At 33.7% G+C, this 144,179-nt stretch overlaps 1 protein-coding gene across 4 annotated transcripts; it reads left to right on the forward strand.

Annotated features, from left to right (window-relative positions):
• Positions 1-32,404: 32,404 nt before the first annotated feature.
• Positions 32,405-119,788, forward strand: LOC128860289 (cell death protein hid). Of its 4 annotated transcripts, none has more exons than XM_054097718.1 (5): positions 32,405-32,938; positions 35,841-36,693; positions 103,506-104,016; positions 105,725-105,914; positions 117,835-119,788. In XM_054097718.1, exons 2-5 carry the CDS (start codon positions 36,474-36,476, stop codon positions 117,913-117,915), a joined length of 1,002 nt encoding a protein of 333 aa, XP_053953693.1. In that variant the 5' UTR covers positions 32,405-32,938; positions 35,841-36,473; the 3' UTR covers positions 117,916-119,788. The 4 variants fall into 4 exon arrangements, with proteins under 4 accessions (XP_053953693.1, XP_053953695.1, XP_053953694.1 ...); XM_054097720.1 differs by having other exon boundaries at positions 32,405-32,826; XM_054097719.1 differs by having other exon boundaries at positions 32,405-32,820.
• Positions 119,789-144,179: the final 24,391 nt, after the last annotated feature.

Genomic DNA, 144,179 nt, shown 5'->3' on the forward strand with positions numbered 1-144,179 from the left:
ACGAAATATATTATAGATTTTTTCTATTTTTCCTTCTTCCTTTTTTTCTCAAAACTGTCCAATTATGACTTAGCTAAATTAAGTACATAACATAAAAAATGACTGGCCTTGCTGCCTAATTAATTAAAAATTTTAATAAATAGTATTAAATACTTAACCTATCTTTCTGCTTCTGCTGCTGCTGCCGCTGTTGTTGCTGCAGTTGCAACTGCTGCTGTCGTTTCTCGGCCTTTCCCTCCCAGTCAATGTGGTTACGTCTCATCACGACTGTTGTCGCGAACGTTTTTACGGCGTCCCATTCAGTGATGGTCGAACACATATCGTAGACAAATCTTGTGTGAGGTAGCGGGTGTTCGAATACCTTCTTTACCACTCGTTCTTCACTTGAACGTTTGCAGTGAAAGCCCACATGTTCTGCGCTCTCGACTATATTCGAGCAACTCGAGCAAAAAGGGCTGTCCGCCAGCTGGAAACGGTATAGGTATTCCAGGAAGCAGCCGTGTCCAATGAGACCTTATTCCCTTTATTTCTACTTATGGGGTGTAGTTGAGCATGGAATTAATTAGCATCCTTATGACACTATGTCTTCTCTGAAGGCTGCAGTTAATACTATTATGGTCAATATGAATAAGAAGCATTTGATTCGGGCATGCAATCATTTCCAAATCGAACCTGTAATAACCTCGCGACTAATGAAAATTTTATTGAACGATTTTATATGAAGATCTAGAATATAATACGTTGAAATAATTCTCAACTTCAAAGATCGATCCAAGAAGCACTGAGAGATTTGGTAACTCCTAAAATATTCGGGCTAAACAGTCCATTGTATTTAAAGCTCTGGAAAGTGAAAGGGTAGATGGTCAAGGAGGAAAGGAGAGAAGTAACAGAAGGAAAAAGAAAGAAAAGGATAGAGGAATAAAGGTAGCTAAACATGTAGAAATGTTTCGGGTTCGCTGATAAATCTGAAAATAGCTTCCAGTTTCAGAGAACGAATTTTAATTCTTCTCATGACATCGGAACCCAAAACTCCTAGCCTTGCCCTAGCAATGGCAGGACACTCACATAGAAAATATTCAGTCCTAACCGCCTCCTCTAAGCAAGACAATCAAATCGGGTCCTCAATGATTGCAGGTGTGGTCAAATGCTGACCCCACGGATTTGTGTTCTGTCCTGTAATAATACCGACCATCAACCGAACGTATTTTATTCTAAGTTTTAGAAGAAAATCCTACAGTTTTCTGTTCGGGGTTGTCACAATCGGCCATCAACCGAACGTATTTTCTTCCAAGTCTTAGAATAAAATCCGTCAGTTTCCTGTTCTTGCTTGCCACAAAATACTTTGCAGTTCTGCAGCGTTCCAGACAGGGCCATCGCACTTTGTGTAAATTGCATATATATATTATATAAACGCTGATCCTCTTCTTGATTCCTGCGGAACTGATTCCGATTATTGGCTCTGGTCTGTCGGGGAACCGCTGCGTTGGCCAATTCATCGACAATTTCATTCCCTTGAACCTCGCAGTGTCCTGAAACCCATATAAATAAGTACGAGCTTATTCTCTCTTGCAACAGAATTAAGGTTCTTCTTGCATTCTTGAACAAAATAATAAGTTAATATTGTATAAAAAATTCGCGAAGTTTCATTCAACTTTATTCGAAGTAAAACCTAATTATTTAGTTTTACTCTCATTAGTTGTGCTCAAATACCGCACGGGCCCTTTATATTGGTGATCAGCATAAAACTGCAGTATACTTCACCGAAGCAATTGCAAGTAACTTTATTTCACTCAGATGAATTTCGTTGAAATAAATAAGCGAAATGTTATTTTTGCATAAAATTTAAATATTTTGTACTTAGACTACAAATTCTGAATGTGTGACTTTTCACCTTCGAGCATCTTAAGAGTGATTTTTTTTTCGAACAACCACCTGTTCGCAACAGGAGCAGTTTAACCTTTCTAGTTTGAAATATCAAATGCTATTTAAAGGTCTAACAAAACTCCTAGTCAAGTAGTCAGCTTAACCCAGAGTGACTGCACTGCTGAAGTCCACTAGGAGAGCCCTCAACAGATAAGCAGAAGTTCTAATGGTAAAAATTCTAAATTTATATATCGAAAACAAAGAACAAAAGTATTTACTTCTACTGATTCCTTCCCTTAAAGATAATAATTATTGTTCGGCAACTAATTTTCAAATGTCTCGCCTTCACTACTGAAAACATAATTTTTCATAACAAATGCATTAAAAATTATTGAAGAAAGATAAGCACTGCTAAAACAGAGACAACAATAAATGTAAGCTGAAAACACATTAAGGCACATAAATAATAAGGAAAAAACATGAAATATGTGTGGAAAGAATAACAACAAAAAAACATCAATTATTGAGACACATTTGGATGATGCGTTGCGCATACACCACTACTAATACCTACATATATGCACACATACATACAATCGCGCTTATGAACATAAATAAATTGAAATCACTTAAAATGCATTTTTACTTCCTTGTTGACATTTCTGGGTCAGCGACCCAAAGGCAAAACTGCAAGCAGAATTAAGCTGAACTCACACTGCGGCATTTGCAGAGCCTAGAGGCGGGAGGGTAAAGTAGAGTAGCCGTAGTGGAGTATGGAGTGTGGAGTGCGTGGAGTGCATGGAGGCAGGCCCAATGAGCACGCATGCGAGTAGTAGAACAGTTGGCAGTCGAAGTAATCATAAATGAGGCAATTTGCGGACAGCCTGACTGGCGAGAGTGTAAAACAATTTATTTTAAATATGGGCACGCACTAAAGCCACAACAACAACAAAAGCAACAGCTAGCAAATGAGGAGGAAGACTAACAACACCAACAGTAAGTAAAGAATAATAAAGGCAACGAAAGCTAAAAAAGTACAAAAACAAAAAACTAACGCAACAACAATAAACAAAATAATAACAAGAGCACGAAATTATCAAGGCAGTGGCTGGTGAAGAAAATTTAAAGCAACAAAAAAAAAATAATAAAAAATAAAAATATGATGTACTAAGTTCCATTAGGAGTTGCAGCAACAGCAACAGCAGCAATTGCTGACAACAGACTTGAAGTTGTCGTTGGAGTCCACAATTTGCGAACAATTGTTTATTACACAATTGCCGAACACTAGGCCCTGCAAGTAAGTAATAGCCGCAACAACAACAATAAGGACAACCGCGAAAAAACAGCACAGAATGCTGCAGCAATTTAGCATACTACGCATACCAATATGCTAGCGTGCGTACGAGGGTGAGCTGAAAAGTAATCCAGCTGGGCAATAAAGGGTGCTTTCAGTTAAAATTCAATTCATTCTTCAAAATAACTTTTATTTTATGTAATGCCACTTAGCAGGGAGGCTCATAAGAAACCCGATCAGAAAAGAAATCTGCTGGTCTGATGCAATTCAGACTTTATTCAACACATTATCACTATTTAAGTCAAAATATTTACTAAGAATAGTAAGTTGGCATGCGCACGAGGGTGCGCTGAAAAGTAGTTTTTTTCGTATATAAATTAACCTTCTTTCGCTTAAAATTTAATATACTCTCCAGCATTACCTCTACTTAACTCAATGCATTTACTAGGGTGGCTGAAAAGAAATTCAGCTGAAAAATAAAACACCATTTTTGGGCCGAACACTGTTCATTATGCTACACATAACAGATATAACTGAAAATATTTACTAATTGTATGTTGGCATTCGTACGAGGGTGAGCTAAAAATTAATTAATTTTTAATATAAAGTACCCTTCTTTCGCTTAAAATTTAATATACTCCCCAACATTACCTCTACTTAACTCAATATATTTACTAAGGTGGCTGAAAAGAAATTCAGCTGAAAAGTAAAACACCATTTTGGGGCAAAACAATGTTCATTCCGCTACACATAGCCTCTATTTGACTGAAAATACTTACTAAAAATAACAATTAGTTGGCATGCGTACGAGGGTGCGCTGAAAAGTAATTAATTTTTAAAATAAAGTATACTTCTTCGGTTTAAAGTTTAATACACTCCCCAATATAACTTCCACATAACTCGGTGCATTTACTAGGTTGGCTGATGAGAAATCCGGCTAGAAAAAAAAACACCTTTTTCGGGCCTAACGCAGTTCATAACTCAACAAGTAACCTCTATTTAAGTAAAAATACTTACTACGCATAGAAATCTGTTTGTGTACGTAGTAGAGTGGATAGAAAAGAAATCCATCTGGAAATGGTCACAGTTTTCCCGGAAAAAACTTAGTTCATACTTCAACAAAATCTCTATATAACTCAATAAATTTAATGGGTTGGTCTGTTATTAAATTTATCTAAATGAAGTAAATTACCTTCTTATCCCCACATAGTCTCCTTCGCCTAGCAATATGAAAAATATCGATCTAGATAAGCAGATAGAGTTTTTCGGAGTCAGAATTAAAGCATCCTTCAACGTAATTTATGTCAAAAAAGACTCCTAAGCCAATATAGGATGGGTGTCATCGGGAGGAGTTGTCGAGATGAAGAAGTAATTAAGTCGGTACAACACCTCCTCTGTAAATGTCCTGCACTTCAAAGAAGACGTGACAAATATCTTGGAGATTATTTCTTTGAGAACCTGGGACATTTCCAAAATTTCTCAATAAAAGGACTAGTTACCTTCTTAAAAAGATCGAAGTGGTTTAAACAACTAAGTTAGGGGATGGAAATCAAATGCAGGTATCACAATAGGCCACCGAGTGGCTTGTCCTAACCTAACCTACTATGCTGGTAGAAAAGAAATCAGTCTGCAAAAGTGGTAACAGTTTTTTCGAGATTATAGAATTAAGTTTTACTTTTAGAGATAATTTATCTATTTGACTCAAATCTCTTTCCATCAATTCATTTCTTCAATTCTGGAAAAAGTTACATTGGAGATCCGGCGAATATGGTCTCTAAAATGTTGATTTGCGATTTGTCACGGAATGAATAATGAAGCTCACCTCAGGATCAAAGTCGCTGGAACTAATAAACAACCGTTTTGTATTTAGAGTGCTACAGGTGACTAATCTACTGTCGTTGCTCTCCAAAATTCAATATTTCTGTTCAAATACAACAAAAAATTCACGGTCTCCAGTGTCCGGTATAAACCTTATCGAATTTTTTTTTTATCTGGAAACGTATACGAAATGGCGTGAAAGACCCTCGCCTTCAGCTGCGCAATCATTAATTTATTGAAGCAAATGTGTGGTAATAAGATTATCTACAGAAAATGGTCCAAGTGCATACTTTTTTTTCCACTGAAGAAAATGCACAAATCCGTAAGAAAAAAATGTATAAAAAATTTCCTAAGCTTTTCAATAACTTCAAACTGGATTTTTTGTACTAAGATTTCATGGGCAATAAATCCAATACTCGTACGACAATTTTTTCTGGGAAATCTAATCTAATCTTCTACTATACATATGATTACTGTTTTTTTTTAATCAACACGAAATTAGCTGTTGCTGTTGTTGTAGCAGAATAAACATTACCCATAGATATACGGAGAGTGCTGCTGAAGTGACAGTTCTTGCCCGACTGTCGTGGGAACGAACATGAAATTAGTTGTTTTTGTTGTTGTAGCAGTAATACAAGCCCTGTCACTGTAGTGGATATCACCGGTCGTCTTCGTCTATCTCATCAAAAGGTAGGCCTAGAAACATACTGTTTTGACAGGTTGGGTAAAGAGGGAGAAGGGTGTTAGATGAGTGGGTTTTAAAAGGCATGTGAAAAGGTGACTTCACTTGCAGAACTGCGGGGTTAATTCTGAGCAAGTAGGAGTTTAACCTGCTACAATATTCAGATCGTAATTGTTGGACTCCGATTACGGCATTCGGTGGACGGGAGCTTAAGAAGGTGGTAACGGTCTCCCGGTGAATGTCGTTTAATGTCTGTCTAAACACTGTCTGGTCCAGAAGATGTCTGTTTGTTTTGTCCTGCATCTCGTCGGCGTAGTTTAGTAGGTGTCTCCTGACGTGCCTGAGAGGCGGCTCTAGCTCAATCAGGTGTCTGCAAAGGTGAAACGGGTGGTAGCACTGCTTGCTGAGCTGTTCATTGTGCTCCATTACAGGGAGCATCTCTGCCTCGTTGTGAAGGTGTTGAAGAGGGGGCATCAGGACCGTAGCTGTCCGAATAGCAGTGTTTTGGCAAGTCTTTAATTTTATCCACTGCCTGTCACTAGATCAAGGCGACCAGACAGGCGCAGCATAGCTTAGAAGGTTCTGTCTTAAGGTTCTATTAAATATTTAATAAAATTTATATTTAATTTAAATATTTAGTAAAATATATTTTATAAGTTGAGTAAAATAAGTAGAGCAAAGATGTCAGTTTATAGACCCATTTTAGGTTATTTCTAAGCTCCTCATGAGGACTCCACTGCGTCGATTCTTCGTCTACAGTAATAAAACTGTTCCAAAAATACTAATGTTTACTTCGAAATAATCGATTGCATTGGGTTATTAGCAAGCCATAAGGGGATTCGGTGGTCTAGAAATTTAATAAAATCCATTTTTTGTTTTTTCGATATTTCGAAAGTATAGTATCTTAAGATTATGCTGTGAAATTTTCAAGCGGACGTTACTCATATTACAGCTCTACACCCCATTAACTGAGTAGAGAGCGGTCCGCGCGCTCCTGTACCTCAAACTTTAAACGACATTTTTTGGCACTGCGGGAACGAAAAAAAAAAATTCCATCGCATCACTTGAAATGTGAATATGTTGTTCACAACATGAACGGCTGTCATCGGAACTATCTAGAATCAAAATTTTATCTAAATAATTTCCTATTTTTTACACTAAAAAGCTAGTGGAAATACCCGATATTACGACCGGAAATACCCCGATAAGCGCGCCATTTTGTCAATTTTTTCATATTTTAGATTTGTTCTAGTCTCGACCATAACTGCACTCTTTCTAATAAAGAATCTTTTTGAATTTTGTGTTTCAGGTGAGTAGAAGTCTTGAAATCACTTACACCGGCCGGGTCCAATTTTTCGAGAGGGTCATCTTCAACGGCATTTTTATAATAATAAAAAATTTTTGTAAAATAAAAGAATTTTTTTTTTTGTATGTCAATAGAGGGAGTAATCAACGCGAAAATTCAAATATCTTTTTTTTAATTTTTAATATCATGAAAATAGGTAAAATTTTCGTGCTCTAGGCCACCGGGTCCCCATAAGGTCCCCAAAGCATCAAACAGAAAGTGAGCTTCATCAATCTCATATAAAATTTTCCCAACTCATTAACGCTAGAAGCCCACTACACTTTCTTCCTATAGATTCAACTATTCCCATCTCTAAGCGACTGCTTAGATAGACACCGAGAACTCATCCTTTACCGCCTCTCAAAAATGCACAGATTGCACAGCTCGACGACCCAAATGTATATAGAAACCAATTGCTTGGATACTGGCAAAATCTTTTCTTTTTTTTTTTTTGCCGGGACAACTAGCAAGTGCAGCACTCAGACATTAATTAAGTCCATTGTACTACACTTGGATTCCCTTTTAATTTCCCTTAAATCTACCCGATCTCCGAAGAAATCTGAGTAGATCTTGTGGTGCCAAGGAGCCAAGGTGGTCGCTTCTTAACACATCACTGCCAAAGAGCGCAAGTCTGATTCAAGCGAAGGCGTGGCAGACTCACAAGAAGTGGTCCGCCGTCTCATCCTCTTCTTCACAAGCTGGGCAGAGTACACTGTCTGAGATGACCACCCTTTCCATGTGCTTCGCCCACAGAAAGTGGCCCGTCATCAGTCCAACCAGTTGTCTGCACTCCCCTCTGCTTAATGATAGAAGGGTTTGCGACAGTGGATCGGACATGACTGGTAACACCAGTTTAGTCCATCTGCATCCTCTCTCAGCCTGGCAAGCTCGCATGTGGGTTGTAGTAACCCAGTTGCTAACCGTGGCCGATTGAGGCCTTTTAGAGGGCACAGACACAGAAGGGCTGACAGAGCCACATGAGGATTTCTCCCGCATGAGCCTTGCCCGCCGCTTTTTCCTTTCCCTTCTTGCCACGCTCTTCGATTTGCCGGCTTCTTTGGGAGGTCGTGCCGCCACAGAAGCAGCCTCTTAGCTCAGGAAACTTTTTCCGTCTCTGAAGAAGAGGACATTGCAATAGCTACCCCCGTCTCCTCCAGGATGCGCTCTAACTCATAGAGCTGAGAGACTTGGGTAATGGTTGGGGCTTCCAGAAACCATGCCCCTGCCGCCGAAGCGGGTGGATTGCCACTTGTGTGGGTTCCACCTCGAGTAATTAATCCATCGTTTTCCATTACTTTTCCGGTTTTGTTCGGGACTCCTCCCTAGCCAGTTTGGTTCGCGGATGGCACCCTGATTCTAAGCCAACTTTGAGTCATCACACGAGTGTTGGAACCTAACCCAGCTGGGAAGGCCATTATTATTATGCCAGGGCTTCCCTATCCACCACCTAAAATGCGCCCGATGGGAGATCAGGCAACTCCACACGGGGGCAATATCTTACCCAGTTCATTTACTGCACGGCACACCCTCGTATGTGATCTACGTAACGCAACACGCGACCACTTTGTTAGCGATGAGAGCAAAAATTACGCACGCGCTTAATTTACGCACAATTGTTGTTGCATTTTAATATTCAATTTGTTAAAAAAAGAAAAATGTTAGTTTTTCTTACATTCTTGCTATTGGCAATTTATCATACGAGATGCAGCTACACACACACAGTTCAGCAACAATATTCTTCAGCATTCATGTTGCACGCTCGTTTGTGACACAAAACACAGCTACTATGACCAAAAAGGCAAATGCAATATTTCAACTCCACATCGTTACTTATCAACAACAACTTTAAATTGCTACTCGTAGTAGTAGTAAATAAATTGTGTAGTAGAAATTTTGTGCTGGCACTCGTAGTAGCCTGAAAATTCAATTTAATTCATGTCGCATTTATTAGTTTTATTAATAAAATGCATTAGCACAAATGTGCAACAATAGATAATTGTGTCATCAAAACCCACAACAATACTCGGCAACATACTTTTATATGCCATATACTCGTATGTATATATGTACTATAGATGTGCAGCAATAATAACAAGCAGCGTGTCTGCAATTTGCGCGCAATTGTGCGATTTGCGAGCACTCCAAATCAGGCTGCCCACGAGAGGCTGGAAGCTTAAACTAAATACGACTATGTTGCTTGCCGCGTGGCGTATGTGTACTTGTGTATGTATTTATTTATTTATATGTATTTAAATAGCTTAAATGGGTAAATAATTTTTTTCAAATAACTGTTTTTCATGGAAGTGCTTAGCTGCATACACTCGAGGGCAAAAAATAAGATGTGCAAAATTTGGACCAGCTTTGCCTGCTTTACTTTCTTTAATTTGATGTTTATTAATTTTCTATAAAAGCTTAACTTATTTTACAAAAAAAACATATAAATTGTATTCTCGAGCTATGTGCAAAAATTTCAAAAATGATGAAATTTCTTGAAATTTTTCAAAAAATTTCAAACTTTTTAGTGAGCATTTCTTAAATAATATACCTCAAATTAGCAGTTTCATAGTGTCAAGCATTTTCTTCCACATAAATCACATTCAACACTTTTTTAACCCTATGATCCAAATGATCCAAAAGTACCGGGAAGGTGATGTTGACTGTTTTCTTCGATTGCCAAGGCGTAGTGCACCATGAGTACCTTCCATCGGGCCAGACAGTCAATAAAGAATATTATTTACATATCCCTTTTGAAGCTTTTGAGAGATGCTGTACGTCGCAAACGGTCGGAAATGTGGGCAAACAATTCTTGGATTTTGCATGATGAAAACGCGCTATCGCACCGAGCCCAAATTGTGCTGGATTATTTGACCAAACACCAAGTAAATACCATCGTGCAAGGAGCGTATTCACCTGATATGGCCCCGTGTGACTTCTTTTTGCTTCCCAAGTTGAAGTTACCACTTCGTGGAAGGAGATTTCAGACGATAGAGGAGATCAGAGAAAATGCGACGAAGGAGCTGAAGGCCATCCCTTCGTCGGCCTACCAGGGGTGCATGGAGGACTGGGTTAAACGTTGGCACATGTGGGTTGTTTCAGACGAGTCATATTTTGAAGAATATAAAAAAAAATTTGCCTGAAATTTATCTCTGTTTTGTTTTATTTAAACATTCCCGGTACTTTCTGATCATAGGGTATATGGCAGAAAAAGGCTAGCAACGTCAACCAAAATGTCAAAAATCCCCAATATAAAATACTTAGTTCTTATCCTAGAGCCCAAACAAAGCTGGAGCTTCAATGCAGATTACGGGGTCCAGAAAGCTAATATAGCACCTTTACAGGAGTAAAAGAACTTTGGGTAAGAAATGAAAAGATATCCAATTGGTCCTACATAGCCTGCCATAGACAAGAAATTCATCCAAACCACGCTAACCAAGATACAAAAATCAGCGTGCATTCTAATCACAGGAGCAGCTTGGTTTGGATGGTTTGTACAGAAGGAACTGTAGGAGGCTTGTTGGAGTGATGACCGGCCACTTTCTATGGACAAGGCACATGGAAAAGGTGGGCATCTCCGACAGTGCATTCTGCCCAGCATGTGGAGAGGAGGACGAGACGGCGGACCACTTTCTGTGCGTCTGCGCGGTCTTCGCTCGAATCAGGCTTGAGGTCTTTGGCACTGATATGTTAAGAAGGGACCACCTTGGCTCCTTGGTACCACAAGATTTAGTCAGATTTCATCGGAGGTCGAGTAGATTTAAAGAAAATTAAAAAGGGAATCCGAGTGCAATACAATGGACTTAATTGTGTCTGAGTTCTGTACTTGCTAGTCTGTCGCGACAAAACAAAAAAACCCACAGTAGTGCTTGGCACAAGTCCTATTGAAGCGGTTAATGTAATAACACATCTTTTTTCATTAAACTTACACACAAAAACAATCGCTACATGCATCGCGGTGAGACCCAGAAACATAGTAAGCTGGACAATGAGATCGTGCGGTCAAAGTAAGATCCTTCTACGGGGACTCACACTGCTCAAAAAGAAATCAAACTTCACAAAGAAGTCAGACTTCTAAATACTTCAAGAAAAACGTTACGGTACGTTTTCCACCGAGAGCCGAATGGAGGAGAGGGAAGAGTATTAGTATATTCTTCACTCACATTATCCAAATCAATTCGGCTTCCTGGCTATGCCTGTGTGTTGCAAACAGTACTATTAGCAATCAGGGAAGCTTGCAAATTACTGAAAAACTACAAAGAAATTGATGATAGAGTAGCTATCTTTTCAGACAGTCAAGCAGCTATCAAGGCCTTAGATTCCAATTACTTTCCATAGTTGTATAGTGTAGGGAGGAACTACATAGAATTGCTTGCTCATTGGTTTCATATAAGTCTGATATGAGTTCCCGGCTATAGAAATGTAGAGGATAATGAGATAGCGCAACATTTTCCGCACTAGACTTAACAGAGGCAGGTGCTGCGCCATTCAACACCATAAAAACATCCATTGCGTCACACTACTATGCTTTAGACGAAAAAAAGTAGAAGCAATTAACTGCATGGACCACAACAAGAAACATATGGACGTCGTACAACATCCAGAGGATGAACTACCTGTTAGAATGCTCTCGCCGAAGCATCCCACATATCACTGAAACCCTTACAAGTCACTGGAAGGTAGGGGATAATGCAGCCAGACCTAACCTACCTTTCAGAAGCGGTCAGGCGGAGAAGGTGAAAGGAAAGGCTTTTCATTTATTCTCTTATGCGAATGTCCAGGTCTAGCTAGAGCACAACTTCGCTCTTTCGGTAAGGCTTCCTAACAACAAGTCAATGAAAGCTCAAATAAAAAACAAGGCGTCACTGGGAACAGTGGAAGCAAAACGAGGCTAGTCGCTAATTAGAATTAGTTCAATAAAAATACTCAGCTACTTCAACACAGCAAAAAGGTTAGGTTAGGTTAAAGCGTTTGTCCTGTGCGACGAACACAGGCTCATAGCCCATTGTGGTGTCGGGGAAGCTTGTCCCTTTTTCCCCTAAAACGAGTGTGTGCTTTTCAAAAGTTTTAAAATATCTCTGATTTCTCCAGAACCAATATCTTCCAACTCATTAAAAAATTGTCTACCTAGAATAGTAAATCTACGACTGGATAGAACAGAACAGTGGCGCAGTAGGGGCGAGATTGTCTCTTCCTCCTCCTCATCTAGACAACTTCTACAGAAGTCATGCGTTTGCACACCCATCCTTTGGGCGTGTCTGCCTGTGAGGTAGTGACCCGTTATGACTGAAATCAGTGTGCTAAGAGTGTGCTTATTTTGGCTTAGCAGAGATTCTGTGCTTTTAGTATTGAGAGTCAGCCACAATTGTCCGGCGATTCTACAGGTGGTTTCATTACTCCAACTTTCGTTCGACGTTCTTGCGATTTCTTCAAGAATAAGTAGCTTGCGTGTTTTTAAGGGCATGCCTATGTCATTGTCGTGAATTGGCCTAACCACAGCTGTGTAGAGTCAATTCATAATTCTAGGTTCCAATCCACATATCTTCCCAATTAGCCTTCCGTAAGCGTACAACGCCGTCATAGCTTTGCGTCTGTGGGGCCCCAATTTAGCTTCCTATCCAGTAGAAGTCCTAGATATTTTGCCCTTTCTGTTACTCTAAGTGGTTTCGCTCCTAGAAATATTCGCTTAAGACCAGGTATTTTATATTTCCCGCTAAACAATATCAGATTCGACAACAACAACAACAGCAACATTCGGAGTATTTTGTACTTTATCAGAAGAAAATTTAATGAGCTATAAAACTGCATACTACAAATTATTTTAAAAATTCTAATTAAAAAGTTTAAAATTTTTGTGAAATTTTTTATAATTTCGCACATAGTTTGGAAATACGACTTTATGGTGTTTGTTATAAAATAAGTTAAACTTTTAGAAAAAACTAAGAGACACTAAATAAACAAAAGCAAAATTGCCGAAATTGGCAAAAATATCGCATGCTTATTTTATTTTTCATGAGTGTATATGGTTTTCCCCCTTACAATAGTCGTCTGAAGAAAATTAATACTAGAAATAATATTTGTGGTCAAACGATTTCTAGCACATTTCTTCTAGGCAAAAGCTAAACTTAATGTTCCTTCTCGAGTATCAACGCACTTTGGACCCCTTTTTCTCAAAACCGGATAAAATAAGTTACAAACTTAATGAACCATCAGCACCATCAGGGACATCGTGCTGGCTTCCTGCTTTTAATAAAATACTACTTATACTAAAGGGTTTTCCAATAACAGGTGTTATTTTGAATATCCCGCTATTTCGGTAGATGTCACTTTTCAAGCTGTCATTTTTTGATATTTGACAAGTAAAAAGTACGTCATAAATAAAAATAGAACGATACACGCTTAAACAACGCATTCAAATTAATAAAATTCACTATAAAAATGGTGAAAATTTGGCAGAGACGGTTCGTAAAACTCGAACATTTTTGGGTCATCGTGAAGCACCTTGTCGGACCGCAATACAGAAATTGGTGAAGAAATCGGAGTTGTTGGGAAAAGTTAGTGGTGTAAAGAATAAAACCCGTGCACTCGCTCAAGAACAGCCGAAAATATTGCTGTTGTAGCCGAAAGTGTTAAAGAAAACCTATGTTTGTTCGTCGTTCTTTGGAATTAGGCATTCCACAAACGTCATTACACCGTATTTTGCAGAAAGATTTGGGTCTTAAGGCTTATAAAGTCCAGTTAAACAAGAACTCAAGCCGGCCGATCATCAACAACGTCGTGACTTTGCTGATTGGGTCGTTGAAATGCTTGAAAATGATCCGGAACTCCATCGAAAAATCATCCTGAGTGATGATGCCCATTTCCATATCGGTGGCTTCGTCAACAAACAAAATTGTCGCATCTGGAGCTCAGAAAATCCAAGAGTTATTGTTGAAAAACCTCTCTATGCTCAACGTGTGACTGTTTGGTGTGGTTTATGGCCCGACGGAGTCATTCGACCTTACTTTTTCGAAAATGAAGTTGGAGCAACAGTTACGGTGAATGGATTGCGCTAGCGAGAGATGATTAACGATATTTTATGGCCGGAACTGGAAAGTATTGATCTGTACAACGTTTATTTTCAACAAGGCGGCACTACGTGCCACACAAGCAACGAATTCATTGATTTTTTATCAAAATAACGCCTCTTATTGGAAAACCCTTATCTTCACTCTCAATATGTGATTTACGTTAATAGACTTCCAAATTTGTTTGAGCTGTTGAATTGCTGCTGTAGTATCTTGATACGGCGCCAAAAAAATGTACTTTCTTATGGCTGTTGGTCCGCAAGAGGACAATTTCTATTTTTATTAAATACATATATTTTTCGGTCGTGTAGTTCTGGAGTTTCAAGTATCATGATACGCAGATTATAGGGTCCAATAGTTATGCCTTAGTCATTTGATTTCTCTTTTAGTTTAAGGGGTTAGAAAGAATGTTCACGTAAGGACCAAAACAGACTTAGATACGCATTCAGAGCAAAGATTTACATAAAAAAGGGGAGTCTGATCTTCTGATTCCAAGACTTCGTTGTTTGGGCCATATATTTACTCGTATTGCATGGAAGGATATATAATATGGAACATCTGGCCCCAATAAAACAAATAATAATTTGGTTTGTTTAGCACTAAGAATAAATTTGGCACCCGAAGCAACCTCCGTTTTTCGCTTCGACTTCAACTAGCCGTCTCCTCGTGCTGGCTGGCCTCCTGCGTCTCCGACTTCCTTAAGGGTTACAGTCTTGCAACGTATGCTAGATCCAATTCCACTTACAACATTCGATTTCTACGTGTGCTGGCTTGGGCGTATCCAAAAAGCGAACGACCAGAATATCTATATAATCTTATGAAGACAACAATTCAGGAAAGATTGTAGCGCGCACGCTGTACTATTCCATGCTTCGCGCCCATATAAGACTACTGACTTGACGTTAGCGTCGAATATCCTTAGTTTCGTACATCTGGAAATGTGAGTCATTCTCCAAATCTTGTCTAGCATACAAAACGCAGCGCGTTCGGTGCGTATGCCCGCTGCTGATCTGCCAGTTTTTGAAATAATGCTCCCGTCCACTTCTTCTAACTGAGTTCCAGCAATCTAGAGAGCTTGGGCTTCGGAGGTATCGATGCTCATTACCTTCTTTTTTACGTTGTTGGTTTTTTGTCCGATTCGCGTAGCTTACCGCTGGTGTTTTTTTTTTTTTGACAAATACGAGTATTTGTGTGACAGCAGACGGATATCGCTCGCATAGTCTAGAGCTTTAAGGTGACCGCTCAAACCGTAGGAAATGCCTCTGTTAACCGCACAGGCTTGCCGCAATGCTGGGTCCAGGACTAAGTTGAACAAAAGCGGAGATAATACACAGCCTTGTCTAATACTGGTTTGAACTCTGATGCCTTTAATTATAATATTTTCGTATTTCACGCGGCAGCAAGCGTCAGCGTACAGCTCTTTTATCAGGTTGATATTTTTCTAAGCACTCCTTTGCATGCAAGCTCTTACCAACTTCTACTTCGTATTCAAGAGTCTCGAACGCTTTTTCAAAATCGATAAAGCAGAGACAAAGCGGAGTGGGCCTTTTTCCCCATTATAAAAAATTTGTTGTGAAATAGCATCTAAAATAATTCACGGAACATTGAAGTCATCATTTCAAAAGCGTAATATTCATTTGCTCTCTTTTGTTCACACAATGCGGTAGTAGAGTTCAAATAATTTCCGCTCTTATCACAATCTCTTGAAAACATAAGAGACATTTTATTAATTTTTTTTTTATAATAATCCACTTCATTTAAAATTTGTCCGAGAAGATTGTCAACTCTTTAACACACCACTCACATAGGCAAGTTTGCCGGCAAACATATGTAGTGTGGTGCTCGACGGTTTTTATCACGTCGATATTTGATTAGTGAGTAGAAGAACAGAAGCTCATTGCTTTATTTACTGAAGGCTCTACTTACGCTTTTCAAAGTCGAGCAGAAATACGCGTGGGTAGAAGTGTGTGAGCGTATGCCCTGCAGGGAAATCAACAGGTGCCGAAATAGCACACGTCCAGTGAAGTTGAAATGCTGAGAACGTAAAGCCCTTGCCTCCAGTTTTACAAGCATATAAGCGGTAAATTTGGAGTATTTCTTTTGTTTATGAAATGTTTTCCAAAATTCAAATTAAAAAATAATTACTATTATTAAGAAAATTATCATTAAAATAAAAGTGGAAACGATTTTTGGAACCAGCAACTCTCTCATCGGCAGCCAGAGGCTCAATTGTGGTCACACTCTGAAAATGAGATCGGCAAACACTGTTTTCGCATTTTCAAGCATAGCTCCAGGACCGAACACGGTCGCGGCTCTGCTGTCTACGTGGAATCCAGCGAGTCAAAACTATACTTTGCCCTTGGACTGCACGCATTTGTGTTTCAAGCGGAGGTGTATGCTATTCAAGAAGCTATGAACTTTGTTGTGGAAAACAGATGGAGAGGCAGATCTTTATGTGTCTGCAGCGACTGTCGAGCTGCGCTCATGAGCTTAGACATCCCTCCAACCACTTCATGGGTAATTGAGTACTGTAAATCCAGGCTGAACTATGTCGGTAGGCATAATATCCTGACGCCAAAATGAGTCCCGGGACATGTGGGTATTGCGGGTAACGAGATCCCTGACTCCCTCGCTAGAATGGACTCTGAGGCCAACTTCTTTGTCTTGGAGACCATTCTGCCACACCCTTCTGCAGACATCAAAGGCGCGGTTACCAAACGGGCTACTCTAACGCATAAGCGAGCCTGGCAGGCTGAAAAAGGATACAGATAGAAAAAACTGATGTTACCAGTTATGTTCGACCGGCTGTCGCAGATCCTTCTGTCATTAAGCAGATTGGACTGATAGCGGGTCACTTTATATGAGCAAAGCACATGAAAAAGCTGAACATCTCAGTCAGTGGATTCTCCCCAGTATGTGGAGAGGAGGATGAGACGACGAACCACCTTCTGTGCGTCTGCTCTGCCTTCACTCGAATCAGGCTTGAGGTTATTGGGCACTGATGTCTTAAGAAGCGACCACCTTGGCTCCATGGCTCCTCAGGATCTACTCAGATTTGTTCGGAGGACGGGTAGACTCAAAGAAGATTAAAAAGAGACTTAATGTATCTGAGTGTTGCACTTACTAGTTTGTCCCGAGAAAAAAAAACTACAAAATTTAAGAGCTTGGCAATAGTCGAGGTAGCAATGAGGCTTTATTTATTATACGAGTAGTACCTTTTCCATTACGATGAAAAGGCAATTTCCGTTAGAGTTTATAAAAGTGATCTAATCTCTCTACGATTAAAAATAGACTTCAGAGAGCTCAATATATGCCGCTTAAATGTGTCAGCGGCGCTCTTGGATCCACACCCTCTGATGCCCTGAATACACTTTTATTCTTACCTCCTCTTGACTTGGTTGGTAAGCAGAATGCAGGTAACTCTGCTGCTTGGCTTGCGGCAACTACTCAATGGCGCGATTTAGGTGTTGGACACTCAGCTATAGCACTCGATCTGGGTCCAACTAATCGTGTTGACTATTATTGGTATGAACCATATTTTAGTAGGCTATTTAGTACTAGAATTTCAATTCTAGCGTTCTAGAGTTCTTTATTGATAGCTCAAAACTTGAAGATAAAGTTGGCTTTGGTGTCTACTGTAAGAAGCCAAGAGTATACGCTTCGGCTCATCTTCCTAATCACTGTAGCCTATATCAGGATGAAATTCTAGCCAGTAATAAGGTAACTGACGAGTTAAGCAAAAATGAGACTACCTATAGAGAAGTCTATATTTACTCCGATAACCAAGCGACGCTTAAACCTCTTGATGGGGTTGTTACTAATTCCATCATTGTGCGTAATTTCTGGACGAGATGGCGGAATATTTCCGCATCCATTTGATATGGGTGCCAGAGGATAGTGACATATCAGAGCACTGCCACTCGCCTCGATCTTCGTATGGAGATTGTAGGTATACCCTTCTCAACCTAAAAATTGCGTAGTGCAAGCAGCACTTTCACCTCAGCTAAAACAGGATGGATTTGAGATGAGAGATGAGACATCAGGTGCTCAAAGGCGCTACTTGATCGGTCAAGGAAAAACGTCTCTATATTAGGTGCTATGATCACAGTTCACTACCTCCTAGGTCGGCATCCTCAAAGATTCAACGCGCCACATTTCGACTATTGCAGAAGCTGCGAGAATGCGCAGGAGGAAGAGTCTGTCAGAAATCTTCTTTGTCACTGTCTTGCGTGACATGTCACTATTTTTGGATACTTTAGCTCATCGTTATTAAATGATACGAATGACCTTAGGGATATAAGAGTCAGTCAGATCTATGGGTTTGCACTTAAAACAAGGTGGTTTAACGAGGAGTAGCAGGTAAACCGCTACTGTGATATCAAAATGGGTCGGCAACGGTTTAAGTGAGTTGGTTTGAAGACCGACTGTCACTTCTACCTACCTACCTTTAGACAGTAACAACAACAACCGTTATGTTAATAATGCGCTAGGTTATAGAAACATAGGTTTTCCATTTCTATTACCCAATGACTGTTAAGGGTTAAATATCATACAAATGTTTTTGGTTTGAAGGCACCAAGTACTCATAATACTTTTATTTAATTAAACCAGTTTTGGTTCCTCTTCAACAAGTGAAGTCACAGTGAAAATTTAACCCACGTTTGTTGAGGGTTAAGTGAAATAGAATTTTTTTTCTCTTTGACCGACAGCAAGTACTTAGAATTTCATTTATTGTAATCCATTATTGGACCCTCTTCAACAAGTGATTGTCCAGCTAATATCAGGGTGAAAATTTGCCCCAGGGAAAATTACAAGAGTTAATTGTAATCGAAATATTTTTTGTTCTAATTCCATTTCACTTAACCCATTTTTGGTCCTTCGACAACTAGATAAGATCTAGTTGCTATCGGACTACTTCGCATATGTCGCAGTGGTGGTTACATATTGTAAATGATTTTTATTTCAAAATAATATGCACAGCAATTTTATTTCATGTAACCCATTTCTGGTCCTTCGTCAACAAGTTAAGGTCTACTTATATTACTATCGGCCTACTTCGCAATTGTTGCAGTGGTGGTTATTTATTGTAAACAATTTTTCTTTCAAGATAATGCGAACAGCAAGTAATTTTATTTCATTTAACCCATTTGTGGTTCTTCGTCAACTAGTTAAGGTCTAGTTAGTATCGGACTACTTCGCATTTGTTGCAGTGGTAGTAACTATTCTAAATATTTTTTTGTTTCAAAATAATTTGAACAGAAATTCTATTTCATTTAATCCATTATTGGTCATTCGCCAACTAGTGGGGGTCTAGTTACAATCGGACTACTTTTTCGATTCAAAATAATATGGAATGCAATTGTATTTAATTTACACATTTGTGGTCCTTCATCAACTAGTTAAGGTCTAGTTCCTATCGGTCCACTTAGCATTTGTCGCAATGGTAGTTGCTTATTGTGAAAACAAATTTTAATTTACTGGCATAAAATTTTCCTACATGGTCCATTTATAAAAACGTATACCAAGTTATGCTCATCTTATCCGTTGTCAGCATTTATTGTTCTGCAGTCTGATGCAATACATGCGTCAGATTGTGAAATCAGTTTTTCTTAATAGGAGCATAAAAATACATGAATATGTATATTTGTATAATAAAAGATTAAAAAGAAAAACTTAAGTAAAAAAGTAAAATAAAACACGTTCAAACATGTCTAAACATGCATATAATTTAAAAAAATGCATAAAACCACCTTAAAAAGGGTTAAGGAATAAGGGAAATCAATCTAACTTAAGTGCATAAAAATCTGTGCCTGCATACAATACATACATATGTACGTACATCCAGAATGAAAGAAATCACCAGTTACCCGCAGTAACAAAAGGGCAACAGTCAACCTACATAGACATACATACATACATATGGGTGTGTACGTGTGTAGATATGCACATACACACATTCATAAGGAAAAGTTAGTAGAAGAGTTTAAGGCTGCACGCGCAATCACAACCTTTTTTGCTTTCAACAACAAACTGATGTTGCTGGGGATGCTGCTCACGCTGCTAGTTTGTGGTTGTTAGTGCTTTGCAGTTGCTTCGATTGTCGGACATTTACCATCTCAGATGCAATTGGGGTTGCCCAGTTTGCAAATGCATTGCAAAATTTTTAAGTTCTTTTTATATTTTTCAATGGTTTTTGAGACTTTTGACTGCATGCGATTGTAGCTGTATGAGGCGAACATGCACAGACATGCATTTATTTTTTTGTTGCCAAATAAAAGCAAATCTTCTAATTGTGTAAAATAGTGAAATTTACATACATATTTGTACTGGAGGGATCAGAAATAAATTTATTTAAATTGTTTAAAGTTTTATTTGGAATTTTAGTGCACTTCTTGACTCCCATCGGTTTTTCCCTCAAATTTCAAGCGATATTAAATTTTTAGATATCAAAGTACTGTTCGTTGCCAATACCTTTCGTATCTTTCAAGTGTTGCAAAATGCTTGCAAAGAAAGAACCAATTTCTTTTAAGGCGATCAAATTGATTTTGACTTCTTTACATGAGCGAAAATGGCATCGATTGACACAAATGATAAAGTAAAACCTCCTCGTTTGCAACATTAGACTGAGCGGGATTACTTTGTCGTCTCAGTCAGGAAAACCCCTCCGGGTAACAGAAAATGCTAAATATCTAGGACTTGTACTAGATAGGAAGCTAAATTGGGGGCTCACAGACGCAGGTAGAGTACACAAAGCTACGACGGCGCTATACTCCTGCGGAAGGCTCATTGGGAAAAAATGGCGTTTGAAACCCAGAATGATACACTGGTTGTACACAGCAGTAATTAGACCAATTCTCTACTACGGTATTGCAATATAGTGGAATGCGCTGGAGAAGGGTGTGAACATTAAAAGAGTTGACAGAGTCCAAAGGCTTGCATCCGCTTATAACCGGTGCAATGTCAACCACACCATTGAAAGCACTATGTGTGATATTAAACGTCCTACCGGTAGACTTGCAGGCAAAGTACATTGCGCGCAGTGCAGCAATAAGGCTGAGCACTTTAAGTAAGTGGTCAAACACAGACTATCCTGGATGGCACGTTGGGGCTTCCCAGACAGGTGGACTATGCAGTTCCTCCTATACTTGCCACTACAACGTTCGTGACCCTCCTACCCTCGAGGGAAGGGTGGGAACAGGACGTGGTAAGAAAGGGCGAGTCCATCCATGTATACACAGATGGCTCAAAGCTCGATGGCAGGGTGGGCGGAGGTGTATATTCCGAACATCTGGGGATCTCCTTCAGTTTACGGCCTGATGGCAATAATGAAAGCCATGACACTGGTACAGTGTGATGCGATACCCGCAGATGATATTTCCATTTTCCCTTACATCCCTCACAAAACAGTCGATAACCACCAAGGTAGCCATGAAATGCCGCGCATCTCTTAACGAGATGGCTGAGTCATTTCACCTAATGATAGCGTGGGTTCCTGGCCATTGCGACATTGAGGGGCCAAATGGACTGATGAGTACATAGACAACGATATAGGTATACCCTTGCAAACATGTAGACTACGTATCCGCGAGGAAATTATAAGAGTAGCGAACGAAAGATGGCGTAACGAAGCCACTTGCAAAATAGCCCGACAGATGTGGCCGACTCTCAATGAACTTCTACTACTTCTCGCACAGAACTTCTACTAAGAAGAGATAAGCATAGTCTTAACACACTGATTTCAGTCATTACGGGGCATTACCTATCGGTAGGCACGCCCAGAGAATGGGTGTCCAAACACATGACTTCTGCAGAAGTTGTCTAGACGAGGAGGAGGAAGAGACGATCCCGCACCTTCTGTGTCACTGTCCTGCTCTATCCAGACGTAGATTCGCCATTTTGGGCGGACATTTCTTCAACGAGTTAGAAGACCTCGGCTCTGTCGAAATTAAGGACCTTGCGAAATTTTTAAATAGCATACATTGGTTTCAGGAGGGATAGGGGCTAGTTTCCCACACGCCATCACAATGGGCCATGAGCCTGAGTGTGTCCTACAATGGACAACCGCTTCAAGTTAACCTAACCTAACGTAACCTCAGTCTTGATAATTTTACCGTGCTACCTTGGTTATGTATCAATTACATTGCTTTGGAATGTATTGTCGAGCCATCCCCCATAACTTTGCGAATTCTTTCTATGTTTGACAAGATCCTTCATAAAGTAGTGCCTCCAACTCCACCGCTAAGCCAGACTTCGACATCAAAATCACCAATTTTGAGGCATTCACACCACCCACAGTTATTCTACAAAATACAGCCTCGTGATAAGTATTTAAGAGCATTCGATGTGACTCAGCCGCAGTTTTCTTCAAATGGAAGCAGAAAATCAAAACTTATGTTACCGCTAATGCTGAGATTTTTAGGAGTTTGATTCGCTTAGTTATAACCGAAAAATTAAGGCTCGCGCCTCATTTGAAATGGTGTTTTTTGGGTGTTTCTTTAAAAGCATCTTAAAGTTCTTTATTTTTTGATTTATTGTTAAAAAATAATTTTTTTTTTGGCCATACGAGTTTCGTTCAAAAAGTGGTCAGCCTTCAAAAAATGGTCTTCACATGGACAATGGACTTGGGCATAGCCAGTTCTATTGTACCGATTTTAATGAAATAAAACTTAAATAACGTAGAATTGAATTGAATTCAGAAACAAAATTTTAGTATTTTTTCGAAAAAAGGGAAGAAAGGGCCAAATTTTATTTTTTCTTAAATCGTAGTTCACAGGATAACGACATTCATCCGGAACAAGAACCTTTTTTTCTTTTTGATTTCAGACAGCTGAGAGTCCGGGAATCGTGTCCCCAGCGACATACCTTTTTTGTAAGACCATTTCTTGAAAGCTGTCAACTTTTTGGATGGACCTCGTTTGGCCAAAGAAGCGGCCGCAATACGCGGAGAGGCATGAAAACTTGATTCTACAGCATGACAACGCTCGGCCTCACGTTGACAAACCCGTTAAAACCTACCTGGAAACACTGGAACGCGAAGTCCTACCCCACCCGCCATATTCTTCAGATATTGCGCCGTCCGATTATCATCTGTTCCAATCGGTGGCACATGGACTAGCTGACCAGCAGTTCCATTCATACGAAGACATCAAAAAATGGTTTGATCCGTGGATAGCCTCAAAAGTTGAACAGTTTTCCCGCGACGGTATACGAGATCTACCAGAAAGATGGGAAAAAGTAGCAGCCAGCGATGGGAAATACTTTAAATGATTCACTTGTAACCATATTTTCAGAATAAAGTTGTATTTTCATCAAAAAAAAAACCGCGAGAACTTAGTTGCGCACCTAAAAATTATTCTTACTCTCTACTTAATACAAAAATATACTTATCAAAAAGTTAAATTACAATAAGCAGAGCTTAGATCAAGTAAATAAAACCAAATTCAATAGAATTCGAGATCTCATTGAGTTTATGAAAAGAGCGAACAATAGGAGCATTGCTAGCATAGTTTGTTCGGCACCTATTGAAATGAAGCGGATAGTTATTACGTAACGACCTGGTAAGGACCTAGGTAAAAGTTAATCATTTCGAGCAGAGAGGAACTATCAATCCCTCCGCTTACAAGATCAAACAAAAATGGCAGCGTCAAAATCGATCTTCTACTTTCTTGCTGTTTAAGATTAATTAGAAGTAAGCGAGATTTATATGACGGAACAGGATCAGAGAAATTTAGAGAGGATCTGTCAATTCTGTCGATAGCAACACATCGATAATATAATTTCATGTATGGTCAGTTGACAAATAGACACAAAACTGGATACAATAAGCAAACAGTATTTAATATTTAGAGACGTGGAATTGCCTCAAATCCGTTCTGCAGAAGCTGTCTTGAGGACGAGGTAGAATCATCTCAACAGCTTCTTCTCAGCAGCCCTGCTCTCATCTGGCAAAAACTTAGTCATCTGGTTCTAGCGGGTCTAAATATCACAAATCTAGTGAAGTTCATCAGTAGCTTGAAGCGGCTAACTACGAACGTAAATCAGCCACCGCCGGCGTCGTCGTAAATGCATGGTCATCATTGTCGCTAATCGCAAGGCTCCTTTTTCCTTCCCTTCTCCTTTCTACTCTCCCCTGTACGACATCACAACAGATTTTTGAATATTTGTCCATGTGTGCCCTAAGCTAGGGCTGCCATTTAACCTAACCTAACCTAGTATTTAGGCCAAGTCACCCACACAGAGAGCAAATAGCAAATAACTTAAAATTGAGTCTTGGGAAAACAATAGACAGTTAACAAAACACGGAAAAAACTGATTCTTCTGTGTCTGATGGTGACTGTAGACTATAGAGTTGTAACTGAAAACACTCGGCTATGCAGGGTTTCCGTTGGCAATCGAAGCGTATTTCAAGGTAAATGCTTCTTGTCAGAGTGCTCGTTGTAGATTTCGTTCACGTTACAATATTCGACATTTATGTGGTGATACAAATGAAAATTTAATTCGTTAATGATTGCAAAGCCTACGGGCAACAAATTCGATGATAAACAGCACACGATCGGAACCTAACCAGACTTCGAGAGCAACTGAAAGTATTGAACTTTGCCCCATAATTCGCATCAGTTGATACGCAAGAGACTGGCAGCCCTGGGATTTCCAAAAACTATTGTGCTTAAAGCATTGCGGAAGAGTTTTTCGAATTCAATTCCTTCCAAATAGCAAGCGCTTAAGCCTAACGATTATAAATTGCGTAAGCATTTCTGCGAGTCAATGTTTGAGCGATTTCGTATGGTAGGTAAACACTATGATTGATGATCCCATTTTTATTTAAATGGAAGTGTAAATAAGTAAAATTGCCGTGCACCTGAAGGTCAGAGGATAGAACGTACTTTTAACACATCGATAGCCACTTCACAGTCCCAAAGTGGGGGTTTGAAATAATTGGACTATATTGTTTTTTTTTTTGGAAATCGTCTAGCGCAAGCAATTTCTGTGTCCAGTATCTCTTACGTCGCCTGCTGAACGCTTATATTTCTCCAATAAGTGCACACGAATGGTTTCAATAACATGGCGCCCCTCTGCACATGGCCAGAGAGGCCAAAGCGATGCTGAGTGACTTCTTCTCCAACTAACTAAGATGGCATTTCGGTGACATATCCTGGCCATCCAGATCACCCGATCTTATCCCCTTGGACTTTTTTCTGTAGAGGTATGTCAAAATTAAAGTTTATGAAACCAACCCAACTCAACATTAAAAGTTCGTTCACACGACAGTCGGTTCTATGTAACCGGAACGACCCGGCCAAGGACTGTCACTTCAGCAGCATTCCTTGTATATGTATAGGGAATGTTTCCCCTGCTACAACAACAACAACATCAAGTATTAAAAGATCTCAGCAATAAAACAAAACATCGTTCGCGAGGTTATTGGCAACCCGAAATCACTTCTCCAATGGGTGCCACGAAGTATGGAGGCCGAGCCCAGGTAACGGTCAACTTTTAGTGGGAAATAATTTAAAAAACTTACATTTGCGCTTGTCTTCGTTGTAATAGTTATTGAAATTAACGTTTTATTATTATTTTTTTTTTTTTAATTTAGCTTTTAATTCCCAAATCTACCTCCGGACATCCTGTACATATTTTATTTGTTTTTGTTGCCATAATAATTTATGCATGAAGTGATTCAAAGTAGCTCGCATTAATGCTTCTAATAATTTTTTTTATTTTAGAAATTTTTTTTCTATTTAACAAAATTTCTAAAATAAATAAAAATAAAATAAAATAAAATTTTTTTTCAGAAAATTTCAATAAAAAATGTCTACAATAAAAAAAAATAAAAAAAATCAATAAAATACTCAATAAAAAATATGTTTTTTTTGGGCAAGAGAATACAGAGAAACTCCCAGATGAACCAGATCTTGGTGCAGCAGGAAATGTTGAAATCGTTTGCTTCGAGGAGTGCCAAGAAAACAAAACCACATCATATACTTTGATAATGTTTATACCTCTTTGCCATTGGTAGTTTTTTTAGCTAAATCGGGAATTCACACAGTGGGAACTGTTCAACAAAACAGGATACCAAATAATAAACTTCCAGAGAACAAAAATTTCATGAAAAAATGTGTGCCCAGAGATAGTTTTGAGAAAAGAGTGTCTGTGCATGATGGTATAGATTTGAGTTGTGTGGCTTGGAAAGATAATAAAATAGTAACCCTGTTATCTTCTTATTCTGGAGCATTGCCTGTAACTAAAATCAATAGATTTGACAGGATAACAAAAGGACAAATTGATACTACTTGCCCGTTTATTGTCCAAGAGTACAATAAACATATGGGAGGAGTAGATCTCATGGATAGCTTTTCGGGCAGAAATCATATAAAAATGAGGTCTAAAAAGTGGTATTTGCGTATTTTTTTTCATCTATTTGATCTAGCTATTATAAACTCATGGATTGTTTATAAAGAAATGCTCAAGAAAGAGGTGAACCTAATAAGAGTCTGCTTACAATGGGCCAATTCAGAAATGAATTGGCCTTTGTGCTATGCAACAGAGGAACCGCCAAAGAAGCTGAAAGAGGGCGTCCTAGTACCAGTGTACTAGAACAAGAATTAAAATCAAAAAAAAGAAAAGGTTCTCCAGCTCCACCATCTCCAAAAGACATAAGAAAAGATGGTGCTGAACATTGGCCAAAAGTAGGTGGGTCACTCCGGTGCAATTTTCTCAAATGTAAAGGCTATTCCACAATTTCGTGTAATAAATGTGACAACAATTTGTGCTTAAATAAGAATAATAATTGGTTTTTAAATTATCATAAAGAATAAAGAAGATTGAGTAAACTATATTTTTTTATTTATTTAGTACTGAGCTAAATATGTGACAATGCATGATGATGTAAATTTCCATCATAAAATATTTTTTTACATAATACATATTTTTATTTACACTAGGATTTTGTAAAATATTTTTCCTTTAATCTAAAGCATTAATTACATACAATATTTAAACAAAATCATGCAAAGAAGGGTTAAATACAATTTTTTTTTATCGAAAATTAGAACGAATTGCGCTGAAATTTATACATGGCATGATTCAAAGTTGCTCGTACCAATGCTTTTAAAATTTTTTCTAAAAACCATTTTTATTATTTTTTTTTTTTTTTAATTTTAGAAATTGTTTTTTGATTTGTGAAAATTTTTTTACTGAAGATTTCTAAAAAAATTCCTTTCTCTTAATTCTCATTACCCGGACACCCTGTATATATAATCTTTTGCCTTTGTGTGTAATAATTTATACATGACATAATTCAAGGTTGCTTGCATTAATGCATCTAAACTTTTTTTACAATTATTTTTGATGTTAGAAATTTATTTCAATTGACATTTTTTTATACTAAAAATATCTAAAAACATATTATGTAGTAAAGACATATTAAGTAGTAAAGAAAAACTAAAATTTTTATATATTTTGAAAAAATTTTTCAAACCAATTTTCCTCATTGCGGAACAGCTGATCAAATTTGTATATAAAAAAAAATTATAAAAAACAAGATAACGCTTCTGAACTGAATTTTCCGAATTTTATATAAATTCTGTAAGTATTCTACTCAATTCATAACTTAATTACAGTGAAAAAAAAAAACGAAACATTTCACAACTAATTACAGCAACGATAAACAGGGCCTACATACACATCCACTGCATGCTGAATGTATAATTACAAGTAGTACTTGTCCATCGAAAAACAAAATCCACAACTCATCTGGAAGACAATTTTACCTTCGGAATTTGTCGTCGCCAAAAATGCAACAGCTGCGTGTGAATTAGCCAAAAGCGCAACAATTCAAAAACAGTAAACTTTCCGGCAGGGACTTAAGAGATAAATTTATTTCTGCATACATAAACCTTCGCACACTCACAATACATTCACGTAGTGTGAATGTGAATGATTCCAATTGTTCAACCAACAGATGTAACTGCAGAGCTCCACAGCGACAGCGACAGCGGCAGCAACAGCAACAGAAAAATCATACGTATAAGTAAATATTATTTAGTTGTATACAACCAGATCTTTTTAAATGCGTATGCATGTATGTATGTATCTGCATTAATTTCGAATCGCTTCCCGCCATTTTTGTTCCCATATCACAGCAGTTGCACTGCCTAGAAACTGGTTGTCTTACAAGCAGTCTCTTTTTCCATTTGTTCTCTTAAATTAAATTGTGCAGGCAAAAACAAACAAAAAAAGTCAACTGAAAGCAGCAAACAAGAGAAGAAAATACAAAAATTAAAAATAAATAAAAATCAGCAGCGGCGCTCATTTTTCCGTTTTGTTTTGCTTCGGCGTTCGCTACAAGCTGACTTGCCTGCGTTTTTCTTCTTTTTTGTTTTTGTTGCCATATACAACTTTCGACTCTCCTTAGACTCCCTCTATCACCTAGCTAGCCTGCTGCCTAGAATTCATTTCTCTTTCTTCTTGTGTGCTTGGAAATAATTCCCTCTTCAATTGCCTGAATTCATTTTTTCATCGCCAGTTCTTTCATTTTGTGATATCTTGAACTTCATGGAGCGCAATAGTACTTTTGCATACTTTGTTGTTGGTTTGCTTTTTTAAAATCTATAATGTTTTGATTTAACTGCCTGTTTTTTATTTTTGTTTTCATTTATTTGTAGGTGTATTTATTTTCTATTTCTCCTTTTTTATGTTTTTTCTTAATTTTTTTGTTTTTGTTTTTTGATTTCTGATTTTTATTTTATTTCTTATATCTGCTCCACACTCGTTCGTCGGTGTAGTTGCGTTCTCACTTTTAAAGGCTTTACACATTCAAGCTTTCGGTGCAAATTTGTGCGTACCCCAATGCTCTTCCCTCAGTTATTGGTTGTTGTTGCTTTTTTCGTGTATTATCCAAATCACAATCGATGAATTTCGAAAATCCTAAAGACCATAATTTCTTATACGGTAAAGCCGCCATACATAATGGGTTGGTGCGTCACTAGCGTTCGGAATTTGGAGAACGTAGGTTCGAATCTCCGAGGAATACCAAAGTGAAAACAAAAAGAAAGAAATAAAAAGTTTTCTTCTAATAGCAGTCGCTCCTCAGCAGTCAATGGCAAACCTCCGAGTGTATTTCTGCCATGAAAAAGCTCCTCATAAAAAATATTTCCCGTTCGGAGCCGGTTTGAAACTTTAGGTCCCTGCATTTGCGGAAACACATCAAGATGCACAAGGAGCTCGGCCGAATACCCACAAAGAGTGTAAGCGCAAATTGTTCCAAAATTTTCTTCTAATCATGCTTCAACTTACCTGGTTGAATACAAATATTTTTTTCTCGCATGACTGTTCTTTAGTTGTATCAATCAATTTGTTGTTATCAACATCTGGGACCAAATCCCATCTTAGCCTGTTAACCTCGAATTTGCCAATTGCCCTCTATGAACTCAAATGAGCTGAGGATGTATGGAAATTGTGTTCATGTGGTTAACTACACCCGTATATGCCTTCTGCAGCTAGGGACTAGTCTGACACTAGTGACTAATCTAACACCAGTGACTAGTCTTTAGTTCAATAAGCGCCGAAACTCACGAGGTTGAGAGAATACGAGGTTGCGCATAACACGACGTGCATAATGCAGAGCTGTGGCGCACATCAGACCGTTAACCGACTCTCAGCGATTTGTAAGAAATCAGTGGGTTTGCTGACGTAACCGGGATTATGACAGCGGTTTGTTTACCACAAAACTGAAATTGTGTTGGTGAGAAAAGAAAAAAATCAACGCAATCACTGTATTATCAAAGCAGCCGTCGCAGTAATGATATGCCCGGGGGCTAAAAAACTCTCCCTCGTTGGGAACCGTCGCCCACTCTGGAACAGCTTTCGTATTACTTTAGAGTGGCGTTCCATCTTCCTTATTACAAAGGTCTATGCCTATGTGCCTGCGTCCAGATCCCGCTTTTTTATATGTAGACTTCGGAGAGCTTTCCTTGTTTATATTTTGCTGTTATTCTTGTTTTTGTTCCATTTTTCATTTCTTGGGTATCCACTTCAAGCCCCTATCTCCGCACGATGTACAGTTGTCTTAAAGGTAATTCCCGTGGTTATCTTTGCAAATGCAGACAGTAGTGAGGAGTTGTTCTAACTGAGCCTGTATCACCAACTTAATGGTGACATAGCGATTGTAGCATTAGCCTATCAGCCATTTCGGGCAGGTGTCACCCTCCTATACTGAGGTGATGGAATACTACTTTCACCAGCCCTTAGACTGTTTAATCCGAAAAGTTTTTCTAGTATATCATAATTAGGACCTTACTGGTTTCGAGCCTGATGAGCTTTACAGCGCTGCCGCTGAAGATTCTCAGGCTATAAGAGGCCTTTTAAGCCGGTCCCCTTCCTCTCCGGCCGGATTTTAGTCGCCTCTTACGTCAGGCATGCCTTACCGCGAGTATATTCCTTTCCCGACACGCTGTTTTTAATTTACTTCATATGACTTAATGTTTCTGCATACATTCACTTATCGGTGCTACCAATCACTGCCAAACTAACAACGAAAAAAAAACGAGTAAAACATATCATAAATTAATCCAGATCTCTATCAGGATCACATCTTTCTTTTGCACTTGTGGCAAAATTTGTATCCGGATGCCGATCACTGATCTTTGGCGCGCAGCTGTCTTTTCAATAAATGCAAATCAGCCGGTAGCAGCAGTCTCTTACAGGCCCAGCCTGTAAATCTGCCATGGTCATATTTTAACGTCGGCCTCAAATTTTCCTTATTCAGCTCGAAAGAACGTGTTTCCGTGTACTGGAATTCAGTTAATTTCACAGATGCATCGAGTTTCAACTTATTTGGTTCGGATGGCATTTCCTAAGTGTGACGTAAACGGAATAAACAGCTCAGGGGTATCTTACTAAATCGCTTGCAATTTTGTCGCTGCTGAAAACTAACCGCCGCCGATGAAGTTGTTCCTTTGACCAGCAAGCAGAGATTGTGAAATTTCAAGATCGAACTTTTCATTCTCCACAACTGAGCAGCAACACAGAGAATCTTCCTTTTATACTCTTTAAAGATCCACCAATTAGGTCGGCCTCTATTATCTCGCTTATTGCGCTTCAGATTTGATTTTAGATATCAGCAAAATACTCTTTACTTGTTCTCATAAGACAGCTTCACTTCTTCTGCTCTCCACTATTGCTCTCTTTTTCCACTCAGAATCTACATGATCTTCTGAGCACGAGCGACTTAAGTAAGAAGAGCGCCTCAGCTAGCCAAGAGCGCATATATAATATTAAACTACTATGTACCACAGTTACAAATGCGTGAATGTACTTATGTGTGTAGTGCTTCCTCTTCTGTCCGCTAGGATTAGCAGCAGCAGGTCTTCGAAATAATCTCAGTGCGCCGTGAACAGCAGGTATTTTGGTTGATTGCTGCTGAGTGGCTCTCCTAGCTGATGACTTCTAAAGTGTGTGTGCATACGCATGTGTAGCCATTTACTTTGGTATGCGTGTGTATGTGTTATAGGATTGCATTTACTTGTTTGATTCTGCATTTTCCTCAGTTGCATGCAAACGCAACTCGTATGTGCGTATGTTTTACTGCTTTCTATGTTTATTTCTGGGCTTTCTGCATATGCGTTAACGGCCTACCTGTTCGTAGGTGTGTGTAACTACCACACATATACGTACATATATTCATACATATATGTGAGCTGCTGTTCTGGTTTCTAATTGTCGCGGTTGCTGCTGCTGCTGCTGCTGCTGCTGCCAATGTTGTTAGTGTTGCCTTTAATGCTCCCTTTTTATATTATCGTTGCATGCAACTGCAGTTCTGCCGCTGACTCTTTGATTTTGCTGCTTTTAACACGATTTTATTTCCTTTTTTTCTGCTCTACGGTTTTTTCTATATTTTCTTTTATTCTTTATTCATTTTTTATTTTTGCTTTTTATTTTTTTAAATCGTCATGCATTGTTGTTGTGCGCTTGGCTCCCTGCTGTTGTTGATACTCTCTGCATTATGATTGTGCTATCGTTCTGTGGCTGCAGCGGCTGGTGTCTCCACTTCTGTATATTTATGTATTTGTCGTTGCACTGACTCCGGTTATTCGTGTGCTCGCTCATTGTTGCTCTGGTTGTTGCTGTTGTTGTTGCGTCGTTGGTGTAGATTGAGCTGGCTCACTGACTGCCTGCTTTTGACTGACTAGCTGGCATTTTCAAGCGTTCTAACTGTGCGTCGGTGTGAGTGGCGGCGGCTGCTGCCGTTGCTGGTGCTGATTCTGTGTTGTACGTCGTGTTTCGCTGAGTAGTAGTCATCGACGTTGTCGCTGCCGTCAAGAGGAGGTGGCAGAACCTACACTGCGCGCCGGCTGTAATGGCAGGCACAGTTGATTGGAAACAACGAAGCGAGTAAGACGTGTTTGTTGGTTGGTGGTTAACACTTTAACACTTTTTTGTGAACACTGTGCTGTACGCCAAAGCGCCAACACAACAACATCGCAACGCCAAACACCAATAGAGTGCATACGTGCGCGCGTGTATGTGTGTGTGTGTTTATTTGCGTGATTCGCCAACATGCAAGAACTGAACAGTGCCAAAAAATAAAGAACATAACAACAACAATAGAAACAAAACCATTAAAAAACGTTTTAAGTACTTCTAGTTAATTAAAAAAAAAAAAAACAAGTATAAAATATTGCAAAAAATAAATTTTTGATTTTTTCGAAATTTTTTTCGAATTGCATAAATTGCGAAAAAATTGTAAACAAAGCATATCGTAAGTGTAAGAAAAAGAAAAAAAAAACTTTTGGTGTGCGAAAAATAGCAACTTTGTATATTTTACGCATATAAAAATTGCTAATAGTGTGAAGAAATTTTAAAAAGTGATATGAATTGTAAGTCTTAAATTAAATTTCAAAAATAATAAAGTTTGTTGATAAACAAACGAGACTAAAGAGCAAACAAATGTATGCAAAAGACCAACTATAATTAAAATTTAAATTAATTTAAAAAAATCGACAAAAAAAAATAATAAAAACGAGCAACCACTTCTTTTTGCATTTATTAGTAAAAAAAAGTTTCGGAAAGTTAATATTTCTATAACTTTTGAGTGAACGCAAACGCAAAATTGCGTTGTAGTAAAGAGCCACAAGCCCCTCCAAAAATATTTAGACGAAAAAACTTTAAAAACAAACGCAATAAAAAATTATTAAAAAAAAAATTTATTATTAAAAAAAAAATACTGGAAGTATTAATATAAATTGGCATATTTTTGGCAAATGTAAAATATCTTAAAAATTCAAATTTTTTTAATTCTCATTACCTTTTAATATTCGTGACATTTTTTTGGCAAAATCAATGAAGTAATATTTTTATTTTTAAAATAGCCAAAAGCATGTAAAATTGTTTACATTTAAATAAATCAGAAACGAAGAGTACATTTTTTTTTTTATAAAGAAAAATGAAAAAGAATGATATTTATAAGCACCTGAAAGTCAGGCGGTATTTTTTTTTTTCAAATACAACGTTGCTTAAGAAAATAAATAAAGAAAATTCGGACTAATAGGTTTCGAAAAAATAAAACAAAATATTTTCTACATCAGAAGTCAATTAATTGTGTTTGGCTTTTTTTTTACACATCTCTTTTTTAATTTTTACCACACCGACTAAAGAGATAAACAGTAGCACTGAATTGTTTTGGTGCAAAGCATTCGATAAAGGGGTGAACAAATTTTCAAAACAAAGAGACTTTTTTTATTTATTTACAATAAGAACAATTTTCGGAATAAAATTTTTGCAAAACATACACTGAATTCGATGCTAACAGATTTCTAAATTGTTTGTACTTTTTTAATAAACTTTTGGCGTACTTAAAAATTCTGCCACAAAGCCTTAAATATTTGCTAAAAAACTGTAATTGAAATTTAGCATATTTTCCCTAATATTTCTGTAAAACTAAATGAAAACGACAAAAAATTTAAATCAAATCTATTAATTGATTACAAAAAAAAAAATTTATATTAAACTAATTAAGTATTTATTTATATAAAATAAAATATTAAAAAATATTAAAAAATTAAATATTTAATAATTTCATAATAAAATTACATTAACAAAGAAAAAAATAACACACAAAGTTTTTTTGCAATTTTATTGAAAAACTAATATTTTTCTCGAAATGCAATGAATACTTAAAATATTAAGTTTTTAAAAATTTTTTAAACTTCAGTTTTTAATTTTTTAATAGAAAATAAATGAATTCAGTTTTTTTTGTTTTTAAATAAAAATGCAATTTTGTTTAACTAAAGGAACTGTAGCAAATATTATTATTGAAAAATTAGATTTGATATTTTGAATAACAGAAAGAACACAAAAAAAATCGGTATTTTATTTCCCGTTCTCGGAAAAAACTCGATTTTAATCTACAGAAAAAATAAAAATACTGATAGCTGGTTTCTAATTTTTTTATATTAATAATAATTCAACAAAATAAAAAAATATATAACTATAAAAAAATAATAAATATTACGAAAAAAATTTTAAAAATTTCAAATTTTAAAAATTAAAAAAAAAATTTAATTTTAAAATGAAAAAAAAATTAAATTTCAAAAATGAAAAAAAAAATTAAATTGTAAAAATTAAAAAAAAAATTAAATTCAAAAAATTAAAATAAATTTTAAAATAAAGGGTTATGAAATTTTTTAAAAATAATGAAGTAATAAAGTAAAGTGAAAAAAAATTAAATTTAAAAAATTAAAAAAAATTTAAAATAAAGAAATAAAAATAATAAAGTAATAAATTTTAAGAATGATAATAATAGTGAAAATTAAAAAAAATATTTCAAAAAATTAGAAAACAATATTTTTAATTTTAAAAATTAAAAAAAAAAAATGGAAACCAATTTTCAAAAATTAAAAAACTTAAAAAAAATTAAAAAGATAAAGAAATAAATAATAATAAATATAAAAAAAATTTAAATAATGAAGTAATACATTTTAAGAATAATAATAGTGAAAAGAAAAAATATTACAAAGAATGAAAAAAAAATTGTTTTAATTTTAAAAATTAAAAAAAAAAAAAACAAAAAAAAAATTAAAAAAAATTTTAAATTGCAAAAATTAAAACAAGTAAAAAACCTAAAAAAATAAAGAATTATAAAAATTTTTAAAAACAATAAAGTAATGATTTTTGTAAATAATACTAGTATTAATTAAAAAAAGATTAAAAAATTATAGAAAATTGTTTTAAATAAAAAAAATAGTAATATTTATTATAAAAAAATTATCAGCTTATATAAAATTAAAGTAATTTATATCAGAATAATATTTCTTTGCGTCATAAAAATTATCTTTCAATTTTTTGTAGGTAAATACTGTGCGAAAAAAGCGCTTTAACTTACAAAAAAACATAAGTTGGCATTTTTTTCTTGATTTTCTCATAAAATTTTGAAAAAAATTAAGAAATTAAGAAAAAAATCATAAGAAACTTAATGCTGCGCTTAATAAAAATCCCCCCTTACTAAGTTTGATAAATTTCAATTATTGTCCGGAAAAGTTAACATCAAATTCCACAAAAAAATTAAAGCTCTTAACGTGTATTATTTGAAATTTTCGAATTCAATTTCGAAAAAGCAAAATATCAACAATTCTCCCAAATTTTGTTTTAGAACGCGTGAACTTCCAATTTATTTTGTTTTATCAAAAAAAAAATTTAACAAAAATGTTCACAAATTAAAATTTCAAAAGCTTCGCTTGCAATTTGAGCACTAAATATATTAAAACATCATTAATCCTACAGGAACTAACAACTTTTTGAATTCAAATTTGACGAAAGAAAGAATTTCACAACTGCGCGTAATATTTACGAACATTTGCCATAAAGCGCGAAAGTTGCTGGAAATTGTTGCGATTGACACAGAAGAATTAGAAAAAGTGAAAACTAATTGTTTTGCAAACTAAACAAAAAGAAAAAAATTAATTTATAATTCACCGAAAAAAAATTAAATTTCCTAAAACTTCAAAATTAAATAAAAACCAGGAGAAGTGAGCAAAATCAAATCACAAACAAGAAAAAGAACAAGCACATTTTCAGAGTGCGATTTTGCATGCTCAAATTTGTTGTGTGCATGAACATTCGTGTGCGACCCCCCAAGAATATCACCACCCACTGCTGCGCAGCAACAACGCCTAATAGCGCGTGCAGCAGGTGTGTGCGCGTACTCGAACATTAAGAGCAGCATTAACAACAACAACAACCGCAACAAACGAGTGAGGCGAAAAAAAAACTTCAAACAACATCAAAAACAAAAAAAAAAATAAAAAGACAACCACAACAAAAAACTCAGCAAGTAGCAAAAAAACAAACAAAAAAACAACAACAAATAAAAAGAAATAGAAATAAAAATAAAAAGTAAATCACAAAAACAAAACCATGGCTGTTGTCTTTTATATGCCCGAGGCGGGCGCCGATGACTCTGCATCCTCATCGAGTGGCAGTCATGGCAGCGGGGGCAGCGGCAGCGCTGCCTCATCGACATCACAATCGCCCAATACGACCACATCGGCCACACAAACGCCCATGCAGAGTCCGCTGATGGCGAGTCCGCACATTGTGATGGCCCTCTGTGAGGCGGTCTATCAATCGTTGAACAGTAAGTCGAAACGCATTTTGTTTTTAGTTTTTGCAAAGAAATATTTCTTATTCTATAATACGAATAATTGGGATCTTTTAAAGCAATTATGTAGCTATGAAAAACACTTTTTTTGGTTTTTTGATTTAAGAAATCTTATTTTACTCAATTACCTTTTGAATTGATCAGCTAAGCGCTTAAGTTAGGGCAAAATTGCTTGGCACTAGGCAATCAAAGGAGAAGCTGACGAAGCTTTACAGTAGCTCGGCAGTCATCGGAAATACTATTAAGAATTTGAATAAGCAGACCTTAAAAAATAAAAATTGGAAAAATGTGCGCATATGTTTTTTTTTGTTTAAGTTGAGGATAATGAAAGTGGAAGTTGAATTCCCAGATTTTGCGAAAAACGGAGACATTTTAATGAAACATTTTTTATTTTATTTTTATTTTATTTTTTTTTTTAATTTTATTTTTATTTTTTGTTTATATAACTTTTTCTAATTATATGTATGTATGTACTTAAATATACCATCAATCATTTTGATAGAAACCAACTATTTAAGGCATGTTATTCGAAAAACAACCGTTTAAACGTTAGAAAACCACTTATTTGGCATATTTTCGTGAGTCTGTTGTTTAATTTTTTTTTTGGTTTTTTAACTTAAAAATGTGTGTTTATGTTATCCGAAATAAAGTTTTAGGCTTTTTGGAAAATAGAGACACTTGACATTCTATTTTGCATTTTTAAGGGGTTATACGCAGTTATGAAGCAAATAAAAGACGGGTTGTCAAGGATTTATCCTGAAGAAACTTCAGAATATTTTAATTTGAAAATTTTTGGTGGTTATAAAAGCATCCTTCAAGAACATAACAAAATTTTTTATTTATGAAAATGTTGATTATAGAGTGCGCTGCAGGCGATTTCTGGAACCTCCTTTAAGCGCTTTTTTTATTTTTTATTGAACATAAGTTTTTTTAATAGAGAAATTTTATTTCATTTTATATTGGGCTGGCAACTAGGTTAGGTTACCTTAGCCTGGTTAGCAACAAGCCACGCATAAACCTTTTGGTCCCTAGCGATTCCAGATGGAGACCGACCTCTATGAATACCTAAAGTAGACATCATGTAGGATGTCAACGCTTTTGGCGAATCCAAGCAGCGCTGGGAGATCCGCTTTTGAGACGGAGTCGGCCCTCAAACAATGGGGCTCCCAGGCATTTTAAAAGCGTTTTTAATAATGGACAGAAGGTGTTCTAAGGTTTCATCAACATCCTCTCTGCATTTCCTGCATTTGTCCGTGTTAGCAATCACTATCTTGTACGCATGTATAGTTCTGCAGTCTTTTCGCAAGCGCGTAAGTACGAATTGAGTCGGTTTTTCGTTGTTAGTTCCAAACATGATTTTTCCTGTTTCGCATGTGGTCAGATTAGTCCACCTAGCTTCCACTCGCCTTTTCATGTAGTGGTCCATTTCATTGTATATTGTATTTAGCGGTTTTGGTATGTCGTTCTCTTGTTCAAAGGGTAGTCTAACAGCACTTTTTGCTATCTCATCTACTATTTCGTTCCCCATAATGCCTTTGTGACCAGGTACCAAGTAGATATGCAGTCTACTGTATGCGGCGAGTCTTTCTATAGCCTCCCTGCTCCGTCGAACATTTTTGGACTTAATACAATATTAGCTTATTGCTTTTATTGCTGCTTGACTCTCCACGTATATATTAATTGTTGAGCTCTTTCTTGCTCTTGTGTAGGCTATCTCCGCGGCTTTGCCACAGCAAAAACTTCCGCTTGGAGAATACTGATGTGGCCTGGCAGATTGATAGCTGTCCTAGTTTTGAGCAGTAAATACCCGCTCCCACTCCATCTGAAGTTTTAGAGCCGTCTGTAAAGTTCAATGGTCAGGCTGCATGCCTTTGTGCCATCCCTCCTCTACAATTGTAGTGCGAAACCTTCTCTCCCAACTAAAGTACGGAGTCATGTAGTCTGTGCAACCTGAGCTCCACTTTCGTATTGAGCTGTGACCGAAGGTTCTGCAGGTGAATACTCCAGCAGCCAGTAACCTCCTCACGGATTTCGATGCCAGGTTTTCCGCCATAAGGTCAATAGGTGGCATGCTGAGAATCATTTCCAGCGCGGCCGTTGGAGTGGTTTTCATCGCTCCTGTTATGCACAGAGCAGCGAGTCGTTGAATCCTTTCTAGTGGCATTAAGTATGTCAGTTTTCTTGTCGCAGTCCACCATACAAAGGCCCCATACAGCAATATCGGTCTAACTACTGCCGTGTAGTACCAATGCATCAGGGTTGGCAACTAAGTAATTCCGGATTTTTTTAGAAAATCAAACAAAATGTAGTAATGAAACTAAATAACTTTATTCTGTAATGTATTGTCCATTTCGATCAAAGACCTTTTGCCATCTTTCAGGCAGCATCCCACGATCATAAAACTTCTGGTTTTCATTGGCGATTCAGTTTTTTGCCATTGCTTACGATTTGACGATGATGATGATCATTACTGAAGTTTTTACCACTCAAGGAGTTTTGTAAAGAGCGAAACAAAAAGTAATCAGACCAGTGCAAGGTCAGGACTATATGGTGCATGTGGCAAAACATCCCAACCAAGCTCAAATAATTTTTGCCGAGTGGCCAAAGATGTATGTGGCCTTGCATTGTCATGATAGAATACAATACTTTTTCGATTTGTCAGTTCGGGCCGCTTTTCTGCAACTGCATTGTTTAATTTCGTTAGTTGTTCAATGTGGACATCAGAATTGATCGTTCGGTTGGGTGGTAGGAGTTCAAAGTAGGCAATTCCTTTGTTATCCCACCAAACTGATAACAAAACCTTCTTTTGATGAATATCAGCTTTTGATGTTGTTTGAGTTGGTTCACCTGATCTTTTCCTTGATATTGTTGTAAACAACCCATTTTCGATAAGTACGCGTGTTAGAAATGTGGACACCATTTTTTCAATACTTTTATTTCATTTTTCAACATAGTCCCCTTTTAGGAAGATACACTTTTCCCCGCTGCGGCTATTTTTTTAATCCCTCCAAAAAAATAGGATTTGTCGAACTCTTCAAAATATGTCGCTGTCTCGTCTGCCAAATCCAAAGTAATCTATCAATCAGTCTGAAATTTGTTTTGCCGTCGTTTGATAGATGGCAGCACGCGATGCTAGCACCAAAATCCCTCAGAAGCGCCCGCTGTTATCAAACATGGGTACTTATTGAACCGGCTTCGTATTACCTCAGCCCTCTCTTAGAGCTGGGCATTTCCTTTTCAAAACACTTTTTTCAATTTAAAATGTTCAACATTCTAAACTAAATACTTCGTATGTGAAACAATTTTGTTTTTTTTTCAATTCTTTTTTTACTCTCGTTAATTTAAGTCCCAATTTCGATTATTTTTTAAGTTCAATTTCCCCATATCAACTTTCTTATATGATACTTGCCATGTGGCCTTTCAAATCCTAATGACTATCGCTTTTTCACCTGCATACATACATACACACTCATATATGTTCAACCACATAACACACAAGGCATACAAATTCATACACTTACAAATGTACTTACTCATATACATATAAAAATTGTATATAGCAAATTTCTCGCAGGTTGTGTCATCAATTTTATCGATTTTCTTATACATACATCGTATCCCCCATTTTTGCAATATTTTTCTTCGAATATTTTGCTGTCAACCCCTTCATAATTTTAATCAATTCATGAGTTTTTTGCCATAAAAAATGATTACGGAAATTTTTTCAAAGAATATGTAGCAAATGGGAAAGGGACACAAATGGTAAAAGGAATTGCACTCAATGCAATGGGATGGGAGGCGAGTGAATTAATGTAGGATTCAGGAAAATTCCCCAAAAATTAAGAATTTCCCAAGTTAGCTAAACATTTAAGGGCTGACGATAAAAAATTTATTTTTACTCTTTTTTGACGATAGAAACGCTCAAGTGATTTTTGAAAAGTGCTAGCACAAAATTTTTGTTGCTATCTCTACGTTAAATTTTAGACTTTTATTGTTTGAAAATAAATAAGAGTATTTTTCTTTCTTTTTGAGTAAAAAGTAAAAGAAATTAATTGTAAACGAAAAATGAGTAAAAGCAAAAATAAATTAAATAAATTTTTTTCGAAAATCGTCTAGTGAATGCATTTGGAAAAATGTAGAAAAATGCAAGTTGCATTGAAAATTACATTACTTTGATGCAGGGTTGCTCTTCTAACCTGTACTGTGCTATACTGGTTGGAATAATATGAAGGTGTACTTTTAGGCTGATGAATGCCTTAGGATGAGGAAGTACGACTTATGACACCAAAAGGCGATGTCTAAGTCAAGTTTAAACTGGTTCTCCACTTACCTAAGGATTAAACGTCCAATCTGGTAGCCTTTGACTTAGCTTAAAATTTTCTCAAAGTTAAACTATCACTGGAAAACTAATCCCGGAAGTAATATTGAACCGCACCCTAACAGTATGCAGCAAATATTGCAACTTATCAATTTTGAATTGCGCTGTAAAGAAAAGTTACACTCTGAACTCTATGCTAAAACTCCAAGTAGCTTTCATTGTGTATCACCCCTAAAGTATGCAATTAATAATTGATATCACTTAGCTGCATGCACCTTTTTAGGGTATTAAGCTATGTACATTCCCTTCCCACTTCATCATTGTATTTCGAAAAAACAAAAAAATAGGTACGCAATTATATCCTACTGCTTGAAAAGGAAGCGGACTTAGTGGGAAACTTTTTTTGCAGATAATTGGGTAGTTGTAAAATTATACTTCTGTTGCCTTATGAGTGGGCTCTAATGATCAAATGCCACCCTAATGGTTATATATTGCATGCTACTTAATAAGTGTTTGCATTGGTTGACTTCTTGTAAAAACAGACGAAAAATAATTAAAGCCGAAAAACCTTTGCTACAACATTTGGTTAAGTGGCTTCCTGCTAGTTTCATATCTATCTAAAGTATCGAAGACTCTCTCTAAAGTTTATCTAAACCTCATCTAAACATTATCTTTTAAGTGTTATTTGCATAAGTGCCCCATTCACTTAAATGCTCCACGCGGCTAAGTGGCTTACTCATTTAACAGTTTTCACTATTTGTAATTGATGCTATACACAATTTAATTGCAATTAAAATACTTTTTCTACCCATTTTCGTTTTTGAATCCGAAATATGAGATAAAATAACCAAATAAACATCTTTTCGAAGCTAATAACAAAAATTAATGATCTTGAATTTCGATTAAGAAAACTCTTTAAATTAAAAAACCACGCATTTGGTTATCAAAGCCTTTGAAATTGTTGTAAGCAACTTCAAATTCTTCGAAATCAACGTACAAGACAAGACACAAGCCAAAATAATTGTATGGTCTTGCTCCTTCGCTAGTTTTAGGGCAATGTCGGTGCCAAAAGGTGCCTCTTATGACATGTCTTTGACCACCTAATCACGTATCTCTCATTTCAGCCACACTTGCGTGGGCAAATAATGGGTCCAGCACAATTATGATAGATTTACCAGGTTTGCTCTTAAGCTATGGTGAAAAAGAAAGATGAAGGGAACTTTGGCTGCCACGTCACTTGGGGATTCGGCAGTCGAATTCTGCATGATCATTTCACACATATGTATTCACAAACTCGTCCAATCAGTCGTTCTTCAGACGGCAACTTGGTTGACATTGGTTGACTTATTTCGTATATCACCAACACAGTCTCCTCCCAACTGACGTCAGCCCATCAGCTGAGTATATCAAATTCGCTGAGAGCCGAATAACAACTATTTAGCACACTTCTAAAAATCATTTCACCATGAGCCCAGCCAGATTTTGGGGCATACCAACTTTTGGAGTAATCAAGCTCTTGCTTGTTATCGCTTTGGAACGAAATGCAAATTTGCATACAATGCCTAAAATTACAATATGTGATGACTAACTGTAGGAAATTTCCCATCTCTTGCGAAAATCTGACCGAATTCGAGGTACATAATTAGGTGAAGCGTATCTTCATATCAGGATAGTGAATTCATGACAGTCCCGAGATGCCACTTTGTATAAGATTGAAGTTAGTTGCTCGGCCAGGAAAGTGGGTGCATATCTGAAAATTTGAATATATAATAACTAGTAATACATTTTTATCTACTTCTTTATTCCTTTTACCTCTGATTGTAAAAAATATATGTAATAATCATATTTTATTACAAGCATAACTAAAGTATATTTGTACATAAAATTTTTCGTGCATGAATTTTGCCTTCGAAACAACTAATCACTACAAAATTTGTTATACCCACCCAACACTTGAGTATTGCAAATATGAATACAATGAAATATTAACAATGACCACTCGAATATAGCGAACCAATAAAGTCAATAATTAAATAAATATAGTGAACAATAGTAAGCGGTGGCAAGCGATAGTAAATAAATCAGTGAGTCACTTCTAGCTTTATTGTTGTTGCTGTTATGAGTAGTTGCCATACAGCCAAGTAGACGACAATCGAAAGGTAAATATAGTAACGGCTGCAATGTAAAGCAAAGAGTAAAGAGTTGTTAAATTTGCTGTCGAACAATGTCAGCTAAGGAAGCATTTGGATCGGTGGTTTATAGTACAATAGTTACACAAGAAGATAAGAAAAGTGAATATGAGTAATATTTTAAGGAAAACTAAGTGGCTGACAAATGAACGAAAATGAGATATACAAATATATGTAAAACAATATATCGCTTTGAAAATTTAAAGCACTAAAAATAGGAAATTTATTGCAAACACTCGTAAAAAAAACGGGGCTTTTACAGAGAGTTTTGGGCAACCTACTCCACTTATTTTTGGTGTAAGACTTGGCAATTGACAGAATTGTTAGCCGAGGGTTGACCCTGCTAGAAGTAATTTTAATGATATTTTGATATCCTTAGTATGGAGATTCTACGGCCGTAAATACACTCAGCCATAGATTAAAAACCAAAAAGTCAAACGTGAGCATTGAAATAGAAATTAAAAGGAAATTTAATGGAAAGTAAGTGCAAAAAAAAAAATAACAAATGAAATTTAAAAAAAATATAACAAGTGAAATTAGAACAAATAAAAATTTTAATAGAGATCGATTTTGATTGAAAAACAATTTTCAATTAAATTTTAATTTAAAAAAATTCTTAAATTTAATTTCTTGAATTAAATTTTTTTTCACTTTTTATTTTACATTTTTTTAAATTTAGTTTTAGTTTTATTTTATTAATTTTTTCTTTCAAATTACTTTCTTTCATTTGAGTTAAAATAAAGTAGTTAAAATTAAAGTAAGTGAAAAATTAAAAATAGCAAATGGAATTAAAAAAAAAAATTAAAATAGGAATGATTAAATTAAAAATTAAAAATTTAATTTTAAAAATCGAGTAGCATAGATTTTAATTAAAAAAACAAACAATTCTTAAATAAAAAAAAAGGTTTCCCACACTTTTTTTTATATAATTTTAGTTTTATTTTATTAATTTTTTCTTTTAAATAAGTGCACAAAAAATAACAAATTAAATTAAAAAAAAAAATATTAAAATAGGAATGAAAGTAGAGAATTGAGTTAAAAAAATTGTTTTTCTTTATTGTTTTTTTTTTAATTTCTTGTATTTATTTAATTTTAGTTTTATTTTATTACTTTTTCTCCTAAATTATTTAAGTTCAGTTTATTTAGTTTATTTTTATTTTATTCTTTTATTTTATTTTCTTTCATTTACTTTTATTTTATTTTTTATTCATTTTTTTAATTTCCTTAAGTTTTTTAATTCATTTTTTAAATTTATTTAATTTTTATTTTTTATTTTTTTATTAAAGTTATTTAGTTCAGTTTTGTTTTCATTCTCATTGGACTTTTATTTTTTTAATTTAATTTTCCGTATTTTTTTATGTTTTACTTAGAATTATTCAGTTGAGTTTGATTTTCTTCCTTTTGAACTACTTTATTCCATTTAGTTCTTTTGTTTTCATTTATTATTTTTACTCATTTATTTTATTCATTTATATTTTTATTGATTTTTATATATTTTTTTTGTGTTTTGTTTTACTTATTTCCTTTTTTTATTATTATTATTATTTTTTTCTCTCATTTAAAATTACTTGGTTTCATTTAAATTTCTTTTTGCGAAATTATTATGTTTTATTTTAGTTTATTCTATTCTTGTTTTGTTTGATTTTTTGATTTTTTTTATTCTAATTTTTTCTTTTTAATTTATTTATTCGTGTCAACCCTCGCATGGCGTCTTTTTGATTTCTTCTATTTCGTTTATTTTTTTCTATTTTATTTATTTTTATAATTATTTTCGATTGAGTGATGTTTTTTTAATTTAAATTATTATTTTTAAGTCTTGCTTTATCACTTTCTTTTGTTTATTTTTCTCTGTTTGTTCTAGTATATGTTCGAATGGCCTTCAATTATTGTTTTTATACAGATCGTAACAAAAGTTCATTGAAAAATCAGTAGATATGCAAAATGATCGTTTTAAAATTATTCATGCGTTAAAAAAAGTTATAGAAAATGTGAAAAGTTGCTTGAAAGTAATAGTTGGCCGCCACAACTGAGCTGACAACTGTCGAAAATGTTAAATACGAACATAGGGACTTTATCAAGGCAAAACCGTCGAAATGGCAGAATAGAACAATGCATTGGAAACAAGAAAATAAAAAAATAGTAATTGAAAAATATGAACTGCAAATGAGACACATAAATATCCGCTAGTAGTGGCACACACAAAGCAGTTACGGATCGCAACGGTCAGTAGGAAAAACAAAATAATAAATATTTGCATGTTACAAAACCCAAAAATATATGGGTTACTGCATGGAAAAGCAAAGCCCAGACGCTGATAGCTCAAACTAACTCAGAAGTGCACTGTTATAACAATGTATGTATGTATGTATGTATGTATGTATGTATATGTATGTACTTATGGCTATTAGTAGCTCATGAGCGATCAGCTTAGCGAGCGGCCAACTGGGCGTTGAGTGCTTTGGGCAGTAGTTAGCGAAAAAAGCAGTGGTGGTCATTTGTGGATAAATAAACCGCCAAAACTGCCAGGCGGCTTACAGCCAGTCGGCCTTTAAAGACTTTGTCTTCTAAGTCTTATTAAGCACGGCCGGCAGCGGGTCGGTCTAACAGAGTGAATAACGTATTTGCCGGCGTTAAGTGGTTGTTGAAGCAATGAACTAAAGTTGTAATGAATTTATGGGCGCTTATACAAATTTTTTGAAAATTCAATTCTGAATTGTTAATACTCAGTTTATAATAATCCAAGTTCTTTTACTATACCTAATTTAATTTGTTTTTTCTTTTAAATTGCAATTTTAATACAATTTTAGTTAAAACGACAATTATTATTTAATAAATGTACATACATTTTTTTTTACAATTAAATTTTTTTTAATAAAATTTTTTTTTAATAAAATAATTTTTTTGTTTTTTATAAATAAAATATTTTTTTGTATAAATAAAATAATTTTTTTTTTAATATTTTTTTTTTTAAATTAATAAAATTAATTTTTTCTATATTAAAAAAATTTATTTATTAAAACACTTTTTTATTAAATTAAATTAAATTAATTTCTTCTTCTTTTCTTAGTTTTTAATTCGACTTAAATTTTTATTTTCTTAAATGTATTTTTTAACTTCCATTTCGATTTCGACCAATTTTAATGTTAATTTGAGTTTTATAATTCACAAATTTTTTTTTGTATTTGATATAATAAGAAATATTTTTACAAAATATTTTTTTTTTAATTATGTCTTTTATTTAATTTAATAATAAATATAAATTTTTTTATAAATCAATTTTTTTTTATGAGTAAAATAATGTTTTTATAAATATAACTATTTTTTTTATAAAAAATTTTTTTTTAATAAAGTATTTTTTTCTTTTTAATTTAATAATATAATTTTTTTTTTAAATTAAAAACAAAATTGTTTTAATTTTTACTTACCAAAAATTTATAAAAATCTTTTTTTTTTGTTTTTAAATTTGATTTTAATTTTAATTTTGGTTTATATTTTTATTTTCTTATTTTACTTTTAATTTCTATTTCGATTTCAACCCTAATTTTAATGTTAATAGTAGTACCAGTTAATAATAATTTCGGTTATTCCATTATAGTTTACTATGTTTTTCATTTTTAATTGCAGTTTTAATAAACTTTTAGTTAAAACTAAAATAAATTTAATTAAATACAATATTTTTTTTATTGAACTTAATAATATTTTTTTTTAAATAAAATAATTATGATATTTTTTTCATAAATATAATAATTATGATATTTGAGTGAATTTTTAAAAATTAATTTATAAAAAAATTATTTAAAAAAAATATTTATAAAAAAAATGTATTTATAAAAAAAAATGATAATTCAAAAAATTTTATTTATAAAAAAAAGTTATTTATTTTTGTTTATATTTAAAAAAAATTATTTCTTTGTATTTAAAAAAATTTTATATATTTTTTATTTATAAAAATATTTTTTTTTTAATTTAATAGTATTAAAGTTTTTTTACCAAAACGTTAAAAAAAATATCATTTGCAATAAATCATTTTTCTATTTATTTAATATAATAAAATCTTTTATTTTTAAGTAAAAAAAAAATTATATATTTTGGGTATATAATATTGTTTTTGTTTATTTAATTTAATAATATAATTTTTTTTAATTTTGATTTAATTTTTTTTTTTTAATTTTGATTAAAAATTTTTTTTTTATTTGGATTTAAATTTTTTTTTTATTTTACTTTTAGTTTCAATGTCGATTTCAGCCCTTATTTTAAGTTTAATTTCAGTTTTAGCTGTAATTTTGATTAAAATTTAGTTTTATTTTTAATATAATTTTTGTTTGAAATTTAAGTGAAATTTTAATTTTCAGTTTCATGAAATTTTATTTTTATTTAAAATTCTAATTTCACATTAAAACCCCAAATTTAAAACATTTTTCAAATTTTAAGTGGGAAAGTCTCCCGCCAGTGCATTTTATTGCCATTTATTCATGTATAAATATAAGTGTATGTGTGTGTGTCCATGTATTTTTTCATTTGACTTATTAATAATGCAATATTGACGGCATGCACTTTTGAAAATAATAAATAGTTAAGCCCACAAATAAGTACAAAAACAAGACACAAACCAAACACACCCAATTTTGGTGGCCGCCTGACCAAGTGACCACCACTTTGGCATTACCATATTTTGGCCACACCAGCCGCCCCAAATGTCTGCTGCAGCAAACGGTAACGAGATACTACTTGCTACTTAGGTCGTATGCACCACACCCGTGCTGTGCATGTGAATAATATAACAAAACCAAAAAAAAAGGCTAAATACAAAATGAATTGAAAGGAAACAAGCATAAGAAATGGTATTCAAATTTTAAACCAAAAAATGGGAGAAAAAACAATATTGAAAAAGAAAAAATTTAACTCAGTTTGGCGCGTGCCGAGCAACAGCAGCCCACAATAACGGTCATACGCCTTTATAAATATATGTGGGTATGTGTGTAAGTAGGTATGTATGTAGCTATGTTTGAAAAAAATCAACAGCCGATCGAATCAAAAGCAAGTAAGCTGCGCGCAGGCGCATATTTATGCTGAATACGCGCTTAATAAACTGATATTATATGTATGTACATACATACATACATACATATATACATACATACATATATAAATACAAACATGTCAGAAGTCTGCAGCTTAGTAGCTGGTAGCTTGCTGCGGCGCATGTTGCAGGTCAATATGACTGCAACAGTTGAAGTTACATATGTACCCTGCCCATGCCCACCTTTAATTTTGATTGTTTAAGTTACTTTAAATCTTTGAGATTTTGTTTATAATATTGTACGTAAAGTTACTTTTTCATGATTTTTAATTTTTTTCTTTTTATTTTTATTTTTTGTTTCTTTTTAATTGTTTTTGCCCTTCATGTGACAATAAGTGTATTCATTATCAATATTTTATTATGGTTACCTTTATTACTATTATTGTTTTTATTATCCTTCTTGGTTTTCAAAATGTTGTCTTTCAATTTTCTTTGCCTCTTAGGCACTCCTCTTTCGCCTGAATACATTTTTTTCTAAAGTGAAATATATAGAATATCCTTTTATTACACACAAATATTTTTATTTTTACTTTTCTCAGTCTCATAACCAACTGTTGGCTCTTTAAGCAGCGCAAAGCACAAAAAAAAAAAAAAATAATAATACAAAAAAATAAATAACGAGAAAGCATAAAAGTATCGAATAACGTTCGCACTGCGCGCTCACTAAATTGCTTTTATATGCAAGGCGCGCACGCGATCAGTACTACCCTTGTTGTTGTTGGTGTAGCTAGTGTTGCACTGTGCTTTTGTACACATGCATACGCCTCTCTACATATACATACATACATATGTTACATGCGCTCAAAAGCCAAAGAACTTTGCTGGCAACACAACTGGTTGGTTAGCTGACTTCAAATGCATTGAAAAGCAAAAAAATAAAAAAAATATGTAAAAAAAAATTGAAAAAGGTAGAAACCTGCACATCAAAATACAAAAAAAAATATAAAAATCTCATAAAAATTGCATACAACACAGAAAAAAAAATTAAAATAAAAAACGACTGCTGCGCTGCTCTTAAAACAAAAATCAAGAGTAGCAACATAAAGTAGTAAAAAAGGTTGTGGAAGAGGAAGCTCTGCAACTGCAAACAAACTGAATCTGGAAAAACTTGTTTTCCCTACAAACAACCACAAGTCAGCTAAGCGTGTATTGAATACGTTAAGAAGTAAATACAAATGCGACGAGTTGATAGCAACAACAACGCTGCAACATATTCTTCTTTATAAGTTTTTGCATTTGACAGCTTGATCGCCGGATTATAGCTAATCTGCGTATTTAATTTTTTTTCTACCGAGCTGTGATTCTTATTTAGCTAATAAACAACATCAGCAATGATACAAAAAGTTTTTTTTTTCTTTTTAAATATAGTTCATACCACAACGAAAACCATATAATGCAAAGTTTAAAACTTTGTACAAATCTTACAAAAATTCGGAAAATTGGCATCAAAATTTCAAACTTTTTAATCAGAATAAAATGAAAAAAATAGTATACAGTTCTGTCCCCATTAAAGTTGAGCGTAACAAAGTGCAAGTTTGAGTAGGCTGAAAACTCACGTTGATTTGTAATTATTTTTTACTTTGCCGATAGTGCGTATTTTCGCCTTACTGCCAGCGTCAGCGTGAAAAGAAAGTGAGCGCCACATATGGATAAGTTTCGACTATTTATTTATTTATGTTTAATTTCAATTATTATTTTTTAAGTGTAGTTCATACTACAACAAAAATTATATAATGCAAAGTTTAAAGCTTTGTACAACATTTATAAAAATTCGGCAAATTGGCATCAATATCGCAAACTTTTTAATCAGAACTTTTTGAGTACTAAGTTTATTGCTCATTAAGTATTAATTTAATGAATTGCAAGCTTGAAGTGGCTCACAAATTACGTTAATTTTTGACAATTACTTTTTGGCCGCGGTCTAATGCTTTTCCTCCTTTTAATGCAAGCTCGACATGTTTTTATACGGAAGAAAATACACAACACCTTCAAAAAATTTGCTTTTTCTCCTAAATTAATGGGGGAAAAAAATTGTAGTACCACAGATTTCTCGTGCGCTGTATTGTGTGTGGAGGTATTGTACATATGTGGGGTAGAAACCTAAACTCTAAACCCTAAGAAGTGAAGAAAGCTAGCAAAGACTAGAACGAAAATGCAAGAGGAGTATGTGAAGAAACGACCAACACAGTTTCGACGAAGACGGTGGCAAAGATGATCGAATTTTATGAAGACTTTATAAGAACTTAGGTATCAATCTTGAATTTAATTTTTAGTTCAATTCATTTTATTTAATACGGTATTGATAAACTAATAAATACCATAAATGTCATACTAAAATGTAGAGATCTTTTTAGAAATACATAAATACTCATACTTACTTTCAGAGTGTAATAATAAATTTTCTTCAGAAAAAAGTGCTTACAAGAAATTTGTTTTCTGAAAGTTTTTTTTCCATATAATAATAATTTGTCGGTACTTAGACTTTTCTTGCTATTCCTCTCTCTCTCTCTTGGTTATTTTTAGAAGGCTAAGAAAAATCCGGTAGTGGTTTTACCCAGGTACCTCAACTTGATAGAGATTTCTACTCGTAAGCAGACCTCAAGGAGATAAAATGAAAATTGTGAAAAGAGATAAGAATAAAGAAAATGTTCAACTAATTTAAGCAACTAAAAATCCTTTTAATTTATGTAGTTAGATAATGTTTAGGTAACTATCGAATTGGAAATAAATTTAATGCAAAATATTTTTTTTTACAAATCTTCATTTTTAAGTTCTGTTTTATTTCAAAATTTTAAAAAGCAGTTATAACTATTGCATTTCTATTAAAGTACGCAAAATTTTTAAAAGGAAATTAAAGGAAATTTTTCGAAAATTTTATCAAAAAATAAAAAATATTAATGAAAATAGTCTAAATTGTGAGAAGTCTGCCTTTTATTTGAAATATTGAATTTTAAAAAATTTTAGGCAAATAATTTTTTTTAAATTTTGTTTTTCAGAATTTTTAAAAGTGATAATTTCATCATTGCACTGCTATTAAACTATTCGAAAAATTTTTAAATGCTGTTAAGTTTTTTTAATTTTATAAAAAAAATTTAATATTTTTTTTTAATTTTATATATAATTAAAATATAAATGAGAACAGCTGAAATTGTCAGAAATCAGCCTGAGTAGTTGAAATATTGAATTTTATGAAATTTTAAGCAAACCAAATGTTTTTTTAATTTCGCTTTTCAGAATTTCAATCAAGCCAAATCAAATTGTTAGTTAACTTGCTTAAAGTTTTTTTTTTTGTTAAATCAATTTTTAGTTAAATTTTCTCGAATCTTGCTTAGCATTCAAAATAGAAAATTTTTAAAATATTTAATATAAACAATTTTTTTTTCTAGATTTTTAATTCTATTTTACTTTTGAAAGAAAATAAGTGAAATTGTTGCTTATTTGATCCAAATTCAAATTAAAGACTTTGCAGTAAATGCTATGCAAATAATTTCTTTTTCTAAATTCTTCTCTTTTTTTAAAAACTTGTAAAGAAAAGAAATAAAATTTTTGGAAATCTGGCTTAAGATTCGAAATATCAAATTGTGAACGAATTAAATGCAGGCGATATTTTTTCCAAATTTTTTTTTTTAGTTTTATTTTTATGTTTTGTTCTGAAAGTAACCAAACCAAATTGTCGATCTTGTTTGAAATTCGATTTAAAGAGTTTTAAAGAAATTTTGTGCAATTTTTTTTAACACTTTTTTTTATCAAAATTCATAAAGAAAACTGATTACTTTAGTTGGTGCTCTTACTCCAAATTCGAAATAAATAGTTTTAAATAAATTCAAATTTACATAAATTTATAAAAAGCTATTTGCATCTTTTTTTTCTTAAATACTTTTCTTTATGAAAATTTTTAACGAAAACCTATCAATTTCTTAGGAATCTGGTTTTGTGTGCAAATGAAACAGCAATTTTAAACATATTGAATGCAAACGGTATATTTTCTAGTATTTTCTGTTAGTTAAATATTCTTAGGATTTATATGCGATATATTGAATTCAATATTTTTTTTAATTTTTCTCCTTTTATAGAAAAAGGAACGAAAATAGCTGGAATTGTTGGTTATTTAGTCAAGTATTGGAACTGCTATCTTTTTTTAATTTATCGCTTATTATAAAAGTTTCGTAGAAACTAAACTAGGTTGATATCCACAATTAAGAATTTTAAGTGAATTTTAGGAAAAATCTTTTTTTTTTAACTTTGTTATATAAATTTAAAACAATCTGGCTTAAAATTCCAAACATAAAATGTTTTGATATTTCTTTGCAATAAAAACTTTTAAAGAACTTAATAAAACGAGTAATTGAAATCTAATCTTTACCCTCATAGCCACACCTACCTTTACCACACAGCCCAGGTCACTCATACGATATGTCTTCCATTGAGTAGTAGTGAACGGAAATTTCGAAGCTGTAAGAAGCTGTAAAAGAAAAAAAAGGGAAAAAAAATTCCAGACGAATTTTAAACTAAATCAATGCTTTAGAATACTAATTAAAGTTAAAAATGCGACAAGAATAAATTTTCATTTACATTATTTTTTAATAAATATTCTAGATAAAAATTCGGCAAGTACAATTTTTTTCTAATAGAAATATTTTTTAAGCTAATATTTTTTTTTTAAATTAAGAATACAAAAAAAAAATTTTAATATTTAAATATTAAGAAAGGTCAGAACTAAAATTGTTTAGACAATGTTTAAAGTTTAAAAATAATTTTAAAGAATTAAAACTAAATTAAATATTAATCAAAAGCGTTGATTTAATATTAAATTTTTTTATTAATTAACGCACTAAAGTTCTCCATTTTAATTTTAATATAATAATTAGGGCTGATAAATGTTACATATACATATTGTATATATGTGAGAATGTAGAATACCCTCACAATACACATCTGTAAAGTCACTGACTTTCACACTTTCAGCTAACATTTTTTGCTCTTCTTCAAATACCAACTTTTTCCAAATAAATAAAGTACTTTTCAATTTCCCAACGCCTAAACGCCATATTAAAGTAAGTCACTATTGCAGCACATATACATACATACACACATGCATACAACAAAAATTAATATATATACATACATATGCCTATACCTACGCCATATTTGCTTGTGGCAACGCTGAGTCATCAAAGTCAACACTACAAACAAAAAAAAAGCAGTGAAAAAAAAAAACAAAACACAACGCCTACCAAAACTCCAAATTGCCCAACCCATACACACAGGTCTGACAAACAAAATGAACACACTCGCACACATACCACATGAACACTCGTAACACAAAGCATGCCGACATACACACGTACTTCATGAGAGCGTCTCACACCTGCGCAAGAGCCGAGCGCTGCCGACAGCAACCCTTTACCAACAAAATCCCTATGTCTCCTCGCTCCACCCGTATATGTATGCGCGGAGCTAAGCCTATTCATCCCTACCTCTGTTCGTATTTAAATATCCCAACTGCTTGACAGATTTTGTTTTTCGCTTTCTCACTCTCTCATCTTTTGCCTTTGCTCTATAAATTTTATCGTCTCTCACTTTTCCACATTTCCTTATCTTCACTTTTATATACCTTGAATTTTTTTTGCTCCCTATGCCATTTTTTAATCTCTTTCGCCTTGTAACGCTCACTAATAGCAGGCTTTTGCTGGCATCCCAGTTTTTTGCAACTCATCCCTCTTCTTGAGACAGGCTTTGTTTTTTCTTGTGTGTTACTTTACTAGCTTTCCGTCATTCCTCTCTACTAGCTAGCGACTCAACCTTACACGTTCAACAATATGTAGGCCTCTAGGAAACTACCCCTTTTACTGGGCATCATTTTGTTTTTTATAAGAGATAAATGAGACTTTGCTGCTCTTTTTTCTCTTTCTCTTTTTTGCAATTTATTATTATAATTTTTTCTTTGCTACTTTTTTTTTTTTGTTTTTAACTTGGTAACTACAAATATTTTGGGTTTTCCCGCCAGAAAGCATATTACCATGCATTGCTCGGCATTCCCATGGGTACTGGGGGTTTTTTGTTTTATTTACTTTTCCCCTACTTCAGTTGGTGCCCTTGATGACGCATTGCGCAATACTTTCAAGCCATGGCATTTGCTTTTGATTTACGTTTTTGAATTGAGGTAAATTTCTCAATATAAATGAGTGCATTTCAACTGAAAATTCTTGTAAGCGGGCGCTTGAAAAAAACTCAGGGCGCCAAACCCTTAGTCGACTGAGAAGTATCAAAAGCGGTCAAAGATTTTGCCGCCATTTTATTACCTTGAGCGTTTCGGTATCCCGACTCACATTTACAATAAACTTTTCATACTTAGCAGCGCACTTTCAACTTTTTAAGCAGAGTTGAATATTTTTCGGAATATATTTTTGTATTTTTGCGGACGCTGCTTAGCTCTTTCTTGCGTAAGAACAATTCGTACAAGTACTCGTAATTTGTATGGAAGAAAAAGCGTGACTTCTGAAAGAAAAAAAAATCTCATAAATCAACGGTTACTTGTAGTTACTTAAGACTTGCACTTTTTTATACTAGAATTAAAAGGGCTATAAAATTGCATACCCGGAAAAGTCCTCAAAATTCTGCTTAAAAAGTTGTAGGTTTAGAGGAAATTTTGAAAAATTTTACAAAATTTTTTACAAAGTTTAAAACTTTGCGTTTTACGGTTTTTGTGTTGGTATAAACTATGTTTTTATAAAAACATAGCGGTGTGCTTATAATTTTGCAACGGGGTGCATATGAGCAGAAGTCGTAGAGGTACGAATTAATGTGATAAGCGCAATCATAAGTGTTTCCTCGACCTCTTAGGCATTTCAGAGAAGTTTTGAACTTACAGAACTTGTCTTCATATTAAATTGCCAAATTTCTATCTATTCGCCTAGATTATTTTCTATCTTCTTAGCCCTTTGGCATCAAACTTGAACAAACACTCTCTTTTATCTCCACGGAATAATCCGCAATGTACTACTTTTTGTTGAAGTTTGAGGAAAACAAAGTATTAGTATTTCCTTGATTTCTTTGCATTTCATTGAACTTTTCAACTAAATTACATTATTTTCGCCTAGACTATTTTCTGTCTTCTTAACCCTTTTGCATCATTCGACGGAATAGTCAGCGTGGACAAAACTCTATCTCATCACCAAGAAGGGAATAATCCGCAATGAATTATTTGTTTGTTAAAGTTTGATGAAAATAAATAATTTCGGTAATTCTGTGATATTCTTTTTCATGATAATAAACAGTAAAAGTCTTGTCGACTCAAAGTAGTATGAACGCCAGGTATTTTGAGTATAACGCGCGGTGATGCGAAAGGGTTAATAAATATCACCAAAAGTACAAATCACCTTATTTGGAATGCAATCGGAAATCATCAGCGTACAAAACCAACCTTCGTAAGCATTTAACGTTGCATATTTTCAAGCGCATCAGTAATTCTGCTAACGATTATGACGAGCCGACTTAAGATTTGCTAAAAATTTGCTTTAATTCCAACGTAATCGCCTTTTCTTTTGAAAACGTCCGTCTTAATCTCCTTAAGCAGCAATTTTAAAATTGCCAGCTACAGCCTTTTACGCTTCATATTTACTCATATCTGATACATGAAAATATTTTCACATCGACTACTTTACTTTAATATGCCACGCAAGTATTTCGCTTAATCCCTGCAGCCAACACCAGTTCATTGTTTATCAAAAATATAAAAAAAATGAAAAGGTAGTACACATCTATCTTTTGTGCAGCGCCACATCACCTCAACTACTAGTTAGTTCCCAATTCACCCAAAGGTACTTCACATTATTACGAACCCTGCCGCCACATTTTCAAGTCATTTACTAATTCTCAGAAAAATGCTTGACTTTAAGCTTTACTTCCTCACTTGCCGTCGCTTCGTAGCGCACATACGCGCGCATATTTCATATGCATAACTTCTCACATACTCCTTACACGTCGTGCTTGTATCGACATATGTATGTACCTAGATATGTGTGAGTATTTGTAAGTACACTCATTGTTTTTTAACTCCAACCCAAATTCGCACATACTCTTAAGCCACTGCGGGCAATTCTTCATGCACTTGGTGTTCAAGGATGCTGGCACTTCTAATATGCCATGGCGCATATCCTCTTCCGTGTTAATGACTCATACACACACATACCAGCACACATGCAGGCGTTCGCTGGTAACAGCGTATAAAACCATAAGCCCAACTGTATATTCATATGTTAAAATTGCTGCAATCCCAAGCATTGTTACCGGGCAGTGCCGCTGCGGTGCCTAAAATCCTTGACAGCAGTCTACATACTCGTACATACCACACGCGTATATGTTTTCAAACCACCCAAAAGTGCACGCTCCACCCCTAAAAGGCGCACATAATGTTGCCGCACTTGTTGTTGGTGACTGTTGTCAGGCGTCTGCTTTGCGGCTGAAAAGTAGGCAGCAGATAATAAAAAATGTCTCTATTCATACATTTGCTGCCTACATTCCGGCGTTTCAACGTTGTTTTTGTTTTTGTTTTTCTTTTTTTCTCTACTGCCACAGCTTTCATGCGCATTTTGTTGTGATTTGCACTTTCTTAACATTGACCCCTCGCGCTCGTGCAGCTCCTCGGCACACGCCTCTTCTATCGATCGCTGGCTGGGTTTTTGATTTCGTTTTGCTGTTGCCAACAGCTGTTACTCTGCCATGCGTGCGCCTAAAAGTCTGCAAAGCTAGGTGGTGCGCGCGCGTCATTTTTGCCGGTTTTGTTTTGCTCAGCAACTTCGTGTTGGCAAACGGCCGTGAACCTGGTGGCCAGGTCGTCGTCGTCGTCGTCGTCGTCGTTGTGTTGCTTGTTAGGTGTGTATCCAGGCACCGAGGCGCGACGGTGTGGCATAGCGTAGCGACTTGTTGTGGCTGCTGCTGCTGATATTGCTACTGTTGGCAATTTGCCAACAGGAAAAATGGGCGCGTCAGCAACGAATGAAAACAAATATGGCGGGCGCGCGCTTAGAAACAGCTGTGCGCCAAGTTGCAAGTAAGTGGGCCTTGCCGCAGCGCCTTCTTTTTTTGTATTTTGTAAAATAAATTTTCAACTTTCGTTGCGGCAAACATTTTTTTTTTGTGTTTCTGTTTTTCATTCTGTTCTGTATACACTCCAAATGCCTTTGGGAGCATCGCACGCCTTTCTGTAACTTTTCTGTATACACAACTTTGTTGCTATACATTTGTTGCCAAGCTGCTGCACGAAGCCTGCACCGCCAACAACACACCACCTTTTATGCTGGTAACAACAAAGCTGTTACAGTTACAAACTGCAGTTTGCCTGGTTGCTTTTGTTGTCAGCACCTTTTGTGACGACGCTGTTGTTGTTGATGTTTTGCTTTAGCGGCTTTGTGTCATTGCCATTGCCCATGACTTTGCTACTTGAAAAGCTGCTGTTGCTGCGGCATTATATGCATAATGTCTACCTATTCCAGTTTTACTGCTTTCCACTTGCTTTTTTTTGTTTTTATTTTTTTGTTTGTTTTTTTTTGCTTTCCATGCCTCATTTTCTATTATCACACGGCAGCTGGCAACTGCGTCATCAGCGCGCCTTCAGCCAGCACATTATATCATGCCATTTTCGTTGCCTTTGTGAGCGTTCACTGCGCTTCGCAGCTGTAATGCAAATTTGCATTTAGTTGCGCCACAAAATGTGGCAAACCAACAGCTAACAGCCAACAGCCGGGCATCAAGTGCTGGAAAACTGCACAGCATCAGCACAGTGCAGCTGAGGCTACGGTAGCGGCAGCGACCGTTGTTGCCAACCCATGCCGTTTTGTTATTGTTATCGTTGGGTTTTTTCATTTTTCTTTTTTTCATTATTTTTCCTCGCTTGTTATCGTATTACCGGTCGCTTTTTAGACTTTTAGCGCTTTTCCTCGATTTTTCTCTATATTTATTTTGAAATTTTTTTTCTCCATATTTCTTGTGCACAGCTCCATGTTGCTCAGCAACATTAGTGCTTGTTGCCAGCTAATTCTGCGAAGTATTCAAAAGCGGGTATATAGGTATATATGTGTACATACAAGCATACAGGGATATGTATATGCATACACTACTGTTCATAATAATAGTAGTGTGCCGAAGTACCAGGTTTTAGCTACTTATTTTTTTGGTATTTAAATTTTTTCTAATATTTTTTATAAGGCGTAGTGATGCTGCAACAAAAGTCATATCACTCAAAACTTCAAACATTATAAAAAATTAATAAAAAAAACAAATTTAACAAATTTCTCAAAAAAAAAAAATTAAAAATTTCCAGATGTGCAGTTTTAAAGGCCATTAAATTTTAATCCATAAAGTGCAAGTTAAAAGTGCCTCAAAATGCTTGCTGAGTTTTGACAATTTTTTTCACATTCTGTGTAAAGCATTTACTTCCATACATAAGTACCGAAAAGAATCCGGAATATGTGCTTCATCTGGCAGAAAATATGCAAAATCGTATTCAAAAGAAGTTTTCGAAAATTACCGGAAAGAAAAAATATCTCAAGCCATTGGTAAAAGTTCTACGGCCCTCCATGCTATGCTTACGGGAGCTATGGAATCAACTCCAACGGCAGCTCTCGAGGCTCTTCTCAACCTAACACTGATTGATCTCTATGCGAAAAATTCAGCTGTGAGGCTACATTCAACCGATCAGGTTGATTTAACTAGGAATGCTACGGTCAGTTCAGACTATATGGTTCCAGTTACGAGTTGTGTGAAACCACTAAAGATCGTTATCGAAGGCGATGCATAGCGCAAGAGTTTAGTTCCAGTACATCGCAGTAACATCATCTATGTCTTTACCGACGGATCAAAAGTGGAAGATGGGGTCGACGCTGACACATATTGTGCGGAATTAAGCATCAAAAAGTCATTTACACTCCCTAATTATTGCACTGTGTTTGAAGCCCAGATATTTAACAGGGCCCAGATAAAGACAGCAGCAAAGCTTGTATGTACGGAAGCGGCAATTGACTGCGCAATAAACTTCTACGTGGATAGCCAAGCGGCTATAAAAGCGATACAATCATACTGTGTAACATCAAAAAATTTCCTTTAATGCAAGCAAGCACTTAACAAGCTCGGGCGTAACCATAGGCTTTGTATATATTGGGTTCCGGGGCATAAAGGTATAGCGGGAAATGATACAATGGCTGGAATAGCTAAAGAAGATGCGAGACTTGCAGGGGAACAAATAAGTCACTTACTTAAACCCCTACGCACAATGCAAAAAGACTTAAGACTTTAGTTGATGTACTAACAGGGCACTGCAGCGCATACTTACAAGCTAAATCTAACTCCTAATGATGCAGGAAGTGTAATAAGCCGGGTACAAGAGAAACCCTGGAGCATCTTCTATGTCACTGTCCGGCTCAGCTCTCAGTTTTGAAAAACTATTATCTACACCTGAAACGGTGCTTGAGCGACTTCTAAAATTCGCGGTAAGCACGCGCTTCTTGAGTGAGGCATATTTTCGAAAAAAGAAAAAAACAAAAACAAAACCAAAAAGTAAGAAAGTAAGTAGTAAGATTAGAGTCCTTTTAATCTGGTATCGTTATGGACCACAATGGTATCTGCGTGGCTTCGGCTAGCCAGTATAACCTAACCAAACCTGCTGGAATTTTTAAGCGCCTTTCAACTTTCACTTTACTACAGAGCTACGCTACCTAAAAGGTTTCTAAAAATTCGAATTAAAAGGTTGAAAATTTCGATGATAATTCTTTTAAATTTATTTAAAATTTGTGAATTTTGTACAAAATATAATGCTTTGAGTTATGTGATTTTTGTTTTAGAATGCGCTACAGTTTTATAGAAACATAAAAAAAAACATTAAATAAAAAAAAAAAAAAATCATCGTGGACCCATTATTTTGAACCCACATGTATATGTATTAATATTACCAACTTTTATATTTGTTGCTGTTGCTGGTGACTTTGCTACTTTCATTTTGTGTGTATGTGCGCGCATTTTTTGTTTAGTCTGCAGTCATACAAACTTTTATACACGCTACAGTTTTCTTCAATGTCTCAAATGTTAAGACTTTTTTTGTTTTGTTTTTAATTTTTTGTTTTGTTTTTTTTGGTTTTTTTATTTTTTTTTATTTTTTTTTTGTGTTTGTTTTTGTTTTTCGACTACTTTTATTTATAAACTTGAAGTATAACTAGTGTAGTAACAATTTTCAATAGCGCATTTGTTGTTGTTAACGAAATAGAAATGTTTCTCAAGTAGCTTTTGCTCCTTTCTGCAACTAAATAGAATTGGTTCAAGTTATTTTTCCACTTAAAAACAAAAAATAATTTTTCCAACCATTCGCTGCCATTGCTCTAAAAAATATGTAAAATACTCAAAAGTGCTTGAAGGAGTATTTGAGCAGACAGAAGCCCACAATTTACCGTAACCATAGATTTGGAGGATATAGATGTAGATATATGTAGATATAATAAGCTCAATGTGGCGCAAAATTAATCATCCTATCGGAAGATTTATAATTTTTGCAAGTGGCATCGAACGCCAATCATCTTTGACAATTGTGAACTGGACAACAAGAATATTTCAAACCAAAGATTTCAATCACTCAAAATCATTTTTTTTTTTTTCAATTAGTAAAAAATGTGAGTATAGGTAGGAGGTATTAGTAAATAAGTAGTAAACAAAAAATTTTATTATTACTTATTGATAAATAATTAATTAGTTACAGTGGAGAAAAGAGTGCTTGGCTATTTAGAGGGAGATCTTTGCTTCAATTATCTGAGGTGTGGCTTTTCGAGACTTTCTATTTGGCTGGCAAATGCCCTTCAACTTCATTCAGACTTTCCCTCTTCAATACTTTCCCTCTTAGTTTTTGAATTTTGGTTTAGCTCTTCTAGACTTGAAATTTGACTCACAAAAACCCACGTCTTTCGAATTCAAAGACAATCCTCTTTAGTCTATATTTTCAAGAGACTCGGCCTTAATCTTTCAATTCAATTTAAAAATCTCAGATATTAAAATTCGGGCTTTTGTTTACCAGTAATCGAGATTTTGTTATCGGAAATATAGTATAAGTTGGTTTTCGCTTGGCAAACGTACTGTTAAGCGGTGATATAAATTGTGTGGCGAGAGCTTAAAAAATATTCAGTTCTTGATCGGCCGCAAGTTTTACTCCAGAAGTGTCCCAAATGTGCACATAAACCACCATAAGGGATGCCAATTGGATTGCGGTTCAGTGCTATTGAAACACACTTTCTATTGGGTGAAAATTTCACTCTCAATGGCTTCACAACCGAAAATAAACCGTGGGTGCCGACACGCGTGTACGCTACTGTTTGTTTGATGACAGTAGTTTTCATGCTGCCGCCAAATAATGGTTTTGGATTAAAGGTAGAAAAGGTGTGTCAAAAAAATATCGAATATAACCGTTCAGAATAGGTTTTATATCCAATAAAAGGCAATGAAATTTTCATATTATTTAAAATTTTTCTTTCGTAGATACTGCAGCTTTCACTAAAATTTAACGTTTCATTATTTTATATATTTACAAACTAAAAAAACATTTGTTTTTTTTTTCACAAATATGAAATTTTATACGCGTATTGCAAGAAATTTGTAAACAAAACCAGTTTAAATGTTTTTCTTTTTACTTCACTCTTGAAACTTATATATTAGATCAAGAAAATGTATACAAAAATATTAATACCAATGAATTTTAATTCTCATAGACAAATAAAAGTTATTTGTTTGTTCTTAAATATACTAATTTTTGCATTGACCGTACGAAAGTAAAGTTTAACTAAAAAACGATTTTCTTGATATAATTGAATGGGTTTGCTAGTAATTTAAGGTAATAAATCTAAATTTTAAAACTGTAGGTTTTTGAAATCAGCGACCAATTTTACATAGGAATTGTATGGGCTTGTTCTTGGGTAAAAGAAAACTTGTTATTTCTTGTTAACCAGTGTAAATTTTCTGCCATGTTTTCAGTTATCTATATCTATATCTATATCTATATCTATATCTATATCTATATCTATATCTATATCTATATCTATATCTATATCTATATCTATATCTATATCTATATCTATATCTATATCTATATCTATATCTATATCTATATCTATATCTATATCTATATCTATATCTATATCTATATCTATATCTATATCTATATCTATATCTATATCTATATCTATATCTATATCTATATCTATATCTATATCTATATCTATATCTATATCTATATCTATATCTATATCTATAATCTATATCTATATCTATATCTATATCTATATCTATATCTATATCTATATCTAAATCTATATCTATATCTATATCTATATCTATATCTATATCTATATCTATATCTATATCTATATCTATATCTATATCTATATCTATATCTATATCTATATCTATATCTTAATTTTTAGGTATTTTTTAGGAAACTGCATCACTGGATTTTCGATTGCTTGTAAAATTTATAAGGTTTGGTATATATTAGGTCGGGTCGATTTGTGGGGAGGCAAAAAAATCGCCCATTGAAAATCGTATTCTAGGGATCAAAATAAGAAACTTTGCCGAAGGAACCATACCTCTAAAACGAATTCTGATGTCCCCCAATTTGGGTCGACCTTTTTAGCTTCTTTTCTATAACTCACTTAAATTAATTTTTTCATTTACATATGTTCTGACTAAATAAATTTTTTAAGGTTGTAGGCCCTGGCAGCTAGTACTCGTTCTTGTATTAGTTTTAGTATTATATATTAATTCTAATAAATAAATAAATAAATAAAATTTTTTAAGAGAAAAAATAGATATTATTATAAATAAATAATAAATATTATTATACTATAAATAAATAAAAATAAAGAAAAAACATAGCCGTTTAACTGATTTTTTCATGTAAAGGCCAAAAATGGTAATATTTTGAAATTGGGTGACATCAGAATTCGTTTTAGAGGTATGGTTCCTTCGGCAAAGTTTCTTATTTTGTTCCCTAGAATACGATTTTCACAGAGCAATGAGCGATTTTTAAATCGACCCGTCCTAGTATATATGTACATATTTTTTGGCAGGAGGAGATTGATAGAAACAAGCAAAGTGACTTTTCATTCATATTTTAAATATATAAAATTTTTGTTATATAATTGTTTTTTTTTGGAACATATTTTTTTTATTATTTTTATTATTAAATTTGTATAAGAATATATGTTTATAAGTATGTATGAAAGATTACTAGTACTGTAACAGTAATTCTCAGCAGACTATCTGTCTTCGCTGGCTTCTCAACGCCACTTTTTGCTGCTCAAGTATCTGTCTGCACATAAAACGTACATACAAGTCCATATATGTGTATGCATGTATGTATATATTTACTTAGTGTCTTAATGTATGGTTACTTATAAGTGAATACATACACACACATAAATAAGTAAGAGTACATATATGAGCCAATTTCTGTATGGAAAATATACGAATAATTCACATGGCGCAGGTTGCGCGCCAAACTGTCTGGCAAGCCGTTCATGCAGTCTTCCACAGCCCCGCCAACAGTCGCTATTACTTGTAGTTGTAGTGGTGTTGTTGGCGGTGGTGTTGTTGTAGGTGATGGTGTTGTTGATGTTGATGACACATGCTTTTGGCATTTTTACACATTGCACGTGAAGTGGCAAATGTACTGCACCAGCGATGCTTGCATTTATTCACTTTTTGCCATTTACTTACAACATTTTCTTGTTGTAGGTTTTGTTGAAGAAAATGAACATGAAAAAATCGAAAAAAAAAACACTGAGCTGAATAAAAGCTCAGCAACTACCGGCATTCCTCGGCATTGATGTCACACACACGCGCACGTACAAACACATTTGTAAATGTAAATGTAAATAAGTGATTGCACACAGCTGTAAGTAAATATGTAAGCATGTGTGTAATTATAGCAGACACGACATCTTTTTTTATGTACTTTCAAGGGCGCCTGTCAGCACTTTTTGGTTGTACTGTACCGTCATTTGTTAATGAAACTTAATTAACTGCTTAACTGCACAAAAACTATTAGAAGACGCGCAGTGCCTTGATGAGGAACTACTTTCTACAATAGAATTGCATTTTAAAAATAACACAACACAACAAAAAAGTCGATTTTTTTGATTGGCACAAAAAAACTGTCAATTACGCACAAACGCATATATTTAGGACTCTCAAGACTTCGGCAATTGAAATTTAAATTTTCTGTCAAACAATTTTGTAGCACATTTTAGTCCTCAAGTGACCCATTTAAAAACACTTTTTAGGCTTTTCTAAACACTTTCTTAGGCTTAGGGCCGAATTGACCCGTAACAAAGGCAGCTAGAGGGTTAAAATGTTCCACAAAAATGTTAGACGCAAAATGCTACCATCGAACTGAGGCAATGATATCTCCCATATAAATCGCTTTTTGCTCTTTTAATATTTAATAAAAAGATATCTATGACTAAAATTTGGAAGCATTGACTCACTGCTCGTACAAACAAACAAGAATTGAGACATGTTGGACTACAACTTTGTTCTACAAAAATAGTTTACTGTTATTGTACAATAACTTTCAAGGTTATATGGTCGTTTTTCTGTTCCAAAAATACTTATATATACTTTTTATTTCACAATCCGCTGTCATAATTATTTCATGCATTTCTGTATTTCTCTATGGCACAGAAGCCGAGCCAATTGACGAAGCTTACGTTTTATCTATTAAGTGGTCCCTCTTCAGTTCACTAATACTAGTTCATGCAATTTTAATCGATTTCAACTGCCTTATCTATAAACTGATAATTGATCGTAAAACCCCAAGCGAGCAAACTTTATGCCTAAGTAGTGTCAAATATCTGCAAGTTTTCTTCAGTTTCAGTTTCAAGTGCAACTTTGTTTTGTTCTTGTTTGCAAACAAATAGCAACTGTCAACAACATTTAGCAGTCAATTAAGTGCCCCCTACACATGCAAAATGATAATCAACACTGCGAAATAAAGCCAAATATGGTAATCTTGCATGAAGAGCCAATGCATACAAGCGTACAGTGTCGATTAAAAAAAGTACACCAAGGGTTTGCTATTGTTTACTAGATAGTTGAAGGTTATAGAATATTAGGAGAAGAAAGTGAACTGCGTACATGGTTACCCTGCTTGCACAGGATTCAAATGCGTCCGTTGTGCTACCATTGAAAGAAGTGGAACGGAGTAGAAAAGAGAGAAAGGCGATAGCTGAATGATGATGAGTTTCAGGTATGAGATGATTTCAGCGTGTTGATGACAAAGTTTTTGGTTACTAATACTCAAGCCTAATAACTTCTCTAGTGCAGTCAAAAGCTATGATCCAAAATGTCGAAACTTTAATCCAACGAGAACAAGGCAACTAAGAAATAGGACCTGAGATGAGTCCATCTTTTTATCCTCTATCTAGTTGCCGCAAAAGAGGACCTATGTAATGAAAAAGCGAAATAACAAAAAAAAAAATAAATCAACAAAATAAAAATAAGTTGAAATAAACAATTTCTGGAACGTTTCAGTAAATTTAATTTAATAAATACTGAAAGATTTTCTCAATTTAGTTTCTGTTTTCGTATTCAACTCTCGAAAAATAAAACATAAAAAAATCTAGAGTTACTTAATTTTTTTTGTGAATTTAAAATGATCGATAACTAATTAAATATTTCATTATTGTTTAAAGTCTGATCAAATTTTACTCCCTGTTAAATGTTTGGCCGAGCTCAGCTCCATCTATCATATGTGGTGTTCGTCTTGTTGAACACCTCAAAAATATAGTGACCTACAATTTATGCCGCAATCGAACCGCAGACGGGTCTTTGCGGGCTTAAAAAAAAAATTATTACATGTTTTTTACTTACAATAGTTATGAGAGAAATAAATTTCGGCTTAAAAATAAATTGAATTTAAAACAAGTAGATAATTATTATATAATAAAAATTAAACTACAATAATTAAAAAAAATCTAATAACAAATTTTTTATAAAAAAAATTTTCTCTCCTCTATATTTTTAAACATTAAATCAAGATTAAGCATTTTATTTATTTATAAAAACAATAAATTTAAAAAACTAATATAATTTTTGTTAAAAAATTCTAATAAAAAGTTAAATCAATTTTAAGAAAGTTTTAAGAAAAATAAATTGAATTATATTAAAAAAACAATGTTTTTAATAAAAAGTTAAATTAATTTTAAGAAAATTTTAATAAAAAAATATCTATCAAAAAATACAAAAATATTAAAAAAAAAATAAGTAAATTGTTTTTTATAAAAAATGTTTTCTCGCTCTTGTTTTCTTTAATATTAGAACAAGATAAATTATTTCTTTTGTTATTCATTAAAAAACAATAAATTAAATTAAAAATACTATTTCTCATAAAAAATTTAATAAAGAATGAAATTATTAAAAAAACATTAATGAAAGAAATTTTATGAAAATACATAAAAAATTAATAAATTGTTTTCAATAAAAACATTTAAATTTAATTAAAATTTGTTTTTAATAAACATCTCTTTTTCTTTTCGTATTTTATTTTTAATAAAAGAAAATTAAAAAAAAAAATAAATAAAAATAAATTATAAATTGTTTTTAATAAAAAAGAAATAAAAATTTTTTTAATAAAAACCTTTTTCTCTCTCTTATTTTTTAAATATTCAAACAAGATAAAGTGTTTTTTTATTTATTAAAAAAAAAAATTAATTAATGAAAATGAATAGTTTTGATAAAGAATTCTAGTAAAGAGTGAAATTAATAAAAAAACTGTATAATAGAAATTTTACAAAAATAAATAAAAAATAATAAAAAAATGTTTTCAAAAAAAAAATTTAATTAAACAATTTTTGATAACAACCTTTTTCTCTCTCTTATTTTTTAATATTAAAACAAGATAAATTATTTCTTCCTATTTATTAAAAAAAAATTAATTAAAAATACTATTTTTAAAAGAAACTGAAATTATTTAAAAAAAATTTAATTAGAGAAATTTTATAAAAATTAATGAAAAAATATAAATAAATTGTTTTCAAAAAGAAATTTAATAAGAAATTTTTATAATTTTTTTCTCCTTTGCGCCTTTCATTTTTAATAAAATAAAATTTTATAAAACTAAATGAAATAAAATTAATAAATTGCAGTGCAGATACTGCGAGGACGAAGATGAGGAAGTATCGAGCAGGCATTTGCTGTGTAGTTGTCCCGGCCTAGCCAGAAGTCGACTCGCCCTTCTAGGCTCTCCAACAATTGACAATCTTTCAGTACTCTCGGACCTGAAAATCGAATCTCTCATTAAATTCTCGAAACAAATTAATATTTTGGACCAAAATCTATAATAAAAATCTCGGTTAGGTGGGGAAATCATATGAAATAATGAGCTCTAGGGCAACACAACGGACCCAACTTGCGGTCTATGTGGCACCCCGATGCGGAGTCACCCTTAAACCAACCAACCAACCAATAAATTGCTTTCAATAAAAAATTAAATAAAAAAATTAAATAAAAAATGTTTAATGAAAACCTTCCTCTCTGTCTTATTTTTTAGATATTAAAACAATACCTATAAGTTATTTTTTCTTATTTACTAAAGAAATAAATTAAATAAAAAAAATATTTTCAATACAAAATTTTAATAAAAATTGAAATTAATCAAGAACAGTTTTAGTCAGAAATTTCGTTCTCTAAAAAAAAAAATGAATTGTTTTTGATAAAAAAATTTATTAACAAATTTTTAATAAAATTTTTAATAAAAATCTGTTTATGTTTGTAAAAAAATTTTAATAAAAATAGGTTTAATAAAACGTTTTTTCCTCTGGCTTCTCTTGGTTCGTCTTTTGTTTGTTATATTGCCTTAAATTTCTTGTAATATTAAAAAGAAATTTCTTTTAAATATTTATACATATTTTTTATAAAATTTTTAAATAAAAAGAAGTAGCCGAGCTTAATTGTTTAACAGATATTAAATAGGATTATAGTTTTATTTAAAAAAGTAAAAAAAAAATGTATGCAAGAAAAAAATTTTTTAGCTCATATTTCATAGGATTAAAATTTCAAAAAAAGAAACGAAACATAACAACAAATATACCGGGAGCCGACTTCAACTTTTTTACTCATATACGACGTATTTTTTTTTTTGTCTTTCTATTTTTTGGCCTTGGCGATAGCCTATGGAAAATGCACGCAGCCATTTTGATTTATTTCCTCAAACTAAATAAATACTTTTTAAGTCTATAAATCAAAAAAGGTTATGCTTTTCTATCTTTTTTTTTTCATCAGTTAGATGTGCTGGCCAGGAAACACCACTGATTTATTAATACATTACAAAAATAATAAAAAAATAAGTTACAAAATTTCACTTGATACCGAAATTGCACAAATAAATACATTCCGTGAAGTGGCGAACTCAGAATTTGGGATTATATACGAAATATCGAAATATACGGAATTTAATCACTTAGAGCCTTTAAAAACTAAATTCACAAAACAAAAGAACAAATACAATATGTCTTCCAAAAAATTACCACACAAACTCCAAAGCATTTTTATGGCACATAAATTAAATAAAATTAAATTAATAAAAGCAAATTAATTTACTCCACTAAATGCTCTTAAAAATTGCTCGCCTACACAAACTCGCCGTTGGCCGCTCGAATGCGCGCATTTGGCGAGTTCATAGAGGAAGAGCGCAGCAGCGCACACAACCCACGCTACGCCTAAAGCTCGTTGCCGCTTGACTGAATATGAACGTTGCTATACTCGTAATGCATATACATATATACACACATACATACATACATATATAGTAATTGTGACTAATCAGCAATAACGCTGATACGCTCAATTTCGCGCCATTATTATTGCTTTTGTTGCTGTTAATCTAAGGCGCCAAGCAAATTTTGCGAAAACGCAGCCGCATTCGCCATACAAAACGTAATGTGCTGCAAGCTTAAAATAGAAAATAGACAAAATTGTCAATTGATGACAGTAAAGCGCGTATCAGATTGAGTTGAATTCTTTTTTTTTCGATGTTTAACGTTTTGCATGTACTGCATCTATTGTTGTTGGGGCACTGAACTTGAACTTACTGATTGAGTTACGCATTGGCGCTGTGCGAACGAAAATAATACACCTGCATTTCTGTATATGTATATGTACAAGTAGTGATGCATTACGCAGCTAGATTTATAGTTTCAAATGCATACACAACTGTACATATTACTAATCTATCATCGCAAAAATAAAAAATAAAAATCTGCATATATTGCAGATGCAACTAATCGCATTATCGCGCGCGAAATGAAGTGCTAAGCGGCTTATTGATGCCGTTGATTGGTTAGTTGCTTGGCTGGCTCGCTAGGCGGTCACTTAAGCCAACTCGAGACAACGCAGTACTCCACAACTTCCTCCCATCGCTAACGCGCCTCTTACCGCCACATACTCTGGCAATACTCTTCCAGCCCATGCACTTATCGCTCAGTTAGACGCTTAGACAGTCGCCTATAAAACAGTCGCTTAGTGAGTTAGCGCATTCGTCAGTCGGTCAGCGTGGCAGTTAATTAACTATCTACCTACCTGCATATACATCTATTTACATTTACAATTTCGTTTCGCCTCCTTCGTTTCCGATATTCTAGTCACCCGCTTCGTGCTTAGACACTTACATAAGCAGCCCATAAATTTTCGCGCTACCAAACGAAGTGTGAATTATTTTCAATTAGCTTCTCTGTTTAGAGTTTTGTTTTTATTGTTTTTAATTCGTTTTATGTGATTATTTTTACGTATTACTACTAGTATTACTTGACGTCTCTTTTGTGTGTGTGTTTTTTTTTCTCTTCTTCTTCGTTCACTACATTGGCGCATCGCCCGCCACACTGCACAATCCATTATCTGCTGCCTGCTGCATTGGCGATCACAGATCGATGACTAATGGCCGGCAGATAAGCCATGATTTATATTAATGAATTTCATTGCAACGCAAATAGCTACCCGTGCACGCGAAATGCGGTAGCGTACGAGTAATTGAATACATCGTTCATAAAATTGTAATATGTACTTAAAATTATCTGTGATATTGAACTTGAGTGTAAGTTAATTGCGTGTAAATTTTAATCGGATTCACAAAAGTGGATTGAACAGCAAATCGAGTGGCAAGAAATTGACATTTTTTCTGCCTACAATAAAGTAGATCTTTGAAACTATATTTAGGCTTAGCAAACCTTAAGTAGGCCTAATTTTGCTAAAGTGGAAAAATTTCAAAGGCTTAGGAGCATAATTTTCCGCCATTAGATGTTACCGAGGAATGATGGCGATTATTTCTTTGAGGACCTGGGAAATTTGCAAAATGTCTCACTGGAGGGATTAGTTACCTTCTTTAGAAGATCTAAGTGGTTTAAGCAACTTAGTTAGGGGCAGGAAAACAAATTCAGGTGTCACAATGGGCCTTAGGACCAACGAGTGCCTTGTGTTGAACAAGCAACCTGACTCAAGTAACTACCAAGTAGTGATGCATATAACAAAAGGAAGGTTTTTTTGAGAAATTGTATAGTATGTATATATATATATGTGTGTGTGTGTGGTATGGAGCTCCTGATTTTCCAACATTCACAAAGTAACCAAAAACGGCATCGCGTATAGCAGCTAAATAACGAGCGCGTGATTTTTTGTTATTTTTTAGGTTGCATTTTAGTAGTCGCTCCCACTTTTCAAAGTTTCAGAAAATAAAAAAAAACTCCTTCCTACAAATTATCATTGGCGTAACACTTGAATAAGTTATATTTCCTTGTAATAATTGTTTGATTTAAGTTGATAATTTACTTTTAAGGGATCTCGTTAATCTACAGCTCGAAAATTTAGACCTGTTGTTGTTGTTATTGTTGAAGTGGTTGAGTATTTCTACTGATATAATCCTAGCGCCGTTTTACCACCCCACCACTGATGATGCCCTGCTTTTACTTTTATTTGTTTGTGTTTTTGTTTTTTTGTTTTCTATATCAGATCCATTTTTGAGAGATGCAGGCATAGCAGCAAATTCTTCATCTCGATTTCTGAGATCTCATTAATTTGCTAGAAGAAAGCCTTACGGAAAGAGCAAAGTCGTGCCCTAGCTAGCTCTGGACATTCACTTAAGTAGTGGAAAAGATTTCCCTTCACCCTATCCGCTTGGTATTTAGGGTATTTTCAGGATTTTTTTTTACAATAAACAAATGAAAAACGATATTTAAATTTTTTAGGCTTTTTACTTAACTTTTTTTACATATAAAAATTAGAGAAAAAATTTCTTTTTTTTAATATTAATAATTTAAAAAAGGCGCTGACCCTCACGAAAAATTGTACCGTCCAGGTCCATTTTGGCTCTTCTATTTATCTGAAACGCCAAAACCAAAAAAGTTATTAATCAGTATGACTGTAGCTATGCTCCGTATGGGAATAAAATAACAAAAACAAAAACAAAATTACAACTTGGCGCGGTTTTGAATTTGACTCTTTAAAAATCGGGTTTTTTCGGCTTTTTTATCAAAAAAATAACTAAAAAATAAAAAAAATAATTTAAATTATAATATAATATGATTCTAGTAAGGGCGATAGCTATTGATAAAATTTCAGACTATTTGGTTGAATAGTTTTCTTTTTTTGACAACACCAGGCCGAATACAGTCGTTTCGATTTAAATGAGTTCAAAGTTTGAGGTGCAGGAACGCGCCGCACCGCTCTCTACCTAGTTAATAGGCTGTAGAAGCTATAATTTTGCGAATTTCGGCATGAAAATTTCACAGTGTATTGCTAAAACGCTATACTTTCGAAATATCGGAAAAACAAAACATCGATTTTTTGAAATTTCTAGACCGTCCCCGGTGGTCTTGATCTTGATTTTGATTTTTGATTTTTAGTCTGATTTTTTTGTTTTATTTATAAAAACTTGAAGCCAATACCTTTATAAAATTTGTCATTTGATGATAACGAACACTATTTATTTAGTTTACCTTCAAAATGCGAAAAAAATACCCGTTCAAACGGGTTTATGTCTTAGAATAGGGTAAAAATGACCATGATGACACTGCAGAGCATTTTCTCTGTAGCTGTCCTGCATATTCCAGAATCAGACTTAGAATATTGGGTTGCGATATACTGAGTATGGACAATTTCCTTCCGGATCTCTTAAAATTTATCAATGAATCCAAGATATTTGTGGAAGAGTGACCTAAAATTAATTTGTCCGTCTTATCACCCACTTTTTTCTTTCCTACCTTTATTATTTCTACTGAAATCTATCCGGGTGTAGTACAATGGTCTACTGACTGAGTGCTTGGACTTGTCTAACCACCCACAAATCTAATCTAATCTAATCTAATATGAAGCGCGACAAAAATTAAAAAAACAAATTTATGATAGTTCAATTAAGAAGCACCCTGAGGTGCAGCATATTTAATTTTTTTTATATAATATATATTCACATTTTTTTATATACTTTCTATTTATTTTTGTTTATTTTTGGGGTTTTTATATATTTTTTCTTGGTTATTTTTATTTTATTTTTTTGTGTTGTTTTTATATTGTATATATTTTTTTGATATTTTTTTTAACTTTATGGCTAAGGTAGATAACACCTGGTGGAAAAATTTTTTTTTGTTTATTTTTTTTTTATATATTTTTTAAACTATTTTATTATTTATTTTATATTTTTTAACTTTTTGGCTAAGGTAGATTACAGCTGGTAGAAAAAACATTTTTTTGGTTTTTTTTTGTGTTTTTATATATTTTTTATTATTTTTAATTTTTTTTTTAATTTTTGATATTTTTTTAACTTTACGCTAAGGTGGATTACAGCTGTTAGAAAAAATTTTTCTTCATAATATATTACCACTTCATGCACACAACGAACATGGAACTCGTTGCAAATTCCACTCGACCACGCCGACCCGTTCCCACTGCTGTAGATTATATGTTCCCGGAGCTATCCGGATTTATATTCGGTGAAGCACTGCCACTCCAGCAGTGCAGCACAGTACGTATGAGCAATAGTTTTTCTATTACAACAACAACAACAACGGCAGGCACAATGTGAGAAACTTTTAGTGGGAAAATTTTATAAAATGAGTGCGAATTTTTTTTTTAATTTTTTTGTTATTGCGCTTTTCTAGATAACAAAATTATTTAAAAAGATATAAAATTAATAAAAAATTAAATGTAAAAAATACTATCATTTATTTGGCATTCAATTCGCAATTCGGATGTATCAAAAAAATTTAAAATCCATAAATACCTCACTTACCTTCATTTAAGGTATGCAAAATAATTTCATCTTACTTTTAAAGTTAAAATCATTTGAGTTTCACATAATTTGTTTAGCTGTTTTTTTTTTGCAGACAATTATTAATATAAAACCAACTATTCCAAAATATTTTCTGATATTTTTTATGCAATTTGCTTTTCGGGCAAAAAAAAATTGCTTTAACAAAAAATATAAAATTAATAAAAAATATCACCTCAGAAAGCAAAATTGTTCAAAAATATTCCGAAAAGGCAGGATAAAAAATATGATTTAACAAAAAATATGAAATTATTAGAAAATTTAATATCAAGAAGAAAAAATATTCTCATTTATTTATTATTATAATTAATTCGCATTTCGGATATGCAGAAAAACGTCCAACATCCTTAAATACTTCATTTACCTCAACGTTAAGATATGCGAAATAATTTTATTTTACTTTTGAAGTTAACAATATTTGAGTGTCTTATATTTGTAATATTATTTGTTTTTTTTTAATTTTCAATAAAACTATCAAATATTCATGTCAAAAATATCAAAAAAAACCTAAAACATTTATAAAATGATGTATAACGAATTCACAATAAATCCATGATAATTTAAAATAAATTTGTAATGGCTTAAAATAATTAAACCCACGCTCTTAATTTGAACTTATTTTTCTTAGGTCGATCTTTTAAAAATTTGATGGAGTTTTGGTTTGAATACAAATCATACGAGTGATTTGTGTCTGGTTCTTAGCTTGTTTAGTACATTTAGTCCACGGAAAAGATATAGCGTCTCAACATTTTGACAAATTTTGACTAATTAATTTAAATTTTTTTAATTTAAATAATTTTTTTATAAACTCATTGTATAATAAAAGCGCGAATTAAAATATCAAAAAAAACTGAATAAAAAAGAAATTTTAATTTATTTATTATTTAATTGACATTTCGGCTATACAAAATAACTTTAACATTCAGAAGTACCTCATTGACCTCAATGTTAAGAGTTGCAAAGAATAATGATGGGTTTTTGAAACTGATACTACGTAAGTTATTTTTAGTTTTGTTTTTACTGTATAAGAAAGTTGTTTAAAAAAATATAAAGAAAATAAAAAATTATGTATAAAAAAAAATTCTCATTTATTTATCCTTCAATTCGCATTGGGGATATACAAAAAACTGTAATATCCACAAGTACTTCATTCACCTGAACGTTTAGGGATGCAAAATAAACGTTATTTTTGAAGTTGATACCCTTTAAGTTTCATATAATTTGTTTAGTCGTTTTTTTTTCTAAGAAAATTATTAACAAAAAATATGAAATTAATGAAAAAATTAAAATCAGAAAGCAATAAATTTTTATTGTGTGGAGTATCTCTTTCATTGACGTATGACTCCATTTGCAAAAATCATAAATCTTCCAATAGGGAGTTCAATTATGCGCCACCTCATACATTTGTACACACACATATTTCGTTAGCGTAAAGCAAAAAAAAAAAAGCCATTTAGCACACAATTCTGAATAGCTCCATAATTTTCAAGTATCGCCCATGCTAATAAAGTTTTCACATTTCAATTTCTTATTTTTAATATCCCAAAATATTTAGGTATATGCGCACGAGTGCTAATCCTATGCAAATAATATGACATAAGCTATGCACATACACACATACATACATACTCGTAAATACATATACGACGAGTATGCGTCAAGGTTAATTGTAATCGCGCCAAACTGACAATAACCGCAAAATGCATAAATTCGCAAAAACAATAGCATCAACGGCTGCCTCTTCAGCCGCAACAATAATAATTGCAACATTTGAAATTAGATTTCTTTGTTCTTTTATGTTGACCATTCATTAAGTTTCAAATCCAGTAGCTACGCTAATGACTAAGCGCTGCTAATACTTTGGTAACTAATGGGAGTGAGTATTTGGCTTGAAAGCAAAAAGCAAGTAAAAAAATAAAAATAACGAGTAAAATGTATGTAAATATGAATAACAATAGCATTCATAAATTTTATGCGTTGTCATAACAGAAAATGATTAGCTGCTATAATTAGCATTTAGCGAATAACGAAGTGCGAAGTGTGCGGGTTGCGGGTTGTGGCTTGCCAGTAGAGGAAAGCCAATATAAAGAAACGCATGTAAGTATGTAGCTGAGTTTGTAGTGAAGAAATAGGGGTATGCACATGTGTAGTAAAAAATGAATTATGCAGTATTCCAGCACTTGAGCGTAGAATATTTTTCTATTTTTTTCTTTTGCGCAAAAATGCCATATTCAAGTAGCTGCTTGTAAGAAATGCTGGGACAGCCAGACTTAGATTTGCGATGAGCTTTGTAGTGGCCCAGAATGCATATATGCATATGTGTATGTATCTGCATAAGCCCATATGCTGGTCCAAGTGTCTTTTGTGCTTACATTTTGTATATTATAAATACAAGTATTTTAAGTGCTGAAGTTTTTTTTGTTTGTTTCAAACTGCAACCTTGGTGTTTCGCGTAAGCCACAACTTTGTTGCAAGTAGAAAACAGTCAAACGTTTTTCATTGTATTTTTTATTTTTTTTTTACATATTTTTTACAAATTTTTTAATTTTTTTTTCCTTTCTTGTTCTTGTCAAGTAGCAAAAGTCTTTTGAATTATGTTGTGTAGCGTAAGTGCTTAGATGCTTCTTATTATAGTGCCCACATACGTAATGCAAACATACAAACATGCATACATAGATATATTCACACATACACACATTCATACATTTATTTGTATACATATATGCATGAAGAAGTTCTCTTCAACACACATAAACATCTCCAATGCTTGCAACATTTTAATTTGTTTTTCTTGTTTTTTTTTTTTTAATATTTTGCCGCAAATCGTTTTGCTACTGTAATTGTTATTAAACGCTTTAATTGCAACAATTATAATGTTAATTAAAAAATCGTAAATTCTTAATATGCACCGAGGAAAAGTTGCGTATATGAAAATGCGCAGAAAAACATTTTTTAAGTGAGAAAATAATACAAAAACAAAAAATCTTGAATATCCATAAGTGCTTCATTGACCTCAACTTTGAGGGTTGCAAAAGATTAATTATGTTTTTTTTGAAATTGATACTAGGCAGTAACTCGGTTTTTTTACACTAAAAATAAATAAAATTTAACAAAATATAATATATTAAGTAAATGAAACAAAAAATAATTAATTTTTAATAAATATATTTTTATTTAAATTAAAAATTTTTGTTTATACCCATAGTTCATATTTTGTACATTAAAAATACATAAAGATTACCAAAACATAATAAGTAAATGAAACAAAAACAAAAAAATGTGTAAATACATTTTTAATTAATACGAGTATATTTTAATTATTTATAATTTTAATAAATTTTTTTTTATATACTCTTAGCTCGGATTTTGTGGACCGTGACTTCAAACACATTTTTTTCTCAATGTTAATATCCGTATGCAGTATAAAGTGCTCAATCACACTAACACTTTATTGCAAAAAAATCGAAATTCTTTTTCTTCTTTTAATCCTAATCCTAGCCATAAATATTTGTACAATTAGCTTATCGCATTATTTTAGGCTAATCAAATTCGTAGTTTCCGAGTTCATAAAGCTCCTCTTCAACTTGGAACTTCTATTTTGGTCCCAAAAATAGAATTGGCTTCACTAAACCCAAAACTGTCAAAGAACACTGTATGAAGCGTAATGAAATCTTTAAGGCGTCGTTTACTAGGCAGCGAGAACTAATCATATACCTTCGCAGAAAGTAAAATAGATTAACGAAACCAACGCAAGACTGAGTCTTGTCGAGGCCCAATGCTTCCGAGCGGAGGGAACAACGGGAATAAAAAACTGGGAAACACCATCGCGGAAAATATTCAGAAGTGTTCACTTCACCTCTTGTTTACATTCAAAAATTCTACAAATAACGACTATTGGGTTAAATATCTACAAATTTTGTCTTCGGAATATAATTTTAGATTCTAAAAAATTGTATTTCATTTTTCATAGAATTTAATTGCTCAAATTAAATAAATTATTATATATATATATATAATTGGCGCGTACTCCCTTTTTGGGTGTTTGGCCGAGCTCTTCCTCCTATTTGTGGTCTGAATCGTGATGTTGTTCCACAAATAAATTATTATTGAATTATATAAAATAAGCTTCCGTTTACGGCCATACAACTTCTTCATAGTGTCCCTCAAACTTATGTAAATTTTCATATCTGAGTTTTTAAATCTCCTTAGGCCTACTTTTTAACATTGGAATGCAATCGGTATATTTTGTATGCTAACGCCATCCCCCGTCGTTTTGACGATTACCCATTTCAAAGCATATCAAAAACATCCTGTCTAAAAATGATGTTCAAAATCATTTAAATTTTTATCAAAATATAATTTTTATCAAAATGTAATTTTTATCAAAATTTTATTATTATCAAAATTTTATTTTAATCAAAATTTAATATTAATCAAAATCAAATAAAAAGATAAAACAACGAGAAAGCTGAAAAAAGGGCGCGTGTCGTCGTTTTGTCCAAACATAAAGGTCCAGTGTTGCAACCATGCGAATCAGATTACGAACTTAATGCACTATTTAGATGCTTTTGATGTATAGGACCCGCTTTTCATCGTTCAGAATTACTTTTCTCTTTCAATAATTGTTTCACTACCTCAACAAATCGCTGAGTAATAACGCGTGTGCTAAGTCATATTTACCCGTTACTTTCTTCTTCACCTTCTAATTACACCACCTGAATTAACACTATCGATGAGTCAGCGCACACAGCGAAAAGCCAATGAAAGTTCAATCAACTTTCAATTCATGGAAGGCAAATTCAATAATCATCAATTTTACAGAATGACTAATTTTATGTGAAATTGCCGAAAATTCATTAAAATTTCGCTTTTCTTCTACTTTTAGTAGCTGTTTTTTTCTTATTCAATTGAAAAAGACTCCGCTGCCATAACATTTTTCTTTCTAGTTCTCCTACTCGTTTTATAGTAATTCATAAATAAATTGAATAATTCTATATTTTTCCATTCTCTTATTAAACTAATTCGATTCCACTACATACAGCCGCTATATGAATTGCTCGAGCAATAACCTCACCAACAGAATAAATGAACAAAAAAAATTGTTTTTTTTTTTTATTTGCACTTTAAATGCTAATTTGTTGGTATAGCACACGCCTTAGTTGTTGCTTTTGCTCAGCCGTCGCTTGTTCTACATCAGCCAAAAATATGTCAGTGTGACATCACGTAACGGACCTTCTCAATTTGCTTGAATTTATTGACATTTAAAATTAACAGCAAAAAACTGTCTGTGCCAACGTCACGACTTGTTGCTAATTTGGTTGTAAAATGAAAAAAAAAAAATTGTAATATAATATAACAAAAACAAAAACACACAAAACCATGTGAGCGCCAAAAAATTTAAAAACACGCGGAAAGCGAAAAAAAAACAAAAGAAGAAATAACAAAAGCATAAGTCACTGCAAGTGCCTACAAAACAGCTGAGGCGTGCTCGCATTTACACTAACGAATTGGCCATCAAGCAACATCTGGGCATGACTGACTAGGTTGAAAATTTCACTGTGCGTCAATAGGCGGTAGTAGCCAAAAATGTCTGCAGTTATTCAATTTGTGACGGTATTAGACAAATAGCTGTTCGCGAGGCAGGTAGTTTGACTACTTTTAATGGGACACACACACACATACATACATACACAAGTAATCGGTGGATAATCAATTAAGCTGCATAAATTGAAGAAATTAAATTAAATTATTTTAGGAAAGCGAAGAAATATTGTAAGGTAGAAAAAAATAAAATTTTATGTTTTCAATTTCCGCTGTTTATTAATGAACTCTCACAATGCTTATTCATTTTTCCTCTCATTTTTATTTTTCATTATTTTTTTTATATTTTCGTTTTAATTAATTTTTTTTCTAATTCTTTTTTATTTTTTTATTTTTTATTTATTTTAAATTTATTTTTATTTTTATTTTAAATTTTTTTTAATTTTTATCTTTTTTTTATTTTTATTTTTAATTTTTTTTATTTTTATTTTTTTCATTTATTTATTTATTTTTTGTGTCAACTCGATTTCACTGCATCTTTTAATTAGTCCCCTTTTTGTTTTAAATGCATTCGTAATTAATTAACCGTTATGTAGCGTTTAATGACACTTGTACGTCCGGTTTTCTGCTAATCAAGCAAAAAATTGCCGATCGCAATGAAAGTTCTTTGTTTTCGTATGACGAACCACAATGAAGTTCAACCAACGGCAACAAGTTGTTATGGATATAAGAACAATAATAAAGCCCATAAGCGGCTTCTACATTCTTCTTTGTAGTATTTACGTGTTTTTATTCATTTTTTTTTCTTTTTTTTTTGTTTGTTTTAAGTTCACTTTTGAAAAGTGACAGTTTACACGATATTGCGAAATGTAACGAAGATTTATGAATTTCGCACTTTTTATTATGAATTTCGCTTTGAGTGGATTTCGAGAAAAACAGCTTGCGTACCATAAGTCATATGCATGTAAATTCTGAAAGGAAAGGCACTTCAAGGATTTCTACAAAATTATTTCTTTATGCATATAAACAATGTTTTTGTTTGTTTGTTCATTTTTCAAAGTCTAAGGGATGTACACGGAATCAATTATTTGATTTCTGAGAAAAATCTGTTTTTCATCACTTCTATGCATCGAACAAAAGAGAGACGGAAAAAGCCCGGGAAGATATTTTCAGCGTCCTATGAAGGTTTTTTTAGCTGATCATAAACAAATAAATCCAAACTTAGATTAGATATGAGTTAAATTGGGATGACTGTCCCTTTACACAGATGTCTGTGCATGGGTGGTATAGTACAACATAACATAATAACAGACATAGCATAGAAAACCAGCATAAAACATAACAAACAGCTAAAAACTAATATAGCAAAACATCAACAGCTGAAGCTTCAACTGGTTTCTGCGTCCAAAATTTATTCGAAAAACTCTACGCTCTTGATTAATTTTATCACTATAACCTGGTTTTTCATATCAACTTAGTCCAAGGTATTTCCTTCATATACACTAACTGAAAAACTTCTATTAAATACGTTTCTAAATGCCTATATAAACACAATTTTCGGATTTAGTTCATAGAATACTCGTATATGTATGAATTAGATAATATTCTCACAATTTCTTTGGTGTTTCATCGTTTAATGCTTTTTCGTCGTGTGGTCGAATTGTCACAAAAAGAAGATTGGCTATATAAACGAGATAAATGTAAATGCTATGTAGATTAATCTAAAAACTACGTTCCGCAGCCCATCTAATACTTGCTTATTCACACAATCAGCTCATTTTTGGCGGAGTTTTCAGAGCTGCACCTATGGCCAGGAAACCATACTAAGCTAATGCTGGTACATTGCGAAGCCCTCACTTGTAATCAATGCCTACCTTAGAGTTGGTATCGTTTGATTGCATTCAATAGGGGGTTTGGTTACCAGAGTAAATAAAGAATGATCAAGAGGTATCGGATTTTAAACTGAAGTAAAACAAAGAAAATTCAAATTGATTGAGCAATCTTTATTATTTTTCTGTAGAACCATTGATCACATCTATGTATTTTTGAAGATCATGCCTTTCAAATGTTGGCCGCAACTGCGCCGTAATTCGGCCATACATAAACACCTATTTTGAATGACTTGTTATCTCATGACTAATGACTTTGTATCTCATGAAAAACTTTAGTAATGTTGGCTTGCAATCGAAGCTGGTTTATCCAAAAAGCATTTAGACTTTATATTTCCCTACAAATAAAAGTCCAAAAGTGTGATAGAACACGATCTTGGTGGCCATTTCACTTGTCTGAGACGCGATATAAATTGCTCACCGAAACGACGACGCAGTAAATCCATTGTGTCATGGGCTGAATGGCAAGCAGCGCCGTCTTGTTGGAACCAAATATTGTGGAGATCACAGGCTTTATTCCCAGTTCCAAAAAGTCGTTTATCATGGCACGTTAGCGTTCGCCATTCACTGTTATATTGGCGCCAGCGCGCCAGCTCATCTTTGAAGAAATATAGGGCAATGATTCCTGCAGCCTGTAGGTCACACCAAACAGTTATTTTCAATGGATGTAATGGCTGTTCTTGCTTCAGGGTGCCTCATCGCTAAACACCAGAAATTGGTCTTAACATTTTTATAGAGCGTCGATTTTCGTAATAAATAAAATTGTACTCTTTGTAACGTTGTTGAGCTCTTTCCACGAGAAAATGTCAATGAATACTGAAAAAAAGGTATTTAGTTTGACGATAGTCACGCGTGATCTGTCAAAAACCCCCTATTGGAAAAAGTAGCTCCAATCTGATTACCCTTTATAATAAAGTATAAGTTTGAAGCCACTCAAACTTTGATAGTGTTTTTTTTTCTGACGATATACCGCATTTTCTCCATACCAACAATTTCGAGCATTCGTTATGTGGCAGAAAATGCATAACACCGCAACAAAATAAAAGCGGCTCTCGTTGCTTACTGCAGACTTTATTGGATGTAGCTTAATTGGGATTTTCCCTTAACCTTAGGAAAATAGATGAAGACTACGAGCATATACTGTTTTCTATGGAAATTGCTTACTTTCATAAAAAACGTAACATAAATTTTGTATCGATTGAGGTTGTTATTGTTGTTGTTGTAGCAGCATAAACATTTCCCATACTTGCATACGGTGAATGCTGCTGGAGTGACAGTCCTTGGCCGGATATAAATCCGGGTCGTTTCGGTAACGTAGAACCGACTATCGTGGAAACGTATCGATTGAGGTCGAAGAGTATACATCGTTGAAGTAGGCTGTAACTACAATAAAATTTCTTCTTCTTCTTATTTGGCATTACAACCATTTGCCGTCTTGGGGCCAGATCAAAAACGCATTTCGCCAAATTGTCTTTGTCCTTTGGTGAGTTCCGTAACCCAATCGGGGTACAAAAAATGTATGATCAAATATTTGCATTGTAGTTGCTTAGCACTCTACTTCAAAGTCAAACACATAAATTTTCATGATTGAATTATATTTTAAAGAAAAATCAATATATTTCACAACCGCCACAAAAGCAATTTCATGAATATGTATGTATGGCAGTGTCAGTTCGCCAAGTGTTATATTGCTACTTGTAGTACGATCAACACTAACTGCCACATATTTTTGTTAAATGTCAAACAGACAAAAGTACAATAGTCGTAACAGTTATGACACTTGACATGTGACAACAAAGTTCCAATATGCGCATATACTTAATGAAAAATGCACACAAATTTCTGACAACTTAGAGACCATAGGAAAGGCAGCAAATCTGTATTACGAAAATACACTTATCCACATACATATAAACATACATATAAACATACATATAAACATACATATAAGCATACATATAAACATTTATGTAAAAGCAAATACTACCAGATAGTCATTTTTGGCGTGCAGCTGGCCACCAAATCACAACCATAAATGACAAATTGCGACAGCAGCGCAAACCGCCGGATCAATGAATGTGTAAATGTATGGCTGCTCGACCGACTGACAAACATACAGACTGATCGCATGGCAGCTGGTATGGCCGCAACAAAAAGTGTTGCGATTTAAGTGTCAAACAGACAAACAATGTGGCGAAGCCAAACAGAAAAATGTAAAACAAAAAATCAATAAAAATGATAAATAAAAAGCAGTACAGCCAAAAATGGCAAATCGATTGAAGCATGCCACACTATGCATACTCGTACGAGCATATATATGAGTGTGATTGCAAAATTTTGCAAAAAAAAAAAATAAAAAAACAAAAACTGTGTTGCAATGCGATCGCCATGTAGATCATCCAGTGAAGTTTAGCGAAATATGCGTGCGTTTGATCGATGTACATATTTGAGCTGGTGAATGACAGACACAGAGGTGTCAAGTAAAATTTAGAAATGCGGGAAGTTGATTGAGAATATACAGAGCAAAGAAAATGAAAAAAGAAGCAAAAAGCTGCAGCAGACAATTAAAATTAGAATTGTATTGATTGCGCTATACAGCTGAGGATGTTTTTTTTAATTATTTTCTAATGAATTTTTACTTTTTTTTTACTCATTTGTAATTAAAAACCGCTAATTGACCGCTTAAACGGTCATAAACGCTGCCGCCTCCTAAATTTGGTGTTAATTGAATGTGCGAAAGATCGCAATTATTGGCATTTATGGTGTGGCATGCATTCCGTGAATGCCGCGTACATTAAGTACACACATACAAACATATGTACTTGTATGTGTGTGTGGATATTGAGTGTCCATTTGTGGCGCTGGACATTGGTGTTTAGTCGAGGAAAATCGAGGATAAACAACGATTTCGAACAATGCGCTTCAATGTGTAAAACAGGCAGCCACAAAAATCCATGACGGCCAAATGAAAGCACATGCACATACATATGTATATGTATGTACCATATATATTTTACATTTATGGAATTTTTGCCAATTTTGGCGCCCGCCAAGTTCAATGTGACCAATGCGTTAGCATTCAACGCATCCAAATCAAGTGTTGCAAGGACGTTGCCAAATTCGGGGTATTAATTACAAGTCAGCGGCTACTGTTGCAAGGAAGTGAATATTGATTCGTAACGGAACTGCATAGGTGTATACAAATATACCATATGGGGCGAGAATGCGAGGAAGCGAGCGCTTGGTTGAGCTACCGTTGAACTTCTGCTTTTACCGTTAGTTTTGTTTTTTTTTTTCTTACGTTGTATTAAAAGTTAAATTTCCAAATTATTATTTAAATTAATTTTTTTTTAATTTCCTCAATAGTTTTCATAATTTTGAAACACATCTACTAGCTTTCAGCTATTAGTCCATAGATGTCGCTAGGAGTATTTTTAAACCTTCCCAAATGTCTTGTTTTTTTCGTCTGTCATCTGTCAACAATATTCAGTTCATTGTTTGTTAACTTTCATACAACAGTGCATTTTTGTCGCTCTTAAAAATGTCGAATTTCGTGCCTTCAAACTACGATTTGCGGACATCGTTGAAATGATGATTGCGGACTTGTGAAATGCTGCTCTCCCAGTTCAAAAGGAAGTCCTTTTTGCATCGAATTGTTACGGGTGATGAAAAATTGGTGTATTTCTCCAATCCAAAGCGTAAACGATCGTATGGTCCGCCCGGCCACAAGCCAAAAACAACGGCCAAACCAAATCGCTTCGGCCGCAAGGCAATGCTGTGTGTTTTCTGGGATCAGCGTGGTATGATTTGGTACAAGCTATTAAAACCCGGTGAAACAGTTGACGGTGCACGTTACCAACGACAATTGGCCGATTTGAACAGCGCTGTACACCGAAAACGCCCAGAATATGCCGATCGGCGTCACAAAGTAATTTTTCTTCATGACAATACACCGTCACATCGAACAAGAGAGACCCGGGAGTTGGTGGAGACGTACGATTGGGAACCGCTGGTGCATGCGGCTTAGGTATTCACCAGACTTGGTGCCTTCCATTTCCATTTGTTTGCATCGATGGGCCATGCACTTTCCGAGCAGCGCTTCAATTCTCACGAAGAAGCCAAAAAAATGGCTCGATGATTGGTTTGCGGCCAAAGACGGCCAATTTTTTTGGCGCGGCATCCACAAATTGCCTGAGAGATAGGAAAAATGTGTCGCTAGCAATGGCTATTATTTTGAATATTAAATTTGTAATCATTTTTTGTTAATACACGTTTCAAATTGAAAAGAAAAGTATCATTTATTAGGTATATATGACTCCCTTTCTCTGGAATTTTACAAACATTTTATAAATACAGTGAAACCTCCCTTGGGCGTGCACTCACCGTCACTCAGCTTTTGCCCGTGCAATGGAGGTGTCCACTCAAAACGCACTAACTTCTTCCGATGCATAAATTTGGTATAGAAAAACATGCCCGCTCAAGGGAAAATACCAGCTAATAGAGGTATCTGTTAGGAGAGGTTACACTGTAGTTATTTCTCAGAGAGACTGAAGAGTAAGCGCCAAGAGGGAGTATGCTGTGAGCGGCTATCTACATAACGGGCGTCAGATAGGAGGTGCTTTTTCCAATAAGATTTTTTTGTCAAATCACGCGTGACTATCTTCATATGAAATACCTAATTTTTTCAGTATTCACTGAAATTTCATCATGAAAATACTTACACCTCAACAAGGTTTACAAATCGTACAATTCTATTACGAAAATCGACGCTCTGTGAGAAGTGTTCATCGCGCGCTCAGTCCAACTAATGGTGTTCAGCAATAGCTGAAACGTGAAACACGGGATTTCTGCGACGTCGTCGCCTCGGACCAGTGGATTGGTCACCATGATCGTGTGTGATCGTATGTGATCGTGTCATGAATGGTTATACACAAAAAAGATAAAGATTGCCCCATTTGAATTTTCGTCATTTATTTAAATTCAGAACCGATATCGCTAAATTGATCAATCTTTACTACAATTTAATGGGATACAAGTATAACGTTACAAACTGAATTTTTTTTAATTCTGATTAAAAGTTGGAGATTTACATTTTCTTAAAATTTTTTTTTTAAATTCGCACAAAGCTTGAAGCTTCAATTTATACTATTTTTTAGAGGATAATAAAGTATAATTTGTTAAAAAAAAAATATTAAAATTAAATAATAAATTGTCAAAGCTCCAGAATAATGTCTAGTATAAATGCTTTCTGGGAAACTAACCCGGCTGTCGGAGTGAGCGATTTCAGCTATCGATTTAACGCTTCTTCATCGGAACTAATGCTAACAAATTACGAAAACTTGGATTGTAAATTAGCGCTTGTTTCTTTATTGTAATATAATAAGTTAGTGCGAAGTTCCAGGCGAGAAACGTGGTCTTCTTTTCGCTATATAAGGCTCTAGGTTCCTCGATTTTTTTCTAAGCCAACGAAGCTGAAACTCTATAAGACAACAATTAGGCCTTGCGTTACTTACGATGCTCTGAAGCATGGGCGATGCGTACGGCGGTTGACGAAAAGCTTAACATATTTCAGCGAAAGATCTTACGCCGCATCCTTGGACCGGAGCGGATGGTTCATATCAAATACCACCTACGTTACAATGATAAATGTCTAACTGAGCTAAACGACTTCCAAATCGCCGACTACATCCAACTTCAGCGTCTTAAGGGGGCTGGACATACATAGTTTGAGGATGGACCCAAATGAAATTGCAAAAATGTAGTAAAATAGTATGTGCAGTAAAAATGGTTGGCCCAAAGAAATCCTGGATTGGCACAGTTAATGACGACGCCAAGAGCTTTAGAGTGAAAAACTTGAGGCTGTCTGCGCAGGATTTAGATTATTGGTCGAAGTTATTGAGGGAGGCCAAGGGTCAACCCAGACCGTCATATCTAAAACCTCTAATAATATTTCCACTAATAATCAAACCTCTTTGGCTTGAAACAAAAAAAACCGTTTAAAATTACAACTAACCTCGTCAGTGGAAGTAAAATAAATTGCAAAAATAATTGCAAAATGCATCTGCACTCATACAAGTAATAAAAACCAATCAACTGCCATTCACACGCTGCCACGCCTTTATCATACAAGAAAACTATGAACCTGCCTGCCATCTGATCAAATTGAGCCATTTAACCCACAGCAACCGCAGTAAAGCTTACAGCAATAAAGCGCAAAGGTGCTGCAAATTGGTGACAATTCCTTACCACTCATTGCCGCTTTGCATAAAATACGTTTTTAATAAAAAATAATAAAAATTTCATTGCATTTTTATTTAATAACTTGCGCATTTTTATTTTGCTTCGAATTAAAAAAATATATATTGCAATTTAGGCTCTTTATCATAAAATTGGCCACCACCCGCCTGGCATTTTGAAATGACGCAAATTGCGCGCTTAACATCTTAAACAACAGGGTGGTTTAGCTAACGAGAATTTGGCTTCATTAGGCAATAAAAAACGGGCATGCATTTTTTTATGGAAAGGAAAATAATTTTTGAAAAAAGTCAAACTCGTAAAAAAAATCAGAAAAAAATAAACAAACCCCAAATAAAACAATAAAAAATAAGGAATTTCATTTTTAAATAAAAATAAAAAAATATGTGGAAAAAGAAAAACTAGTGAATAAAAAATCAGAAAAATAATTCCATAAAAACAAAATAAAAAAATTGAAGAATTATTAAATAAAAATAAAAAAAATAATAAAAATTTGTATTAGTTAATTAAAAAAAAATGTGGAAAAAGACAAGCTGGGGAACATCAAATCGGAAAAAAAAAATAAATAACAACCTAATTAAAGAAAGAAATTTTAATAAAAAATTAAAAAGAAATAAAAAATTTAACAAAAATAAAATGAAAAAATGATTATTTAATAAAAAAATAATAAATAAAAAAATTAATAAATAATAAAAAAAAAAAAAAATAATAAAAAATAAGAAAACAAACTTTTAAATAAAAATTAAAAAAAAAATAAAAAATTTTATTAATTAATTAAAAAAAATGTGGAAAAAGTCAAACTGAAGAACATAAAATCAGAAAAAACAAAAAAAAATACCATCCGTATAAAAAGAAGAAATTTAATAGAAACTTAAAAAGAAATAAACAAGAAAACAAAAATAATATAAAAACATAAAATAATTAATTAAAAAAAAATTGGGAAAAAGTCAAACTGGTGAAAAAGCTCAATAAATAAAAACCAAATAAAATAACACAAAATAAGAAAATTAATTTTTAGATAAAAAGTAAAAGAAAAATTTAAGTTTTTATCAAAAAATTTAAAAAAATGTGGAAATCAGAAAAATAAATGAATAAATAAAAACCAAATAAAACAATAAAAAATAAGAAAATTAATTTTTATATAAAAAAAAACAATAAAAACTGGTGAACAAAAAATAAAAAACCAAATAAAAAAATAAAAAATAAGAAAATTAATTGTTCAATAAAAATTAAAAAAAAAAAAAATAAAAAATTATATTAATTCGTTAAACGAAAAATGTAGAATAAGTCAAACTGGTAAACAAAAAATCTGAAAAAAAAGAAAAACAAAAACAAATTTTTCTTTTAATAAAAAATTAGAAAGAAATAAAAAATTAAGAAAAATATAAAAAACATAAATAAAAAAATATATTGATAAATATCTTTATTACAAAAAAATAAAAATATTTCAAAAACTCGGATATATAATTTTTTTAAAATAACTTCCATGGCTGGCTTTACAGTAGTCCATTACCTCAGCCCAATCTTTCAGTGCATTTTCGGGTGCTTCGGCACTGATCCCACTAATTAAAGCCTGGATTTCATATTTAAGCACTTGAACATCTCTACATAGTTAGCGTAATATTCCTCTTTAACGGCGCCTCACCAAAAATGTAGTCGAATGTAGTCAAATTATGGCTTTTAGGCAGTCCATAACATTCCGGCTTTGGCTGTTTGCTCGATCTGCGAAGGCAGTGCGGAAAATAACGAATATAAGATTGAATATGGAGCATGTTGAGACCACAGGCCATGTGCCACTACTATGTGATCCTCTTCGTTTTTATAGTCAAAAAATCGGTTATCATTGCGCGGTAGGTAACTGTCGCCAGTGACTGCTCGTTCTTGCTCTTTGAGAAGAAAAACGAATAATATTAAAAAAAAAATATGCACCAAAAAGTCACTCTCCGTGGCATCGCTATTGCAGCGACTTCTCTATGCCCACTAGAGAATTTTCCCAACTCCAAATGTGAAAGAACTGTTTGTTAACATAGTCGCCCAGAAAAAAATAAGCTTCATCTGAAAAGATGATTTTTCGGGCTTCCCATTTCGGAGATACGTTTTTAATAGTCCCCAACTTTGCTCAAGTAAAAATCGACAAATATAATACCCTATCACAAACTAAATATTTTACACATAAAAGAACTTATTTTGCCTGCCAAAGTAAAAATAAGTCATTTATAGTTGAAATTCCAAAAGCTATTGTATATGGACCACCTTGTACATATTTCCACTCCTCCTTTTGCGCGCATATCCACCGCTTTGAGCGTAATTATGCATTTCTGTCTTTTGCATTTATTACAGTCAGAAAAAATAAATAAATATAAGCATGTAGCGCAAAAAGGAAAAAAAGAAAAATAAAACCGTATAAAATAAAAGATTATTGCAAAACTTCAAGGCCAAGCTGGTGCGCTGCAGCTTAGCTTCCAGCCCGCAACCTCAACTCCAACTGCTGTTGCTGCTGATTATAGCTTATTTTGTCATTCAGTTGCTCTTTTTGCATGTGTGCATTTGTGTGTACTTATTTTATAAAAGCGAGCGTTTTTGTTATTCCGATTTGCATTTGCATAAATAAGTAAAAATGATAAATTCTATTTAAATATCGCAGCGTATTTGTGGAATTGCATCTGCAAAGTCGACAAGACAACGCTAGAAGGAAGGCAGGAAGGTATGTGATGCGAGTACGTGGCGTATGCGCAAGTACTAGATTAGTGTGGTGATGATGGCGCATGAAGCGGAACATTGCATTAATTCACTACTCTGAAATGTGGGAACAGGTATGTGTGGATTATTGCCTACATATAGGAGCGTGCGTTCATTTGATGCTTGTTGGTTAATTAGGCATAGCATTAGTTTGGCTGAATGTAGAAATGCTGGCTGGCTAAGTGAATAAATGACTAACTGACTTAGCGGCTGCAAATGCCGGATTAAGAGTCCAGATAAAAAGTCCTGTTAAAAAGTTAAGTATTCTAGCCTCTTCAGTAGTTGGCGCATCTGACTTGTATACTATTACCTACGACTTATCAACTTAATTGTGGATAAACTGCAAGAGAGATTCCTTGAAAGATTCAATTTGTGTAGTTAATACAACATTGCAGGAAAAAATAAACAAATTGCGTTTTCCAACTAACCGTAGTAGAACTTGAATTATTTTGCTCCCAAAACTAAACACTTAACAAATACGTACAGTTAAAAATCGATACTGATTACTTCTAGCGAAGCGTCACTATGATAATATTATTAAAAACAAAACACTTTTAAGTTGCACAAAAAAAACAAAAATACGAAAAAACTGACGAACCAAATTTTATCAAAATTTATAATCCGAAAATAAAACTTCTTTTGAAATTCTTTTTCAAAATGTTTAATACAAAAATAATTTTATGCAAAAGTCCTTTTCTAAATTTTTAATACGAAACTTTACTCCACAAAAAAATAGTAGAATAAAATAAATTTATAAAAATAAACCACCAAACGAACCACGAACAAAATTTAATAAAAGCTTTTAATCCAAAAATAATTTTTTTTTTTAATTTTTTTTCACACAAAAATAATAAAACAAAAAAATTTATGAAAATAAAACAAAAGCATTTTTTAATGAAAATTAAACTGACGAACAAAATTGTATCAAAATTTTTAATCCAAAAATAAAACCTTTTGTTTAATTCCTTTTCAAAATGTTTCATACAAAAATAAACTTTTTCCAAACAAAAAAAACCGTTTTTCTAAATTTTTAATACGAAAACTAATTCCACACAAAAAGTAGGTAATTTATAATAAATTTATGAAAATAAAATAAAAGTATTTTTTAATGAAAATTACACTGTGTACCAAAATTTTATCAAAATGGTTAATACAAAAATAAAATATTTTTTAATTCTTTTTCACAAAAAAAAACAAAAATGAACAAAAAAATTTTTGAAAATAAACCACCAACATTTTTTAATGAAAATTAACCTGACGAACAAAATATTATCATAGTTTTTAATCTAAAAATAATTTTCTTCTAATTCTTTTTCAAAATTTGTAGTGCAAAAATAAGTTTTTTCCAAACATTATTTTTCTAAAGAAAAAACTAGTATAATGAAAGAAATTTATGAAAATAAAACAGAAGCATTTTTTTATGAAAATTAAGTTGTCAACCAAATCGTATCAAAATTGTTAATACAAAAACAAATTTTGTTCAAAAATTCGTTTTCAAAATTGGTAATAGAAAATTCTTTAATACAATATTTTTTTGCAAAAATTATATTTCTAAATTTTTAATATGAAAATAAACCCAAAAAAAAAATCGTTAAATAAAAGAAATTTACGCAAATAAATAAAAGAAAAACGTTTTCAATGAAATTAAAATTATCAACAGAAATTGTAACAAAATTGCTAATATTTCGTTGGAAAATTGTTTTTCTAAATCTTTAATGCAAAAAAAACTTTTTTTTTCAGAAATTGTAAAAAAAATTTTTCAAAATTTTTAATTCAAAAATAAATTGTTTTTTCAAAAATTGTTAGCACAAAATTAAATTTCTTTAAAAATTGTTAATACAAAATTTAATTTGTCCCATAAATTGTTAATATAATAAATATTTTTATATAAAACAATATTTTTTTTAACTTTTAATGCAATACATTTTTTTTTTTTACAAAAAAATGGTTTTGAAAATTTGTAATACAAAAATAAATTTTTTCAAAATTTTTAATACAAAAATTAACATCTTTTCTCAAAAATTGTTTTTTTACAAAAATTAATTTTTTGTAAAAAGTATTAGTAAAAATTAAATTTTTTTCAAAAATTGTTAATACAAAATTAAACTTTTTTCAAAATTTTTAATACAAAAATTTACTTTCTTTCTCAAAAATTGTTGGTACAAAATTAAATTTTTTTCCAAAATTCTTAAAACAACATGAAATTTGTTTCAAAACTTTTTAATACAATACAATTTTTTTACAATAAAATGGTTTTCAAAAACTTTTAATACAAAAGTAAAAAAATAATTATAAAAATGTTAAAAAGAGCGGAATATATTTGAAAAAACTATGCTGGATAAGAAAACTATTAAATGAATTTCCAAATTATTGATTTTTCAAATTTTTGGCTGTAGTTTTTATCATCCTCAAGCCTACTTAGAAACCAATTGTACGACTATGTCCAAAAGCCCAATGCACGACTAAGTCCAAAATACTTCAATCGCTTGACTAATAAAACTACTAGAATTTCAAGACTTTCGCGGATGTTTATTACTTGGGTCCTTAAAAATGTTCAGTTCGGCCTTGAAAATCGATCAATGCAGCCTTTAAAATAAATGCTCGCTCGTTCTCTAATTATAGTTATAACTTAGTTATACACAAAAATATCTGGACCCACCATAAGTGGAATGAGTGACCAACTGACCGCCAGAAGAAGCAACCAATTCACTGACTTGGTAATTGAATAATTAATGACAAGGCACCGCTGGCCCTATCAATAATCACATGAGCAAATATCTGCAGGCCTTGGCATGGCAGTTACTTATTTGTGCTGATTAAGCAACTATCTAATAAAGCAGTTAATGCAGTCTATGAAGGCGTGCATTGCTCGAAAAAGTCTTCTAAGTTGTGCCCCGCGTCGCATCATTTCGCTATGATTTCATTTACTTATCCTCAAACTCCCAGCTCTCATCAGACATCAGGCATTCTCATTTGATTAAGTTTATGTATGCTTACGAACCATAGGCATAGCTAACCACAGTAAATAAAATTGCACCTATCCACTAACTCAATTATATAAGGTAGTTTCGGTTTTGTTGGCTATCTCACTGTGTCTGTTTGCTTCCAGCAAAACGCTACTATTTTATGAATTGAGTGCGGCCAATATAATTTATCTGAAACATTTTGAACGTTGTTGTTTGAACAGCATAAAACTTTCCCATACAATTTTGGGGAATGCAGCTGCAACGAAAGTCCTTGACCGAATATAAATCCAGGTCGCTCCGATAGCATAGAACCGACTTTCATGGTTTTTCTACTGCTACAATTCTGGGTTTATTGGCGAATTGTCGTTTGACAATATTTTTTGGCATCTAATTGTGCATCTATAAAATAATAAGTTTGCGGCAGTAATAAGCAGCAAACAATTAAAAGCCAAACTCTTTATTGTCGCTTTAATAGGATTTAAGCAATGCCATTTTACAGAAATTAAATTTTTGAATGTACAATTTTTTCGGATTTACAACAAATTGCCCGTACACCATTTGTGTTCTTCAATTTAAAATGGATGTTTTAGTGTGACCGGTGCTGTTTTCAGTCACTATTTGTACACAAACAATTTATCAAACAAAAACCTAATAAAATATTGGATTCTCAACTGACATTTTTATTACGTATTTGTTGTAACTTCAACTCAAAAGTTAAATAAAATTGCTCCATCATCAAAGTTTTATTTTTGTAATTTTACATTCGCACATACAAAGCTCAAAGCCATTCAATCACTCGAGCTGTCGAGTGACGCTTTAGTAAATCTAATATTTCATCAACACTGCCCCCATCACGCGAGCGCATCAAAGCGGCAATGAGAAATCGATGCTCGAGCGCTTGATTGTCAATTAGGAATCGGAAGATTCAATCAGTGTAACAATAAAAATTATAAAAAAAAGATTCAAATGCATTAGAGTAGTCATGAATCGCAAAAATGCTGTCACAGATTGTACAAAATGTTGTAATTGCTATTTAAATAGTTAGAAGAACACAATAAAATAAACAACAATAAAAACACAAACAACTTAATTCAAGCATGCAAATTTATACATTCATGCGGCACAATACAATAACAACATCTTAAACAATAAATCGCCATGCGCAGCTCTTAATAAAATGATTTTTGCATATATTTTTGTAAAAGAAAAATCTTATTGCATAAAAAATGCGAAATAATTCACACGGCATGCTTAAAGCATGGAATTTTTTGCTTTATCGTAGCATAAAAATGTTTAACCGTCACCACAAAAACAAAAGTAGATCGGCAGTTTCTCTTTGAAGTCAGCGCAAGAGCGAAGAAAAATGTGTGGCTTACTCTAGATTGACTAAATTGTTGTATCAAGCGAGGAGCTAGGGGACCAATGAACTTATTTAAAAGCTGTAGAAAGTGAGCCGAAAATCCCGTGTTTAGGCAACCTGTTTAAACTCCCCAACTACCGAGGAGGCTTACCATGGAAGTCGATATTATGGGAAAAACTGAACATTTATCAGTATGATTATGTCATAACTTTGGAGCCAGGTGCGTGAAGCATCTTGCGTTTTATCTTTCCCACTGCTAAGAAATATTTTCAGCAGTCACTAATACGATCGGAGATCAATCTTCTTCAGCCAAAGATAAACATCGATGGCACACCAATACCGACAGCCAACAAGCCAACGTTTTGAGGGTTTTCAAAATTCAGCATAGAAAACCGCAATTGCTACTAAGTTCCAAAACCGAAACAAGGTCTTTAAATCGCTTGCCGGCAGCACTTGGGGCAAGGCCAAAGAAATGTTGCAGGTGACAGGTAAAGCAGTTGGCCGGTCTGTTTTGAATTATACTGCGCCTGTCTGGTCGCCTGGAACTAGTGGTTCGCAGTGGACAAAGCTCCAGACCTGCCACAATACTTCTATCAGGACAGCCACGGCATGTCTTCTGATGACCGTCCTACCTTCTCAATGAGACTTCCATGCTCCCAGTTAAGGAGCACGGCAAAATGTTCAGTAAGCAATTTCTGCTAGGGTGCTACCGAAGCTATCAGTTTTGCAAACATACATATATTGGAGGCTGAGCCACCTCCCAGGCACGTCAGGAGGTATCTTTTCAACTACACTGACAAGATCCAGGACAATACACAGTTACAACTACTGGACCGGAGAGTATACAGACGTACATTAATCGACATTGGTCGGTAGACCCTTTTTTTTTGTTTTATGTTTTCCTTCTTCACTCCTCTCGAGAGCATAGGGCCGCGACAAGACTCAGACTTGCGTTGGTTCCGTTAATCTATTTTGCTTTCTGACAGGGTAGGTGATTAGCCTGCGGCTACCCAGGCGGCCGCTGTAGCCGAATGGGTTGGTGCGTGACTACCATTCGGAATTCACAGAGAAAACGTTAGTTCGAATATCGGTGAAAACACCAAAATTAAGAAAAACAATTTTCTAATAGCGGTCGCCCCTCGGCAGACAATGGCAAACCTCCGAGAGTATTTCTGCTATGGAAAAGCCTACCATAAAAATATCTACCGTTCGGAGTCGGCTTAAAAATGTAGGTCCCTCCATTTGTGAAACAACATCAAGACGCACACCGCAAATACGAGGAGGAGCTCGGCCAAACACCCGAAAAGGGTATACATGCCAGTTATATAAATATGTATATATACGAGTATACCCATACTCAGTATATCGCAACCCAATATCCTAAGTCTGATTTTGGGAAGCTCCAGACAGCTACAGAGAAAATGCTTTGCAGTGTCGTCATCCTCAAGATAGGATAGGCATGTCGGGATGTGGACGACGCCCATGGCAGCCATATGCTGAACATCGGCGATTACTCCCACCAGTACTCTCAGGTCCTTTCTGCTGACTTTTAGTAGAAAGGTCGCTATTTTCCTGTTGGGTTCTATCACAAAGCACTTGGCTACTCTGCACGAGCTCAACCCAGACCAACGTCCTCTATGGGTACACCGCATGAAGTCCTCATGAAGTCGTCAATCCATAGTTGAATCGCTGCAAAATTGACAACTAGAAAGGTTTCAGGGCCTATTGGCATACTTGCAGCGCCTTCATTAGGCAGTTTATTAGCTAACTCATTCCCAATGTCCAGGCACCCAAATAAGACTAACTTTCTTGTGTTTTGCAACACTGTTCAGTTTTGTCTTACATTCACCGACTTACTTCGAAGAGCAGCGTGGCTTAGCAGGGGCTTTCAGTGCAGCTTCACCGTCACTACAAATTCCAATACTGCTACCCGCTCCTCCTATCTTATACTGAGCTCTCTTTTTTATCCCACTATTCTATAGCCTTCCATCCTCTCCTGTCCTTGTCTATCCTATTCTCAACCCTCTCTCTTAGTACCTTCTTGTCTTAGCCTATCCTTGCAACCATACCCGATCGTATTGTATGACATTCTGCCGTATTATTTTGGATATTACAACATTCTGTATACTCAATAACCTAATTTGTTCCCCTTTCCATTTTAGATTTTTGGCTAATACAATTTTTTTTCTTGTAGTTTTTAATTGTTTCATTTCATGTTGTAATCACTCTGGTCACTTTGTTTTCATGCTTAATTGAAGGTGATAAAATATTTAACAACAACCGACAACAAACCGCGAATGATATGCTGCTAACAGCAAAAACACTAACAATGCAACAACTGCAAGCACAACTGCACTTCAATCCAACAGATGCAATTACTGAAGAAAAATTAAAAACAAAAAATCGCTAACTCATAATAGTCTTCTATTGCCGTTTAAATGCCAACAGCGCTTCAGACCAAATATTCCATCGCATTTGTAGTAGTTGCGACTATTTTATTATTGCTAGTGTTTTTTTTTGTGTCGCTGCAGTCTGCATCAGCAAAAAACAAATGCATTATAAAATAAATGACAGCGAATCCGCCAAGTGTTATGCTGTAATGGAATTAATGATGCTGCTACATTTCAAGGTTAGCTGCGCCAGCTTCTCAGCCGAGAGCCGCGCAGCAAACCAGCAAGCGAGCGATTCACGTGCGCTAACAGCCAGCAGCCAGCCATCAACAATTGCAAATACTTCATTGTCATCGCGGAAAAAAAATGGTATAACAAAAAGAAAAAAAAGAAGAAAAAAAAACAACAACGTACAAGCAATCAATATCTGCGCCAGCCACTCAAGCACATGGTGCTGTGGCATCAAACATGTTTCAAATGCTAACTGCCAACAACAAATGTTGCCCGCATGTCTATCAGCGCGACTAAATTACTAACCAACTTTTTATTGTTGTTGCTGTTGATTTTTATTTATTTTATTTTATTTTTTTCACTTTATTTAATTTAACATCTTTTTTTTGCCCAGCGCGCTTTTGTTTTTGCGTTCTTCAGCTGCTAAGGAGTGGTCGGTAAGATCGTGCCTGCAATGCCTGCAGCCGCAAGCAACAACAATGGCTAATAACAACAAATTTGCGCTCCATTAGCTTTTGTTGTCCACACAGCAAGGCGACCGACCGTAATCAAATTAAACATTTGAACAGCTGAGCGCAAGGCTTACATCGAGCTTTTATCTCACTCTCTCTGCCGGTTTAGCTGTCTTTATCGCTCGCTATCTCGGTTAATGGTGGATGTTGTTGTTATTTATGCTGTTACTTTGTTTATTTGCAGCATTTGGCCATTTACAAGCAGTTGCGGTTGGTTATTGTTTTTATGCTTTTTTTGTTGTTGTTGTTGTACCTATTAACATGCGAGCGAGATCAAGGATAGGGGGTCAAATGCGCAGAATTGCGCCACTGTTTTAAAAGCTTTTAGCAAATTGTTTTAAGTTTGTTTTTGTTTTTTTTTGGCTGGAGTTTATTGGTAGTAAATTGAAAAGAATAAGGTTTTTGAATAAAAAACAAGCGAATAAAAATTTTAAATTTTTAAAGTTCTGTAACAAATATTTTATTATAAAATTATTTAATTTATAAAAACCTACCAAACCATTCCTTTGACTTTATAGTGAATATTCACGAAATCATTTTGAAGCTAAGCTTTAAAATCATTTCGATAAGTGGCTGAGTCTGATTGTGAAGTTCACCAACTCTGTTAAAAGTGTAATATTTTGCAATTACAACAACTACTAGGTCTACCACCAAAGTCTGCCGTGACAGCTAAGCTACTCTAAAGGTCTTAAAACCCGCTCGTACCTTTTCAAAATTATTCAGGAATGCAAGTTGAGGCTTAACATTTTTTGCAGGGCTAAATAAGCTTGAGCTTATGTGGATGTCGGGGCACTGTGAGGTTCAAGGCAACGAGCTGGCTGGTGAATTGGTGAACTGCGGTTCCATCGAGTCTCTAATTGGACGAATTTTAGAGAAAACCATAGGAACAATAGTCGGATACATCAAGGTTTTTTTGAAACATTCTGGCAGGTTAGTAGCGAAATTCCATCTCAGACAGAATAGGAAATGGAGCCCAGTTCTATCAGTTTAAGGAATACAATCCATGAGCACCACATATGGTCACCGTAGGCATCATCGATGCTCCTCAGTGTGCATTTAATTCGGAGGATAAAAATATGGTAGCACAGAATATTTGCTCTGCCGCTATGTGGCTTTCGCTAGACCTCGATGGTACATTGAGATGGTATTGAGAATGAATGGGTTGCATTCCTATTCGCTCGACAAATTGCAAAGATTCAATCCAGCGAAAACTTTCGGAAACTCTTACCCCTCTTAATATCTACCTCTCAGGTAAGTTAGGTGTCTTGGAGTGATACTTTACTCAAAACTGCATTGAAAGCTACACATGGAAGTCGGGCAAAGAAGGCCAGTATAGATTTCTACTCCAGCAAATCTATGATCGGCAAAAAATGGGCACTCAAGCCACAGGTCGTTCTTCGGACGTACTAGCAGTGGTTCTACCAATTTTAACTTACGGATGCCTGGTTTAGGGGGAAGCTCTTCGAAGAACTATAGTATCACTAAACTGGGGAGGGTGCAAAGGACTGCAGGCATTGAAGCATGGAATATTTGCCACAGTGCTGCCCTGAATGTCGTTTTGCACTTACTTCCCATCTTTTTACTTGCACTCACTTCCCGCCTTTTACGCTATTTCCATCGCAGCTCAAAGTGCAATCAGGTCAAAGGAGGTTGGCCTCTGGAGCCAATCTCTCAAGGGGCATGGTAGCTTTTTCGGGCAGTTAACCCCGTATTGCTCCGAACTTCGAACAGACCTCTCCATCCGCAAGCTGGAGTTTGACGGTCGTACTAGGGCAATCTTTCCAAATAGGCAGGATTGGATTGAGAAGAAAATCTGCAGCGAAGCTTGCACGTCTGTCTTCACCGACGGTTCCAAGATGGAATCGAGAGTCGGAGCAAGGGTTTTCTCTAAATCAGCCAATTTATCTATCTCCTTCAAACTGCCGAACACTGCTAGTGTTTTTCAGTCAGAAGCCATTGTGATGCTGCAGGCATGCAAATTGCCTAGAGAACTTGGGAGCGAGGGCGATATTAACATTTTTTCCGATAGTCAAGCCACGATCAAGGCTCTAACGATGCCATGATGCAGATCCAAACTAGTCAACTCCTGTAAGGAGGAGATAAAATATCTTGCATGTGCGGGTAACATTTCTCTGATCAGGGTTCCAGGACATAGGAACATAGAGGAAAATGAAATTGTTGCTGAGGTTGCCGGAAATGCGGCTGAATCGGTCTCAGAGACCTCCTACCCGGTCAACGGCATCACTCTGACTGTTGTTAAAGGGGAATTGCACAACTTATTTCTTAGGAAAGCGCAGAAAAGGTGAAGCTCCATTTCTTCATGTGATATTTCGAAGACCCTTTAGCCCCAGTGCAATATACGGATAACTCAGAAAGTCCTGGAGACTCCACGTCATTCGATTTTCAAACTTATAGCTGTGTTTACCGGTCACTGGATGATCGGCACACACGCGAAAAAGCTGGGGTTACCATCTAACCTTCATTGCAGAAGCTGTGAGGACCTTTCCGAGAATCAGACTATTGAGCACTTTCCTTGTAAATGTCCGAGTTTGGCAACTCCATGATAAAGATCACTGGGCTCCTTTCTTCGACAGCCTGGGACAGTGCACCAACTTAAATCGCATCAATCTTCTCAATTATATCACCAGCTCTAGCTGGCTGTAGATATCTGCCTGTTGGAGATCTCATAATGGGGAGTGCCAGACCAACTTTCGCAAGGCTGCGACTGAGACATCTTGGCTTTCATTTTTAACTACATACGTCTGAGGAGCTTTTTGGTTTGATTATAAGCTGCCTGTGATATTTTCTTATTAGTACGCTGGCTTGCACCGCCCACAGTTCCTAGTTGTCATGTTTCCAGTATCTCTTTTGTAACCTCCTGTTTCCCCTTTCTTCACTTTTAATGGTATCACTTTGGTTGGTGCTCTCTCTTACCTCTCCAAGTGAGCTATTTTATTCCAGACCTCCCTACTCGTTTGGCATTTACTAATATTCGTGCAGCATGAGACACGCCTGTCATTACATTCAGCGTCGTAGTTCGCATGAAAGGTGGAAGCATCGACAACCCGGAATAAATCGAAAATATCGAAGCTTTTATAACATTCTAATTTTTCTAATTTACCCCGCTTCGTTCAAATTATGAAAATGAAGAATTCTGTAGTGGAAGGTTTACAGATGCGATAAAAATTCCAATTCAGTTGCAAATGAAGGCGAGGGCAAAGTGCAACAAAAAAAGTGCGAATTGTGATAAATTACTATTTATTTTGCATATATTACGACTCATATATTACACTGAAGAAGAAGCATTCTGACATTGTAAAAAGTAAATTATGAGCACTCAAATTACACTGCAATAAGCAAAGTAGCGAGATGCGATTGCATTTATTACTTGCGCGAAGAATACTTATAAGTACATAAAATTGCACGTTCAGACGTTCGCTTGTATACCAGGTATGCAAAACATACACGCGTATGTATGTATGTATGTATGTGCAATTATGGTATTTGCGCTTGGCTGACATTTGCAACTTCCAGATTGCACTTTTTTTTCATAAAGTTTGTATAATTTCATGCAAATTATATGCAATTCTTATTGGCACCTTTTTGCATTTTCTCCTCACTTCTCTTCCTTTTCTTTCTTACTCTTTAACGCCTTCTTACGCTTGATTGATTTTTATGATTTTTGCTATTGCTTTAAAATGCTTTAAATGCATTAAAAGGTGCTTTGCATTTCATTTATTTGTATTTGTATGTATATTTTATTACAACAAAGTAGTTGTTGTTGCTTGTATGCGTTTAATTTATCATGCCGGTGCCACGACCTGCTCATGTGCAATATTTGTAGAAAAATAAATTACCAACTTTAAATAAGTGTGGGTATAGGTTTGTGTGTATGTGTGTGTATGCGCGTATTACAGCAAGGCGCTCGGTCTCAGGTGTCTTGTAATTTCGCTTACGTTGTCGCTAATTAGCAGATAAAATAAATAAAAATGCAGATTTGTTAGTTTTGAAATGCTATACCCTCTTGAGGTGGCTAAGTGTAATACAGCGGTGCATGTGTGGGTGTATAAAAGACGCCAGTTGTTGAATTGGTGATGGGCAGGTGGCGTTAGTAAAATAGTTTTGCTATTCGAAACAGAAACTTTTTAATAAAAAATTTATTGAATTTACTTGGAATTCTTATCTAACTTAAGCACTTTTATGCACGAGTATGATTTTTTTAAGCAAAGGCCTACACTTCAATTAAAAATTATTTTCTAAATATATTGAATTTTTCTCCACTACATTAAGTTTTTGAAATTTGTGTAAATTTCATAAAGTGACTTAAAAAAAAATACTTCTTTGAACAAATGGTTTTGCAACCTTTTGCACAAAAAACTAGAAAAACATTAATGAAAAGTATCAGCTATACTTAAAAAGTAATTTTCACTTTTAAAAATCCTCTTTTAAACTTAACGAAACAAAGCGAAGCTTAACGTGGAACTCCACAGCATCGATAAAAATAGATGAAAGACATTTATTTCACGTCAAATTTTTTCATAAAAACCTATTATTTATTTAAAATAAATCCGCTAAAACTAAAAAGTAACTTTTATATTTAAAAACCATTTTTTAAACTTAACGAAACAAAGCGAAGCTTAACGTGGAACTCCACAGCATCGATAAAAATAGATGGAATACATTTATTTCAAGCTCAGCAAGATCCGGAAATTTTCTACTATGATTTGCTAATCATTTTGAAGCTTAAACAAATTATTTAGTACTTAACGAACAATTTTAAAGTTTTATTGTATTGAAAAGAGCCGAGTCTAGAACAGAACAAAAAAGACAATCAATTTTTAAAATTCAAATTTTTAATTTTTATTTTATTTAAAAAAATCTGCTGTTTTAATTTCTAAGTGGTTTTTATCTATAAATACAATACAAAAGATAAAATTAATCGATAGTTTTTCAAATTAGACCGATCCGTTTATTTCAACGAAAATATATTTTTACTAAAATAATATTTATAAATCAGAAACATCATTTCTTATTACTTCATAATGTAAATCAGTTTTAAGTTTCGTAACTTAACGAAAAAAAGTCAAACTTAAAGAAAAAGTTCAAACTTAACGAAAAAATTCGAACTTAACAAAACATTATAAACTTCACAAAACCTTACAAAATATAATTTGTAAATCAGCTTTAACGTTGGCCCGTATGAAAAATATTATTTTGTTGTCTGCTTCGGTATATTCTAACACTTGGCGAAATAATATTTATAAATCAGGAAAATTATCTACGTTATTTTATAATATAATGGATTACGGTGGAATATTTTAAGACTTAACAAAAAATACAAACTCAACGAAACATTGTAAACTTAACGAAAAAAATTCCAACTTAACGAAAACTTCCAAGATACAATTTGTAAAAGAGCTTCAATATTGGCCCGTATGAAAAAAAAATATTTTTTTGTCTGCTTCGGTCTATTCAAACACTTGACGAAATAATATTTATAAGCCAGATATTTTATTTTTTGCTACTTTATGTGAATCGATTAAAGTAGTATGTTTTAAAACTTAACGAAAAATATTCAAACTCAACGAAACATTGTAGGCTTAACAAAAACTTGCAAAATAGAAAATCCTAAAGCAGCTTTAACATTGGCCCGTATGAAAACATTATTTTCTTGTCTGCTTCGGTCTATTCAAACGCAAACACTTGACAGAATACCATTTATATAAACTCTGTAGAACGTAGAAATTTTAAAACATTTTAATATATGCTGCCAAAAATCTTGCAACCCAATGAAAATATAAGTACTAAACTAAAAATCTTAAACTTAACGAAACGTTTTTGGTGTGTCTAAATTTAGGATACTTGTTGTTTATTAGAATACTTTAAACTGAAACTTTAGTACTATAGCCTTATTTTTTTTTTTTGTAAAAGCTTTACCCATAATCGCTAACTAACTCTTTCTTTCTTTTTTTCTAGATACCCCTGCCTTCCAGTATCCACCACCGGCCAGTCCATGCTGTCACGTGCACAGCCCATCTCCATACACAGGCAGTGGTGGCGGTGGCGAAGTATTCTTTCCACCCAGCCGCAGCACACCGCGCACGCCACGAACCAGCGTCAGCTTTGCTGCCGGTGAAGAGAACACCTTCTTTCGTCAGCACAACATCAGTGGCGGCTATAGCAATACACAACACCTCCAACAGCCACCCCAGTCGGCCCCACCAATGCCGCCCAGTAGTCACACCAGTGCGCATAGTCAGACAACCCCACAACAATATCAGCAATATTCATATCCACACTATCAGTATACCCCACCGCCGACGCCGCTCACCGCAAATGCCAGCACCTGCACCGGCAATGTGTTCGGATCGACGGAAGCGACAACGCATCAGCGCACCTGTGTAGCGTCGACGTCGACATCAACACAATCTTGTATGGCGAAGGGACATGCGCGATTGCATCGCAGTTTTTCAGATGCGCAGAAGCGGTAAGTGAAACAAATTTTTGTATGGAAATTTGGTAGTTTTGGAAATGTTGTTCAACTTAACGAAAGTTAAGGAACTTTGTCTTAAATAGATTATCCCTATTTTTTAACAATTTAATTCTTTAACATTTTATGCGAAATTTATATGACGGAATTGTATTTTAACGAAAATGAATTGAATTTTAACGAAAAAATAAAACTGCAATTTTTATTTCATACCATTGAAATACGCGAAAGCAACATCAAAAGTGAACATTTAAGACATAACTAAACCTAACGAAAGTTTTGAAAACTTGATAATAAGTTAAATCGAAAAATTTCTAATAATATTGTAATAAAAGCATGTTTCTAAATCTAGCTGGAGGCTTGAGAAAACGTTTTCGAAACTTAACACGCTCTAATGAAGCTTAATAATAGAACCTCTAATTATAACCTCTTTGAAACTTGACGAAAGTTGCGTTACAGAATTCATTACCTCTTTCAAACTTAACGAATGCTTCCAAAACTTAACGATAGTGGTACAATTGGAATCATTTTGGAACTTAACGAAAGTTCTTAAAACTTAACGAAGGTTTCCAAAACTTAAAGCTAGTTGTATAACTGGAATCCCTTGCAAACTTAACGAAAGTTCTTAAAATTTAAGGAATGTGTTCGAAACTTAACGAAAGCCGAAAACCAAACATTTCAAATCTTGCCCAAAAACTATACATGTACATTTTCATTATTTTATGCGACATAGTATGCCGAAACCATAACTTAAACTCATTATCACATGCAAGATTCCAAGTTTTCCACTTCAAAAATTAACAAATCTCCATACAATTTCTTATCGCCTGGGAACGCCTACTCTGCACAGTAGTGCCAGACCAATAACAATACAAACCAAGAAATATAAAATTCTATAAAGTATCAGCCATATAATGACGTTGGTGATAATCAAAAGTCTATGTATAGCAGCGTAGTGAGCTTGAAAGGCACACGCACTGAACGCTTGCGATCAACGACCTACCAGCTGTGAGCAACCGCAGCTCCCGCAACGCATTAACGCGCCATTTAGATTGTGAAATCTCGCTATGCCTCCGTATATATGTATGCTAAAAATATCAATTCCCATGACATCTTTTCACGCACCAAGTGTGCTGCGCCAGTGCTATCGGTCAGTTAGCAACAATCAGAGCAGCAGCCACAGGCAAATATACCAGCCCCTCAGCATCCACTTGCTATCAACGCGACTACATATGTATGTAGCGCACGTCGGCTGCCGTTGACGGGTTGCTGTTAATTATAGCGCAAGCAAATACTTATCGACATGACCAGCGACAACTTGCTGCCATGATAATGCTTTCATTTCGAGATTACTTACAAAAATATGCCCCATGAATGTATTGGTGGATATGTTGATTGGCACCTCTCGAACGTCGCCACTTTTTCGCCTTATGAATATTTCACTATGAGAATGGGCACAACGTTGTTCATCCCCTCATCTACTCATGCATTTTATTGTTCGCTAATTGCAATTTGCGTATTCTGATAAAATTTTTAAATTTATTACGCTCGGCAATGATATTTCATAAGAAATCAGCATGATTCTCATAAGTTAATATCTCTACTGATTCTTTATGTTAAAAAGTTTGCATACAAAAATTTATATCAACATTGCATTGTTTAAGATGATTTTTTTCTTAAATTGTAATTTTTTTTCTTCATTTAGGTCGCGTCGCACATCAACCACAAATGATGATGAGCGCGAATGTCATAGCGAGCATGAGACCAGCTGGGATGAGTTCGATGATCGTTATGATAATTTTACAGCAGGCCGTGAACGTTTGCAGGAATTTAATGGGCGAATACCGCCGCGTAAGAAGAAAAAGGATGTGCCAAAATCGAAGTCAGAGAAAAAGGTGAGTGAAAAGTAGGGGGTAGGAAGAGTACTTGGGACAAGAAAAACGATTATGCTTAATCAGTTAGTGCTAAGCTTGACGAATTAAAGTAGAGAACTATCTCAAGAGCAAGTATAGCAAGTATTCAATTTCGAACACGCTATGAAAGCAAAAAATATAAAATGGTATAAGAGAAAGGCTTTTTCTTAATGCTGTCGGGCCTTGTCTGGCATCATCTTCCATCTGCTGCTTCTAAGCCCTACAGAAGCGTCGGCTCCTTTCTGTTTTTTTTTTTTTAATTCCTCAACTTATTAAGAGATTCCACTTAAAATAGTAGAGTTTTTTGAAATGGTATGCCTTCTGTTTGCTTTTTAAATTTAATTTAACTTTTTTTTATCATTTTTTTGTAATTTTTGAAAAGAACTCCTCAGATTTCATTTATAATTTTGAGATTTATTCACTGTTGAAAATTTTAGTGTTCGGTTTTCAAATGAGATATTCGTTGTGTAAATATTTAAAATCTGTTTTGTTCATTTATTGGAATAACAAATATTTTTATTTATATTTCATTTATAATTTTGAGATTTTGTCCCTCTTGAAAATTTTTGTATACATTTTTAGGATGATATATCTTCTGTTTACTTTTTAAATTTAATGAATTTTTTTTTTTGTCTATTTCTTAAACAGACACTTTCTTTAATTTCTAAAGGCACGCCTTCTTAAATTTAATTTGCTGTTGAACATTTTTGAATGGGGTTTTCAAAGTCAAAAACAAAAACGCAGATATTTTTAATTAAAATTTTTTCTTTTTTTTTTCTTTTACTAGAGTAAAATATATTAAGAAAAGTTTTTTCGAAACAAATTCAATTTTCAAATTTAGTTTATAATTTTAGATGTATTCACTATTGAAAATTTCGGCATTGGGATTTTTAAAATGAATTATATTCCGTTTTTTTTAACATTTAAAACATTTTTCTTAATTGTTTAGGATAAAACCTACTTAATACAAAAAATTCTTGGAAAAAATCATAGTTTTTAAAAATTAATTTCAATTTGTTTTAAATTTTTTGAACATAAATTTGTTTCTAATTTTTATTTTGTAATTTAAATTTATCGATTTGAGATTTATTCACTGCTGAAAATGTTGGTATTGGGTTTTTAGAGTGAAATATCTTCTGGTTATTTAACATTTAAAACATTTTTTTTTAACATTTTAGGCTAGAGGCTACTTAAAAAAAAATTGGGAAAACCCATAATTTTTAAAAATTAATTTCACTTTTTTTGAACTGAGATTTGTTTGTTATTTCTGAAAAGTACCTCATTTCAGACTTCATTTATGAATTTGAGATTTATTCACTTTTGAAATTTGGGTATAGCAGTTTTTAAAGTGAAACATACTCTGTTTTTTTTAACATTAAAAATTGTTTTTTAAATTTTTTTTAGGTTTTTCCCCCAATTGCAATTTTTAAAATCTATTATTTGTTTGTTTTTTTGTGAACCGAATTTTTTTGTAATTTTTCAAAAAAAAAAAAATCGCATTAAATAGAGAGCAGTGCTATAGCACTCGTGCATTACATCCGTGTGCAAATAGACTGTAGCGTCACTGAGTGCATAGAGTAATAAAATGATTGTAAAGGGTGGCGCAAAATTAATCGGGTGGCGCAAAATTAACCATTCAACTTTTTACTAAAAAAAAAAATTATTTTGAATGACGGAAATCTTTATTTTGACCCTTACGTGCTCCATTGCTTGTCTGTTTGTATGCTGCAGCTGTCTAGCTCACAAGTGTCAAATATGATTGCCGTAGAACGATATTTGCAAATATTATAAATCTTTCCACAATTGATTAATTTTGCGCCACCTGCTTTTCTCATGGTATTTTCACTGGTTGGCTTAACCAATTTAAATATAACTCGAAAATCCCGATAAATGGGAGTCACGCTATGAAACTTTCAGGGGATAACGAGAATAGTTTCAGCTGTTTGTGACAAATATGTAAAAAACATCGAATGGGGTGTTTTTAAAAAACACAAACAAAAATTTTAAGCAAAATATCTGAAGGGCGTTACTTTTAGAATTAAAAAAAAATTACCAAAATTTCGAACAACAGCTGAGAAAAGTCTCAGTAATTAGTGACAAAAATATGAAATGAGTCTGAATAGGTTTTTTCAATGCAGTTATTACAAAAAATCAAAAAAATTTGATTTATTTTAAGTTCATTTTAACTAAAAACTAATTTCTTTACCAAAAGTTCTCCAAAAATTTTGATCAACAGCTGAGAAAAGTCTACTAAATAGTAACAAAAATATGAAATGTGTCTGAATAGGTTTTTTTTTCAATTCAGTTATAACAAAAAATCAAAAAAATTTTAACAAAAAAATTTTAACATTTTTAAGTTCATTTTAACTAAAAACTAATTTCTTTCCCAAAAGTTCTCCAAAAATTTTGATCAACAGCTGAGAAAAGTCTACTAATTAGTGACAAAAATATCAAAAGTGTCCAAATAGGTTTTTTTTCAATTCAGTTATTACAAAAAATCAAAAAAATTGTAACAAAAAAATTTTAACATTTTTAAGTTCATTTTAACTAAAAACTAATTTCTTTCCCAAAAGATCTCCAAAAATTTTGATCAACAGCTGAGAAAAGTCTACTAAATAGTGACAAAAATATGAAAAGTGTCTGAATAGTTCTTTTTTCAATTCAGTTATTACAAAAAATCAAAAAAATTAAAAAAAAAAAATTTAGTTTTCTTTAAATGCATTTTAGTCGAAAAAATTAAACTAAAAACTATTAAACAAAGTAGTTTTTTTTAGTAAGAATATATTAGCCAAAAAAATTAAACTGAAAATTTTTAAATAAAAAAGTTATAATTTTTTAAGCATATTTTAGCCTAAGAAATTTTAAGCAAGGAGATTTAATTTTTTTTTAATAAGTATATTTTTTCCTAAAAAATTAAATTGAAAAATTTGAAACAAAAAAATTACAATTTTTTTAAGCATATTTTAGCCTAAACAAATTTTACGAAATAATTTTAAATTGAAAAATTTTAAACATAAAACCAAAAGACAATTGTTTATTTGTTAAATTAACTGCATCTATTTCGCTTTAAAAAATCTTTATACGGAATGGGTATTTTTCCCTCGAGAATTGGTATTTTTCGTTAAATAGAGAAAATTAACAAGATCGCCAGCAAATAAATTATTATTTTTTTAAATCAATGGGAATTTTGAGCATCTCCAAACTTGCGCCCTAATATCCATAAAATCAGTGGGCTATAAAACTACTAAACCAAAATTTTTCTAAATATTCTGTTTAAGGAGTTTGCATTTTTTATGAATATATTTTGATTTTTTTTTTTATTTCAGAAAATTTTAAGTTTTTGTGGCAGTTATTAATCATATTTCCATAAGCGAATTACTAAAATTAAATAAGAAACAAACAAATTGTCATAACTTGTTCCAATATGTGGCTGTGCCATAGTAAATTAACTCATGCACGCCTTGCCCACTATACGAGCATGCCAAGTAGGCACACAATTTAAATGTTTAAAATCAAGTAAAAGAGGATCTGAAATATAGACGTGAAAACAGATGAATAGTTTAACAGCCAACTATTAATTTTCCAAGAAATTTTTTATGGAATTCTCTCACAGCTGCACATACACACCTACATCCTTTAGTCTCGCCATGCGTGCAGCGGCAAATGACTTTCTTTCCTTGAAGCTTCCTGTGCAATCACTGAATGAGTATCTAATAAAGAAGATTTTTCTCTTACAAAATTCCAAATCCACCTTTGTATTACATACGCATACACATACACACAGGTGAATGCATGTGCCAGCCCACAACCACAGGTGTTCTTTATTATTTAAGACGTAAAATGCGCTATTGTTCAGGGCCCAAGAAAAATAGCGTACATGCATAATTTGTGTGTAAAATAAAAACTTCTGTATGACACAGTTCATTCATTTATAGACTGACATGAAGAATGCTTTCAAAACTCTTTGTTTTCGAAACACTTGTGGCCACATGCGAACGCGAAAAATAAAAGTCGAAACAAGGCGGGCGCAATGCTTGCACATTGAACGATGAACGACAATAAATTCAAAACTATTGCAAAAAGAAAACCAAAACCAAAAAAAAAAACTATTGAACAAAAAGATAGTAAGTAAGAATTTTATTACGCTGCAGCGACTAAATGCAAAATGCAATCTAAGTCAGTGGTGCGCTGCTAGACATGCAGGCCAATGGACATGAGCGACCGCTCAACCAACCAGCCAACCAAGCGCGCGCGCGCGCTAAGCAATGCGAGGCAAACGCGTCAGCCACGTGCTGCTAAATGAGCAGGGTCTTTCAAGTACGGGTTTCTTGTTTAGTGGCGTTACGTTTCGAAATCGAGTGCTGTTCGATTGCGCGGCTTCCAGGCAGGTGTTGTGAAAAAGACAAAAACTATTATACGATTTATGAAAATTAGTCCGATTTTGCTTGAGCGCCAAAAGAAAATAACTGGAGCTGCTGTGAAGCATCTAATTTTTCAAAATACTGCATATTAGTAATTGTTGAAAGACCCTGTACATAACATCATGCGCAGTGTAAAGACCCTGAAAAGCAAGCAGGTTTCCAGGCGTTTGGTCGCGGTGGCACGTTGCGGAAGCGCGCGCGCGGTTTTATTTTTTCCATAGCTGAGTTCGCTTATTTTATTGACGCCACAAAGCTGCGCAATTAAATTTTATCGCAAAAAATACGAATTTTATTGTCACTTGAGTCCGCAACACCGGCTGGCTGGCTGGCTGACTAACTGCCTGAGTGCCTGCCTGCCTGCTGCAATGTCGCCTGATTGGCTGGCTGCTTTACTTTTTCCAGCTTTTTTACGAGGTTTTCTAAACAAAAACTGCAAATCGTTGCAATTTTTACGAGCATTTTGATTTGGCTTATTTTTGCTTTAATTTAATTTACTTCTTTCAACTTTTTTCATTTAAGTCGTTTATAATTTTTTTTTTACTCGTTTATAATTTTTTTTTACTCGTTTATAATTTTTTTTTTTTTTGTTAATTTTATTACCCTTGTAATGCGCTCTTTAATGGTGATAACGAAAAAATAGTTTTTCTAAATTTTTTGTTTTATTTTCATAGGTGTTTTGGTGCTTTGTTTTTTTTTTTTGCTTTCAGCAGCTTTTTAGCGCTGACTCACTGCAGCCGCTGGGCGCACAGCTGTCGTCGCAATTCTGTTGTTGCTACTTCAGTACTTGTAAAGCATATTTTTTCACTCCTTTTTTCTTAGTTTTTTGTTTTTTTTTTTCCTCCTGCAACGATAAGCAATTTTCTGCAATGCTTTTGTATGTTAATGAACTTTTCTAGTTGTTTACTGAAGCGCGTAATTACAGTTTCAAATTTCAGCTGCATTTATTGTGGCACGTTTGTTGTTGTTTATATTTTGTATAAAAACAAAAGACTTATTTGAATTTGCGATTGCTTATTTTTTTAACTCAAATAGCAGGTGCCATATAGGCAGTAGGCGCTGCGGTGAGGCGCTGCAGTGAGACGCTGCGATTGCAAATTAAATAAATCAAAAATATTTAAGCGAAGGTTATTTTACTATATTTAAATTGTAAAAAATTCGGTGGTCTCACCTTTAAGAAGTAGCTGCAATATCTATCAAAGGAAATATGGTATTTCACTACGCTTAGCAAAAAATTAAGCTGATAAAAAATTTAGATTGTTTTTGAGAAAAATTTTGTTGTGGGTTGGGTGAAATTCTAAGGTAATAAAAAGAAGGTCTAAGTGACTCAAAAATCGCGTTAATTTTGAATATTTTTTTTTTGTTTGTTTGGTTTTACTTACGATGTTGCAGTCTTCCTCCTCATAAATGTGTGTTTCATATGAAAGAAAATTCTCAATGGCATTAACAAAAAAAAAAAAAAAATAGTTAGAAATGAACGTGATTTTTGAAGCACTTGAAACTTTTGCATATTAAAAATGAATAGGAAATAAAACTGCATACCCAAAGGTTTGCTAAAAATTCTGCTTAAAAAGTGCGAAATTCTGATGCAATTTTCATGAATTTCACTGAATTTTCTAATTTTCATACAAAGTTTGGAATTTTTATTCACATGACTTTTCTTGAAGAACGTCCTATAATTTTATAGAAAAAAACCGACATTTAATTGTTAAAAAAAAAACGAAATTTTTGAAAATAAATCCTTTGTTCAGGCACGAGTTTTTATGTTTTTCAAAAGCAGTATATCTTTTATTCAAATCTACCAAGCGGTTTTTAAGTTACAGTGATCCTCAGTTCAAAAAACGTAGTTTTGCGATCGCTCCGGAGTCCCGAACCCGTTTGTTAATTGTTGAATAACTCGAAAAGTATTTGTCGGATTCACTTCAAATTTTCACACAATATTTTTGAAATATTACACTTTAAGAAAATCTAAAAACAAAAGTTATTTTTTTGAAAAATTTGACTACCCCTAACCCGTTAAGCTGCCTCGCAAGAGCCCTCACTGATTTTGAAATGTCCTCATCAATGATCGCTTGCATTGGTTGAATAAATTCAGCAGATCGGACAGTGTCAAAGATTTATAAATCGGTGTGATTTGTGACGATATAGCGACGATAACTGCATGTGTCTACATATCTTGAGTTAAGTTGTAGTCCTCCATGTAGCTCCATTAAAAGGAGCAAACATAAAAATAATGGTTGCGGGAAGTTTTAGCCTCAAATATGTATGTCCTTCAATACCATATGAATACTTACTATCATATTATGAAAATGATTCTAAACAGTTTGCTGACTAATCTTCATTTTCTGACCAATGCTATCGGTGCTCAGTTGCCAGTCCGACTGAACGATTTCTATGACTTCATCGGTATTTTGGATATTGGGCGTACCAGAATATGCGCGCTGTCGCATGTTACCAGAATAAACTCGCTGAAACCACTGTTTCATAAGCAGCATAGATTTCTTGGGCTGCCTGCTCCAATGAATGCACGCAAATAAAACCCAACACAACCAAAAAAAATTGACAAAAACCAAAGCAATTTGCGAGCCACTTTATTATTTCACAATTCAAAAAATTTCATACTAATAGTCTTTCAAGAAATCCATTATTAAAACAATCCATCCTTTTCTTCTGGGGAGACACTCTTCTCGGGACTACTTTACTTCAGAACAGCATCCATAAAGAACCAATTATACTGGTCCACCTCACTTGTAGCTAGATTCTGTGGACCTTCGCTTTGTTGCACTATGTCGAGGTATATCTTTTTTTTCGCAGTACGTTCTCAATGTATTTCTTTACCGCGTTCCAGCTGTCCTCGCGTTCGAGCATTTTTCTACTTGTGTTGCTCGGCGCGATGTTGTCAATCTCCTCCCTCAGATCACTTCTTTTCGCGAGCCATCCGCAGTATATGCACTTGGAATCCCTTACCATCCCCATGTGGTATAGGTATCTCCGAATGTATCCGAGAGTAACTGAGTTAAGATGTAGTTCACTTACCTGAAACTCCTTTGGACCCAGTTGTCAATTGATGGAATAAGTTTCGCCGTCCATCTGCCACACTCGGGGCAGTGTCCCATCGGCTTTGCCACCGCCGCATGGTTTGACATCTCCGTTCTGGGAAGCTATTGATTACGTATTTCTTCTTGGAGTCTCACGCATCCATTCGATCACGGGCTATGAGGTCGACGTGTTTCTCTCCGCTGATCACAAAGCTTGCAGCGCCAGAGACAGTGCGTTAAGCTGAGGCAACTCGGAGTGGCAATCAGTCACGGTTCAGTCGGCTATTTAGCACACCTCTAAAAGTATTTTCACCATGAGGTATGCCATTAACTGCCCTCTATGCACTCTCCACTAAGGACGTTGTTTCCTCAGTAAGTTGGCTAGTCAAGAATGATAGATACCGGGTTTGCTCGTTAGTTATGTCGAAAGAAACATGTTTTTAGGGGAGCTTTGGATTCTACGTCATTTGTTTTGTGTTTCACTAACCTAAAGCAAAATTTTTGTTGAAACACAAAACGAATGACGTAGAATCCAAAGTTCGCCTCAAAAAATGGTTTGACTTCGGGATATCCTTCAAATTCGCTCAAAGCCGAATAACGATCTTCTACGTAGTACAAATCTCAAAACCTCTTGACCATGTTGGCTAGTGTTCTGAGTACTTCTTGGGTAAGTTTAACGTATATAAATGCTCTTTATGCGATCCCGCCTCAGATGAAGGTCCGTAACTGCAGAAGCTGCAAGAAAATAGTCTGGATTCCTCAACACAACTGCCGACAGCGCGCGTACAGATTCGATGTATTAAAAATACTAAAAATTACAACAAGTGTTCGAAATGCATTTCGATTATTACAAACAATTTAGCGGAGATATCGAAAATTATTTAGATATCTATTACAATACATTTCATTTGCATACATTGCCAAATCGCACGGAAATCACCCCAGCGCACGTCTTTCATACAAATATCGAATGCATTGAAGCAAAAAAAAATGCGACCATTCGAACAAAAATATCAAATTAACTGACCGCAATGATAATGAAATATTTATTTATGTTTATTTATCTAGCACTTTTACTATTCCACTACTCATTTACGTCTACTAAGCATACATATTTCTGTGTGTAAAGATGTATATGCAGTTAGTTGTATGACCAACTGGGGGTTACACCACCAATGATATCAATTTTCGGCACATTTCTATTGTAATTATAAGCGCATTTGTTACATTTTCCGAATGTCGACGGCGAAAACATAAAAATTATTTATTGATAGCAACATACTTGTGAAGATATGTACATATGTATGTTTATACTTACATGATAAATACTTAAGTGTAACATTGGCGTTGAAGTGGCACGTGTGAAGTGGTCTTTGGGGAGGATTTTATGCGCCGCCGATGAGCGCTAAAGGCGCAGTTGACCCAAAGGCGCGTTGCTTACTTGCTATAAGTCTGTGTGTATGGAGTGTAGCTTAGGGTATTTGCAGGCGTACGGCATATTCAGGTGTTGCGACTTGCCAAGCAAAGGGGATGATACTGGATGCGGGCAGTGTGAAAGTGATACAATAGTATATTTAATAGGCCATTAAATGCTTTTGAGATTATAACTATTAAGCGCTTTTGATTTACTTGCACTTGCAGGCAGTAAATGGAGAATTTTTTTTTTCTGTTTTCTTTTCTTCGTATATATTTCACGCCATTTTATATCTATTGTAAATATCGTATTCGAGCATAAAATGGATATATGCATGGACCAACACTAGATTTCATCTGTTAGTAGTCCAAAATCAATTCGCACGATGCACGATGTTTTTCATTAAGAGCACTCGAACTTTGAGCTGTGCATAATGAACATCATCCATCAAATTTGTTGCGATCACTTATTTAGTATTGGATTTTAACCATCAAATGCTATATGATTCAACAAGGCATTAAAATTATTACAATTTATTAACAAAATCAATGCGCTCTATACGCCAGAATGCAGAATTTGAGAACACCTTTTGGGGACCGGCCGCCGTAGCCTAATGCGCGGGTGCGTGACTATAATTCGGTATTCAGTAAAAGTAAAAAAATATATTTACCTCCTTTTTACTGTTACTGTAAAGTGCCCATCTGTGTTCGGAAACGCCCGTATTTGAATCTTCGGGCATGAAGCAACAAATGACAAATTTGTTTCTAAGAGCTGTCGCCCCTCGGCAAGCAATGGCAAACATCCGAGTGTATTTCTGCAATGAAAAAACTTCTCATAAAAAACCAATTGCCATTTGGAGTCGATTTGAAACTGTAAGTACCTCTATTTGTGGAAGAACATTAAATCGCATGCCTCAAATAGCGGGAAGAGCTCAGCCAAACACCCAATAAATATTCAATTATTTTATTTGATTTGTGGAACAATTACAGGAAAATTAAAATCTCAAAGAATCGCTCCTTTAAAATGTCCGCTCTGCGCTCGGTCTACCTATATATGTATACTAACACTTCTCCATTCCTTGTTGTGTGGCGCCCAAGCCCTTTGTTCAGTATTTCACCGATCGTCTTTGTCAATTTTTGTTGTGCGTCTTGATGTTGGTGAAAATGATCTATGTTTTGTGCCAGCTTCGAAGAGCAAATCGATTTTTTCTAATGTTTCTTCTTGGCTGAAATGCTCTTTGCAGCTCGTCATTGAATGCCACAAAACCTCTTCTATCACTTGATGTTTAATGTTCACTATAGGCATCGCTGCCGACGCCCTTTCTAAATGTTCACATACACATGCAGACGGAATTGAATGAGAAACGCAATACGTGGACCAGTTTTTTTGGCTACTTTTTTTGTTATATTTAATTTTCATTAATTTTTTATAACAAATATAAATCATTCTAAAACAAATATTATATAGATGAAAATTTTAAAGATTATGCTAAGTCAAAAAAAAAAAAATCTCGAAATTTCAAACTTTTTCATTCGAGTTTTTTAAATAATTTTTGGTATGCAGTTTTACAGCCCGTTAAATTTTAGTCTCATAAAGTGCAAGTTTGACGCGGCTCAAAATTCTTGTTGATTTAAAAAACTTTTTTTTCAAGAAGGTGTTGCTGATTTTCTCCAAATAAAAAGAAAATCGTGCATTCCTTGTTTGGTAATATAAAAGGCATAACTTCTGAAACAGCTATTCGAATTTTTAAAAATTATTTTCTTATAAGAAACCTCATTAGCGCAAAATACATATATTTTGTGAAAACTTTTTTTTATGAAATGAGCTCATATATATATATATACATATAAACTTAGGCCTGGCGAAATAAAATCAAATTCCTTTAGCAGTAACATTTGGTCACCTGCTGTGTTAGCCTAAAAACCTTGAATTTAGTTATTTCAGCTTTCTTTTCGGATATTTCCTACTTTTGAAACCAAGCATCTCTGCTGACGCGAGTCGGCGAAGACCTTACTGGGGAGTGGGTGGTACAATCAAAAGAGCTCTAGGAAACTCATAGCCCTCCCTAAGCATAAACTCAGAATGCTCACGGGCATACTCACAAGCCATTGCAGATTGCCATTGCAGTCCTCTGCGCAGGATTGGGATATGATTGACTGATTCTTGTCGTTTCTGCGACCAGTCCTCGGACACTCCAATACACCTTCTTTTTGAATAGCGCGGAAAAGGTTGAGATACGAGTATCTCGGCCAATTCCAGCCAGAATAAAGACAGAGCGTATGTGCCAAACCCAGCTTTTCTTAAGCTTGATAAAGAAACTAGGTTTGGATGAGGTACTGTGATGAGTAGACGCCAAATGAGGTCGAAGTGCTAACCTCAAATTCATTCTATTCTATTTTATTCTAAGCATATCTGCTGCTGGAAGAATTTATTCATTTATTTATTCTTTGTTTAAATCTATGAAATAGAAGCAAAGATGGCAAAATACTTTGTTGTTCTCTGATTTTAGTGCATAGAAAATCACAATGTATTCACAAATTAAGGACAGGCTGGGCTGGCTTCGATGAGTAACTTACATTAAAGATGCAGGAAGTAAAAGACAAAGGAAGGAGAGACAAAAATATCATATTGGGACTGTGTAGCGAGTTTATCACAATCATTGATAAGAAGCTCTAACCTAAACTGATTTCTAGATTGTGTCGAATTAAATAATAATAATCTTAGAATCATCATAGGAATTCTAACAGAGCTTCGCAAATTGAATCATGTGGAAGATGAAGGTGACAACCATGTGCTGGCAGTACAAACACCTGGGTAAATAAATTTTACCAGAGAAACGAAATAAAACTCAATCACAAATATTAAAATTTATTGAGGAATGCTTGGCGTACATGAAGGGACACAGTAGATATTTTAGAACGCATTATTATTTTATTAATTTTTTTAATATGTAGCTCAAGAAAAAAACATCAAATTAATTCCGCTTTTAATGCCAACTTTTTTCTTTTTATTTCTTCTATTTCGTCTTCCAGCAATTCAAAGCCTTCATCTGGCCCACTGTCGTTACAGTCATCGTTGTGGCAATGGGTTGTGGCTTCCTTGTGGCACGATGAGTGCCCGAAATGTGAAGCACCAGCAGCAGCCGCAATACTTACAATTAAACAGCAGCAGCAGAAAAGCAATGCATATACAAAATTATTTACACTTAAAAAAATAAATAAATTTGCGAAAAAGAAACAAAAAAAATGTATAAAGTGGTAACGAAAAAGTACCAAAAGCGTCAAATGTTTTGAAAGCAATGAACAAGTTTGAAAAGTTTAAAAGTGAAGAAACGGCACGAGAAATGTGGAATGAGAAGTTTTTGAACGAAAGCAGCGCGTGGAATGGCGCGACTTGTACGCCGCATGAAAGTGAGCACCCGAAAGAGGAATAAGAAAGCGAGAGAGCGAGGGATGTGACGCGTGTGATGGAGACAATCTGTGTGGGAAGGTAACAAATGTGTGAAATTAAATTGCTGTGAGCAAGCGGCTAACGGAGAAAAAGCCAATAAATGGTTATAAAAGCTAGTGGAACGCATTTGAATTAGATGAATTGGAGCTTGGGGAGCAGAAGCGCGAAAAATGGAAATGAGAGATTTGCCAGCACTTATGTGTGAGAAAGAGAGGAGAGTGAGGAAGGTGTGTATGTGAAGGAGCGTAGTTAGCGACAACGAACCCGAATTTTAGCAACGAAGCTTTTCTTAACTAAACAAACGCATTCAAAGTCGAAATGAAATAGAAGTGAAAGCGAGAAACAGAAGACACAAAAAATATTTGTACTAATCGAAAAGAATATTTTTTTTAAATGTAAGCGTTTATAACAACTACACATTGTGTGTATACATACAAATCTTAATAACAGCCTTTACCGTATTTAGACGTGGAAATTTTGCAAAGACACAAATCAAATCATATGAATAGTATTCCAGAACTTATGTATTTCAACTGCCGCTAAGTATAAGCAACTTTTGTGCTTAAAGGAAATATTTTTCTATGGTGATGAAGTTTGTTGTTGTATTTTTCTTAATGTGAAACAAATAAGACTGTGCGTTTTATAAAAGACAGCATTTGTACTAAAAGCCTACATATCTACATAACAAATGAATTGGCAGCAAAGCAGGCAGAAATTACAAACAAAACAAAAAATTTACTAAAAAATTTATTGGAGTAGTTGACCAAAAATTTGGTTCTCGTAGAATCTATGCAGTAAAAAACGATTACCTTCAAAGCAATTAAAACAAACAAAATATTGTAATATTAAGAACTGACACATGGGTACAACTTTCGTATTATCGATATTCTAAAGTCACTGAGTTGTGATTTGAAAAATGCGAAAATGATGTTAGTAATTTTTGAAATTTTTTTTGTAGCATTTTTCAAAGAAAACATTTTTTGCAGTATTTTTGATAAAACTTTTCCAACTGATATATTTCTACACATATTGTAGACTAGAATTTTACAGCAACACATTTTTGATAAAGAGTTTACAATTTTGTAAGAATTTAAAATATAAAACAAAAACAGCTGAATTGAAAACGCAGACTAAGAACTTAAAATAAAAATAGCGTAACTCTAAAATTAAAACTCACAAGTACGTACATAAATGTATTTTCAATAGTTATAGCAAAAATGCGACCATCCATCAGCCGACAATTTTAAATGAAAGCTAAAATAACTAAGAGTTTAAACCTACTTGTAAAAACCAATTTTACAACAACAAAAATAAAAGCCTGAATTATAAACTGACCATTTTAGATAAAAAATAGCAAAACTCTGAGTCAAAACTGGCAAGAAGAAAACAAGTTTGCATACTTATAACAAAAACTCGTCTGGGAATTGAAAAATTGTAGTTCTACATAAGAACGGCTTAACTCAAAATTGCAATTGTCAAGTAAAAATAAATTTTCTGGCAACAAAAAATTAATCATAAATCAAAAAAATAAAATTGTATACGTAAAACAGCGTAACTCAAAATTAAAACTGGCAAGTAAATTAAAAAAAAAATTAATTTATAAATCTTTTTCGAAACTTAAAATTTATATTTCATTTGAAAAAGTGTCAATTGTACATAAGAAAGGCATAACTCAAAACTGCAATTGACAAGTAAAAATAATTTTCTGGCCACTGAAATTAAATCATTAATTACAAAATTTAAATTTTATACGAAAAACAGCGTAACTCAAATCAAAACTGGAGAGTAAATTAACAAAAAAAATAATTTTTAAAATATTTCGAAACTTAAAATGTGAATTTCATTTCAAAAAATGTCAATTATACATAAAAAAGGCATAATTCAAAATCGCAATTAACAATTGAAAATATTTTCCAATAACACAAATAAAAACCAGAACTACTAAGTTTAAATCTTATACGAAAAACAGCGTAACTCAAAATTAAAACTGGCAAGGGAATTATAAAAAAAATTAATTTATAAAATTTTTTCGAACGTTAAAATTTTAATTTGTTTTCAAAACATAACAAAAGGGAGCATAAAATGATAATTCTACATAAAAATGGCATAACTCAAAATTGCATTTAACAACTAAAAAATTTTTTCTAGGAACAAAAATAAAAACCTGAACTACCAAGTCAAAATTTTATACAAAAAACAGCGTAACTCAAAATTAGCTGGCAAGTAAATGAAAAATAAGGGTTTATTAATTTTTTTTCGGAATTTGCAGTTAAAATTGTTTTAAAAAAATAACATAATTCAACATAAAATGCTAGTTCTGCATAAAAATGGCATAATTTAAAAGCTGACAGGTAAAATTATAAGATAACACAGGCCGACAAAATTTAACCAACATTCAGACCCAGAAACCAGACTATATATTTCCGAAGGTTTATGATGCGCTGAATCCAAATCTGGCCTCAGAATTGCTCTATCAGCTCTGGTTTTCGAGATATCCTAACCTAAAAGTGCAAAAAACACCGTTTTTGCCCATATTTGAGGTTATGTAGCCTTGCAGATGTTTCCTTTCACCAAAATTAAAGGATGGCATCTTTAAACACAATCCCTCCTTTTTCAAATGGCGTTTTGTTTGCTCAAATATCATTTTTTTTCGCAGAGATATCGCGTTTTGAAATTTTCATGTTTCGAAATTTTCCTACACCTGAAAATCGATTAAGATAACATAGACATTATATATTGGATTACTAATTTTCTTGAATTGAGTCTTATTTCTCTTAAAATTTTGTCTCACACCATAAGTGTGCTGACTCACCACATCCCTACACTATCTAACCTTTGGGTACCGAGTCACACACAGCCCTAACCCCTAGAAACCACCCCTATCATACCGCGAGCAGGCTAACCCACATAACCGCAAGCAGGCTTTCCCACAAACTCCAAATTTACATACTATTAATCCATATATTTCAGGCCCTCAAACCCAAGAAAATTAGTAAGCGACTATATCATGTCTATGTTATCTTAATCGATTTTCAGGTGTAGGAAAATTTCGAAACATGAAAATTTCAAAATGCGATATCTCTGCGAAAAAAAATGATATTTGAGCAAACAAAACGCCATTTGAAAACAGAAGGATTGTGTTTAAAGATGCCATCCTTTAATTTTGGTGAAAGGAAACATCTGCAAGGCTACATAACCTCAAATATGGGCAAAAACGGTGTTTTTTGCACTTTTAGGTTAGGATATCTCGAAAACCAGAGCTGATAGAGCAATTCTGAGGCCAGATTTGGATTCAGCGCATCATAAACCTTCGGAAATATATAGTCTGGTTTCTGGGTCTGAATGTTGGTTAAATTTTGTCGGCCTAGTTCCATTAAACACGAAAGATACGATTATCGTAAAAACTCAAACTAATAAATTAATTTTAGTTATCAATCCGAATTTTGCATGGACAGAGAAGCAGATATTAGTTTAAATTATTTCGGATACTTTTCCTTGTAGACTAGTGTAATTTATTAATTTTTTTCTTAACTGACAATTTTTTCAACAAATTTTATTTAAAAAAATAGCACAAAGCAACAGAAAAGGGTAGTTCTACATAAAAATGACAATACTCAAAATTTAAACTGAAAAACAAAAAATATATATAATAACAAAAAAAAAAAACTGAACAACAAAAGTTGGAATTTCATGCTAATACATAAATTAACTCAAAATTCAAATTGGCTATTCAAATTAAAAAAAAAAAAAACATTATAAATTCACTTTATTTTAAAACACAACCCAAAATCAAACTGGTTACTAAAAACTTTTCAAGAATTCTATATTAACAAAAAATTTAAAAAATTAAAAGTGAAAAACAAAAAATAGTCGACTCTAAATGAAAAATAGCATAACTCAAGGTTGAAACTGACAAATAAAAATGCAATCTTCGGTAATTAAAACAAGAAAAAACTCGATAACCACAAACAAGAATTTTTAAGTGGAAACTGACCTAACTCAAAATCGCAGCAAAATTTTCTAAATATAAAAACATTCCATTAACAAACTCATAATTTTTAGAAAAATTTTCAAAATTCCAAAATAAAAATTTCATAAACAAACTTAAAATTTTTTTGAAAAATTTACAGAACTGCAAAATAAAATTTTTATAAACAAACTTACAATTTTTTTGAAAAATTTTCAGAGCTGCAAAATACAATTTTTGTAAACAAACTTACAATTTTTTTGAAAAATTTGCAAAATTCCCAATCAGAACTGAAAAGTAAAAAACTTTTTTTTTTAAATAATTATAACGAGAATAAAATAATGCACTACAAAATTTGCAATTTGAAATAAAGAACAGCGTAACTGGAAATTTAAAATAGGTACAAATTCAAAATGAAAATTTTCATATTATAACCCATTAATTGAAGTTCAAAAACAAAGAAAATTTCTTCAAAAAATAGTAAATAAAAATTTAAAATATTTGTTTTAAAATTTCTCAAAAGAAGGGAACTTTTGAAATTCTACATTATTCTAACCACAAATTTGAACAACTGAAAAGTGAAAGTAAAAAAGTGAAAAAACATAAAAAATAACAATTCGCCCACTCGGCAGGATAGAAAAATTAAGGAAAGCAAAACAAAAAGTTTTCTCCATATTTTGTAAAAATTGTTCAAGGAATTTCTTGAATCCCATAGCTACACATTGAAATATTTTAGTTAGTTGAAATGGCGGTTTCCTTATAAAGCGTAGTTAAAACAAGTTACAAAAAACATTTAAATAAAATTCAGCTCAGTATTTCTTAATGGTTTGAATAACTCTTTTGTGTTCTCCTTTGTAAGTGAGCTCTAAAATTTTATATTCCTTCAGTGTAACGCCACTCTTCTACAATTGAATTTTCAAAGTATCGATTATCGGTGTACTTTCGCCTATGAAAAAAATCAATCATCCCTCATATTTCAAAATATTTGCGCAACTTTAGTTTTAGTACTTCCCGTTGCTATGCAAGTACTCGCAGATCTGAAAGCACAGCCACATTGAAATATCTTTCGGGTGATTAACCCCTTGCCGTACCATTTAGCTCGACGAAACTCGGGTCCAAGTTTACGCGTCAACGCGTGGTAAACAGATCAGAATAATATAAATTACTTTGTAACAGCAACAGCGTACAGATAGAAAGTAACATTCAAACACTACCCAGGCTTGTGATGTTTATGTTTGGCCCGACGATCTATTCGCGAGCGTGGCTCGTCATATTTATGTTTGGACCAAAATTTTTATCACTTGTCAACTTTTTTCCAGAACATTGTAAATTCGTCCTCTGTCTATACTACGAATACTGTCTCTAATAATTTGCCACATACTGTACAATCCAGTTGCAGTAGCTGGCCTGGCGTAGCTTCTTCTGTGAACTCAATTCAATTGGATTTGGTAGTTTTTCAGTGTATTTTCCGAAGTTAGTGGTTTATAGGCTGCTTCAGTTGCCAATTGTGGATCTTCTAGTGTTGCTCAGGGTAGTTGGTTTCAGAATATTAGCTGTGGGTTTTAAAAAGAAAATACAAATTAGAGATATAGCAGATGGTTTTCAATTCAAATCGGTTGTTTTTCAGTATTTTTTTATTTGTGCATTTAAAAATGGCTTCTTGCCACTCAAACTAAAAGTTATTTTAACCCTTTGAGGCAGACGATTTTAAAGTGAGAAAAAAACAACACTTGAGGAATTCAGTTAGAGAGTTTTTGTTATTTAAAAAAAAAATTAGAACAAAATTATTTCATTGTTACAGATTCCTTGACTTAAAGCAGCAAAAACTTAAATATTTCAAGCAGTGCTTTTTGACAGGCTGATATACTTTACTATACATACATACATATAATTCGAAGTAATTTTTATTGTAATTTTTTTTTTCATTTTGTTGAAGTTCATCCGATTCTACTCTGCATAATAAGCTTAGCCAGCGGTGGTGCACTTTTTAACCCACCAAGCGCCAAATACAATAATAATAATAATAACTTTTTTTCTTTTTTTTTGTATTATGCACATTCTGCGCTGCATATTTTTTCACTACTCTGCTCAGCTAAACTGCCTTCAGTTCAAAAGCACAAATTAAACAGTATTCTTTAAGCAAAATATTCTTCAGGGCGCACAAGAAAAACTGGTTCTGACAATTTTTCAGAGATCTCTTTTCCTTCGACGACACTTAAATATTTTTTCTTGCATTGAAGTAATTAAAAGTTTAGTGGATCTCGATTGTTTAATAACATTCACAACACATAAGTTTTTCATTATTTTACAATAAAGCCATTGATCTTCCGAATAACTACTTAATAAATAAATTTCCTTAAGTTATAAACCTTGCATTTTTTTAAGAAACAAATTTCTTCATTCTTCTTTCATTCATGAATCGCAAACTGCAAGTAGAGATTTCCCAGTAAAACACAAAAAAAAAACATAAAACTAAAATATTAATAAAGGGTGTAATGTTAAATGGTGATATTTTCTTTTTAAATGTATAAAAGAATTACAATATTTTTTCCAATAGTGCGAAAGCATACTGATATTGAATATTGTAACTGACATAAATATTTAAGTGGAAAGGTGCTAAAGTTTAAAAAAAAATTTAAAAAAATTTTAATAAACTTAAAAAAAATTATGAAACAATAAAAAATAATAATAGTAATAAAATTTCCAAAAAATAAAATAAAAATATAAAAAATAAAAAACATTTATAAAATTGTATAAATAAAATGCTCAAAAACCTAACAAAGATAATCTTTAAAAAATATAAAGATTTTGTATAATATAAATTTTTATATATTAATAAAAATTAAAAATAAAAAAAACCTAAAAAATCAAACAAATTCAAAGTCTTCGCTGTAATTTAAATTACAAACACATTTTACTGCAATACAACAACTAATATTGAGGTAAAAAACACTTAAAAGAAAAATGTGTTTAAAAATTGATAAAAAAAGTGCTTTAAAAAATATAGTAATTACGTTTAGTTAATTTTTTGCATTGATTTACCAAATTCAGTGCTTATTTAGTGGTAAATTTGAAAGCCATTTTTGTGATTTTTATTTACATGTTTTTTCAAACAAAAATCAAATAAAAAAAACATGCAAATGTTGATTTTTATGAATTTTGTTGCAATTTTTTTGTTACAAAGATGAAAAAAAAAATGTTTAGCAAATCTTCAATTAATGAGAAACAGCTTAAGTGCATAAAATTACAGCAAATTTCACATAAAATTACAATAAATTTTATACAATATAAAACTAAAAAAATGTATGTATAAATACACAAAAAAATGCTTAAAATAAAAAGTTGTAATGATAATATGAAACAAAAACATTTGTAAAAAGTAAATTAAATATTTATAAGTGAATTTATAGAAAATATTCTTAATTTGTAATTTACGATAATCATTTTCAAATTGGTCTCAATTATCTAATTTTTTAATTGAAGTATGTATGCTAAAAATAACTGGATATAATTCATGCCTTATGAGTGGAAATTATTTTTGTGGGCGAAAACTGAAAGTTCAAGCATAAGAAGTGTTTTCCGCTGAAAAAGGAATGGTTGTTATTTATTTGTAGAGGTTAAAACACAAAACCCATAAAAAAGGGTTCAGGTAAAACATAAAATTTACTAACTCCAGCCGATTTTACATCGAGAAAAAGCATACAATCAAAAATATTTTGCTTTTGAGCTTTCATCTGTTTCAAAATTTAGAGATTGAAGTCAGAACAGAAACAAACAAAAACACACGAAAAACATTAAAGTGAAACCAATTTTTAATTCATTTCAAAACTGATTTAACATCGAAAAAGAGCATACAATTAAAGGTATTGCGCTTTTGAGCTTTCACCTGTTTTAAAATTTAGAGGTTGAAGTCAAAATATAAACGGGCAAACAAAAAAAAAAACAAAAACACAAACGTTAAAGTGAAAAAAATTTTTATTCATTTTACAGCTGATTTTATGGCGAGAAAAACATACAATTAAAAATATTGCCATTTTGAGCTTTCACCTGTTTTATAATTTAGAGTTTGAAGTCAGAACAGGAACAAAAACACAAAGACGTTAAAGCGAAACGAAATTTTAATTCATTTTACAGCTGATTTTATAGCGAGAAAGAGCATACAATATTGCGCTTTTGAGCTTTCACCTATTTTAAAATGTAGAGGTTATAGGTAAAACAGAAAAAAACAAAAAACGTTAAAGTGAAACAAATTTTTTAATTAAGTTCACATTTCATTTTCATTTTTAATTTTAAATTTAAAAGTTGAAGTCAGAACAGAAACAAAAAAAAAACACAAAAAACATTAAAGTGAAACAAATTTTTTAATTGATTTCACAGCTGATTTTGTAGCGAAAAAAAACATACAATTAAACGTATTGTGCTTTTCAGCTTTTATCTGTTTTATAATATTTCTCTTTCTTTAAATTTGGCGTTCTTAAAGTAGTTTCCTTAGAAGCCTTCTGGTAGAGCTTTTTCTTAAAATCACCTTCTCAAATGCTTGCGTGGAAAGCTTTTATTGCTGGACGCTAACTGAAGTGGAAATTTCTTAGTAATAGGTGGTATTTGAAAACAAACGGACTAAACAGTAAAATAAAAGCAGGTTTTTTGGCATAATTACAATTCACGAAATTTTGAAATAGTTTGTTTCAAAGATTTTAAGCATTGTTTTAATTTCGGTCTTCAAAATCAAAAAAAAAAATTACCTTTGTTAGAGCTTTAATAATAATTTATTTAATAAAATTTCTTCAAGCACTGTAACTTTTCTTTTGGATTTTATAATTGGCTTTCTAAGAAGCTTTTTTTACAAGATTTTAAACTGCCTTGCTTGGAAGCTCTCACTTGTACAATTTTATTGTGCGCGAAATAAAGCAGGGGAAAATAAAACAAATCAAAAAAAGTGGAAATATGAATTATTTTCCGGAACTCCTTAGCTAATTTCACATTAAAAATTCAATTTCCCATACATAAGACGTTTGAGCTTTCGCCTGTTATCAAGCTTTAAAGCATTGATTTTATGAGTGTCTTCAAATTAGACAATCTTCAAGCATGTTAAAGCTAAGATAAAATTAAAATAAAACACATTTTTTTAAAATCTACTTTCTGAAAAGCGCAGTTTCTACACTTTTAGTTTAATCAGTTTTTTAAACTTTCAGCTGTGCAGTTTTTAATCATATCTCCGTGCACTCAAATTATTTTATCTTCTTCTAATTTATATATGATAACTTATATAAAACTTTTACTACTCCATGATTAAAAATTTTCCTCTCTTTTTCTCTTTAAAATTTAAGTTAGCTGCTTTTAAGAAGTTTACTGCTATAATGAAATTAGTGAAAATGCTTTTGCAAAACTCGTAGCTTTCGAAACTATTATTTCACTTGGGAAAACAGTCTTTGAAGCCTTGAAGTACCTAGAGCTCGTAACAAACACCATTAGCCTTGTGGACTTTTGCCCTACTTGATGCTATTAAAACACTGGCTTTATTCGCGTTTGTTTTAAATTTGAGCTTACAAGTTGTAAAGCCTTAAATATGTATAAAAAATGGAATCGATAGATCACTAGGCAGCAAAATTTAATATTTTTAAAGTAATCTAAATGCTGTTTTCAAGCTTTCACTAAATTTTACTTTATCTAAATATTTTAATCTATCTATTCTATATCAGCTTTAAAACTAAAAGCATTCATAACTACTAGGGCTACAAAGAAATTATAGTAAGCTTTTGAGCTTTCGCATAGCTTACAGCTAACAGCTTTCACTTTATTCAAGTTCGAAGCTTTCAACCGGTAGAGATCTGATATGAGTTGAAGTGGCTTTTTAACTTTTGTTTCAGTTGTTCAGTTAAGTTTACAACTTACAGCTTTCACTTTATTCACTTTCGGGGCTTTCAACTGGTCGGAATGTGACATGAGTTGAAGTGGCCTTTTAACTTTTGCTTCAGTTGCATTGCTGTAAAATTTTAAGCTTTGAAGGCTTTTCCTCCGTTAAAGTTTTAAATATATGCGGTTAACCCGCTGAGGTGACGCCTGAAGCTTGAAACTTTTCAATCAAGTTTACTTGTTGCTTTGCAACGAAATAATAATATTTTCAATTCTGGTATAATTTGCAGCAAATTTTTCTTAGACACCTCCAAAAAAGTCTTTAGTTTTCTTTTTTTCAAAAAAGTAACTATTTCAGTCTTGAAAAGAAAAAGAAAAAAGTTAAACTTGCAGCTAACATACACTCAAATATAGAAAACTGTGCACATACAGCTGTGAGAATTGGTGAAATTTAAAATGAAAATGTGTTTTAATTAGAAAATATGACTTTGACGTTCTACATTACTGGAATGCGTTGCCACGGCAGTTGGTTCTACATGGCTGGAACTACATAGATTTTTTTTTATCCGTTCAAGAACTATCACTCTAACAGCTAAAACAATGCTAACTGCTACAACAACAACCTTTACTTCTTTTATATAAACCAGTTGAGGAAAAAATTAATTCTGCTTAAGTAAAATTTTTTCCGCTCGCAACGCAAATTTCCATTTATAGGGTTTTAAAATATTTCTGTGCTGATTTTCGAGTAGCGAAGTTTGTAAAATCAAAAGCAATGATCTCAGCTTCGCATAAAAATATGAAAAATATTACCCAGTTGAAATTTACAAAGCATGGATCTCGTATACCAAAGTCAGAAAAAAGCTGTTAATTACAAAAATTTCGGACTTAAGTGAGCACTTTTGAATTAAGTTAATTAAATATTTTAAGGAAAACATATTTTTTCACAAACAAGCTACAAAAAACCTAAACCTGCTACTTGAATTTCAGCGGCATTCTAATAAAAAATATTGTCGACTTTAGCAAGTAGCTGCAGAGCTTCTAAAACCTTCTCCTCTGACGCTTTTTGTGTCACATAAGAGTTAAAAAAAATTATTTGGGTTATGACTCTTGCAAGTAAGGAGCTGAAGTCGGCTATATTTTTATAAAAAATATGAGTAGAAAAAGCATACCAAGTCGACAGGAGTGGTAATCAAATGTTCATCTCTAAGTTAGCTGAATTATTATAAGATTTAAAAAATTAAATTTAAAATAAATTAATTTTTACTATACAAAATTTGAAGAAATGTATTTTCGAGTCTTGTATAGTAAACTAAATAAGTAATTGAATTTTATAAAAACTTTTTTTTTTTGAACATAAAAACCAGTTTGTAAAGTAAAATGCAAAATTAGAAAATAAATAAAATTTGTAACATAAAACAATTCCCAAAAAACGCAATGATCTCATGTCGTAAAATAATTATGATTTTTAATTTTAATTATTTGCTTTGTTTGTTAATAAAGAAAAATAGTAATATAATAATAAAAATACGATAGCACAATAAGAATTAAGCGTTTTGTACAAAAAACAAACAAACAAAAAATATTATATGAAAAAATGATTTTTCAATGTTGGCAATTTTTGTTGGACAAAGCGTAATGACAAGCGCTCTGAGTAGCGAATAGCAACAGTGAAAATAACAGCACCCACACCACCACTGCAAAAACAACCACCAAGTCTAAATATAAAAATGGAACTAGTTGTAATTGTTTATAGATTTTATTTTAGTTATTTTCATAATTAACATTTAGCATTTACGATTTATTTTATTTTCATAGTTTATTGGTTATTTCATTAAGCAACGAAATATTGTTATAAAAAAACATTTTTTTAATCAAAAAAGGCAGGTGATTGCAAAAATTTCTTGTCATTAGACGTTTTTTCGCTACTACATAATTAGTTTTTAATTGAATTCGTTTATGTATAGAAAATAGTTATAGTTTGCGAAATTTATGCAAAAATATGTGCTTAGCTGTACAATTTTTCACATAATTCTTAATAATTTCGCAGTGCATAAAATCTGGGCACAATTAGTTAGAATTTCGTAGTTGTGGAAATTTTTGATTTTTTGCAAATAGTAAAGTAAGCTCTTATTACATAGAAATACAATATTTTTTAGGGCTAATTTCATAGAAATCGAATTTAGGTTTGAAATGCGCTAAAAAAAACTTAAAATTGTATGTGCATTTTTTTATAAAGCATTTTTCAAAACTATTTCTATGCAAACAGGCCTTTAGTGTTAATTTAGTACACAGAAAATGTGTTTTTTTTTTGTATTTCAACGAATTTTTTACAAGTATTTTCTGCCAGTACTTTATGTGTAGTTCAAACCATATTACATATCACTGTAGACTATTATAAAATATCTTTTTTCTCAATAGCTTAAATTACATAAAAAGATTAACGAGAGCATAAATTTGATTGCTGGTGAAATTTAGATGAATATGCAACTCTAAGAAGTAAAGATTACCAAAAAGGTTCCACATAAATGAAAGCTCAATATATGTGAAAGCGCTAAAAAAGCTACGCCTTTACAAAGAAAGCTACGCCTCTACAAAAAAAGCTCTACATGTAGAAGCTATGCGAAAAATATCTATAAACTATTTTAACAAAAGAAGCTTTGCAACAAAATTTCTATAAACTACTTTATAGCCACAAATAGCTTGAAAAGCTCTGAAGCACTTGTTGCTTTCGCTAAACAATAAACTTTAAAAATGCGGAGCCAATGGTAATGAACAAATGTGGATTGAAAAAACTTCAAAAAGAGTTATAGACTTCTGACACCTGCATTACTAACTGCAATACAAGTGCATAATACACATCTCTATCCAGGAAAATTCTATGAAACGAGAGCTTAATGAGCTTCTATAAACTAAAAAGCTCCATTTATTCGTTGCCTACTACTAGGCTTTGAAGAGTGACACTAGCTAGCAATGTCAATATATTTTTAGGCGGCTGAAAGCTCGTGAAGGCCATTTAAGCTCACTCGTCTAAAGAAATTTAAATATTATTTCATTTTCGTAAACTGACAGGCGCTTATTTAAAGCATGCTATTTTCACAAAGCTTTCATTTGCTATCACTTCAACTTATAAGCAACTGAGCAATAAAAATAATTTGGTTGTTAAACCAGAAGCAGCTGACAGCCATTTATAATATATTACATATTTGAGCAAACAACTTTTTTGTTAAATTAAATACCTGTCAGAGAAAAGCTACCAAATTCAAAGTTCAAGCTCCTTTTTTAAGCTTAATTGGCATGCCATAAAATTTTAAATGAAATATAAAAACAAAAATATCACTTGCGTGAATTGGCATCAACATTTTCCTGTTTTTGCAAACCGGAGTCATTTGGGTTATCAAGCAACTCGGAAATGTCCTAGTTCCCTTAAATAAGTATTTAGATTTTCCTGATTGGACTCCAAATCCTCACCCCAAAACAAACATTTCTCTTATCCCCACCCTTTTTACGCTAAGCTTTCACCGTCTAACTGTAAAGGTATATTTATAAAAGCTCAAACTTCTTCAAAGTTTAAGAGAAAGCTTACTCTTAAAAATAAATCTTTCATCGTCTGACTGCAAAAATGTATTTATAAAAGTTCAAAGTTCTTCAAAGTTTAAGAGAAAGCTTACTCTTAAAAATAAATCTTTCATCGTCTGATTGCAAAAATGTATTTATAAAACCTCAAACTTCTTCAAAGTTTAAGAGAAAGCTTACTCTTAAAAATAAATCTTTCATCGTCTGACTGCAAAAATGTATTTATAAAAGTTTAAAGTTCTTCAAAGCTTAAAAGAAAGCTTACTCTTAAATATCACACAACTTGCAAGTAAATTAAAATTTGCTAAACTGTTCAAACCTCCAAAGTTTGAGGCTTCTCGCGCAACTTAAATTTTTCAAATACTTTAAAATTCTTAGCGGCATTAAGCCTTTGACCATTTGCTACTCACTTACCAAAAATTCTGTACGATACTCATCTCGATCTCACAGAAAACGTACCTACACCTACACCTACCTACATTTCTCTCTCTCTCTCTCTCCAGTTTTCTTGCTTAGCCAATTCCTTCACAAAAAATATTCACCAGCAGCAAATTTCCCACGCTCTCGCAGTACAATTCATATACTCATTTCGTACTCAATTTTACTCTCATAATATACTCAATTAAAGCCACTCTCCACGAACCATTCAAATCATCATCAATGTGCAGTATTTCGCTTTCTCAACAGAAAAATAGCCATAATTTCTCACAGTATAAAGAATTTTACAGAAAAGCCAATAGCAAAAACGAAACGATACGAAACAAAACGAATTGAATTTAAATTGAACGATTTGTAAATTTTTACCAAATGGGCCACGAAAGCTCTACCAAGTCTGATATTTCAAAGCAATTTTATAAAACATATATTTGTTTTTGCTTATTGAATTCTCAATTTGGCGTGAGTAAAGCTTTACGCAGGCCCATTTCTAGTAGTTTTCACAATGATCTCGGTATATTTTGTACTCACTTAATAATGGAGGAACGTCAAAGCGAATGCTGGAAGCAAATGGAAAAAGGGGTTATTTAAAGAAAGTCGGAAAAAAAATTGCTACGTCTCGCCAGCGAGTTATGCTTAAGTTATGCTAGCGACGTTGCCAAATTTCTACAGCTCCTTTTTCATTACTTTCCCAGTTTAGCGCAGCAGCCGGTCGCCTCCGGAGTGAGTGTCCAAAAAAAAAAGTTACATTTAAAAAATTCTGTTAATTTATAATTCCATTCATTTAGTCAATTAGAAGAAGAAGAACATTAGAAAAAAATCATTTGATTTTTTTTACATTATTTTACGTTGTCATCAACTTCATCAATTGCCATTAATATTCTCATTCTCAATGTGTAGTTTGTAAAGAAAGTCATGCATTCGCTCAAATTGCCAAACAAAGCCACAAAAAAAACGCATAACATTTATATCATACATACATACATTTAACTTAAGACAAGCCAAGCTTATTTGTAAATAGCGCAATTTTTTTGTTTTAAAAATATTCAACTTAGTTTAAATTTATGCAAGTAAATAGTTACAATGTAGTTATTATTCCATTTCGCGCTTTATTTCACCCTTCCGCAGTCTGCTTGCTTGCGGAGTTGCCAAATTTCCACGTCAGGTGCTGTCAAGTTACAACTTACAAACACACTTATTTACAAACATGCATACATACTTATACAAAAATTAAAGAAAAAAAAAGAAAATAAGTTTATAAAAACAATTTCTCTAGCTGTAATTTACTCGCTTTAAAAATTGTTTATTGCAAAATGTTATAAAATATTACGGAAGTGCAAGTGTAAATCGTTTCTACTTCTTACTTAGCTGCATTGCTTTTAATACTGTTTTTTTATCATTTGCATACACAAATTTGATTTGTTTATTTTTTATTTGCTTTGATAATATTTGTAAAAAAAGGAAGTATATATCGTTTAGTGCTTAAACAGTTATAAGATATTACAATATGAATGATTTTTATAAAGAAAATGAAAAATGAAATTAAATATATGTAAAAAGCATTAAAGAAAAATGTATACATAATAACTACGCAGAAATATATTATAAATATGCATAAAAGTATATTATAAAAAATCATTATTATGATCTCATGAATGTTTATCAGAAATACAACAATATATATTAAATATACTATTAAAGAAATTTATATGAATAAATAAAAAAATCGCAAGTTGGAGCAATAAAAATATGTTGTTTCTTTGATATTATGAAAAGTTTTCCAGTGACAGAGGTGGAGGGCGCTTCAACACGGTGAATCATTTAGTTCGGATCTTGCTCCCCAAAATGGCCCATTGGCGTCTGGTGAATTTGAGAGGACGCTATGAAGTTCGGAACGTTGTTTTTTAGCCATTCTTGGTTCACTCGAGATTTGTGAGACGGTGCCGGGTTCTGTTGAAACGTCCAGGGTTGGTGTCTGGTGAATTTGAGAAGACGCTTTGAAGTTCGGAACGTTGATTTTAGCCATTCTTGGTTCACTCGAGATTTGTGAGACGGAGCCGAGTTCTGTTGAAACGTCCATGGTCTGTCACCGAAATGTTTGTCTATCTACGGCTTCAAAGCCTGCAGAATACTTTTCCGATAATATCTCTCATTTGCCTTGACGCCAGGCTCCATGAAAACGATTTGAGAACACCCATCAGCGGTTTCAGCGGTCCAAACCATTACCTGTGGCGTGGCAAAAAGCTAACCAATTATATATTCGCCGTTGCTGTTTATAACCTCTTCCACCCTCTCGACCAATTTGTTGATGCCGTTCCGCCAAACCTCGCCTGGTCTGGTGTCAAAGAAGTTGTTGAGCCAGTTTTTAAGCAGGTATTTGTTATCGAAGGTAACGCCCTTCATATGGATTGTCACAGAGCAGAAAAGATGGCAAACGATTGGTGCAAGGTCCGGAGAATACGGCGGATGCCGACTAGTGCAACATGGGGCCCGGCGTTGTCGTGAAGGAGTATGGTTTGACCATGTCGATGATCTTTTCAGTCGAATAGCCTTATTCACGCGGTACAACTGGGCAATGTAAAACTCTGTGTTGACTGAGACATTATTTTCCCAGCATATCTCAGTGCACCATGCCCTTCCAGGCCCACCAAATATATACTATATGATGACTATTTCTTAACTCCCTTGACGATTCGGTACAAAAAACATTGTTGATGACCGCAGGTTGCTCGATGGTGGGTGAGTCGCTGAGAAGCAATTTGAAGGCGACTTCCGTGGTTTTTTTCGTTGAGTTCATGAGGCACCCAGGCTCTAAATTTTTCGGTAAATCCTATTGAATGAAGATGATTGAGAATCGTTTTAAAATCGCAGTTAATTTTTTCTACCAATTCACTACTGGTTTAGCGACTGTTCTGCTTCAAAAGTGATTTGAGACGTTCTTCATCGAATTCAGAAGGGCTCCCGCTGGGGGACTACAAACTATGACATTTTCTCCATGTACGTTACAAATGTGCCGGGCTGCTTTGGCAGCTTTTTGACCTGGATGAAAAGCAGAAAGGAGCAGGTTCTCGAAAATGTTGATTTTTGCCTCCTGGGTATTCCATTTCTAAGCCTCAGAGCTAATACAAAATTAAAGAACTCAAAAATACAATTAACATAGCTTTTTACAGCAGAAAGAGCTCTATTGAACGAATATCTACCCTTTGCCAAACAGCAAGCAAATCGTTGTAAAATAAAAAAAAAATACAAAAACCCTATGAACTTATTCCCCAACCCAATATGCATATTTAGTGATAATCCAATAGTTGCAGTCGCATTATGTCCTCGTTATTGTCCGTTTAGTCGAAGAGATGCCTCGCCGCCTGGAAGGTTGCTCAGGCTCCAGCAAATGTATGCAGTAGTGATTCCTACGGTTATACCCAAGCAAGAATAGATTGCTGAGCAATTTTCTAGACCGGGAAAGAAGGTCCTTCACTCATTGTGAAGGTGTTGCAGGGAGGTATACCATGGCTGTCCTGATAGCACTATTTTGGCAGGTTTTTTGTTGTTTTGTTCAGAGGAGGTTAAAATTGAAAACGGCACAAACATCATCAAAGGTGCCGTCACACTAAAGGTATGTGGGGTATGCTCTCACTAACCGCTTTAACATTACAACTCTCGGCTGAATCCTCCCTGGGACTACTAAAAGCATTTCATCAAGGTGGAGCCGTGCGTATGCCTTTTAGACACACTAGGTACCTGCGACCAGGTTCCTCTTCTAATTGCGTATTGGGGCTATACGCTATCGATAGCCTCCATTGCTTTGTGATCAATGGGTCATCGGAAAATTGCAATATCGAAACTCGATATCGACTTGTCGTCTGTTTGGATTCGTCTTGAGGCCTTACCTCACGCGTTTGTGCTTGTCGTCTGTTCGTGAATACAGTCACCCCAACAGGAAATCTGTTTCAAAATGGCTTCTTTGGGTGACGCATCTGGGTGACTTTTAGTGCTTCACATTTTTCTTTCGAGTTCAGCCTTTACTTTACACGGTTGTCTGATGTAGCGATGACGCTGAGGACATTTGCGAGCTCGAAGCGCTCTTCATAAAATTTGGCGCAGTGGAAAGTCACGTGTTCTGCATTCTTTTTTTTTTTTTTTTTTTATGGAGGTTGAAATCAAAATGTCAGAAACATCTCAAAGGTGCCGTCACACCAATGGTATGTGCCCCACACATCCCACTAATACTATAACAATCTTCCACCTCGGCTAGTTCCACCCTGGGACCACAAAAGTATAACTTCTGGGTAGAGCCGCGTTTATGTCCGAAGACACAACAGGTACCCGCGTCCAGGTTCCTCTCCTGTAGGCGTATGAAGGCTATACACCGTCGATAGTCTCAATTACTCCCACTATGTTTATAGGTGGTCCAAAGTAAAGGAGGCATCGGAAAGCTTGCAGTAGTGTTATCTTAATTCACTACCGTCTTGTCTTCTGTATGATACTGTATTGAGTGTTTCACTCAAACGTCTGTGCTTGTTGTCGGTTCGTCAGAGACTGTCCGCCTTCTCTGTTGCTGAAACGCTTTGCGTTCCCAATCAATATGGCGAAGTCGCGTTATAATCTTACCTGCAAACGTTCTGCACTCTCATCTTCACTGTGGCACTCAGGGCTGGTCGAATTATCTGCTAGATTAAAGCGGTGGAGGTATGCAAGAAGGCCATCATGTCTGTTGAGAATTTTGGATAGATAGTAATCTATTTCGCCGTGCTTTCTGCTTATCCATTCATTTAATTTAGGGATTAACTTAAATGTCCTTCGGCCTTTGGAGGTTTGGAGCTTTGTCCACTTCGAATCACTAGCGCCAGGCTATCAGATGGGCGCAGCGTAATTTAATACCGATCGGCCAATTACTTTAAATGTCGCCAGCAACATTTCTTGATGATCTGTCTAGTGCGCTGAAGCACACTTCACCCGTCGGCGCATCCTACTTTAATCAACTTGTCTACTTTCTCATTGCCCTCTACGTTCCTTTGACCAGATAAGCACGCAAGTGATATGACCTATAAGTGAGATGAAAAGAGTGTTATTGTAGCAAAAATTGTAAGGCATGTAAAATAATTGCTCCAGTAATTGGAGTATCAAAGAGAGAAAGGATATGAAAATTACATAAAAAATTGTATACCTCAATTTATAGAAAACCAATTAGGCGAGCATTTTTGGTACCGGAAAATGATGTCGAAACATGCAATGGGTTAACACGACTCTATCGCACAAGTGCATGTTAACACGAAGATACACGAACTCGTAAAACCCCAATTGTTAAACACAAATTGGGCAATTATAGCGCAAAATTGTAAGTAGCAATAGCACACGAAAAAATACAGAAATAATGCTTAGTTCAGGAATTAGATATACAAAATATATAAAATATAAAGTAGCTTTTTCTGAATGCCGTGACTTGTGTGTGTGAGTTTTTTTTTTTTTTTATGATTTTCATAGGCCAATTATAGGCACACAATACCTACGCGGGTATAATCGTGATACAAGAAAATATTAAAATATTAAAAGCGCCTGCAAAAGGATAATAGCAGGTAAGCATACATGCCTAGGGCCGTAGAAGGCGAAAGTGTAATATGAGTCGTAACCCGCTGTCACAGGAAGCGAATGTAGGTACAGGCACACACACACACATTCGCAAGCACAGAGGGGTGGGGTTAACAGCATTGCTCATAGCGGTGGTATTTATCGTGTTTTTTTGGAGGTGCAGGAAAGAGGGTTGCCTTGCGTTATTAGCGCAAATTATGCTGTGATTATGTTCGCGCTTTGCGTTTTTCCGTGCTTCATTCAACCTCGCACATAGAACTGCCCTCTAGCAATAAGAGACATTTTCTCCTTTTGAATATTACAACAGTAAATGCGGTTTATTTTATTTCATTATTATTACACACTGTAGATAAATATGGCGCATTCCAAAATAATCTGGATTTTTAACAAGCAGCAGTTCCTTGCGTGAATTTGACTACAACATCGGTGCATTTTGTGTGAAAATGTGAAGCATAATAAATATTTTTTGCGCTGTATTTACTTCAAATGTACTTATACTTTTGATTTTTTCCTATATATGTACAGACTCATCATGATTTTCCGTTTTTCATTGCCCAAATTTAATTTTTTGATGTGGACTCAAATAGGGATTTTTTACCAGGAACTTAAAAAAAAATTAAAAAAAAAAAATGTGTAAAACAAACAACGACTTATTTAGTTCATAATGGGCCCCCTGCCACCCAATAAAACGACTTGTGTGGTCGAGTGGACTATTTTAAGGCCGTCGCCTCATTTAAAACGGTGTTTTTTGGGCTGTTCTACGTCAACAAAATTCTTCACTTTCTTCGAGGAATCTACTTAAAAATAAAATTTGTATGCTGCTCAATGTTGCGAATAAGCAAAAATTCAATGTTTGACGTTTTTTTCACCGGAAAATTTGCATCGTCGTGAATATTTATATTAGTAGTACAAAAAGTACCAACTGCCTAAATGTGTATTTTTTTCAGGTTCATATCATAATTTTTTTAAATGCTATATTTTTAATTAAAAAGTCGTATTCCCTATACAAATGTAATTATTTCTCGTAAAACATTTAGCATAGAAACTTGTTCTCATGATAATACATTTTTTTTAATAAAAATTGTGGTAGCATCGCGAAACCTTAGGTGGTCATCAAAAGTCTGCAATGTCGCTTGAAATGGTTCAAAAAGTGAAGAAGCGACTTGAGGGAAATCCTCGACGAAGTGCCAATCAAATGGCGAAATAACTGAAAATATCTGGTCGTAACTTCCGCCGGATACTGAAAAATGATCTCAAGGCGAATGATTTCACACCAAAGCAGCAACAAGCCAGACTTGAGAGAGCGATGGAGTTGCTTCACTTGGCCTAAAGCGGTCAAGTTCTGAACATAGCGTTTTCTGACGAGAAAATTTTTCAAATTGAGTAATTCGTAAACTTCCAAAACGATAGGGTTTATTTGACCGACTGTTCATACGAGAATTTGATTCATCGATTGGCCACCAGGAGGCCGCACCCGCCACAAGTAATGGTTTGGCCCACTGTAACCGCAGATGGGCGCTCTCCAATCGTTTCATCGAGCCTGGCGTTAAGGTAAATGCGAAATATTATCGGGAAAGTATGCTGGGGGTTGCTTTGAAGCCTTGGGCAGACAAACATTTTGGTGGACGACCATGGATGTTTCAATAGGGCTTGGCACCGTGGCACCGTCTCACAAAGCTCGAGTGAACCAAGAATTGTTAGAAAACCACGTTCCGAACTTCATAACGTCCACACAATGGCTCTCAAATTCACCAAACGCTAATCCGATGGATTATTCTCTTTGGGCCATTCTGTTGAACAAGGTCCGAACTAAAATATTCAGCAGTCTCGAGGTATTGGAAAAAATACCTGCAACTCACATTTGGGCAGCTTGCGATTCATTTCTGGACCGTCTCAAGGCCATAGTCAAGGCGAAAGGTGGTCATATCGAGCTAAAGTAAATTGATTCCTAATTTAGTATTATTTTCACACATTTTTTACTTTGAATTGGATAAAAGTAATTTTTCAAACTAAATTTCTTTCCTTTTTAATTGGTGTTTACTCCGAGTTCCGGCCCCTGTACTTTGTCTACTCAATCAGTCTACTTTGTCCAATAAATCTGATCGTATGGCTAGAATATTGCAATAAATCGATTGGGAAGTTGCGTCATATTATTGGAACCAAGTGTAGCCGATTTTTATTTGGCTATATTTTAAAAACGAAAATTTAGTCAGTATGGCCTGATGCGCTCTCCACTCACTATAACGGCAGCTCTTTCCCTATTTAGAAAGAAATAAGTACCGCTGATATCAAGAGCGCTCTTTGATCTTCGCTAACAAATTTATTTGTTTTTGACGTGATAACGTCTTATAATTCGATGTAGCCGGCCGCACGCACCAAAAAATGCGTCGTTATCTTGCTCATTCGTCCTTATCTTGCTCATGCGTCGTTACCTTGCTTGAACTGCAAGCGAAAACGTGGAACGAACGACAAAGAGGCACAATCGGCCCCCGCGTTCGGCAATGTTCGACATCTGGCTCTGTCCTACTTGAGTGAGCATATACGCATATGTATATAAATTCACATATTTGTATTTGCATATGCCTTCTTCCTGTGTGCATGGTAATGAACCATTTCTCTGTTGAGAATAGGACGATGATAGGAAAAGTAGGAAATGAAAGGAAGTATTTCGAGTCTAATGTGTCTTGAAAAAGGCAAATCGATGATGGTGCCTCTTAGTGTTGTTGACTTATTAACGTCTGATGCACAATCGAAATTGAAGATATCTTTCATGAATTTGATAAATGTTTCGTTATTTTTCACGTTTGTGTAAATGTAACTTGAGAAATTCCATTGCGATTCCATTAACCTCCTCCTCTATATCTATACAAAATAAACATAAACAAATAAAATAAAATTTTCTTTTGAAAAATGCAACCACTCCCTCAGTATTTCCTTTTGACGTTGTCACGTTAAACTATCGTCAGTAAACCGATTTTACAGACAACCTCTTTTTTCAATTCAGAAGCTTTGTTCTGGCGTTGAACAGTTTATGATGACTTGTTAAACTTGAGTGAACAGAAATCTCAGTAGAGTTTGTCATGCTCAGCCCTCAAACTATAGTTATCGATATCGATAGTTCTCAAGTAGCTAAAAACAAAACACCCGATACATATTTCAGAGATTTCTGAATGCGGTGCTAATAGCTCCTACGTACAGTTGGCTATATAAATGTCGTATATTTCAAGCCTTCTGAGGCACATTCCGCTCGTTTTGAAAGCTATTCTGCAATACGTTTGATATTTTCTCAAATATAAAAGAAAATATATTTTTTTATTACTGAAAATTTCCTATTTACTTTGGAACTCACCTTGCATATTTTCGTTTTTCTTCTAACCTGGACAATCTTGTGCGCGCTGTGCTGATTAAATTGTCATAATTGCCTTTTTGCGGAAATTGTAGCGTGAACACGCGCGCACTTGGCTGCAATGGGATGTGAATTTTCTTCCTTTGAATGGATATCCACACATAGATTAAATGTCATAAATAGTTGGTGCACTGCTGCGTGATATAGGATTTCAATCAAATTGTGGTTAGTTGTCAAATAATAATTTCATATTTCTCATTTCTTTTAGGCTTAAGTGGGAGTAGTAATTATTTTAACCCGCCGCACGCGTACACTCGTGTAATCCATTGTTGGACTTCAGTGTTTAATACGAACATACATATATGTATGTATAGGTGTATGCATGCATTCTCACATTGTTGTAATTATTTCAACCGCAAAATGCGCGTTATGTGCGTCGAGCGAAATTTGACAAGCAGCTACTGGTCCAGTTACAAGCTTCGAGTACAAACATACGCACATACAAGCATAGTTAAATTATAGACGCATTTGATTTTCTTCATGCGACGCGTGTCACCACATTGAGCTGTCAAATTTTTAGATTTTAACTACACCAAACTGTCAATCAAAATTTCTATGCGTAAAAAAATTTCGACAGGAAGTGACCGCATGCCGCTCAGGCAAGAAGAAATAGAATAAAAATAGAAAACACGCTTACTCGGAAATCAAAAACCAAATCGCAAAGTCTGCCTTCTTTTAACCCCCACGAATAAATAAAGAAAAAGAGAAAAACATTTGCATAACAACCACTTGCGCAGCGTTTCAAATCCATTCAAATACTTTTCATACATTTTCCGCGCACTTCCGCTTGACAGAAATACTTATTATACATGGATCTGGCATTGGACACGCCTGCAGCCACCAGCCAGTCTTTGTACTGCTTTGTTAGTTCCTCCTATAACAAGCTGCTTCTTAGACTATTATTCTAATGCCTCTTTGCTCTCCCTTGCATTGTTGAATCAAATCCGTTCGCATATCGTTTGCAAATACTCATAATTCGCTCTGCGTGACACACTTCTCTCAAACGCTTTGATTTGCCTATTTGGCAACATTTAGTAGTGAGAGGATAATTTGCACTTCGACATGTCAAATGTGACAGCCAGACAAAGGTAAATTGTGGCACGCGCTTGCGTCTGCTATGGTTGCTAATGATACTGTTGTTAGAAAGGATTTGGAAATAAAATGACACTTAAAAGGTATTTTGTCTGTAAGAATATTACACCAAAAGGATATTCTAAAAAATTATATTTTCCTTTTTTTATTATTCTCAAATAGCACAAAAAGTGTCAAGGCGATTATTGGTCGACCTCAAAAATTCACCAGCCGTTTTTTTATTTCATTGCCCAGTGTTTATGGCTTGGTACATCTGAAATAGTTCAGTATCTCGTCGTACAGTGGTTTCAAATTGTAATTCAAATTTCTAAAATATAAAGGAATATAATGATTTTTAGTATACTTGCGCTTTTGTGACCCTTGTTTGCAATGCTGACTTGAAATTTTCAAAATTCATAATGGCAGATCCAAAATTGTGCAAAAGGCTTGAGAAAACTTTTCCAATCTTTTTAAATCGCGACATATATTTCGTTCAATAAGTACGAAATTTGTTAATAAAACACGAGATCTTTATTACTTAATCAAATTCACTATATTTCTTTCAAATTAGGCACGTGAATTTTTAAACTTATGCCAAGGAATATTATTATTGTTAAAAGAAATCAAAAATGTTTTCATGAATTTTCCGGAATCAACCCTTGTCAACTAAAAACAAGTGCTTCGAGGTAGTGATTTGAATTTTAGGAAGTGAAAAAAGTGTTCGTATGTACTTAAATGTCACTCTTTTTACTCCTCGCACTTTGGACTTATCGCCATTCAATTTCTAAACTCGTAGCTGTGTTTACCGGTCATTGGACGATCGGCTCCCACGCGGAAAAGCTAGGGTTACCATTGAGCCCCTATTGCCGAAGCTGTGGGGACCTTTCAGAAAAGGAGACTGTAGAGCACTTTCTTTGTAAATGTCTGGATTTGGCAGCTAAACGATTAAGGGCATTAGGAGCTCCTTTCTTCGACAGCCTGGGACAGTGCGCCAATCAATCTCCTCCATTATAACAACAGCTCTGGTTGGCTGTAGGTGTCTGCCTGTTGGAGGCCTCATAATGTTATCAAAACGGCGCTTTAGTGCTACTTGACGAGTGTCAGAATGGCACCTCAACCATTTCACCTACTTACCTACCTACTCCTCTTTTTAGTCCTTCTTCGTAGCACAAACCTTAATGAAAAACAGGCCGCTTCTAAATTCCTTAAACTAAGGTTAAGAAAACCCGTAGTTTATTGAATCATAGCAAAATTTGCTAAAAACTAGTTTAAATTTAAGCCACCTTCCACCATTGAAGTTTTCTTGATTTGATCTCAAGTTTATCTAAATTATTTTAAAAACTCACATACAAAAAAATGTACCTGTAATATTGCATTTAGATTTCTTTAATTTAAAAAATATCTACTAAGTTTGTAGGGACAATGGAGGACTATAATACTCGTATTATTTTCAGGGATCTTCTTAGACAAAAAGTGTATTATGTAAGTATAACAAAAGTTTCAGACTATGGCCATGACAAAGGTACGAAGTTCTCATGAGACGAGGGAAGGAGCCAGTTAAATATAACGGATGCCATCGAATTTGGTAAGAAAATCATACGGAAAAGACAAGTCAGACCGCCATCTAAGTATGTGCAAAGATCACAGATGACAGTTTGATTTTCTATGGAAACAAGGCTATCCAATTTTGAAGAACACCTTTTCATATTGAAAGAAAAATTCAAAGCATTCTAATCCGGTTCCTACCAGTTAAGGTTCCTACCACATAAGTTTCGCCACAAAAAGAAAGGCCGGGGCAAATAATGACCGGGAAGGGGCATATTGAATATAAAAAATTGCATATTAGCTTAAGAGACGATGAGGACTTAGAATTTAAGCTCAATTCAGCAGCTGCTGTTAAATTTAATAGACTAGTTGCTTTAACTAGGAGCGTCCTTAATGTTTTTTTTATTCAGCCGACTGGGACTATGTCATCGTAAATTCAAACAATTTAATCTATGATCTCTGATCTCTGGCAGGGGGTCCAATAAATAGCC

This window comes from Anastrepha ludens, chromosome 4, assembly GCF_028408465.1.
Source record: "Anastrepha ludens isolate Willacy chromosome 4, idAnaLude1.1, whole genome shotgun sequence".
NCBI lineage: Eukaryota > Metazoa > Arthropoda > Insecta > Diptera > Tephritidae > Anastrepha > Anastrepha ludens.

Coding starts and splice junctions, on each gene's coding strand:
- LOC128860289 (XM_054097718.1), top strand. CDS start 36,474: ATGGCTGTTGTCTTTTATATGCCCGAGGCGGGCGCCGATGACTCTGCA. Junction 36,694..103,505: donor GGTCTATCAATCGTTGAACA/GTAAGTCGAAAC, acceptor CTTTTTTTCTAG/ATACCCCTGCCTTCCAGTAT. Junction 105,915..117,834: donor AATCGAAGTCAGAGAAAAAG/GTGAGTGAAAAG, acceptor TTCGTCTTCCAG/CAATTCAAAGCCTTCATCTG.